The sequence below is a fragment of the Vipera berus genome (genome assembly GCF_964194415.1).
Source record: "Vipera berus genome assembly, chromosome: 1".
Taxonomy (NCBI): Eukaryota; Metazoa; Chordata; class Lepidosauria; order Squamata; family Viperidae; genus Vipera; species Vipera berus.
Window position 1 is genome coordinate 112,800,458 of NC_138202.1, and position 127,362 is coordinate 112,927,819.

A 127,362-nucleotide genomic window follows, 5' to 3' on the forward strand; every position below is an offset into this window, starting at 1 on the left:
AGCTTGCTTCTCTCCTTGACTAGTTTCCATCCATTGCTTCTTGCCCTGCCTTCGGGCACTTTGGAGAATAGCTTGACTCCCTCTTCTTTGTGGCAGCCCCTGAGATATTGGAACACTGATATCGTGTCCCCCCTCATCCTTCTCTTCATTAAACTAGACATGTTGATGGAATTGCTTCTGGAGTAGCTGATTATTTTTGTATTGCACCAATACCCTGGTAATGAAATGTTTGGAAACCAACCCACAAGCTCGGAGAAAGAACCCTTAGCTTATAGAAGTCCTAGTCAGGAACCCATTGATAAAATTTCTTAAGACAAAGAGACTGCAGTGGCTTTGAAGCCTTCTAATAAATAAGAGAATTGAGGTACACTTGTATTGTCATTCCAATAAGGAGAAAAAAAGGAAGGGGGGAGTTTAAAAGGTAAAGGTAAAGGTTCCCCCGCACATGCGTGCTAGTCGTTTCCGACTCTAGGGGCCGGTGCTCGTCTCCGTTTCAAAGCCGAAGATACAGCGCTTCTCCGAGGACGTCTCCGTGGTCATGTGGCCGGCATGACTAGACACCAAAGGCGCACGGAACGCTGTTACCTTCCCACCCTAGTGGTCCCTATTTTTCTACTTGCATTTTTACGTGCTTTAGAGTTTAGAAGCCCTTTATGGATTCACAGGGAACTTTTGACTAAGCTAAAAGAGACATGAATAGGAAATGGAAGACAAATATAATCAGAAAAGGGGGAAAGAGACCTCCTCAAATCTCTTGTCCCTTCTGAACTGATTAACTGGAACCAGAATTCAGGATCTTCATTTGTCTAAGTAGATTTCATAGTTCAGCTTGTAAATGAGTTTCTTATTAGTTTTCAGAGGGACTTGCTGGCAGATTGTCCTGATATGCAGAACAGGACAGTCCTTATCATTTCTCTTAAAACCAGCTGCTATACAGCACTGATGAAAGGCATCCAGTTCAGTTTTATCATCTTTATTTGTGGCAGCAGTCCTCAGTAATCTACGTTGAACAAATCCATTGTGTGCCTAAAAATTAAATTCTGTCAATAACAAAAAAAAACCTGAAAGCAAAACAACTGAACCCAAATTTGATAGTTTGTTCTTAATTTTAAAAAGCCATGTTATTGTCACCACTGAACTAAAGAAAATAAGATCATTTAATTACGTGAATGTTCCCTAATATCTCATTATCCAACAGAGGTGAATGAGATTTTTTTAAAAACTCTTTTTATCAGAAACTCATTTTTTTTGGAAGAAAAAAATCCCACCAAAAATATAAAAGCTGTACTTTGGAGAAAAGAAATCTTCTATGGGGAAAAAAAGGTGTTGATTTAGTGAAAAAAAAGGAGGGATTGGTTAGTATATCACCTGCCTTGTATTATTTCCCTTTTGTGCACGGACAAAGACCTTTTATTTATGAATATGAAAAAAGTGCTGTACTTTCCTTTTCAAATATTGTAAGACAGCATTTCTTCCTTATGCTTAAATAAAAGGTCCTTGCCCATAGATTGCAATTGTTCATATTAACAATTGTTCTTCGGGTAGACGTAGAAAGCGAGCTGCTATTTAAATTCTGAAAGATCCTTTAGTAACTTCCTTGATTTCTTTTTCCAAGAGACTGGTGAAGCATAAATGAAATATTTAATAATTCACTTCGTTTGGAAAAGTGGGATTTCCCGGAGAGCAGTCGTATGGCCCAATGCAAGAAGGGCCAAGTGACTTCCTCAATCTGCAGCCCATCTTTCCACCAGCTCCAAGCTCAGACCTTTTTGCCACCAAAGCAGAACCATTCAGAAGGAACTTGTGGCGTTTGGCTTCTTGTGCCTAGAAGACTCGCTCCATGCCAACCTGGCCAAGTGGTACCCTTGCTTCCCAAGGGGATATGTCAGCCTTCCTCACTTAGCTTCTCACTACGGGCTGCTAAGTGCAAAGGAGTTGTTTCTGCTGTGCTACTTTCCCATCTAGGTTTCTGAGTCCTTAAAGCAGGTTCAGCAGGACAGCAAATCTGCCCTCCTTGTTCCCATGGAAGGAGGCTGAGGTGGGGGCCTGGCAGAGAGATGGCCCTCAGACCTCCACACATTACACCTGCTTGTCTTGACTTCAGTTTAGAATGAGTGGGAAACAGCTTGGGCTACCAGTCCCTTCCACTCTAAGTAATTCCAGCTAGGCTTACTTTTCCTATGAGCTTGCCATGTGAGAATGACCCCTCTTTTGCCTTGGGCATTGGCTATGTTCCTTCACACCAATCATGAAGGCAACCAGCTTTCACCTACCATAAGTCTGGCCCAAATGAGACAGTGGTGTAGGTGATCCTGAGGGTGGCATAACAACCTTGGAGTAGAACAGTTGCAGCAGAAAAAGGCCAGGACTTTGGATCCATGTCTGTCCTCTGAATCTGGCACAATCTTCATGGCTGTTCCCAGGTGAAAAGACCAGACTGCAAACCTTATCCATCTCTTGACACAAGCTGGTGCAGAGTTGGTTTGATGATCTCTTCCTAGACCTCTTCCTAGGAAGGAGCTTTTCTGGGCCTTGTTTCACATTTTGCTGAGGCACTCCAGTTTGCACAGTGAAATAGAAATAGGTTTTGATAGTGCTTCAGTTTCCTGGACAGAAGCTGAAATAGCGTGCAAACCTCTCAAAGCTGCTCCTGGTGGGGTCATAAACCATGTCTGAGAACTCTGATAAAAGATGTAACTGAGGCCTACGTATGAATATGAGTCCTGAATAAAATGCCATCCTAGACATTACTGCCTCCCCTAACATCATTCAGCTTTAGAGAATTGCTACAGGTAGAGGAGCAAGGAGGTCATCGTTTCAGGTAGGTGTCCATTGCCCACTGTTGCTCTTGCATGTTCCCCCTCTAGTATCACTTTGGGGCAAATTAAGGAGCAAAGCTATCATGCAAAGGAGCTCTGCTAAAAAGAAATAGCAAACAGGGAGTATGAAATTTTGAGTCTGCAATAAATTCCTTCCCTCCTCAAGTTCTGTAGGGTAGAAAAAAATCTTAAGGAGAGAGAAAAGCAAGAGAAAATAGATTGTCCTATTGATAATAAGTCTGAATGGTCTTTCATCAAGCCAATTTACTTATAATATATGCAAGTCATTTCAAAGCTGTTTCTATCTTAGCTTAATGGATATGTCAGTTTACAACCCAGAGCCATCTGCTTTCTGGGGTGCTTGCATCATTTCCTCTCTTTTAATATAATAGCTGAACATTAAAAAAAACACCACTTGCAAGAGTCCTTTCTATTACATGCAGTGCCAGCAAAACTAAGCTGTTAAAAAGTTTGTTTCTGAGCATTACCTTGGTTTATAACCAGTGGATTAATTTCCCCCACCCCAACTGGTCCCAATCAACTTCCAGGTGGAAATGCTTTGAGTTTCGCTGGACCATCTTCTTGCCTTACCGTCCTGTCTGTGTGTGGCTGGCAAGGCAGGCTGGCTATGTCTCATGAAATGCCTCTGTGAACTGTATGGCTGTGCTGCCCAGCCTGCTTCTCCTTGCCTCTGTGTTTTCCTGGCAATGGCTGCAAATTGTGCAGCTGGGATCTTTCAATTTTTGAAAATGAAAACATGTCCACCTCATGCAGCCTCCCTTGTCTTTGCAACCAAATCCACAAATGTGAGGTTGAGTAGGAGCACCATTGGCACTAGTGCCCTTTGTATTCCATTCTCTGCACTGGCAGAGAGGTCACTCCTTGGGATAAGTATGAGGGTGTCAGAAAACCCTTCCCCCCCCCTTCTTCAACACCCTCCCATCAGCAACTGATCCCACATGTAGATGACAAAGCAGGGAGGCTGCTGGCCTTCCTTCTGACACACTGAACTGCTGCATCTCTCAAACTGTTTTTTGACCACTCAAAACATGCATGCAGATCCTTCTTCTGAAAAAGAAGGGGTGGGGGAGCTTACAATTATTTTAGTAGAAAGAGGAATCGTATAAAGAACTAAGGGAAATGTAAGAAACAATATGAACATAGTGGGAACAAAGATGGTTTACAAAACAATAGTAAGCTATGGAGGATGATTGGTATTGGTATAAACTATTGTTGTTATTTGCGAAGTCGTGTCCGACCCATCGCGACCCTATGGACAACGTTCCTCCAGGCCTTCCTGTCCTCTACCATCTTCTGGAGCCCATTTAGGCTCACGCCTACTGCTTCAGTGACTCCATCCAGCCACCTCATTCTCTGTCGTCCCCTTCTTCTATTGCCCTCAATCTTTCCCAGCATTAGGCTCTTCTCCAGTGAGTCCTTCCTTCTCATTAGGTGGCCAAAGTATTTGAGTTTTAGCTTCAGGATCTGGCCTTCTAAAGAGCAGTCAGGGTTGATCTCCTCTAGGACTGACCGGTTTGATCGCCTTGCAGTCCAAGGGACTCGCAGGAGTCTTCTCCAGCACCAGAGTTCAAAGGCCTCGATTCTTTGGCGCTCAGCCTTTCTTATGGTCCAACTTTCACTGCCATACATTGCAACTGGGAAGACCATAGCCTTGACTATACGCACTTTTGTTGACAGGGTGATGTCTCTGCTTTTTAGTGTGCTGGTATAAACTATACCAGCACAACTATACCTTGGTGGAGCAGTGGGCTAATGCCTCCTTAAGTAACCCCAGCTGCCTGCAATTAGTGCAGGTTCGCATCCCACCAGGCTCAAGGTTGACTCAGCCTTCCATCCTTACGAGGTAGGTAAAATGAGGACCCAGATTGTTGGGGGCAATTAAGCTGACTTTGTAATAATGCCGCTTGGGGGGGTGTGTGAAAGCCCTAACAAGCAGGCATATACATAGAATGAAGGCTACTGCTAAGCTTGTAAGCCGCCCTGGGTCTTCGGAGAAGGGCGGGATATAAATGTAATAAAAATAAATAAATAAATAAATTTATCTCTATCTCCCTTAGTTTTATTTCTTTACATTTTGAGCTGACTATTATACTGTTAGCTTTCTCTGCTTTGTATAAAGTTGCTTACCCTGCAAGGGAAGAGCATGAAGGGCATTTCTATAGGTATGTAAGTTTGTTCTGCTAATGAAATAGGATGGAAATGATTAAAGGGAAACTCCTTAGAAACAGAAATTTGCTTTGCATGAGGGATGACTGGCTGCAAAATGCCACTCATTTTCCTTAAAAGGATTTGGTGCATTATTTACTGATTTGTGTACTGATTAGCCTCTTCATTACTGTGCACTGGATAATAACTCTTCCAAACTGTAATTGAACATACAGAATAAAACAAGCTATTTGTTAAAAACAAAGGCTAAAAGCCAGGAGTACATTTCATGTAATTGCTAAAGAAAAATGATTAGTTTAATAGCATCAACCCAAAACTGTCATCATAATATAACATCATAATGTTGCAATGACTGGAATGAAATTCATAACTGCATGACTTGAACAGAGATTGTTTTGATATAAGCTTCCTAAGCAATGAGGAAATGCTACTAAATAGACAATTTGGAAAGAAGGGAGATAATAGAAATAAACTAAAATGGAATATATTCATTATATATTTCCAGCCTGCCTTCACCATGCTGCCTTAAGGAGTAAATAATCACTTTATATCCATCAGTATTTTGTAGAATGAATGTGGACAAAAGCATTCATTCAGAATTATTGATCTATTGGTACACACTGACAAGAAGGACTGATCAAATGAGTATTAGTATTGCAAAAATTGTTATATCTTTCTTCAAACATGCCATATGAGATCTTTTAATGCATGTTCTTGACATTTGCTGGGTGTAATGTATGTACTTCATGAGCTTGGCTATAAGAAAAATATTGTATGATAAAATTAAACTGGAGCAGAAAGGAGAGTGGAAGTGAGTGAACAAAAAGAATCTGGATAGGTTGGACAACATCTGAGAAAAAATTATATTAACTACATAGCTTGCACAAATGAACCTAAGATAAGCGTAACTAGCTTTTACACTATGTTCTCATTTTTTCATGAATAAGTAGCATTTATTTATAATATTATTTCCAGTAAATAAATAAACTTCTCCAAACTGGTGGCTGCCAAATATGTTAAATTTTAGTTATGATGATCATTGCACACGAGTGAGCAATGCACCCAGCTCTTATTGTTTGAGAGCAATCCCGCTGCTGCACCTTTGCTTTCTTCATCTCAGATGGAGCAGACCCATCCAAGCTGCTGGCAGCCGATTGAGTGGGGAGGACGAGGAGGAGAAGAGCATGAGGGCGGCTGGCCAGGTGAGGAGTAGGCCGGGCGATGGTGGCTGGCTGGCTGAGGAGCGGGGAATCATGGCCGCCCAGGGGGGCTCTGCCAAGCCTCATGGCAGCGCATTGGCAGCCCCCCACCTGGCCTTCCCCCCCCGGCTCCATACAAGTTGCTTGGCAAAAATCCTGCACCCCGATTGGACCCACATGGCAGCTTCTTTCCAGCTCCACCGTGGTCCTCTGTCACTTCCTCTGCCGCCGCGTGCAGTCCCACAAACAAAGGAAGTTTGTGGGCAGTCCCACAAACAAAAGAAGTGGGACTAAAAAAATTCAACCAATCAATTCCAACTTCGCAAGATTTTTTTTCCCCACGAGAAGTTGGAATTGATTGATTGAACTTTAGTCCCACTTCGTTTGTGAGATTGCACATGGCAGTGGAGGACTGGGAGCCACAGTTTGCCGACCTCTGGACTAGTAGAAGTAATTTTACTTTGAATTCTTGTGGGGCTCCTAGACACAAACAAGTTCTAGCAAACAAGTTCCAGATCCCTTGAGCTTCTACCAAACAAGTTCCATTATTGATCAGAAATATATATAAATTACCTTTTATCCCAACATTTTGTCATTGATCATTCTGGATACCTTACAGCAGTGATGGCGAACCTTTTAGAGACCGAGTGCCCAAACTGCAACCCCAAACCCACTTATGTATCGTCGGGTGCCGGGCGGGTGTGGCCCATTGGGTGGGCGTGGCTGTGGTGGTAACGGCAGACTGGATGGGACTAAAAAGTTCAATCAATTCCAACTTTGCCAGATCTTTTTTTTCCTGCGAAAAGTTGAAATTGATTGAACCCCCCCTTTTTTTTGCACACGGCAGTGGAGGCCTAAAACAAAAAAGTTTTATTAAACCCAGCTGAAGACCTAGGACTGGGGTGACGGTCCACGTGCCCACAGAGAGGGCTCTGCGTGCCACCTGTGGCACGCGTGCCATAGGTTTGCCACCTCAGCCATAGAGCTTAGAAGCTTGAATCCAAAGTTTAGGGGTGCCTTAGGTTAGCTATTTTATTCATAAATAAAACTGTAATGTAATAACATCTTATAAATTTTTAAACCAATAATTTAGGAATTAGCCCAAATTATTGAATAGACAGCCAAAACATACTTCTACAGCTGTGATCACATATATGAGAATAGAGCTGTCTCTATAGCCTTCTCCTTGAAAATGTATTTACTACTACAGAAAATAGAAGAGGAATGCAATATGTGAGATACCAAGTATAAATGCTTCTTGACATCGTTATATTTTTTCTATTTTACCCCACCCCATGTAGGCATAGAACAAGTCCCATTATCTGCCCTTTTGTTACAGAACCCCTGACACTAATTTTGTTGTGCAGATCACTAAAAGATCTAAATTACTCTCTCTCAATATGGCCTCTCAATTTGGCACAAAGCCAGTCTGAGACAAAGAGTAGTAAACTCCCCCCACCCCAATGCCTAGCTCAACTTGCATCTAATTTCATCATCATCACCAATGGAAAAATGAAAGTACCAGATCAGATCTTAAATAATCTTTGGATAAAGGAGATAAAGGCTCAACCAGCATGGTGAAGTTTTAGCATCAGGTCTGATTCAAAATATTGGATTTTCACTTGCAGAATGAAAGCAAATATACTATGTTACTCTTTCAGAAAGTTAAAATTACACTAATTTAGGCTTTGACCATCATGCCTGTCTTCTGGTAGTTAAATTATCTGGCAATTCAAAGGTAAAAGACTAAGAGGGGAAAAAATAGCAATCACTGTGCAGAATAGGTTATATTTTTCAGTGATTTAGCATATTCTTTTTGTAGAATAAACTTATGCAAAAGATGCTTGTTAAAGCCTTGAACAAATGTATGTGATTGGGAAAATCAAATCCCCATTGGTCTGAGGATTCCTGCACTGGTCAAGAGGTAGTAGTAGACTTCCAATATCTCTTCTAATCCTATGATTCTATGAAAATGTTCACATTGCTATAAAGGCATATAAACTTTGCAAACCTTTTGTCTATTTAGTGACACTGCATTCATTGATGAAGAAACCCTTGGTCCAGCTTTGCTCAAATTAGTTATGGTTGAGATTGTAAAGCTAATGATGTAAAATGCACTTTAGTTAATACTCTAGTATCCTGTAATTCATGGATCAGAAGGACATTTCTCTAGAAAATGGCAGCGTGATATTCGATCCACAATAATATTATTCCATAGCAAAGGTACTTAATATGTTGTGTTCATCTGCATTTTCAAAAAACCTTTTGTCCTATAATTGAAAAGTGCTTTCCTTTGGGTTGTTTTGGTTCCACCAGCAGTGAGTAGAAGCCTTGTTGAGCAGGATAGCTTATTGTAAAATATTAGTGGCCATTAATTTTCATTATGGTAATAGCACACAGGGTTCAAGCTACAATTCTGATAAATTGCACAAACCAACCTGCATGCCCACTGATTGCAACATTAGTCAAAATTCAACTCTTGACATTCATAGGCAATATTTATGTGACCCACATCATGGCAGTACTAAATGACCCAGAATCTTTAATACATTTTGTTTGTATTTTGTGAAGCATAGTATAATTTTCAGTTTACAAATGAAACAGTGAAATTTGTGATGTTGTTAGAAGCAAAAATTACATTTGCTGTGAGTCTTAGCAGAATTTACAATATTTGCATTACTTTGCTTTTATAAGTTTAGCATAAACTATTTACCTTGTGACAAGGTATAAAAAGGTAAAAGTTGCCGGTTTCTCCTCTAAGCCCAAATGACAGGTCATTTTACCAATGGGCATGGCCAGAAGGAGGTGCTGCTGGCCACTGCCAAAATCTACATTCTTTGCAGCAGTCAAGAAGTGGACAATTGATTTTACTCAAAACCAATATTGTCACAGAGGCTTCCTTAGCCAGATTTATTGAAAAGAAAATGGTATTAGGTTACAGAAATCTCAACAATGGGATTATTTTCACTTTCAAAAACCATTTTGTCTCCCAGTCTTCTAAGATGGGAACTTTTTTTCTGTTCTTAACCATAATCTGTGTGTGAACTGAAAAGCCATTTTTTTACTGATAAGATTGGAATATCCAAATGTTCAAAATAGGAATCTTTCTCAAGCTATGGACCTAATCACTTATTGATTGCTCCTTTCTATTTTACCTTTCTTCAACTTCCAAACAACATATTATTTGAACAACAGAAGCAACTTTGAAGTCAGAAGCAAATTTCCCAATGGTCTTGATAACCTCTTTGTCATATTTGTGGAACAATGCTAAATCAGTGATCAAAACCCAAGTTGTTTTATGTAGGAGAGAGACATAGGATAAAACAGGAATAACAGATCACTAGATATGTATTTATTCAGAGTTCCCCAAACTGATCAATACTGACCTTTAAGAGTTAATGAAATTATGTATTATTATGGACATGGGTTATCATTCAGATTCAGAATCTGACTCATAACATTGTTCTAGCTGAGCCTCTGGATTGTCAGCCTCAAAATTCATCAAGGTGTGATTCACTGAGGCTGAACAACCACAGACATCTCCTGATCAATTGAAGGGTGAGGCATGACTCCCAAGTTCCAGGTCTCTAAGTATGCAGCAGTAAGCAAAGCAACATTATCAATGGTGAATGCTCCAACACTGGAGGTTTTTAAGAAGAGACTGGACAGCCATTTGCCTGAAATGGTATAAGATTTCCTGCCTGAGCAGGGGGTTGGACTAGATGACCTCCAAGGTCCCTTCCAACTTTATTATTATTATTATTATTATTATTATTATTATTATTATTATTATTATTATTATTATTATTATTATTATTAATTATTATTATTATTATTATTATTATTATTGAGGTTCCTCACTAAGTAAACTGTAATGGAACCTATCAATTATCTTGGAGAAAGAGGAGACAAGATGTTGTTTAGGACAGGGCTTTTCAACATTTTCACCGATAGTACCACTTTTAGGGTATGGCAATATTGGAGTACCACCTAGCAAGGTGTCAAAAACTTGATGACCAAAGCAAAAAAAACCTGTTCAAAGTTGCAATTGCACTGAAATGACTTATGATCATTTTTCACACTTATGACCATTGCAGCATGCCCAGGGTCATGTGATTTATATTTGGATGCTTGGCAACTGATTCATATTTATGTTGGTCACAGTGTCCCAGGGTCATGTGATATCCTTCTGCAACCTTTTGACAAGCAAAGTCAATGGCAGGGTTGCTGGTGGTCAAGTGCTAGGGCGGGACTCTCTTCCCTCCCTCCCTCCTGCCTTCCCTTCCTCCCTTTCTCATTCCCATCTCCTTCTGAAGGAAGAATTTTATCCCCACTCCTATTTTCCCTCTTCCATATATTCATCAAACAAGGAAAAGCCTCCAGAGACAGAAAAGACAAGCTGCTGAGGGAACTAGCTTAAAAAGGTGCATTCCCCTTTAAGAATAAGTTAGTGGCTAGAAAGAAAAGTTAAGGAACCGGCAGCGGGCACTTAAGGAAGAAAACAAAATGTGGTAAGTATTGGCTGCTGGCTAAGGCAGCCTCCCCAAATGGCGCCATTCATAAGTAAAGGAACGCTACAGGCAAAATCCATTCAGGAGAAAAATACTTCAAAGTTGCTTGCAACAAAACTTACACCTAACAATAGCAGAGGAATAGAAGCTAACATGAGACAAATAGAAATTGCCAAACACTCCTTAAGAACACAAAGCCCACATTGCACAAATCCCAGAACTTCAAAGTCACAAAAGCACATAAGAATCCTTCCAGTCTCCATCCCCCTCCCTCCGTGCCTCACCTTCAGCCAATGCTGCCTTTCTTCATTCCTCGTGGAGGGCGACCCCTCCTCCGCTGTGTCTCTTGCCTGTTTGTTGCTGCCAGCAGATGGCTGCCGCAGAAGTTGTAGATTGGCTCATGGCCAGCTTGCTTGGGTCTCCTCTCCTTTCCCCCCACCCTCCTCCTTTCCCTTCGGCGCACCTAGAGCTGACTCCATCTCCTCCCAAGGCCTCCTCTTTTTTTCTCTCTGCCTCTCCCGCCCAAACTGCCTCCTTTTATAGCCTCTCCTGTCTCTGCCCCCCTTCTGGGTGGGCCGGAAGTGAGCTTGGGGCCTTTGCCTCGCTCCAGCCACTCTGCAGTGCCGGAGGACTCTCTCACAGTAAGTCCTGCGCTGTGCTGGCTTGTTCCCTCCCCCACTACACTTGGCTGGGCAGGGCCACGTACCACCTGCCATGTGCTAATGTACCACAGGTGGTACACATACCACCGCTTGAAAAGCCCTGGTCTAGGAAAAAATAGAAGCAGGAGAAAAACTGCAGCCAGGAAAAGAAACTTAGGAAAGACACACCCTAATGGATCAAACAGTTAAAGTGGAGACGGGAAGTTTTGTTTCTTCAGACTTGCAAGATTCTGTTAATGTAGCCTTACAATAAAATAGTATTAGTTGATGTTGAATTTAATTACGGCAGCAAGACTCTTGATAGGTCAGTATTGGAAGAAAGAGGAATTGCCGACTATAGAAGAGTGGACTTTAAAGGTTTCCGACCTGGCAGAGATGGCGAAGATTTCGGCCTATTTGAAAGATCACTCGCAAGAACGCTATATTATGGAATGGAGAAAATGGATTGAGTTTATCCAGAATAAGTATAGGGTTAAGAAGTTTTATGTAGCATTTGAATAGGTCTTCTTTCTTTTTTCTTCTTTTAGTTTTTTTTATATATCTATATTTAATATTACTAAGGCTTGTTTTATCCTATATAAGCTAGAGAGTGATGGATTTTAGAGTTTATAGTTGTTAGTATATGATTGTTTATGATTGTTTTTTTTATATATACCTTGTATTTAGCTCTGGGAAGTCGGGGGGAGGGGGGGGAGAGGTGGGGGGGAGGGAGAAGGGAGGGGGAGGGGGGGGTTTAAAGAAAAATTGTATGTTAAAACTTTTTAATAAAAAAAAATAAAATAAAATAGTATTAGTTCATCTTGTCTTGTTTCCTGTTTGGTTTATTTGGGACGGCTGACATAAAAAGTGAAGCCTGAGTATTTAAGCCACGTGCCCACAGATTGATTTATGGAACCATTTTGCCTTCAGCTTTACTTGGAATCAATAGCTTGGAATTTCATTTCTTGACTCTTGTTTTTGTGTTTGCCTGCTTTTGAACTCTTGACTATTAGACTGGCTGACTATCTGACTTGGCTCTTTTACTCCTGGAAAGAATTTGGACCATTTGCTACCTAATTCTGAAATGGAATTATTAAGTCAGGACTCTTTGCAAAGACCTTGTTTGATGAACTTGTCTATTGTTATCTGCCTGGTTGAGGTAAATAATTCAACTCCTTAGTAACTTGTGTCTGTTTGTGTTTGTATCACAAACAATGTAAGTTAGAACAATAATTATTATTGTAGTAATTACTAATTATTTGTAGTACTACCAAAGTGGTATTTATAAAATTATTTTCATATAATAAAAGTTTAGAGGTTGATGAAAAATCTGAAATATTACTACCCTTGATTTAAATGAACAGGTCTAGCACCCTTTTAAGAGTACTACACCTGTGTTCAAAGATGCTCCAACTCAGAGGTCAATGGGATCACCAAATTCAAACAACTTGACAAATGATTAAAGCCCTCATCTCAGGCATTCACCCAGAGCTGTCGAAGTCACCTGATTGCATGTTAAGGACAAAGCCTGGAGGTTGTTTTTCCTGTTGTCAGGTGATACTAGGTAGGAGAAGCACAGCCAGGGAAATTCACCAATTCCTTTCTTTCAACTGACCTATATTAAAATTACAAGGATATAAAAGCAGTCATCAGACTCATCATTAAGAGAAAATAGAGTTTGGCTCTCAGGGCATCACAATATATACTAGCAGAGTCATTTATGTGTGATGGGCAGCCATACAATAAATAATAAATAATGAAAATAATTATTAAATGACATTAAGTAATAAAATATATTAAAAATTGTAGCATCTAGATAAATATGAATGCACTTTTAGGAAGAGCTTTTTGCTTATATATAAGGACTTTTTTATTTTGTTACAAGAAATGGATGGATGGACAGATGAATAGAGAACTACATGTCTTTCTGGAAGAAAAAGACTTCCTCCAACTTAGTATAAATTTCTTGAATGTGAAATGAATCAGATCCTACAAGATCCTGACATGGACACAAGCACTCTCCCATACACAGCAAGATCTATGTCTGCAACAGCATTGCAAAGAATTTTACACAGTGAGTCAAGGTGTATATTTGTATTAAATCCAACAAGTGTTCTGAATCATCTTCTGCTCCAGAATAGTGCCACTGTTAGAATCTCTTCTGTCTTTAGATTCACTCATGTATGCCTGTTTTTCCCTCCTCTATAGGTCACCCGCTATGAATTCTGTTCTTATATCTAATTAGGTTTGTCATTTAAAAGGATTTATTCTCCCTTCTTACTTGATGTAAGATTTTCCAGACTTTCCAAAACTTTTGCTTAATAATGTAATTTTACCATAATGATATATGCCTTAAAGACATTGAAAACATTGCACACCCCAACTAGTTTTCTTATTACAGTATAATATAGATAGATGTGTTTCTAGCTGCAGTAATTACTTTAATTTCATAGAAACATAAGACTGTTGAGTAATCGGCTATTACTAATGTAATTACTCCAACAAAATTGGTTCACAAACAGACAGTGTTACGAGTTGTTCCTACATTGTACTAATTTAATAGTGAGTCACATTTATCTCTGAAGTGGATAATACAGGATAGCAAAAATCCACATTGTAATTAAGATGTATGAAAAGCATTTTTTGAGATGTACTATCGAGCTTTTGAAAACAAATCTGCATCTCTCTGTCATTCTTATGCCATTATTGTTTGTATTACACTGCCTCCTGAAAATCAAGGCATATATTTGTCTTATTTGAACACTAAAGATGCATTTTTTTACATTTAAGACATAATATTTAAACAGATAAATATTCAATTTCATAAGCAGAGAATGTGCACTACACAAGTTTCTCTAGATTTATCCCCTCTAGTTTCATAGGTGTTTTTTTAAACGTTTTGAGTTGAATTCTCAGTGATGACACTTTGGTGCATTTTTTTATAAAATGCATATGCAGTTCCTTCTTTTGGTTTCATATACAGTAAGATAGAAAATACAAACAGCTCAGTTTCAGAGAAGAAACTGGATGAGGCTGATTGTTTGCTATAATAGATCCTTTGCAAATCTATTGCTTCTAAAAAGGTAAAGGTAAAGGTTCCCCCGCACATGCGTGCTAGTCGTTTCCGACTCTAGGGGCCGGTGCTCATCTCCGTTTCAAAGCCGAAGAGCCAGCGCTTGTCCGAGGACATCTCCGTGGTCATGTGGCCGGCATGACTAGACGCCAAAGGCGCACGGAACGCTGTTACCTTCCCACCGGAGTGGTCCCTATTTTTCTACTTGCATTTTTACGTGCTTTCGAACTGCTAGGTTGGCAGAAGCTGGGACGAGTAACAGGCGCTCACTCTGTTACGCGGCACTCGGGATTCGACCCGCCAAACTGCCGACCTTCCGATCGACAAGCTCAGCGTCCTAACCCACTGAGCCACCGCGTCCCTATTGCTTCTAACTAGATTGTAAATAGAATTTCCATCAATGATTGATGCATGTTCCACTTGTCATGCTGCAAGCCAGCTACCAAAAGTCTTCATATCATATCATCATCTCACAAGATATATGAAATTATGTTATAACACAATAACATTAATATTAAATTATGCTACATTAAAATATTGCTGGAGGGATGTGCGCTGTTTAGATTTCTAGGATTGCATTTCTGTGACTAATCATACTCTTCCTATGAGCTAATTGCAAACCATTGTGCAAAATTGTCCTGGCACTTGAGCACTTGATGGATAGCTCACCAACAAAATAAGGAGGAAATAAGAATATTTTGCCTCTTTTATCACCAGATTGTAGACTTGAATATGAGTTCATATCATGTTCAGTCATTGATTTCTGGCCCTTCTTTAATGGTACTCTAGGCATTCTTTCTGCCCCTTCATCTTCCAGAAATTTAAGAAGTGAGGTCTTTGCTCATTGAATGGGGGTATCTTGAATATTATGCCTCAAGCCTTCAGTTTTATGTGGTACACATTCGTTGCACAATACTGTCTAGCACACACAAATAATCTTGTTAAGGGTATTTATTAGCTGAAATGTACGCCATTGTTACAAAACTAGTAAATAAAGCAAATGGAAAACAGTTCTTTTCATTCTAACAACAGAACATTAAACAGGGACCTTGCAATTCTTCAATTTGATATCATCTTTAGCCAGACACTGAGTACTGAACAAAGGGGAGTAAAATAAGAGTAAACAAATTGTATATGCACATACATACAGACCATGTTAGGAAGAATAATTTAAATATAGAATAATCCAGGTGAACCTTTTGCTGCTCTGGTAATTTGCAACAAAATAATTATCAATTATGATAATATAAAAGCAGGAGAAATAGAATTAGAAAATAAACTAAGTGGGTTACTGTATATATTTTATCAAAGTTAAAAATAATTCCAAGCAATACTTTAGTTCCACAAGTAAAACACATTATTCTACTTTCAGTCCTTTGGATTTAAATTCAGAGTGAAGAATCTGTGATAAGCATCTCCCAAATTCTTCTAGGATCATTTGTTCAGCTAAGCAAATGGAGTAATCTTGTTTTTCTGCCTCTTCACCTTGAGCAAGAAGACAGGCACATGTTGCCTCAACCACCTCCCAGGATATACACGTACTAGATTGTCTATTACAACAAAACAATATATAATTACACTTTAAATATATAAATGGATGCAAAGAGAATTACCATACATAACCACCAAATTCTAAATTTACTCATTGCTTAACTAACTGTTCTGTGACAGACTTGTATTTCAACACTGACTCATCCCTGAACAGGTGTTTAGTGACAGCAGAAGTCAGTCTGAGACCAACATTTTTTCAATTTGCAGCTTTCTTTCTGCAACCAATCTCCTTTTATACAGGATTCCAATCTCCTGGAATCCTGTGAGGAAAAAGATAAGGACATAGCTGTCTGCAGGGAGGACAACTGCTGAAATATGAGCCATGTTATAGTGCAATCTCTGCATACTTGCATGTGATGTTTTGGCAGAAAACTGACAAAAATGTATTCAATGAATGATCAGACTGGGACAGGCATATGAAAGGGGAGTTTTGAATTATGCACATCTTGTTATTTTGGCATCTTCCTGGCTACCTATGGGTATTGGATGCACAGTAAAGCAGGGGAAAAATGTTGAATTAAGCTCCCTGCTGTTACCCACCACTCCTTGCACCTTTAATGCAGTTTTTCAGTACTTTACTTCATTGCCAAATGTTAATTTCAGTCTTTAGTCAGACAATACCAGTTGGTAATAAATGTGCTTTTAAAAATATCAAATAGGGGTATCTTTTTCCACAGAAATAGGTAGGTTTCATAGTTGTCTCTCAAACACTTATATTCTTGAAGTAACTACATAAAAATAGTAAAGATTACTTTACTTTAAAGATTCCTGAAGCTTTCCCTTATTGATTACTAATCTTTGAGTGACTGGATTCATTTTTTTAAAAAAAATCCTGCTTATGGAGGTTTCCATGTTTTCTATTTGCATCCATATTGTAATTCAGTACAAATATGTTAGTAGTAAATTCTGAAAGAGTTCTGAAATTGTAATTGTATAATACACAGAACATATGCATTTGTACTTGTATTAGAAAGTACAGTTGTTACAAATTACTAAGTCTGGTTTGGATAACTACAAAGGAAAAGAACAGAGGTTGGAAGTCAATTATCTAAACATTTTCCCATAGTACAAAAGAAATAGAAAAATATTACATAGGTAATTTCTACCTTTCTTTCTTGGTTTTTGATAATATTTCAGAGTTAGAAAATGATTGAGAATCATTTCCTTCATTGGTTTTAAATTCCATTTCAATTGGCATATTCATTAATGTTTTTCGATCAGGGCTTTCTTCATAATTTTTGCATCCAACACATTTGCAGATAGATGAGCACATAATTTTAGCCTACAGAGAAACAAAATATTCCTAAAAGGACATGATATTTAATAAAGGTCCACAATAAAACAACAACAACGAGATTGGACTGTTCAACAATCCAATCATATTGCTGCTTCTTTGGAAATAAATCTCTTGAGTCCAGTGATATTTCCATTGAACAAATATCCAAAGAATGCTTAAATATTTTAAAATGAGAGGAATTTGCCTAATCCCTGTCCAATTTTCACTTCCCCTACTATTCTAGGAGGTTTTCAATTTCTTTAAAAAGTTTGGAGTTCAAACTGTTTAGAAGATGAAGGACGAATTGAAAAGAAAAACCTCACTCTCTGTTCTGTAAATGAAAACATTCTGTCTCCAGAGGTGCAATCATAGACATTTAAGGATCTAAAACTATACATTTATTTTAAATCTTTATTTACAGCTTTTCCAGATCTATGAAGCCATACATACCAAACAACACCATTCACATCTACAAGATAGGTATAGACAAGATTAGGTAAATTTGACTCCTGGTAATTTCATAGATTTCATATTAGGGCTATATAGTGTTTTGGATTTTATCTCTAAAAGTGGTTCAAAGTTTGAAAAACATAAAGCAGTTCAAGCAACTTAAACTGCAGCCACATTAGGATGTTTTATATCAGGGCTTTTCAACCTTTTCACCCATTGTACCACTTTTAGGATATGGCAACATCCGAGTACAAGTCGCCTAGCAAGATGACAAGTGGGGGTGGGGTGAGGGGTGTTTGGTTTTTATTCCATCTGTTTGGTGGTTGCGCAGGTTTTGGTTACTTCACATGACCCTAGGGCACTGTGACCATCATAAATATGAATCAGTTGCCAAGCATCTGAATGTAAATCACAAGACCCTGGAAGATGCTGTAACATTTCAGCTTATTGGCGCTTCTTCTGGGGTCAGCAGAAGCGCTGGGATCAGTGGAGCTGGAGCCTGGCACTGATCCTGGCGCTTCCACTGAGCCCTGACAGCCCTGCAGCTCCAGCCATCTCTCGCTCAGGCTTGTGTGGTGCTGCCACCAGTTCAGCTCATTCCCCTCCTCCGCTACCACTTTTCTAGGATGGTCATGTACCACCTGCTAGGTGCCAATGTACCACAGGTGGTACCCGTACCACTGGTTGAAAAGCCCTGTTTTATATTAGTGCCTCATTCATACATTATTGCATTTCAAATTATCAGGATTCAAACCAGACCATTGCACAGTCCTACTGTCTGTGTTATCTTCCTGGTTACAATGTAAAAGTGATTTGCCATTATTTTTTTCTGGGATTTTTTTTCCAGATTTCTCAATTTTTGGATTTCTTGGTGGCATCCTGCCCTGCCCTGCCCTACACTACCCTACCCTAGTATTAAAAAGTCTAACCACCTCTTAGCTTTAAGGATCAACAAAAATTGGCTAGCTACTGCCATTCAGCATGCTATAGGCAGGCATTTTGTCCTCCTTATTTTCTTATTTGCCATTCTCTCATCCCTTTTTAGGCTTTTTAAAATTTAAAAACCCCTTTTCCCCACAATTGCTTTCTCTAATTTTCCCTGAACGCATACCCTGGAGGTTCCCCTAATGCTTAGTCTAAGTATTTTTAATGCTTAGTCTAAGTATCCTTCTGCTATGATAATACTTTTATAAAACTGATGAAAAAATACAAACCTCAAAGCATTCACAGTAATTTTTTAGGCACCCTGAACGCTTACAGTTACAACCTTTATTATGTCTTGGTTTAATATCTCCAAGTTTTCCTTTTCCAATTTTTGGCAGGAAAGCTTCTGGATTTCTGTCAAGACAAGCCTAAATAAAACATATTATTCATATAGAATATACCTCTCAAGCAATCTGAAGAAAAAGATTAGCTTACTTTCTTCCTAAAAGCAAACCTTTCCTAAAACAGATTATGGTTCACTCTTTGCAAGAGACAGAAATTTCTAAGCACATTATTGCTTTTGAAATAGGATTATATAAGGCAAAGGGTCTGTCAAGCAGAATTTCACTGTCAAATTATCTAAAACACTAGTATGTATTTTATTAGTACATCAGAAATCCTTGATCTGAATCATTAGTCCTAAAAGAATTTTTGCATGTTTCACATGTTTGAAGAAATCCTAAGAGCAGAAAATATGTTCTCCAAAGCATGTTTTTCCCCCTTTGTATCCAAAAAATTGCTCAAATCTGTTAATTGCGGTACCATTCCTATTATTAACAGCATTTTCCAGTAAAGATGAATTGAAAACCAATATGCCAATCACCTATGATGACATGAAATTGCATCAAAATCACTGAACAGAGATATGTTTTTAACATAATTTCTCCGCCCCTAATTCATGTGATATGTAAAAAATGAGATGGTGTTAAGATATCACTATAGGTAGTCCTCAAGTTACGACCACAATTGAACCCAAAATTTATGTTGCTAAATGAAATATTTATTGAGTTTTGCCCCATTTTAAAACCTTTCTTGTCAAAGTTGTTAAGGGAATCATTGCAGTTGTTAATAACACGGTTGTTAAATGAATCTGGCTTCCCCATTGACTTTGCTTGTCAGAAGGTTGCAAAAGGAGATCACGTGACCCCAAGACACTGCAACCGTAATAAATATGAGTCAGTTGCCAAGCATCTGAATTTTGATCACACGACCATAGGGATGCTGCAATGGTCATGTGTGAAAAATGGTCATAAGTCCCTTTTTTCAGTGCTGTTATAACTTTGAGCAGTTACTGAATGAACAGTTGTAAGTCGAGGACTACCTGTATTTCAAAAGGCTGTTTTAATTAATATGTTTACTCAATTTGATATCTTGAATTGATGAAATACGTAAATGCAATTCATTTAAAATGCTTTAAAAATAACACAGCAACCTAATAAATATAAATAATTTGCATATCAAAATAAAAAGAGAACAGTTGAATTACCTTAATAGCCTTAAACCGTTCTATTTCATGCTCTGGATTGTTATAACAATTATTACAGTTGCAATTACTACAGAAATCACCATTGGCAAAACAATCGCAGTATCTGTGTTTAACAAGAGAAGTATATTAAATTCTTTGTAGTTCAACATTTTCAGATAATGCTCACTCTTATCTACTATTTTTTAAATTTACTTAAAATACTTGTATGGTCACTTGTCTTAATATCACAACTCTGGGCAGCTCATGAACCATAATAAAATCCATCAAAATAGTAAAACTAAAATACAAAAAAATAAAAAATAAAAAATGAATCGCTGTAGTTAAATCAACATTCCCTAACTGATTCACAACTGCAGTTACTGGGCTCCAGCTTCACCTTACCCCAATGCCTGAAGGAACTGCCAGGTTTTCAACCCCCTCTTAAAGGCTAGGAGTATGGAGGCTTGCCAGATCCCAGGGGGAGATTATTCCTCCCACCAAGGGGTGCTGCAGAAAAGGCTTGCTACCTAAGTCCCACTAAGGAAAGAACTTGGACCAAACCCACTGTACTAGACTGAGAAATATGTAAGTTAAATTATATGCATTTCTATTAGTTATATCCTTTACATATTTTGCCACAGATGTAGGTACTTTGAAGACTGCTGACAAATACGCTTCCAGAAAATCAACTGCGCTAAAAGGCTCTGGGATACATTCATGTACTCCAAGCATTTTATTATTATCATTTATTTGTTGTTATGTTATCTTTTGGGATTGCTTTCCATTGCATGCCGTTGCTCTATGTTTTGATATGCATCTAATTTAATGCAAAAGTTATTAAGCATTCTTCCCATCTTCACTAAGAGCCATGTCTAACTTAAGGTTATTTAAATAAGGAAAAATACAGAAAATAAAAGGCCTAAATGAAGTTCAGATAAACTCATATCCTTGTGCCATGCACAGTATTTAGCATATAAAAGCAAAATGCAACAATTATTTTCACTTAATACTATCAGGAAAATATATAGTAATTTAGTACTATAATGTACATTTTGTCATGATTAGTTTATTGTGTGGTATATTTTTTTAAACTGAACAAAAAGTTGCTTTAGAAGTGTAAAAGCATGTCTACGTTTATTCAAGTATTATATCTGAGTTTCCTGCAATAGCATCTGTAGGATATATTTGAGTATATATGAAAGAAACAAATTAAACGTCTCCTTTCTTACATAGCCAATTAATATCTCAGTGACGTTTTGTTTACTTACAGTTTGAGGCATTGTGATTTAGTGCAATTGCATGGCTTCTTTGATTTTGTATCCCAGGAAGCATAAGGAAACCTAAACAAACACATGTCGCATCTAAACTATTATGAAGCATTTATGGAATAGTGCATATTAGAAAGATGAAACCCACATAGCAGTAAGGTAACAAGAAAAATATAATTGTTTCATTTCCATTTCTTCATTTAGTTTCTCCTTTTGGTATCCATGAATTCTATGTTTTTGGTAGAATAATTAAATTATAAGCAAAAATGTTTATTATTTAATGATGTTTAAACTGTATACTTTGCATTTTTATTGAATTATCTAACAATTTCACAACAGATTGTATTATATGGGGAAAGTGCCCAAATATATTTAGTTCCAATGTATACAGTATCCTCACTGTTGATTATGCAACAATATGAATCCTAAAATGAATTTTCCTTGCAAAAGTTAACAAAGTATCTCAAAATGTAACTTTTTGCTCACTTGACTGAAATAAAATATATCAAATTAGAATCTGTGTGCTGGCATCAATAAAATATATGTACTATATAAAAATACTTTGTTTATTGAAAACAACTGTAAACAATAGGTTTTTCAGTCTGCAGAGATAATTACCGTATTTTTCGGACCATAAGATGCACTTTTCCCCTCCCAAAAGTGGGTGGAAAAACGAGGTGCGTCTTATGGTCCGAAGGTAAGTGAAAACACTGGTCTCCCGTTCAGTCAGCGCAGTCCATCAGCTCCTTTGGAGAGACTTGATTGAATGAAGACATGGAATTCTCCGCCCCGCCCCTGTGATTGGTCGGCAGGGGAGGAAATACGGACGTGCCTGCCATGCCTTCTGACTGCCTCCCCCTCCCTGCGCGCGCACATTTTCTTTCTTTTACCTCGCTGCTAAAGAAAGTTTTTGCTAAACTAAACCTCATAGGCAAAGCCGTGAGGAGTTGTCCCTGCAGGTTTCTCTGCGAAGTTTATTGGAAGTGATTTCCCATTTGCAAGATAATACTGCTAATTGTTTGAAATTGCTTCGGCATCTTAGAAAACCTATTCAGGGAAAAGAAACTACCGGTACCTACCTTTCTTTCTTTCTCTCTTTCTTCCTCCCTCCCTCCTTTCTTTCTTCTTTCCTTCTCTTCCTTCCTTCCCTCTTTCTTCCTTCCTTCTCCCTTCCTTCCTTCCTTCCTTCTCTCTCTCTCTCCCTTGCTCCCTCCCTCCATCCTCCCTCCTTTCTTTCTTCCTTCCTTCTCTCTCCTTTCTTTTTCTTTCTCTTTCTTTCTCTTTCTTTCTTTCTTTCTTTCTTTCTTTCTTTCTTTCTTTCTTTCTTTCTTTCTTTCTTTCTTTCTTTCTTTCTTTCTTTCTTTCTTTCTTTCTTTCTTTCTTTCTCTCTCTATCTCTCTTTCTTCCTTCCTCCCTCTCTCCTTCCTTCCTTCCTTCCTTCCTTCTCTCTCTCTCTCTCCCCTCCTTCCTTCTTAGTATACCGGTACTATTTGGTTCAGAATATTTTTTTTCTTGTTTTCCTGCTCTAAAAACTGGGTGTGTCTTATGGTCAGGTGCATCTTATGGTCCGAAAAATACGGTATATAAATGTCTATTTCATACAATGATGCCAGGAATGTATGCATTTTTACTATTCTTACCCAACTAAAGTTAGTTTTGTTGGCTCCTGAAGAGTCAGATCTGAACTGCTTGTATGTATGGATCCATTATCAGGCTGCTCAAAATAAAATCCAAACATTCTATTTGCATATTATCATACATTTACACACTTTATAATATTACTATCAAACATGAATAGTCTTAGAGAACATCATTTGAAAGAACTGATACTTTAAATCATTGCCTTCATAACAGACTGTCTTCTATTACTACATATTGCACATTGTTGATTAGGAGCAGCTCCAGGTTGTTGAGCAGAACCCCAGAGAGCAAAAAGATTATCTGCATATGCTATTCAATACTACAAATGTTGGAAATGTTTGAAACAGTGAAAAAATGAATAGGTGAAACAAAAGAAATTATAGCAATGTACAGAGGGTTTGAATAAAAAGAGAAGGGAAGGAAGCAATAGACAGAGAAACATGAGAAGTGTATTTGGGTGAGAGTTGGAAGAGAAAAATTAATTGATACATATGTTGTAATTAAAACAAGTAATGAATGATGATGAAATGAGAAATGAAAAAGACAGCATAAAAAAGAGCAAAGCCAAAGGAATGAGAGACTAGGTCAGGGATGTCAAACCTAATTTCATTGAGGGCCGCATCAGCATTGTGGTTGCCCTCAGGGGGCCGAGTGGGTATGGCCTGGGTGGGCGTGGCCTACTGGGTGGGTGTGGCTAGAGTGCGTATGGCCTACTGGGTGGGCGTGGCCAGCTCTACATCGTTCGCATCAAGGGTGCCTATGGGGGCCTGGGCAGGAGTGGGGGAGATCTGAGGGTCTCTGGCAGGAGGAGGGTCTCTGGGCCAGGGCCAAGTCAGTGGGGGCTGTTCCCTCACTGTTTCCAGGATGGCTTCGCGGGCCACATGAAACCACTTCGCGGGCCGGATCCGGCCCCCGGGCCTTGTGTTTGACATGTCTGGACTAGGTAGATAATAATTAGGTAAAGAGTAAGGATTAGAGCTGGCTCTGTATTAAGATAAATGACATGGTTGCTATTAGCCTGGCAAAATAAAATAAAATAAAATAGTAATAGAGCATCATAAATATCTTGGAAGATATTGGGTGGTAAGGGGATGGTATTTTTACTTTTTGGGAGGGCAGAGCCAGGTATCTCAGAAAGATTACCCTGCTTCACCTAAGGTTATTGGCTGGAGATATCCATTCAGGTGAAGGGAAGGATACTCACTCTGTTAAACAGGGTGGGTCAGAAAAATCTCCAAACATTTTGTTGCTCAAGTACAAAATATTATTTCTACTATGACAGACCCTATACTTTTTCTGTACTCTAGCGGTTTTCAGCAGGGAAACTTTTCCCCCCAAGTGCAAATAAATTAAGAAATTATTTTATTCAGTTTCATGAAACATGATCATTGCCTCAATGTATCCTCACCCTGCAGAGGTAATTGAAAGCTCCACACAAGGGATGCCAGCCCTTTCTTTAATATATGAATTTTTTTTATTTATCCACACAAATTTAGAAACTGCTGGACTCCAAACAATTCTGGGTGGCTTACAGTTATCAGCATGGAAAGAAAAAACAGTTCATTGCATTATTAAGCCTTCTGCAGAGAAAGCCTACAATAAAATCATAGAAATAATAAGCATAGATCTAGTATAAGATTGTAAGATTAAAAATACTGAGTTGGGAGGAAAAGGGAAAAAATATACTTACCTCTTCAGCACAGGTATTCAGTTTACCTGCAACTGGCAAAAACTGCCCAAGTACAGATGTTACCGAGTTGCTTGCATCTAATAAGAAAGTGCTTATTGAATGACAATTGGTGCAACAATATCTTCAGTACATATCTGGGTAACATATCTAGATAACTAAGAATGAAGATTTTTGTTACAAAAAGCAACACTTAATATTTATTGTGATATATTTATTTCTGAAATAGAATGATATCCTTTAAAAGGATATGTATCTTACTCCTCTGATAGGCAGAAATATGCTAATAAATCTAGAAATGCCTTTCCTAGTGGAGGAACAATATACTTCCAAATTCAGATGCCAAATAGCAACAAATAAATGTAGGCAGAAAACTGAAAAACTTGTTCCTATCTGTGAAACAAAACTAGAGATCAGACTGAAAGAAAATAGGGAAAGGGCAAACAAAATAAATGTCAATATTACAAAATAGACAGGCTGCTTATTGGTAATTGAAGTGCTTCAAGTGGTTGTATATTCCCACAAATGAACTTGCATGCCTACATATTGTATCTCTGACAATGTTCCATGCATGAGGGATTATTACTATTATGATAATTTCTTGCAGTCAGTCAGACTGGATTTGGCATTTTTGTCTACTTATTAAGTCCTTTCCAAGGATCTGGGATAGGCAGATGTTGTTTGATGATCTTACATAGGATGTAAGTTGTTCCAAGTAAGACTTGCAATTGACTGGTGGTGATTTTATCAATGATGATGATGTTCCAGATGTTGTTGTTGTTATTGTCTCCATTTCCCTCTATATATTCAAAATATTCCTCACTATTACCTGAAATAGTACATTCTTAAAAAAAATAGTGATATCTCTATAGAAATGGAAAGAAGATTATTTGAATGCAGAGATGACAACTTAAATAACTTCAGGTTTAAATAAACATTCATGATGTTTTTTTTCATAATTTCTATGCATCATGAAAATGGGAAAGTAGCAAGTTATATTTACTGGGGGTGAGTCAGGCAGTTGGATACTGTACTGAAGAAAGTATAGCTCTACTAAAGCTTATAGCTATCTGAGATTGTGCATCTTATTTATAGTGAGTGATGAACAAGATATTTGAGAAAGAATATCAGCTTTTGTCTGATACAGGTCTTCCTAGAATGTGATCAGACTCCATTCTAGTAAATGTTTTCAGATTCTCAATGGTAAACACAAGTGTGTTAGCTGTTATGCAGTAAATATAGTGCCTGAGTAGTGGTGGTGATGGTGGTAAATACAAACCCAGTAAAATAGCTGAGTACATCAATGTTAAGATAATGCAGTGAAATCTTTATTCGTTTCAAAGGTGGTGAGATCAAGGTAAAAGCATGGTCTGAATAACATGAAATTTCATATCACTTTCAGTAAGAATGTAACATTTACATGGAATATGAAACTTACTGTATCTATAAAAAGAGAGAAATGGATGAAATAAATGATCCTCACTGTTCCCAAGACAGTTTTTTCTCACTGACGTGATAGTCCAAAGGAATATAACCTTCAAAGACAGTAGATGAAACAGTAAAGTAGTAAGAATCACTTTTGCCATCAAAGCAGAAAGTATCACAGAGACCAAGAAGGAACAATGGATATACGTGCAAAATCTTAAGGAATTTATGAAGGAATCTTGTAAGATGCTATGAAAAAATTGAAAATCTCTACAACAGAAGTTGCAGAACAAAGATGGTGAAAAAAGGCTAATCTCACGGCATAAAGAGAAAGCAGAATCTTGACAAACTAACTCTGCATGAATTATTTTTAATATTGTACAAAAATGTACTGTCTATCAGTTCATTGAAGTAGGGACCACTTTTTTGGTGGAAAGATTCTGTACAGTATGTTAAGGGGAGAGGGAAATCACAGAGAAATTAGTTTCTGTGACTTCAGATATAGAATTTAGATATCAAGCATGGCACTGATGAATGAGAAATACAATGCAAGAGTGGGGAATTCTTTCAGATATTTATACAAAAGTCCAGAGTGCTCAAGACATGAAACATATAATAAACAAGCGTATTCAATCATTTTTGAACTAGAACTACAAATAATTAGTTGCATTTATAACAGACTACAGTATCTAATATTTTGGAGATACAGTTACTGCATGGCCAATATCATAAAAACTCAAAAGACCCTGTAACCCCTTAATTCAGGGTAGAGTTGGGGTGACTGGACGAAGCTGAGTGTTTACTGGCCGGATGCCCTTTCTGATGCCACACAGAGTTCACAGCACATATTTTTTATTTCGCCCTAGGAGAGAAACATCTACCCCTACTTAGGATTGCTCTCTCAGCCTTTCCAGTAAGAAGTAAGCGTCTTCACCACTAGGTCACTCTGCCACTCGCATTCCATGACCAATACTATAACAGATTGTAAAGCCTTGGGAATGATAAACAAAAGCACTCAAAACTGAAAATGATGGTCTCCCATTGTAAACTGCTGATATTTTTAATTGAACAGACAGTTAGATGGTATCAGTGCTGTATTGGGAGCTAGCTTTTGCCAGAGCTGGAGAGTGAAGATTCTAAGTAGGCAAGTATCACTGACAGCAGAGTGTGGGAAATAGTTTATAGTTAATCTGAAAAATATAGAAAGAATGACAATTTTGAATCCAAGAGAATATAAGGCTGATAATCATCATATCCTAGAACTGCGGTGGCGAACCTATGGGATGCGTGGGCATGCGTGCCGTCACCCCAGTCCAAGGCCTTAAGTCCCGTCCATGCGCAACCTGCATCAAAATCTCCCTGGGAAAGTGGCTTTTTAAGCCGGGTTTTATAAACCTTTTCGTTTTAGGCTTCCGCCGCCATGTTCAAAAAAACAAAAACAAAAACAAAACAACAACAACAAAAAACCTTCAATCAATTTCAACTTCTTGCGGGAAAAAAAAAGATCTTGCAAAGTTGTAATTGATTGTTTGAACTTTATTTTTAGTCCCACACAGCGGCGGAGGATGTGACGCGTCAGAGCTGGAAAGAAGGTGTCGTGGGGGATGGGGGGAGCACGGTGCTCCATGTGGGGTGGGGCAGGGCCTGTGCATGGGGTAGAGAAGCAATGTGGCGGTGCTAGCATGGTGGTAGACCAGTTGCTTTCTTCCCCCTGCCAGACACCTGCCGAAGCCGTAAAAGAAAAGTTTCATCAGGCTTTCTAACTTCTCACGAGATCTGAGAAGCAAACAAAGACTGAGAAACAAATGGAGAAACGGAATGTAGCTGAAAGTCAGGTTAGTAAAAAAAAACGCTTGGGGAAGGCGAGGGCATCTGGGTGGGGGCAGAAACCTTACCGTGCAGGGGGCAGGAGGGTGGGGCACATGCCCTTCCCATGCCAGGCCAGCCCCTGCAGCCCTGGGGCAGCTGTGCTAGGCGGTGGTGGGCAGGGCTGTTCTGTTCCAGCCTAGGACTGGCCCTGTTTGTGTGTCAGGGACAACCCCTTTTTCCTTTTAACAATCAATAGGCTGGAAAAAACCCAACCCAAATTTATTTACAGTTCTAAATAATAAAGTCTTTCAAACAAAAAAGCAACAGAATATTTTCTTCAACCAAAAATACATGATTCAAAACATCCAACAAGAGTCAAACAAGAGTCAAACAGATTAGCAAGAACAGACCAGGATTCTCTTTGAATGTCTCCGAATGGTTGCCTTCAGCAACCAGCACCGCCCACACCTTCCCCTTTTATTATCTGTCCCAAAGCGTGGCTTCTCAATGCCTTCTCCTCCTTTCACTGAGTTGCCTCATTGATTTACTCTGCTCTGCTGGATTGCCTTCTGCTTCTAGTGTCTCTGAACAGATTCAGCTCTGACTCCTCTGAGTCCGACACCTCCTCCTCACACAGCTGAGCCTCATGAGGAACATGACTGGAGGGGCTAGGCTGAGAGTCCTGCAGTGCATCAGAGCCTCCCTCCAACACCAAAGGCTCTCCAAACCCCTCCTCCTCCTCCTCCTCAGACTCAACTGCTGGGAGCACAGGCTGACACTGAAGTACAACAAGGGCATTGAGGTGGGGGCTGGCAGGCCGACCAAAGCAGCAGGTGGATCGCCGGAGACTTGGGGAGGGAGGATGCTGAAGCGTGCAAGGAAACAAAGGAAGTTTTTTTTGGGGGAAAAAGTCAATCAATCAATTCCAACTTTGTGATCTTTCACGAGAAGTTGGAATTGATTGACCTTTTTTCCCCCCCAAAAGACTTCCTTTGTCCTTGCAAGTGGCGGTGGTGGATTGTGAAGAAGAAACAGCACTGGGCTGGGAGTCAGGTAAGGAAAGAAAGGCAATTTCTGGGGGGAGCGAGGATTTCTTTCCTTACCTGCCCCATGTGTTCTGAGACTGCTTTCCGCTCAACCGCGTTGCTCTTGCCAATGGCCCAACTGCCCACTTCAGCACCCTCCTTCCCTGAGGCTCTGGCGATCCATCTGCTGCTTTGGTGGCTCTGTAAGCAGAGCTGTGAAGTTCTCTGTCAGAGAAGAGAACTTCGCAACTCTGCCTACAGAGCCACCAAAGCTGTAGCTGAATGGGCAGGTGAGAGGGGAACCTGCCCCACTTGTTCCATGGCTGCTTTCGGCCGAGCCGCATTGCAGCGGCATTGGGTGCAATACGCAAGGTGGCAAACAGCCACACCATGCCGAAACCAGCTGTTTGCTGCCTCCTGCGCAATGCCAGTGCCATGAGGCCGCGCAACAAGCCAGGCGGTGGTAAGAAACTGGTATACTGGATCTCCCCTCCCCTACTCCACCTCCTGTTGGAGGGCTGGCCTGGTATTCGCAGAGGGCTGCGGAGCTTCAGAGTGCGCTGGTCAAGGGGCCGGCAGACTGTGGCTGCTGACAGATATAGTTGGACCCCATGCGCTCGCTGTGTGCGGGGGCCGATGTTGTCAGGCAGCAGCCAACCCAGTCCCTGCCTGGTCTTGCCTCACCCCACAGGACGAACCTCCTGCCCACTGTCCCATCTGCCAGAGACCCCCTGGATCTCCCCCAAACCTGCCTGGCCACCACAGCCGTCCTTCCCCACAAGCAACATCGAGGTGGCCATGCCCATCCCGGCCATGCCCACCCACTGGGCCACGCCCATCCGGCACCCGACAATAAAATGTTCGCCATCACTGTCCTAGAACCTATCAACTGCTAATAATGGGTTCAGTTTTTGGATTTTAATAATAAGTCCATCTACTAAGTCCTTGCTGTGTTGAGTCCCTGAAAAGCTTTTCAATAATTAGCTATTCTTGCTTTGAAATCTTACTTGCCATATTATCAAAATTCAAAATTTTAAAAATCCAAAATACATTTGACTATATTCAGCTTTGGTTTCTTTCAAAATCAAGAATCAACCATTATCATTTCAACCAGCAAATATTCCTAATATTTCCATGTTATCTACTAACTATCTGTATTAGTATCAAAGATAGCCGTTTCTCTTCTGCATCCCTTTACCATTTCCATGAGAAAGCTTTCAGCAATCAAACTGTGAATTTCCTGAAGGATCAGAATTGGAAGTGTTTGCTTTCCAACAGGTGCCAGGTAATTAAAGTGACTACTTGATATATTAGGAAGCAAAAAATAAATACTACTTTGACATGGGCCCTGGGTATATCTATTGTAGATCCATGGTCAGCTGGTTGCATAATTAGTGCCCCTAGGCCTCTTATGCTCAGCAACATTGCCCCAGAAATTGCCAACCTGCTGTCATGTTTCTTGGTGGCTGTTACTTTTGAGCTGATGCCAGGCTGCTTTAATGTATTTTTTTAATTAAAATTTTTAAACAAGAAGATAAAAGATAACACAAATTCATCTAAAGGAAAAAAAAGAAATAAAAGAAAAAGCAAAAATAAAAAGATTAAAAACAGTAAAGAAAGAAAAAAGTAAAAAGAGGTAGCTTCCAATATTCTTCACGGTTATAAGTACAAATATATTTTAACCTCTCTCTGTAAAGTTACATCATATTACTCTTCTTTCTTGAGTTGGTGTTGGGCTTTATAAGCAAGACTAGCAAGGTTCAGCTTCAGAAAATGAGCCAAGAGTTAGGACTACCTCTTCCCTGGGAAAGATGGGAGGGTAGCGATCAGAAAAACCAGATCTGATTGCCCTACTCTGAAAGGATTTTTGCCAGCAGGGAATAGGAAAGGCCAATCAAGCAAGATCAGTTTTTCAGTGAAAGAAAAGAAAAGAAAAGAAGAATAACGCCAGGCAAGTAGAGATAAGAAAAAGACCAAAACAAGGAGAGATCTATCGCTCTGTGCATAAAGGAAAGATGAAAATGGAAAGCAGGATGGGTTTCTTAATTTAATCATTCTAGATATGCTTTTGAAAAAAAAATTACACATCAGCTCAATAATAAAACTAAACACTGATGTATTAGTTAAAGAAAAATATCCAAGTGATCAAGGTAGAATAACTATTTTGTAGCTCTATTTTGCAAGCGATGGGTCGGACACGACTTCGCAACTAACAACAACAACATTTTGCAAGCAGCTGTTCCACAGTATTTTTTTTAATACAATGCATTTATGTTTCATGTCATACTGTGACACTTTTCATTTTTGATTCAATTTTTGTATTAATATATGGAAATACTTTAGTGTTATGACCCTCAGAATAATATACTAGTACTCATGTGATATTGACTGTGAATCTAAGATCTTTGCAATAATGAAAAAACTGATCCAAATCCTCCTCCTTTCTTTTTTCTTCCTTGTCTTCTTTAAATGTAGGAGAAACTTTATGAGAAAGATACATAGACATTGGAAGATTATTTCTGCACAATGTGCTTAAATTGGTAGTTGCAAGAAAAAAGGCAAGGTCAAAAATATTCTGAGGAAACAACAGCAGAATGCTCTGACTTGAGAGGAGCATAAGGTACAGATTCTGTAAAGTTTCACATGAGGGAATGATGACTTGACAGTAACAACGTGATTATTATTTCTCTTTCATGAGGGGAGAAATTTGCGCTCCAATGTGAATTATAAATTACCTAAGTGTCAAATTCAGCATAAAGAAAGTTTCCTTCCATTTTTGATGGATGACAGAGAATATAGCCTTGTTATTGCCCATTTCCTGTACCTTCCATGACAAATATATCTCCCAGTTCTGTTGGACCTTATTAGCAGAAAGGAGACAGAAAAAATAATTCTCATTCAGGTAGAGAAATTGCTCCCACATGGGAGACCTGGCATCATAATCAGTAAGCTGCTCAACCCCTTTTCTTTTTCAAATCAATTTCAGAATTCTGATTCCTCAGTCAGAAGGTAGCATCACTCACTGTGGCAATAAGATTTAAAAATAGTTCATTAACAGAAAGCTAAAAGCATCCACAGAACCTGATAAGTTTCATGAAAATGAAATGACTGCAGTGCTAATGCACATATACAACACATAGAACTTTAGTCACAATGCTCATTTTGTCATTTGTCCATTGTCTCTTTATAGATAACCATGGGAAAGGAGAGTAGCTATTTCTTTAATAAACATCTGAAAAAGAGACAAATTGCAAGCAAATACCAATTTTCTGTCATAGAAGGAGAAACAAAATTGAAAAATAGTTTGACAACCCCTCCTCCTCCAGGGAAGATATTTCCAGCTTCACTGACATATCACTGCCTATTGGATCAGGCAGAAAATGCAGAAAGAAGTTTCCCCATTGCAGGAAAAATAGGCATACTGTACAATGATACATAGTTTTTGCAATATGAACCTGTATTCATTTTTGTGTAGAAAACATAAAAACTATGAATGCAGAGATACATGGTAGTGTAACACTTTGTAAAAGAAAGGAAATACTGCTTCCTTTTTGAGAGAGGAAAGCTCTCAGAGGAGAGCACGTTGACTAGAAAATGGCCATCACCTGTGCTGCTATTCTCTTCTCTTTAAGCCCTCTCCAAAGTCAGCAAAGTTGACTATAAAAGCCTGGGCTCAGAGAGAGAGAGAGAGTGTGTGTGTGTTTGTAAAGCAGTCAGACATAATTTTCTCTAGCAGTATTTGGGAGCAGGAATAGTAGAACTCGTAATGAATAGTAGTTGCAGTAGTAGGACTTGCAAGTAATAGCTGTAGCAATGGGGGAAAGTGTAGTGGTGAGTAGTAGATAAATAAATAAATTGGAATGCTTGTCCATGTTGTCTAGGAACCTAGGTGTTGTGTTGGCTCTTTTGTGTCTTGAGCCCACAGAATTGGATATAATTAAAAGAACCTGTGACACATGTTGTGGTGGGATATCCATAAATAGGTGGGGATGGCAACCACACAACTGGGGGCTCAATTCAAGTTCACTGTACACTCTATGAAAAGGAAGCAAATATTAGCTATAAAAGGGAGTTTGGCCTTTGCGGAATTCAAACTTTGCAAATAATAGCCAACATCTCTTACCAGAACCTACACCACATACATAGATGAGGAAAAGAGAAAAGGTTCCTTAGAGACTACTACTTTGGTAGAGACAGGTATCCACCCTATGTCTGGAGTTAAACCAAAGAAGGTAGACGAGCCAGAAAGGGGACTAGGCTCAAATAACTTGGACCAAATACATCACAGAAATGTTAAAGCAACAGCAACAGCTTTAATTAATTAAACAAGAAGAGCAGCTGTGGAGGAAGACAGAAACGAAAGATAGGCTACAATGGAAAAAGAATGAAAGAGGCAAGAGAATTTAGGGGCTCATATATTTACTTAAAGGGGTCCAGTCACCAGAAGGGGCACAATCACCTCTTAAGTTTTTCAGAATGCATAGAGAGGAGATGGTCCCAAAGAAATAAAAATCCCTAAGATGTCAGAAGTTCTAACATAAAAGCATATTTTGTCATGTTTGAAAGAGTTGCTAGTCCCATTTTTAAGAGGAAAGGCTTTGAGAGCTTATACTAATTTTGCAACAAGAGAAGTAATGGATTACTCCCATGTCCAAGAGATAATCCTATACAGGTTTATATAACTCCCAGAGGTTTAGGGGCTACACATATGACAAGCATGAAGGGATTCATTAATTGTGCATAAGATTGAAGATTTAGACAGGAAATGGTTGAGGTCAGATGAAAAGAGCAAAGAAAAAGTGGCAGAAGAAGTAATTTTAGAACAGTTTCTACAGGTACAGTACTGTCTACCAAAGTGTGGTTTTGGGTGCAAATCACAACCCAGAAACAGGTCAAAGGGCAGTAGAATTGGCTGAGGAACATATGGCAACAAAATGGTCAGAGGATGTCAGAAAAATAGATACAGAGGAGAAAGGAAAGCCTGTTCAAGAAAGAAACCTAAAGGTTTATAAGTGGTAGACAAATGAAGAATAATGTGAGACATATTGTAGATCTATTGGAATTCTTGGAAAGAAATAATCAGGTCTCCGCAGCGCTGATCTTTTTGGATGCTGAAAAAGCCTTTGATCAATTGGACTGGCAATTTTTGTTGAAAGTATTGGAGAAAATGGAATTTGGGGAAAATAATTTACAACCTATTAGGGCAATGTATCAGAAGCAAACAGCTCGTATAATAGTAAACAATAGTTTGACAGAAATATGTAATATTGAAAAGGGTACAAGACAGGGGTGTCCGTTGTCACCCTTATTGTTCGTTTTAACATTGGAAATATTACTGATTAAAATACGAGATTCAAATAAAATTAGGGGAATTCAAATAAGAGATCAGGATTACAGATTGAGGGCGTTTGCGGACGACCTGGTTATTACAGTAACTCAACCGGTTTATTCAGTTGTGGAATTGATGGAGATAATAATGTTATATGGGAAAGTTTCTGGATTTAAGATAAATACACAAAAAACTAAAATACTGTCTAAGAATATGACTATAGAACAAAAGGCTGCTTTGGAAGAGTTAACGGGATTTGAAATAGTTAAAAAGATTAAATACTTGGGGGTTTATCTGTCAGTTTCAAATGTGAAGTTATATAAGAATAATTATGAAATGTTATGGGGGAAAATACAAAAAGAACTAGATAGTTGGAAAAAAATTACAATTATCTTTACTGGGAAGAATTGCAGCAGTGAAAATGAATGTTTTGCCAAAATTTTTATTTTTGTTTCAAATGATACCTATACTTAAAAAGGATTCAAATTTGGAGGAATGGCAAAAAGGTATTAATAAATTTGTTTGGGCAGGGAAAAAGCCATGAGTTAAATTTAAGATAATGCAAGATACGCGTGAAAGAGGCGGTCTTAAAATGCCTAATTTTAAATTATATTATGAGGCTGCTGCTTTGTCATCGATAAGCGACTGGTTTAATTTAACACAAGGGAGACTTGAGGGTTATGATTTGTTATTTGGTTGGCATGCATATTTATTGTATGATAAGAAGGTGGATAATGTGTTTAAGATACATATACTAAGGTATGCTCTGTTGCGAGTTTGGAAAAAGCATAGACATAAGTTAAATTATAAGATACCATTTGGACAATACCTAAACATGCAATAGAAAATATAAATGTGGGATTTAAACATGATTAGACCACGTACAAGGAAATCTTAAGTTTAGAAAGGAATGTATGGCAATTAAAGCCATATAATATTTTAAAAGAAGAAAAGATTGTACAAACTTGGTTTCAGTATGGGCAGTTACAGGCAAGATGGAAAGAGAACCAGAAAGTTGGTTTTTCGATGATTGATGAAAATTTGGTAAAACAAATTAGAGATCAAGGTCAAGCACATATAAAAAGGATATATAATGCATTGATAGAAACTGATTCAGAAATGGAACTTGTTAAAGATTGTATGATAAAGTGGGCCCAGAATTTTCAAGAAGTTATTACAATGGACACTTGGGAAAAGATCTGGGTTAGAAATGTAAAATTTACGCAGGCCCAAAATTTAAGAATTTTTATAAAATGTTTTATAGGTGGCACTTAGACCCTAAAAAAATTAGCAAGTATGTATCCGAATTGCCAGCCCAAATGTTGGAGGTGTGGTTGCGAGGATGCAACGTATTTTCATATATGGTGGACTTGTAAAAAGGTTAAAGCTTTTTGGATTAAAATTTGGTAGAATATGCAAAAGATGTTTAAGAAAAGGATAAAGTTTTCTCCGCAATTGTTTTTATTGGGTATTATTACAGATAGTACTGTTATAGACACTAAGTTGATGTTGAATCTAATTACTGCAGCAAGACGTTTAGTAGCGCAATATTGGAAGAAGGAGGAACTGCCGACTATAGAAGAGTGGACTTTGAAAGTTTCTAACTTGGCGGAAATGGCAAAGTTTTCAGCATATTTGAAAGAACAATTGCAACAGAGATATATTGTGGAATGGAGAAGATGGATTGAATATATTCAGAATAAATATGGGACTAAAAAGTTTCATTTAGCATTTGAATAAGTAGTGGTTTTATATGATGTATTATTAGTTATTTGTTATCTGTTAGTAATATAATTATGACTATGGAGAGTTAAAGTGCGATAGAATTTAATGTTTTATTTTTGTTGTTAGCATATTTTAGCTTATGTTTGTATTACTATACCCTGTATTCAGCTCTGGGAAGTCAGGGAGGGGGGAGGGGAGGGGAGGGTTGGGGAGAGGGGAGGAGGAGGAGGGAGTTTTTTGTATTTAAAAATGTATTGTAAAACTTTTCAATAAAAAAAAAGAAAGAAACCTAAAGGGATAAAGGCGAAAGAAAGAAGCTTTACCTCCTGCCCAAATAAAAGAGCACTGGGAAGTCAGAGGCCTGTGGTTATTACAACGGTGGGGCTTTTGCCAAAACTAAAAGCCAGAGGAAAAGGAGAATGTCTGCAGTAAGCAAGTATCTCTGGGGAGAAAAATTATAATCCCAGCAAGTTAATGGGGTCACTGTTAGAGGATTAATAGGTACTGGGAGCAGACAAATGTTAATACATTCTCCTTTAGTAAAAAGGCAGCATCTATGGGGAAAGAGCCCCTTGCAAGTATGTTTGGGCAGGTTGAAAAGGTTCCATTGGTTAAAGACAGAGGGAAAGGAACAGGTAACGGTGGGTAGGAGTAATCCTAACTTACCATGTAACCTAATGACTGGAACAGATTTTCCACTTATAGAGGGTTGGACTCAGAAAAAAAGATTCAAGAAGGAGGCTAAGGTACAGCCCAGTCTAAGACAAATAAAAGAATGGAGCAGAAGCAGGAAGTGAAAGAACCTGGGATTTGTCCTAACTATCTTGGTTTCATAGGAGAAATGAGATGTCCTAGAAAGGAAAAGGTTTTATGAAAAGCTGACAAAACCTAGGGGTGAACTCCTAGGGATAGACACTCCTAAATGGGAAATTCACCTAGGACATTACAAAAGAAAAACCCACCAGTAAAACATTGTTGGCTAGCAGCAGAAAAGGAGAGAAACAGGGAAACGATACCCAGATTCTAAGAAAAAGCAGGGTTGCTGTACTGAATAAAGGTTTAATCCCTATATGAAGGAACTACAGATAACAGTTCACCAGGGAATACCGCAAGGTGATTTTGGAACTAGTTCATGAAAATCCATGGTCAGGAATAGGATCACATACAGAATTTTGGATAGCTTTTATTGGCCAGGGGGATCTGTAAAGAAGTGGCCCAGTAGATCCTGCCCTATGTTTCAATTGGTAAAACCAAAAGGGGAATATGATAAAGTTCCTATGGAGAGATTGCCTTTAATCTCTATTCCTTTTTCTAAAACAGCTGTGGATATTGTAGGCCTTTGGCCACAGTTAGTAAATGAGTATATCCTAGGTATCTGTGATCATGCAATTCGGTATCTTGAAGAAGTTCCATTAAGGGATGTGACCAACAAATTAGTTGGTCAAAATCTTTTAAGTAGACTAGGCATACCAAATGAGATCCTTGCAGGTCAAGGATCCAATTTCCAATCAGTGCTGTTTAAATATGTATGTGTAGACCTGGGAATAAAAGTCCTTATCCACAGGCAATTATTATGGAAAGGGTGAACCAGACCTTAAAAACTATGTTCAAGAAATGTGCAGGCGAAGACTCAAAACATTGGTATACATGGCTGCCTTTTCTATCCCTACAGGATAATTCCCCAGGCATTCACAAAATTTAGCTCTTTTGAGTTACTGTATGGGAGACAGCCTTGAAGAGTTTTAGGCATTATTAAGGAATGGTGTGGTATGAAAACTTAGAAGACCCTAAGAAAGTAATCAAATATATATTAATGCAGAGGAACAAGTTAAAAGTCCTAGGACACGTTGCCCAAAAATATTTAGAGAGGCAGCGAAGGCCAGAAAGACACTATGATAAAGATTTAAAGGCAAAGCAATTTAATATAGGAGATCAAGTGCCGTTGTTATTACTTACTAAAGAAAGCAAACAGGTAGGGTTCCCACATAGTAAAGAGAAGAACTGGGCCAGTAAATTATGAACTTGAGCTGGAAAGAAGGAAAAAGAATCAACTATGCCATCCTCCTGAGGAAATGCTGCAATAAAGCTGAATCTGCAATGGCTTTGTTTCTTCTAAAAGAAAGGCATCCAGAATTGTTAAATCAAGCTTGGGAGACAATACTGCAACTACCCCATGGGAAAATACATATTAATTTAGGCCTAGGGACCATCAAAAGAAAGATAGACAAAATGTTGGGACTATAAACATACATTTACCATATAACCAGGTGCAACTACCCTAGCAGAGTGTAGAATAAAAATGGGGAAACCTGACTTATTAGACAGCATCCATATAGGATTCCTGAGCAGTTGAAAGCTGTCTTATAAAATAAAGTAGAAAAGTTGCTCCAGATGGACATTATAGAACCATTTCAAAGTGACCGGCCTTTCCGATTTTATTGGTCCCAAAACCAAATGGAGACATATGAGTATGTGTAGACTTCAGGCAAATAACAGTAAAAAACAGTTTTTTTTTACAAGTTTAATGAGTTACACGCAAAATGCCAATATTCTTTTTTACATGCTTGGGCAGGGGTCGGCAAGCTGAAACAGTGAAAGAGCCACTCGGAACCGGTTCCCTCACAAAAGAAAAAACTGGGAGCCGCAAAAAAGAGTGCGCATGCGCAAAACAAGAGGCTGATCAGCGGCCGGGTGTATGTGTCCTCCCGGGAGCTCTGGCAACTCTGTAAGGCCAGTCCCAAACTTCACAAGTGGAAATTGAGGGAGATTGCCAGGAACACGAGATCAGCATTTCTCAGCCCGCGCTGATCTCGCCCTTCTTGCAGTCTCCTTCTCTGTTTCAGCTTGCTTTCAGCTACTTTTCTTTTGGGGGATCCAGCCTCTGCCTCCCCTTTCTCTCAACAGCTGGATGCCCCGAAAGAAAAGCAGCCGAAGGTAGCAGCTCTACAAGTCTCCGCCAAGAGAATGGGGTGGCGGAGGCTGGATCCCCCGAAAGAAGTCTCTGCTGAGATGAAAGAAAGGGGTGGCAAGCTGCCGAGAGAATGGGGTGGTGGAGCGCTCCGCCGAGAGAATGGGGCGATGGAGGCTTGCCGTTCATTCTCTCAGCGGAGACTTCTTTCGGGGGATCCAGCCTCTGCCGCCCCCTTCTCTCAGCTGCGGCAGAGGCTGGATCCCCCAAAAGAAGTCTTCGCCGAAACGAAAGAATGGGGCGGTGGAGCGCTCTGCCGAGAGAATGGGGCGGTGGAGGCTTGCTGCCCATTCTCTCGGCAGAGATTTCTTTCGGGGGGATCCAGCCTCTGCCACGCCGAGAGAACAGCAAGCCGCCCCATTCTCTCGGCGGAGCGCTCTACCACCCCATTCTCTTGGCGGCTTGCCGCCCTGAAAGAAGTCTCCGCCAAGACGAGAGAACGGGGTGGCAAGCCGCCGAGAGAATGGGGCGGTGGAGCACTCCGCCGACAGAATGGGGCGGCTTGCTGTTCTCTTGGCGCGGTGCGGCAGAGGCTGGATCCCCCGAAAGAAGTCTCTGCCGAGAGAATGGGCGGCAAGCCTCCACCACCCCATTTTCTCAGCGGAGCGCTCCACCGCCCCATTCTCTTGGCGGAGGCTTGCACAGGTGGCAGCGGAGCTGCGCGCGCAGCTCTCCAAACCTCCACCGCCCCGTTTGGAGACTTGCTGCCTTCGTCAAACATGGACGAAGGCAGCAGTTCTGCAAACGGGGCGGTGGAGGTTTGGAGAGCTGCGCACGCAGCTCCCCAAACCTCCACCACCCCATTCTCTCAATGGGACTTTTTTACTCCCACTTTTTTTCCAGAATGGTAGAGGAGGACTGGGATCCGCAGGAGACGGCTTAAAGAGCCGCATGCGGCTCCGGAGCCGCGGGTTGCTGACCCGTGTGCTTGGGTAATACTCTAGGAAAATCTGAAAAGCTGGAGTATTATTGCTACTGTACTTAGCAAATAGATAGCATTATGAATCAGTAATGTGATTTGATGCAAGTTAACCCCCTATATATTGGTATAATAGAAAAAGTTAATAATTTTTTCCTATAAGGCTACGTAAAACACTTATTGTATTTCCTAACATATGCGTGCACAAGCACATTTTCTGAAATATGCGTATTTGTAATAAATTGCATGAAAAAGGCCCTGGCTTATAGAATGTTTTGCTACTAGTTTTTTATTGTGCTCTCTAATGTCCACTACTTGGATTCATTTCACCATTATTTTATATACCTTCTATAACAAGGTACCACACTGAGAGACTAATCTACAAGTTGTTAAGGATGTTTTCTTGTTTATTATTTAATTTATATGGTACCCAATTCATAGCAACTCTGTGCGGCTCCCAATAAAAAGGTAAACAAATTACAAAATGATTAAAAGGACTGAATAAGAAACTAAAAGCTAAGAAGATGGGCGACATGGGGGTGGATATTGTCTCTGTCAACCCCAACAGTCACCCCCAATATAGCAAGCCCATATCGGGGTCCCAGGCTAGCTGGCAGAGCCAGGCTTTCAGATCTAATAAATTAATACCCATTTATTGAAAGTCAGTTATTGGCATATATTATATAAAAATAAAATTTTAAAATGAAACAATATATACTTTCAGGTAGTTTTATGGTGGGGTGAGTAAGGAAAAACTTTAAATGTGTATGTTCAATAGGTTCTTAATACTTATCTTAACAATATTTTTTTCAAAAATCCTGAAATGGTTTATTTTGTTGTTTGCCTTTGTACTTTTCAAAATCAATGATTGCTATGTACAAGATGCAGGTTATTAATGCATATATTTTCATTGTTGATAAAAGAGTGACATCAGGTGGATAGTTTGTGCATAAATAGTTAGGTTTTTTAAGTTTCATCACGGCCTTTCCTCTTCCATAATATATAAATGCATATTTTTAACTCAGTTGAGAAACTTTTTCTTCCCCTACACTGTTACTTCAATTATGGTAACACTGCATTTTCTTGAAACTGAGACTGTTATACGGTAATTTGGAAAATGTAATGGTTTCCTCAGTTTTGTTGCCCTTTAAAAATTGCTATAAATATACAGGCAGGACCAGTATGCAATGATACAATGTCTATATCAAAATGTAATAGAATATATCTAAATAGGAGCATGCATTCTGTGATCCTTTAGATCAGAGACTAGTAAGGAATGTTGGGATTTTTTGGTAAAAAATACCACAGATTCTTAAACATTGAAAAACCAAGAAAGGATAAAGTTTTTAAAGCTGGTCAATGTACTTTAATTTTTTGGGAAGGAATAGATCCACAATGGGTAGGCAGGTAGGTCAATTATATAAAGTGGACATGAGCGGTGGATTTCTGTCTTTCCATATTATTTTGGCTTGAAAAGATTGTACCATAATGTTCAATATATAAATAGCAATAACACTTCATAGTGCTTTACAGCCCTCTCTAAGCTGTTTACAGACTCAGCATATTGCCCCCAACAGTCTGGGTCTTCATTTTACCAACCTCGGAAGGATGGAAGGCTGAGTCAACCTTGAGCCCAATGAGACTCGAACTGCCAAACTGCTGTCAGCCAGCAGTCAGCAGAAGTAGCCTGAAAGTACTGCATTCTAATCACTACACCACCAGTGCAGTGGTGGTGTATCATTACAGCTCCATATCAACATTTAAGATGCACCAACATAGACAATAATTTGAATATCAAAAACAATATATTTATTACAGATACTTACATTGTTCTTGATACTGGGAAACCAAATGAATAGCTTTCAATTCTCTTGTCTCAGTATTGTTTACACAAAGTATATGGGTGCCATTTTTCAACTGGCATATTATCTAAAATGCATAACCAATTATTAATTTGCTATAATTTTCTAGGTGTGGCAGAAATACTGTATTTATGTAAAAAGGTTTCATTAAAATTTTTACTTAAAACCAGCTTGTCAATTTCTGGTATTAACACTGAATATTTGTGTAGTTTTGGAAGAATACACAAAGATGTCCATACTCGCACTTAAACAATGCTCAATACTTTACATTTCTGTTTATTGCACACAACTGCAATCTTATGTACATTTATCAGAGAGGTCTTATTAAACTGAAAGGGTATTACTTCTGAATTATAGATTTTAAGACTTGAGCTCTAATCTTTTACATTAAATAATGAAAAAGAAGTCTGAGTGTCTGCATGCATGAGAAGGAAAACTATATCCTCTCCATGCCTACTACTTCAATATACTTTATTCTACCACTTGCAACCTTCACATGGATAAGGATTGCCTATTTATATAAAAACAATATCAAGCTTTTAAAAATATATATTGTGCCATTTAGATAGCTATGTTAACCATAAAAAATAAAGAAAATTTAATAAAAACATGCAAAATTATCTAATACAGATATATATTATTATATTTACCACTTGAGGAGTGGAGTAATTTCTCTGTGAATAAGTGGATTCCTCCACAGCATTTTGTTCTGCTGCCAGATTGTGGCCTGCCTCTGTACCATTTGAACTGTGAAAAACACCTTCGGTATTATTTTCTACAAGGCTTACAGCTGTCTCTTTGATCTCATTCTGAAATACAAGCAATTTCATATTTTAAATAGGATACATTACATTAGAATATTAAGAATAAAATCTAAAAATTTAAACAGAACTTGCTGACACTAATAGGTAAATAAGAATTTCAAATTGTCAGTTTTTAATTGTCATTAAAATATTTTTAAAAGAAACATTTTCATTTTCTTTTAACAAGTGGCTAAAGAATATCAAAGAAAATATGGCAAAAATTTTTTGCAACTTCTCCAGGGAAATACCTGCTTTATGAGCTGCGGCCACTTGGTTTTTAAGAGTTTCATCAAAGACCCCTACATAGTGGGGGGGAGCAGGGAGGGGGAAGGGGGGTTTCTTAAGGGAAAACTGTATTTTAAAACTTTTCAATAAAAAAAAAAAAGACCCCTACATAGTAAGCAGATGCAAGACAGGGTGTTTTTGTTATTTATTTTTTGTTTTATACTCGGAATGTGTTTTTAGCAATCCTAAAGCAGATTATAATAAGATATTAGACTTTGTCTCTTTAAAATATTTTTATTCTTTTCCATTACAAATCCTCTCCCTTGTAATAAAACTGATAAAATAAAAAGGATGAGCAGTAGAGTAACCCATAAATGACTAATATGTATAATAAATACTCTGAAAACATAACTCAGGGCACATATAGATATGGTACATAGAAACAAAGTTCAGCTTCAGAAGACCTTCAAATGGGTGATTCTGCTTGCATGATAATTCATAAACTCCTACTAGATGTTGACCTAAATATAAAATTAATACTTACTGATCTTGTTTGTGATACATTTGTATCTTGAGATGAAGCATGTATACCATTGCAAAATTCTATTGTACAAAACAAATGTGAAAAATTATAAGGACAAATCATTATACAATGTATAAACCATTGAAATCAAAAAGCAAAATAACTTTGGAAGTATCTGTCTGAGATTATTTCAATGAAATACCTCAAATGAGAAAGATGGCATAGGCAACTCTATTAAAAATCTTCTTAACATTTCTTCCTATGAGAGGTTCAACCGAACCTTAGTCTCATTTTAAATAGAACGTTTTTTTCATTTGCAGGAGGAATATCCTGATTGAAATCTAATTTATTCAGGTATAGAAGAATTGATATTTTAAAATCACTTACCATCAGAGCAGCCTGATAAGGTTTGTGACATTGTAGAATTATTAACAATGCCTTTGATTTGGTCACAAGAAATAGTGCTACTTGCGTTTGAAGGAGTTAATAAAGGTCTCAGCACCTAGGAAACAAAGCAGGCATCCTACTGAAGCTTAAAACTATTATTTACATTGTAAAATTAAGCCTTTATGAGTTTTCTTTAGCAGAAAATATTTTCTCAACTAACTTGGAGAACCTCATATTTTGTTCCACTATTTTTTGCAGTTATATTGTATAGCTTTTCTCTATCATAATTCATTGTTACAGAGACTGTCCCAGATTCTCCAGAATAGATTTCTGAAGGGAGTGAGTTTAAGATTGTTGGCTATATTAGCAATAATCTGAGGTCCTGATATAACTTTCATTAACCTACTCTCTTTTGAAACATGAAAACAGGAAAGTGGTGGGGGGGGTTCTATAGAGTACTTAAACTTTCATAAGGTTTTGCATAAATCTCAACACTTCCTGAATTGACTTAGGATAAGAAAACAGCTCCTTTTATGGGTTAGCCCAAGAAATTACAGAACAAGAAGCAGTGGGAAAAATACTTTTTTCAGTGAAACAAATTGGCTGTGTTTGCATACATGCCTAAACAGCAGAAAATAGCTTCCAGATCAGATTCAGAAGCTTGGAAAAAGATGCCCTTGCTCTAAAGAATTTTTAAAAAGTGGTTTGTTTCCATGTGTTCTGCCTGTTTCAATCAATTTAGACAGAAGTCCTATAAATTATCAGTTCTTGCAATGGAAATGTTGCACCACAGCAGAGACTAGAATGCTCTATGTATGGATGCACCAAAGCTTTTAGATATTGTCTGGATTTGGAATTGAATAATCCAGATTCAAAAGTCATCAACACCATTCAGTAGAGGGCAAAAATGTCATTTTGCTCTGGTTATGATATTCAACATACATTTTGTTGATCACTATATGACAGAGGTCCCCAACTTTTTGGGCACCAGGGATTGGTTCTGCGGAGACAAGTTTTTCCACTGACCAGGGGATGCATGGTTTTGTGTGCTGCCTGCATCTCGCGGATGGGGCTTTGCTTGTTTGTGTGGCCTGGTTGCTGACATGCTCCAGCCCGGTACTGGTCCACAGACCGGGGATTGGGGACCCCTGCTATATGATGCAGAATATATTTTTATAATATTAACATATGTTTTCTCTCTCAAACTATCAGGATTTAAAAGATGACATATTTTGATGCTGAAATATATAATTCTACATCCCATATATTGAAAAACAAGGAGTTGTTGTTGCATTTGGTAACCTAATAGTTTTTACTTGTTTTAAATTTTAAATATTTTATATAACATCTTGAAGTACTTCAATTTGAATTCAAAGCAGATATTTTGCACTCAAAATGCTCCAAACTCATAAAAGTTCAGAACAGTTCTGAATTTGAAACAGAACACTTTTGAGTCCAAACCATTTTGAATTTAAAATGTTTTGTATACCTCCAAGATTCCTTCCCCATTCCCAGCTTTTTTTATCTCCAAATCTGTACTAATGAAACACCCTGAGGCAAATGTGATAAATAAGAGAAACTTGTATATCTGCATGTGATAATGTAACTCGACAGTCTTAATTTTTTTAGATTTAATCAGCAGTACTCAATAATGTAATTAGTTTTAGTTTACAATTTAATATAATTAGAATATAATAAAACAGAATAAATATTATAACTATGATATTTTCTAAATGATAAATAGAAGCACAATCTTACTGGTGTAATTTCTGTATTTGTACTGATTGTTCCATCAGGAGCATTGGTGACAAGAGATAGTACAGTATTTCTATCTTGTGTCATTAATGAAGAAAATTGAACACTGTATGAATGTAGTTGCAGTTCTGGTAAATATGGACATCTTGCTGCTTCTGAAAGAGCCTCTTCTGATAATTTTTCATATTTTCCAAGGACTTCATTGCAATAATCTTGTGTACATGGTTGCATTTTTACCTCAAGCACCGTGTTTTCATTTTCCCTGTTAAGCGTATGTTTCAAATAATCAACTGTAGTTTCTCCTGTGCAATTTAAACAAGTATCTTGACTACAAAGGGATCCTTTATCAACTGACTTATTTAGTAAATCAGTCTTAAGATTATGGTTTTCAGAACTAAATGCAAGTCCTTTATCTGTCCTGGAAATTCCAGCAAGAGTTAGATGATTTTCCGTAGGTATAGTTAAAATTTCAGACTGGGTATGTTTCGTCTCAATGGAAACACGTCCTAAAGTAGCTGTCATCTTGGTAAATCTATCAGCTTCAAAATAAGCAAAAATAAGCAAAAAAGTGACATAAAGCTGTCATCATAAACTTACATACACTCTTCTCCATATATAGTTGGACAGTATATTAAATAGTTATATTCTATACATTAAATATAGTCATTGTACTATATATTAAGGCATAGGACTAGAAAGCCTAAAATAAAATAATTGTAAAATACAGTAATATAATCTGTTTTTAAAAATAATTTAACAGTTATAAGAGATGCACCAATGAAGATATTAAATACCCTTTGAACAGCTCAGATATTAAGTTTTTTTCTAAGGTATGGAGTGATGGATCTGAATTTCTGGTGGAAGACTCTTCTTTAGGATAGGTTCCAATGCTGATAAACCAAGGATATTAGGGTTAGAGATACATGAATGAAGACAAACAGAGATACTACATATTGATGGTGTGAAACGGTTCTACACACCTACAGAATTTCATCACGTGTACCAAGTTCAGGACTGCTTTTTCTGCATTGTGCATGATGGGAATTATTGTTACACATGCAGTTCTTGGCTCTTTTGTTTCCTTTTCACACATATAGATACCTGTGAAAATAATGTATAATTGTGACTTTCTCGAGTGCGATCAAAGATGGGCTGCCTCACAGCTGGATTGAAAAGACTTGTGCTTATGTCAGGGTTTAATAAGTGTGCATTATCTTTACCTAGACCCGCGAGTTCCAGCTGCTGGGTAGACTAGTATACGCGTTATCTCAAGAAACGGGTTACGGATCTGATCTGATCCTCCCCCCACCCCCCACCCCGAAATATTTCTCCAACCTGTCGGGATGGGTGAGGATGTGCGTGCGCATGCCACATGAGGCGAATAAGTCCTTGACGGGCCATTCGTACATACAATACTTCTACTTTTCTCCCGCTCACCTTCCCCCTCTGCAGATTCCCGCCTTTTCCCTTCCATCACGCTTAGGAGCGCCTGCTCCAATTTGACGAGGAAGAGCCGTTGGGCGGGGATCGGGAGCGCAGCTGTGCCTCGAGCTGAGGCGGAGCCTGGAGGGCACGCGCTGGTTCCGGGTCAGATGACCTCGCCTCCGAGAATACAACCCCCCCCCCCACCACCCAACGCTTTGCTGGTGTCCGGGCGCGCGCGGGCCCGCTTGCAGGACAATGACGACTTCTAGAGATTTTTTTTTTTAGTTGCTTTTGAAAATGCACGATCTTGGTTCTGCACGATCCAGTTCCAGAATCATTTATTTATTTTATTTTATTATTTTAATTCCATTGTTGGGGGCAATTAAGCTGACTTTGTAATAACGCCGCTTGGGGTGTGTGTGAAAGCCCTAACAAGCAGGCATATACATAGAATGAAGGCTACTGCTAAGCTTGTAAGCCGCCCTGAGTCTTCGGAGAAGGGCGGGATATAAATGGAATTTAAATAAATAAATAAATAAAATTTATATCCCGCCCTTCTCCGAAGACTCAGGGCGGCTTACAAGCTTAGCAGTAGCCTTCATTCTATGTATATGCCTGCTTGTTAGGGCTTTCACACACCCCCAAGCGGCATTATTACAAAGTCAGCTTATCATGCTCATCCTCTCCCTTGACGGTATTTAAATAAAGGGCGACGTCGTTTCTTTTATGAAGACAAAACGGGGGGGGGAAGACTTAAGTTCTGCTTTTTTTGAACAAAAGACAAAACATTCTTTCCGACAGGGAGAGGTAAAAAGGCTGTGCACGTGAGCCCGCACACCCAAATTCATACCGTCCATAAATCAAACTAGGACAGGGGTAGGCAACCTCGGCTCTTTTATGACTCATGGACTTCAACTCCCAGAATTCCTGAGTCAGCTATGCTGACTCAGGAATTCTGGGAGTTGAAGTTCATGAGTCATAAAAAAGCCGAGGTTGCCTACCCCTGGTATAAGAGAAAACCGGGGAGGGACGAGCGATTAGGTCATGGGTAGGCAACCTTGGCTCTTTTATGACTCGCGGACTTCAACTCCCATGCTGTGCTGGCTCAGGAATTCTGGGAGTTGAAGTTCATGAGTCATAAAAAAGCCGAGGTTGCCTACCCCTGGTATAAGAGAAAACCGGGGAGGGACGAGCGATTAGGTCATGGGTAGGCAACCTTGGCTCTTTTATGACTCGCGGACTTCAACTCCCATGCTGTGCTGGCTCAGGAATTCTGGGAGTTGAAGTCCGCGAGTCATAAAAGAGCCAAGGTTGCCGACCCCTGAACTAGGAGATCCTGTTAATACCCGGAGATTGACGGGCATTAACCACCGGTACTACGCGCACATTTTCCTTAAAGCTTATTGGCCTTCACAGTACTTAAAAAGCCTGTAAGTTGGTGGATTTCATGTTCTTCGGCAGACCAAACGGTTTAAGATATATCTTGGATTATTTTCATGTGACCTTTTAAATTAGCATTCTGCACGGTAAGAAGTACAGCCTTCTACACTTTTAAAGTTAAATCCTCATTAAAGAAAATTATGCAACTTACACATAATATCGCACAAAAGGAAAATATAAAGACAATGTACTATTGTGGCATTTTTTCCCTTTTAAGGGAATGAATAGGGTCTGGTGCCTTTGTTATACATACTAACATCGCAGACATGATGTCTACCATAAGAAAGGCAAGAATAGGAGGATCTGGAACACTTCTATTGCATGTGATCTGTTTTTTGGGGGTGGGGCTTGTGCTTCTATGCATTTATGTTCCTTACTGGATAAGATAATGAACTACATGTTCATTATATATACCTGTTGGCAACTCCCCAATTTCTTAAGTTTTACCAATTATATTCAATTGCTGTAAAGTTAAGGACAAGCAGGCTGTTGCAAGTAAGAAAAGTGAAGAACTTGAACAGGAAATACCTCGCTATAGAGACAAAAGCCCATTCCTTCACTTGCCTTTTAAATTAACATGATTTCTGGTGCTAATGTTGCCTTTAAAAAAACAGTGATTATCTTACCACCCTACCCTCACCCTCAAGTCCCAGATTTAAGGTGATCTAGAAAATAACCAACTTTTTCTGTTCAAGATGCCAAGGGAACTGTTGTGTCTACATTGACCAGGTTAGTCTTCCTCACTGATAGGTATGCAGAGACAAGTGGCTATTCATTAGCCTATCATGATTTTCAAAGTATTTTTCCCTTCTACCAAGGAACATATGCTTTACTAACCAGTAGCTGAATGAGCATAGATCACATCACAGCAAGTTATTGCATTGTTGCAGCCTGAATAAATAAGTGTACCTAATGGAGTAAGGGTTTCATTCTGCCTTCAGCATTGGGAAGTGAAAAGTCTTAATCTCACCCTTTGTGCTATAGAATTTCATGAACTGGCAAGAGATGAATCTTGGTCTTTATAAGAAAACCTGTTTAGTGTAATGAAGGTAGAATACTGATGTTTTTTCCTACTCCATTGGAAAATCCAAGTTGTCCATGAGTTGCTTCTATAGTGAGATGGGCAGCATATAAACTTATAAATAAATGAAAGCTCCTTGACTGATTTGGGACTACTAGCTCTTAAAACTAGTAATTCTTGAATGGCTGATACAACCGCAAAATCTCTTCCCTGTGAATATACTATGCTGTTATATGACTACAACAGGATTTGGGTTCATTCCTCCAAAATAAGTTTTAAAAAGTCTTCTATCCTTTGAGAAAAGACGGGGATTCACTTAGCAGCAAATGCTGTTTCATCAATGGCCAAACATTATTAGATTCAGCTCAGGAAAGAAAGAAAGAAAAAGAGAGAGAGAGAGTGAGTGAGTGAGTGAGTGAGTGAGTTAAGTGAATCTGGCTTCCCCATTGAGTTTGCTTGTCAAGAAGGTCACTAAGGTGATCACATGACCCTGGGACACTGCAATCAAAATAAATGAGTCAGTTGCCAAGCATCTAAATTTTGATCACATGACCATTGGGATGCTGAATTTCAATATAAATTTCTTTGAAAGTTATAAACAATAACCATATATCTAATATAAAATGCACACTTTTAAATAATATTTTTATTAAGAATAAGCTGTTTACTATGTGTTTAAAGATTTACAACCAAAAGCAGTATTATATACAGGCAGTTGACATTCTAAGAGGATATAAACCAAGGTCAGAAATAGTTTTTGTGTCCATTTTTTAAAAAAAGACATTTAACCTTTCAATCACTTACAGTAAAATTCATATTAACTTCAGCCAATTACACATTTATATTTCCTTAAAATATAAAACATTGCATTGATAATGCACTAATTAAGCATGTTTACAATTCAAATATCTAAAACCTGAGTCAAACCTAATAATGCTCTTGATAAAAAAGATTCTTAGAATATAGAGACTGGTCAGTTGGTAAAATAAAAGCATATACTTAACAGAACACTGACTTATGAATGCAGCATGACATCCATGGCTTTCCCCCCCATAATTTTGTCATGTTTACCATTCTTGATCATATGAAACATGCCCTATCTATTCTTGTGCAGATTTATACTTCAATATTTATTTATGAAATAATATAACTGATTTGCATTAATCGAAGTCAAAGAATTTAATAGCAAATTCTTAGGACAGCAACTTGAGTCCTGTATCTTCTATTGGTATTAAAAGCTCTTGAACATCAGGGTTTTATTAGATTAACCCCCATATTGGTTGCTTCATCCTTCTTAAAGCCGATAATTGGTGGATAAGGCCTTTTAGGTCTTAAGTAAAGACTTATGACAGACTGATAAGAATTATGTCTTATATAAAGACTGTTGAGAACATTTAAGTCTGATTTTTGTAATGTTTGCATTTCTGATTTCTGAATAAAGTTCCTGCCAGCCATAAGACCAACTATCTTTTTTCTTTGTAATTTTTAATACAGATTGTTTTTAGTAATGCCATTCATGATTTGTCACATTTCTACATTTAAAAAAAATCTTGAGATAACTCCAATTTAATCTATGACATTTAAATGTTAGGTATGTATATTAATGACTGTATAACTCATACAATAATAATTTCTTAAGGCAGAAGGTGGTCAAGCTACTTTGACTGGTCTTTACACTGAAGATTGTCCCAACAGATTTTAAACCAGCTGATTAATTGTAATGCAGAGTGATGGGATAAAACAAACTGAATAAAACTCTTGAAGCAAGATAGTAACTTCCCTTTTTTTGTAAGAGTGTAAAAATTATCCTCATAAGAAATAGCTTTTATCATAATACAAAGGAAAATTGTTTGCAAGATTTTTCATTTTTCATTTTATTTGCTGATACTATACCCCGTATTCCTGCAAATTCAGCAATTCTTATTTTTCAAATTCAGCCATTCAACTTTTGAAATTCAGCAAATACAGGCTTTAAAATTATATACAGAAAAAGCCACATCTGACATTTCAAGTAACAAGACAGGCTTAATTCCAAATAGCAAAATGTTTCCCCCCACCACTAAGACAATTCAGGACACTTGCCTGATGTTTCTAAATGTTCAACTTAACAAAATGCCTTTATTTATGGTGTATGTCCTAAATTGTAACTTTTTGAAAAAAACATCCCAACTAAATGAATTATGTCTTCTGCCATTATATTTCAAGTCATATTTTTTCTATTAGCATGAGATTGTAATAACATACATGTTCTCTTAATTTATAGAACACAAGAAACTGTTAAATTAAGACAAATGAGGAATAAATTTCATGTTGCAATTCCTCACCAAATATAAAAATCTCAACAGTCATTTCTTGTGAAAAAGAAAATTCTTCTGAAAAATCAAAGGGATGGACCTTCAAAGCCATACAAGAATGCTTGTTTATATACCTGGGAATGAATTGCAGCTCAGCATAGCTTATTTTCAGTCACTGTACAGAAGAGTTCTCATCTCCAACATTGGCCAACTAGTTTTTCTACTGTTAGAAAAATCATTTAGTAGAGTTTTTGCCAACGTGAAACAAGTCACGGATGTCACACAATGCTTGTTTGATGTTTTTCCCAAAGCGATGAGAATCCTAAAAGTTAAAAATCCAAATTCACAATCACATAGCAATCTTATAGTGTACATCAAGTATGCATGCATACAAACAACTATTTTTTAATGTATGAAACCGACTGCCATTTACTACTTTTGTTTATTCAGTGATGTGATTTTATAGGTTCTTTTTATAAATCCTTTAATAGTATTAATGCGTTTGGAAAATAATTCAGACTTGATTTTATTTATTTACTGTAAACATTTATGATAGCCATATCTAATAAATTGGATATGATATGAGTCAATAAGTATATGATGAAAGTGGAGAAAGGGAGATTCCAAAGCCATTTTCTCTAGGAAGTCATTTCTGAGGCCTGCATGAAAATGTATCAAGAGCAGCAAACTGTATTATGTAACATAAAACCATTTTATCAGAGATAACTGCTTAATATAGAGTGCCAGTATCTGTCTAATTAGAAGCTAAGCAGAGCTGGGCCTGATTAGTATGTGACTGAGAAGAAAAAGTTTGCAAAAGGTAATGGCAAGCTACTTCCATTATGTTGCTAAGAAAGCTGCATAAATGGATTTGTCCACTGTCTTAGAAGTCAAAGGAAATTTTACTTAAAACTTTAGTCCCTGAGAACATGAGGTGCTGAATAAGTGTTCAATGGTAACATCCTATTTGACTGTTGTCCGTATAAGAGGGTGAGAGACAGGTATCTTGGTCTATATACCAAACGAATGACCCATTGGGATCCCCATATCAAAATAACTTACCTTATGTCTGGCCAGAACTTGAAAATAACATTCAACGTAGCACAGTATTTAAACAAAATGATCCGGTTAAGATCTGCATATGTGGGACTGATTGGGGTAGATTGTAAGGGCGACTCCGAAATATAATGTTATCATATTTTATCTATATCTTAAATTTGTATTTTATTACTATTTCAACTTAAATTGTATTTTAATTCCATTTTAAATTGTATTTTATCAAATTCCATTTTGGATTGCTTTTATCAAGTTTTGGTGACGGTTTGTTGCTGGAACTTTGTACTTTGATATGGCCCAAGGGCTAATCAATAAAGTTGTTGTTGTGTTCAATGGTAAACCTGCCTACATATAAATATGCACACCTCCAAACTCGCCCAACCCACTCTGTCTCCTTCCTCACATGCACACACAGTTCAGCATTTCTCTTTTCTCATGGAGAACACAGCAACCTTCTGCCCTTTTCACTGAGTATATGAAAATTAAAGATAGTTCCCCCCCCTCCCCCCCCAAACTCAGTGATAAGTGGATTATAAGCAGCAGGGATATGTTTCAGCCCTAGTGCCTGAAGGCTGTTGGGATCAGCACGAGAAGGAACCATCTCTGGCCTGATCCTATCAAGACTAAGTGGTTGTGAGTGTTTGAGCTGCCCGGGTCTGGGGATTCTCCATCTTTGATCCTGGATGTATCTGTCTGGACAACTAATCTATCAGTCTGAGTTCTTTTGATGAACGTCATCTGTTGGGATACCAGAAATGTGCCTTCTCTGCAGCTGCACCTGTCGTCTGGAAGGAGGTTCCCTGCAAGAACCAGAAGGCTCCCTCTTGGCTGTTGATGGGCCTTGAATACAAGGCATTTTGCCCAGGTCTTGGGCAACAGAGAGAGAGTAAAACCCCTTTCCTCTCTTTCTGCGCAGTTTGTTGTTCTCGTTATTTTTTTTTATTACCTGTTATTAACTATACTCTTGTTTTGCTTGTTATGAGTTGTTGGGAGTCAGGTGGCATAAAATTTTGATAAAAAATAAACAAAACCTATAGTGGCTTCTCTAATTTCTATTTTCTCTATTTTCCAACCTTTGTTTACTGTAACCAAAATATACACTTGCTTATTTGGAATACTGAAGTACATTAACTAAAAATATTAGGCGTTATTTTAAAACCAATAATGTATATTATACTGTTTCTTGTATATCCAATTTTCTGTTAAGATAAGCAATTGAGATACAAAAATGGGGCTACAGGTGAGAGTGACAGGCCCTAAAATTAATAAAATACTTACTGTTTCAGTACATGAAAATTTACTGGATACATGGAAGTTGATGAGATTCTCACCCGTAATAATGTAAGACACCCCATAACCATCATCAGCAACCTGTAGAAAATATACATAGAATACCTCAGTTCTCTACATGTCCATAACAAATCACTTCAAGACTATTTTGATTTTAAAGTCCAATAAAAGGTGCTCCATAATTTTATCTTTCAATAAAAGCAGGCATCATGTAAAAACAGTTTATCATTCTGGGAAGAATTGAAGGGAATGTCAGGCTAATATACTAGGAATCTTTTGCTTTTCCCCCGAATTGATATATCCTCAGTAGTTTAATCATGCATGCAATTAATCACAATTATTAGTCAAATTTATTTAATGCAAATTACACCATCACTAAACACTAGTCTTACTGAATGATAACGAATTTAGATAATCTAATGGATTTGTTTAAGAAATTGTGTAGCAATAGCACTTAAATTTATACACCGCTTTACAGTACTTTACAGCCCTTTCTAAGCAGTTTGCAGTTAGCATATTGCCCCCCACTCCCAACAATCTGGGTCCTCATTTTACCGACCTCAGAAGGATGAAAGAACCTTGAGCCTGTGAGATTTGAACTGCCAAACTGCTGGCAGTCAGCAGAATTAGCCTGCAATACTGCATTCTGACTATTACGCCATCACCACTCTTGATAGGAAATATATATGGGGGAATATCACTTCTTGGGGGAAAAAACAGAATTAAAAAAATAATTTAAAAAATTATTTAATTAATGTTATTGTGATCAGAGAAACTTCTCTGAAAATGATTTATGAACGGTCCTTTTGAGAATTAAAAAATTGCATAATAAAAGTTAATCATCTTCCTGTTTGGTGTTTTTTAAACAACTGTGGTGAATGTATCATATTCATGATATGGTATCAATTCCTGATATTGTTTTAAAATAGTGAACAGTTTTATTTAGTCTGGTACTTTTGTCTATCATGTAACAAGTGGTCTTAAGTTGATAATAGACAATGCAAGAGGGATAAGAAGCTATCAAAGCAGCATTTATTTACTGAAATATATAGCAGTCATATTTACAATAGGTAAAGGTAAAGGTTCCCTCGCACATGCGTGCTAGTCGTTTCCAACTCTAGGGGCCGGTGCTCATCTCCGTTTCAAAGCCGAAGAGCCAGCGCTTGTCCGAGGATATCTCCGTGGTCATGTGGCCGGCATGACTAGATGCCAAAGGCGCATGGAACACTGTTACCTTCCCACCATAGTGGTCCCTATTTTTCTACTTGCATTTTTACGTGCTTTCGAACTGCTAGGTTGGCAGAAGCTGGGACGAGTAACAGGCGCTCACTCTGTTATGCGGCACTCGGGATTCGACCCACCAAACTGCCGACCATCTGATTGACAAGCTCAGCATCCTAACCCACTGAGCCACCGCGTCCCTTATATTTACAACAATGAATCTTAATTTGTTTTTTCGTTCTGTACTACCTTTATTATTAGATAATTTCATAAAATATAAAAAAAAACATTTTAATAACATATTTAGTTTTGCAGAATCCTTCAGTTGGGGTTTGGTTAAACTACATAGTGCATTATTTAAAGTTATTTTTTGTAGATTTTTAATATATTATTGATTGGGCAGCTAATTTATAACAATAACAAATAGAACTTTCCCCTTCTCTGATCTATTCCAATATTCAAGCAATGTTAACATCTCAGCCTTTTGGTAAACTGTTCGCTGACAGGTAGAATAAAAGATTCTACCCATCTCAGAAATTGGAATATGGAAACTGGGGTAATTGCTTAGGTTATGTGAAGAACAATTCATCTAATGCAGTTCAATCAGTTCTTTTAAAAATACGACATTTCTGATCAACAACTCATTTAATTGTATTTTTGCTCTTTTCCTTAGATATGAAAGCTTAGGGTTCATAAAGTTCATTTTTACATTGATAAATAATTCAGCATATGTCTGCAGCATTATATGGTGGATAATGTGGCTGGACATGAGATGATTTGTAATACTATGTTTAAAATAAAATACATGCAGACATACAGGTCCAAACCCTCCACCACAGGACTCCATTCCAGGATTCTTATCCAGATCAATATGTTGTTGAGGTGTTTGACTTGTTGAAAGTCTCCAGGGTTCTGCCAAAACCTGGGAAAGAAGATATAAGAAATTGCACACTTTTCAGCAGCTTGCAGGAACAAAAAGTATTATTTTGAATTCAAAGGACAGGTGCAAGTTGAGTAAGCAAACCCTCTGCACTTTTGCCAAAATCTCTCTTAAAATCACAATTTCACCAAAAAGGGATGTAAATATCCCCAAATCAGTGGCTGGAATGGATAATAGTTTTTCTATGAGTTGTGAATGGAAGAGTGCAAGATGTCAATATTCAATGCATGTTGCTTTCAACTGTCAAAGGCCTGTTCAGAGAATATTCTGTTTATTATAGCTGGGTTTTTGTGAAATCAGATCCCTATATCTCAAACTATTTTGGTGATAGTGATGAGGAATTGTTACAAAAAATGGCATAGAGAGGTAATGTGGCTCTAAGTAAAAAGCCTGTGATAAAACAATTATAATGACTGAAAAACCTTTTGTGTTGGTTTCCTGCTTTACTGTATTTGTTTATATACAATTTAGTCTGCTTTTCATTAAAAAATAATCCCCAAACAATCTTCTGTGGCACCCACGGAACTTAGGACTGCCTCTGACCTTCGCTCATTTCGCCGGGACCTGAAAACTTGGCTCTTTGATCTGTTTGGTCCAGACTGTGGGGTTGTTAATTTAACTGGGTTTTAGATTTACTCTTGGGGCTTGAATTTAATTTAATTGTTTTAATTTTTTGTATTTCATGGTTTTAACTGCCCTGTAAACCGCCCTGAGTCCTACGGGAATAGGGCGGTATACAAATTCAATAAAATAAATAAATAAATAAATGTGCAGTACACTATTAAACCCTGAAAATCCTATTTCTTTTTTTTACCCAAGCACCTAATAGTAATCACGCATCTCTTCAGAGGATAGCTGCACAACTTTAGGAAAAGCTGTTGTTTCCTCAAGAAGGTGCATACACATATGATCATACTCAAAAGTATATTTTTGAAATTAAATCCAAAGCACTGCATAGCTCTATCAGTACTTGGACCGGAGATCATTAGAACTTCAAAGGTTGTAGGCTAGACCAGGAGGTCAAAAACAATCCCAGAAGACCATGGCAAGCTAAATGTTACTAAGAAAATTATAGGAAACTGACCATATGGGCACCAGCTCCACTCAAAAGGATCTGTTCCTTTTATCACTTTTCTCTTGCAGTTTTTCTTACTTGAAGAGTTTTTAGAAAAATGTGTTAATTTTGGCAGACTCTTTGGCCTGCTTCTTTAAAAAAACACTTTGTTTCATATAATCCCCAGGTGTTTCCAAAACATCCCAGTTTGATTCTTGATTTGGTCGAATCCACTGCATACCTTCCATTTTTATATCCAACATTTCTATTTCCATGATTCTAGGCACAAAAAAGGCTAAGATATGGCACAGCACTTGCAAATAATTGTAAATCTTGTTTCAATAAATCAAAGTTTTCAGAATGCAGCACTGAATGTACAGATTTAAAATTTGAAAATATAAATATGTATGTTTTAGCTTTCCTTAATACGCTAAATTCTTAAAATATACTTATTTTCATTTTTGCAAAGATTTTTAAGCCTCAGAAAGTTTTCTCAGATGCTTCAAAGTTTCCAGTTTAAAAAGGTTTTCAACTGGTTGAACAGATCACTTAAAATGCAAATAAAATTTTGTATGATAATATTTGCACAACAAATATTATGTGGCTACTTACTTCTTTTAGAAAAGGCGATTCAACAACAAGGTATTTGGAGACCACATAAAGGCAGAAAAGGTGACGATCAATGCCAGCACCAGTCATGGCCAGGCGATATAAGCACTGATGATTAGCAGCAGCAGCCTTGAATAGCATACACTTCTTTTCAGGCTGTAGATTAAAAAGGAAAACAATTGACTATTTCTGTTTAAATGCTATTAAAATGAAACATCAAATTCTAGAAAAAGACAAACAACTCATCCAACCTCCAAAGTCCCTTTAGGAGCACATGGAGTGTAACATCCTACCCACTGGATTTCCTCACCTCTAGAACCTCCCACTGCACTTCTACTGCAGAGGCTCTTCTAGGGAAATTTAATGATTTTTTTCACGCAGAAATTTAATAAGGAACAAATGGATGGAGAACAGAAAAGGGAGATCTTATATATGCTTTTTATATTGGTACATGCCTCTTTTATGAGAAAAAATTATTTGAAAATGTGACTTCAGACATATTCTCTCAGTAACCCATAATATAGATTCTGAAAGTAAAGTTCAAGTCTTTACTGCTCACAGTCTTTCAATTAAATTAGTTTCTTAATTCAATTTTTTTAAAAAAAGCATTCTATAAAATACTACTAACTTAACAAAGTTGCAGGAGTTTATAAAGTACCTGCTGAGCAGTTCAAAATCTTCATTACAGTATTTCAACATAATGTAGTTGAAGTGCTACTTGCTGTTTATAAACAAGTATTGTATGAAAAACACATCAGCTATCAAGAGACTGAAAAAATACATACATGCATATATATATATATATATATATATATATATATATATATATATATATATATATATATATATATATATATATATATATATATATATATATATGGCATTGTAAAGAGTGTTCAGATTATCAAAACAGTTGCAGCATGCCTATAAAGATAATGCTCAAGATTTTGCAATCCAGAGACCACCAAAACACAGGGTAAAACAGCTAAATGTATAAGGCGGAGTCAAAACAGGCAGATGTGCCTATCACATTGCTCGCATCTGACAGATAATGGGAAAGGCAAGCCAATTCTAAGAGTTTTCTATTTTCATTTTATTGTCATCCCATCTAGTTTATATGCAGTGCAAAATGATGGGAGTAAAAGAGACACTGGTATTAAAATTACTGAAACACCAACAATCTCAAATATGCTGACTGAATTACTTTAATGGCTGAAAAGGAAGCAGCCAAGATAAATGCTGATCTGCTGTTCGCCATTTTAAAAATATAACAAAACCCAGTGCCAATCCAATGCAAATAAAAGGAGAAAAAATAACAAATGTTATCTTCCTAGAATAAAAAATGTACAGAAATGCTACATGGGAGATACCAGCTAACAAATCTAAACAAAATATTAAAGTGCAGAGACAGCATGTTGATAATAAAGGTACATTTTGTCCAGACAATTATTTTCCGAAGTGTAAAATGTTTATTAGATTTTACCCCACCTTTATTACTTTTTATATTGCTGTGAAATTCAGATCATAAGAATAAACAAAGAAAAATAGACAGCTCTAATTGTGATGCTAGAGAAAAAGTTTGACAATAGATGAAACTGGCAAAAGAACAAATCATTCAATACTAAAGGAAGTAAAACCAAACTGCTTGTAGGAAAAACTCTTAACACTGTAATGAAACTATGATTAGATAAGTTGGATGTAACCTGGGAAGAAAAAAGTTAAAGGCAATTGAAAAACAGGCCAACAGAAGTCAAGGTAGATATAGGTATTATGACTGATGACATAAACATGCAAGGTGTTACTGACAGACAATGCTGCAAAATGATGTCTTTCTCACAAAGAGCCAGAAGTGATTGAACAAATGTACACATCAGCTTTTATCATAAAACTGGCACTCAAAATTTGGACACTTCCGTATGAGGTTTCTATGGTGGTTTGATAACAGCACTGAAACTCTAATGAAATCGATTTATATTTTTCACTACCTTGATCTATTGAGTCCTACATTTTTTTCTGTACTCATTTGAAATCATGCATTCATCAGAGGAAAATTGTGATTTTATGTTCCGATCATCGGTGGTTCATAATGGTGATAATGGCTTTTAAATATTGCTCTGGAAATCTAAACTAATGATTTCAGTAATGTGAAAGATAAAAAGAGTACTTTTACATAGATTTTTTTATAACATTTAATAATAAACCGAGAGTCCACACTTTGAAGTCTTAAATTTAATATGCCAAACACAAATAGTACTTTTTATGACCACCAGATGGCTTCATGTTTTCCCAGCTACTTAGTTTCAGAGGCAGTACTGTATATATACACTCACCAAATTTATTATGTTCCATTTGGAAAAAAAAACAACAAACATAATGTTTACATAAAGTTAAAAGTAGAAATTACATTGAAAAAAAATGTTTCACTTTGACATTTTCCTGACCCAAACCAATTTATTTTTCTGAGGGGAAAAAAAACTTGGAAATATTTCCCAACACTTTTAGATATTTATTTACTACAATGTATTTATATAACTCAGGAAAGCAAATCAAACTACCTATTTTAGAAATTGTGGACTGAAATAGAAGTAAACTTAAACAAAAGCAAAGGTAACATTATATAGTTGATTAGAACATTCAATTTACCATTTCATTTGGGTCTTCCATAGCTTGCACAAATTTGCAGGACTGGACAGTACATGAGCGGACTGTTTCTGTTCTGCCTTCTCTAAATAGGCGGGTCATAGATGCTTCGTATGTTAAGCAAAATTTTCCCATGTCCTAACAAAAATACAAAGTTATTTATATGCAACAGTAAAAAAAAGGCACATATGCATGTTATTATTTAATTATTTAGCATACGGTATTGGTACATGAAAGCCAGGAGACTACAATGTTACTACAGAGTAGGTAGGCATTAGTAGGCATTTGACTGCCTAAGATTGCTAGTTCATTCAGTTCATGCTTGCACACTATCCAAGGTGGACCACAGGGGGTAAACTAGCTCTCCACTGTGGGCGTGTTGGCTTCATCCAGGGCTTTGTCTCCACTGGTGTTCGCCTTGCATTTGGGCTGGGCCTGGTGCTGATTGGTTTCTTGCTTCTGCCATTAGTCCCAGCGAAGTATTATTTATATATCTACATATATTTGCATGCTTTCAAACTAGGCTAGGTTGTCAGGAGGTGAGGCGAGTGACGGGAGCTCACACTCTCACACAGTGCTAAGGCTTGAACTGCTGGAATGCAGAGAGCCAACCTTCTCTGGCTGACAAATCCAACATCTTTAAGCTGCTAAAACTACCATGTCTCTTTGACAAATAAGTTATATTATGTCAGTCACATAAACATTAACACTGAGTCTTAATTTCAATACAAATACACACCTTTCTTCCCATCTCAATTTTTTAAAAAGCTAAGTAGTATGTAAGAATAAGCTAAGATGCACACTACATACAGTATAAAGAGAAGGCGGAAGGACAACAGAGAGCAAGTTAGTAGTATTGGACTTTGTTCCTAGGTGGGCAACAGTATCTAGGTGCATACTGAGGTCACACCTAATCTCCCATGGCAGAATTCTATGCTGGTCCCTCAGCAATTCTTTTACTGACTTCAACAGAATTTAATCCCCCAAACATTTTGACATATTTGTCATTTCATGCTGAGTTTTTTCTCTGCCTATTTTCCTTATTCTTTTACTTTTTGTCATTTTAGTCGTTCCTTTCTGAATATTTTCCGTATCTACAATGTATATTTAGGGAATTACATGCAATATCACATGAAATATGTACTGTGGTGTTATATTGGTTTCTGCTTTAGATAACAATCTCTCTGAACCAGTTCTCAACACTCTACAGTACTGACTGCAGGAGGCTCTTCATGAATAAGATGTATTTGTGAATTAACAGATCTTTGTCACAGACAACGGCAAAGCTTGATGAAATAGAACTAAATGATGCAAAATACAAAGCTGCTTAAATTTCATTTCTGGGCGACTGAAAAAAAAACCTACAGTATTAAAGGGCTTCAGCATGGAAGCTTTAGAAAAGGCTGTCAGCTCTCATTAGCTACACTTTTTAATCTGGGGAAACTTTTTCTATTTAAGCAGGAAATTTAAAAATAGTATCAGGTACTTCATTTTTTTTTAAAAAATGTTTAAATTAGACTAAAACACCTAAGATACTTACCCTATAATGAGCAAGTTGCAAAGCAAGTTGCACAAATGCATCGGGACTGGTTTTGGTTTTCTTCATTAATCCTTTCCCAAATGTATCAAAAAGAAAAGAATGAAAATCCACATCATCTGCTAACGGCCTTGCAATCATGTTAAGAGACTTCTCAATCACTTCTTGGCACTAAATAATAGCAACAAGGAGAGTATTATTCACATAATATTCAAAGGTCACATTTTTAAAACATTTAATTCTAAATTTATCAGCTTATGCTAAACAAAATCAGCAGTGATTCCACTGATCTATTTTAAAAATAAAAGACATTTTCACTGAAAAATGGACAGATGTGTACTTCAGTCAATAAGAAACATTATAGGGGAGCATCCTGAAGCATCTTCCAACACTGGTAGTTTTTAAGAAGAGACTGGACAGCCATTTGTCCGAAATGGTATAGGGTTTCCTGCCTGAGCAGGCGGTTGGACTAGATGACCTCTAAGGTCCCTTCCATCATCATCATCATCATTATTACTATTATTATACTTGATATCATGGATCTAGAACTGGATATGCACCCACCTCTTCAGGGATTTCCCACTGCAGCTTGGTAGGCATGGGAATGCCTAGAGTGGCCTCCCCTTTGCAGTGTCCATCTTCTGCGTATCCCAATTCAAGACAGTCAGAATACATGACATTCTGGAGATGGATAGCGTAGATGGTTGGGGGAATGAGTGAAATAATTATAAGCATGTGAAACATACTGCTGCAAACCATACAGAAAAAATATTTCTGATTAAATCTTGCATTTTGATTAAAAGCTTCAAATTATCAATGGCAAGACGAGGAAACGTTAAGCAAGGCAAAAACCTGTCTATCAATGTTCTATGATGCCATAAAGGTAAAGGTAAAGGTTCCCCCGCACATGCGTGCTAGTCGTTTCCGACTCTAGGGGCCGGTGCTCATCTCCGTTTCATAGCCGAAGAGCCAGCGTTTGTCCGAGGACGTCTCCGTGGTCATGTGGCCGGCATGACTAGACGCCAAAGGCGCACGGAACGCTGTTACCTTCCCACCATCTATGATGCCATACCACATAATAAAACCCCACATTTCTTAGGTATGTATATCAACTATATGGTAGATCCATGGTACATAACAAAATCATGTGCAAGGTTACTGATAAACTTCAACTGTTCTGTCTAGCATATATTTATTTGGTGAGGAACATAATTATCAATATCTATTTCTATCTATTTTCCTAATCCTCCTTACTTGATAGTGTGCAGTCTTCGATACTAATCAGAAGTCAAGAATTGTCCTCATCCTTAGGAACAAAGCGTGCACTCCTGCTGTAATCCATTTATGACAGGAAACAGCAGTAGAATCTAAGTTATAGTTCTAGTGCTTGCACGGCCCACTGTATAGTTCCAACAGGGATCTGAACTTTCTGCAGAGGAAGAGTCACATTTGACCCTTGAACGATGCACACTTCAAAGTCAGTTAACACAATCAAAGCAAAAGCTAAATTTGATTTCATTTTATTTAAATTATTAAATCTAATTAATATGAACAATTAACAGACTGGTAATAGAAATGCTCACCTCCCAAAGATGTCCGACAATTGGGGCGTCTGCCCAAGAGTGTTCACTATTCAGGCCCACTTTACCATTTCTGAACACTATGAGATTAAACGACTTGTCAAACCACCTATGCAAAACAATAATGTCCATAAACCATTTTATCACAATACTCATTAATCGCAATCTCTGAATGGCAATGTTTATGCAGCCAAAATGGAGCCATTCAACTGCAAGAGGGAATTATCTACAGACTTGACAAAAAGATTTTTTTTTTCAATTTTGCAAAAATTTAAAAAACACTTTAGAAAAGATACCCGTAGGGAGATGCTATGCCTACTTCTCCACAAACATACACTAATAAACAAACATTCAGCACAGAATCCTGCATGGTGGAAATACTGAAGAAAAACTGAGGAAAGGAACAGAGAATGGAGCAAAATTGAAGCTCTATTTAAATTATTAAAAATATTTTTTTAACTCAATGTTTCTTTCACCCAAAACATTTTTCAAAAATAAGCAAGATTGATGTCTTTACCAAAACAATGCTCCAAATTTGGAAGAATAAATATGTAGCCTTGATATAAGCTACTTCTCCTCCACTTTTTAATAACATATATAGAGAACAGGACAATTGCTATAATTTGACGTAAATGAAACTAAACTGAAGATATAACCTTCAGAATGAAAAATTCCTACAAGGAAACTCTCAATAAAGAACAATTTTAAAAAATGAATAGGTGATCATGTATTTTTCTGAAATCAACTCTACTGGTAATAAGGATAGCAGAGCTTCAGCAATTTGACCTTATACCAGTTTGGAGAATTTTTTTTTTATTCCGAAAGACTCAGGGCGGCTTACAAGCTTAGCAGTAGCCTTCATTCTATGTATATGCCTGCTTATTAGGGCTTTCACACACACACCCCAAGCGGCATTATTACAAAGTCAGCTTAATTGCCCCCAACAATCTGGGTCCTCAATATTCAATATTTAACCATCTAGAATAATCACAAGAAACTATTTTGAAAATTCAGTGGTCATTATTACAAAATAGGGAAATCCACCACTTTATTCAATCTTCAGTAGAAAATAGCGTAAGGCTTGCACTTGATTCCAGTCAAATTGACACATACTATATCTTAATTATTCTTTTAACAGTTTAAGAGGTTGTTACAAAAAAGGGGCTTTCTTTTGTGATAGCCATGTGACCATCCTTTTGGCATAAAACACTCATAATGCTGGTGAGATCAGCATTATTACTGAAAAAATAAATCAAAACTACCCAGAGGTAGGATATCAACCTTAAACACAATGAATCTATCATTTACTTAATCTTAGCAGCTAAAAAAGTAATTGCCCAATGGTGGAAAACTGTAGATAATTGAACAATTGAATTAACCAAGGTCTTCAAACACCACGTTAGAAAATATCATAGATAAAACTTAAGATAATGAAATACCACCAAATGTAGGAATCACAACTTTATCAAATTTGGATGGACTTTATATGTTAACTTGCAACAGACATATTTTTGGCTGCACTTTAGATATACAGCAGACCCAAAGCTTAGTGAATCATTCAGTATTGTTTTAACATATTTACAATAAACACAAAAGAATGCTTGTGCTAATGCTAGAGATATGTTTGTTGGGAATGTGGATGTTGTACATGTTTATTTTTGTAGGCTGGAGGCAGCAGAATCTGCCATGCTGGGACATCACTAGTAGCTAAAGAGAGGAATGGAAGGCATTGCTAAATCTGGGGATTAGGAGAAGAGGCCCAGACAGGGCTATGCTGGGAAAAGAAAGGGACAACATGTACCATTTGTCCTGCTGAATTCTGTTTTGCCCAAAACCTGAAACAACCAAAACATTCAGTCGTGGTGGTGCAGTGGTTAGAATGCACTATTGCAGGCTAATTCTGCCGACTGCCAGCAGTTTGATTCTCACTAGCTTAAGGTTGACTCGGCCTTCCATCCTTCCGAGGTCAGTAAAATGAAGACCCAGATTATTGAAGGCAATATGCCAACCACTTAGAGAGGGCTATGAAGCACTAGGGAGAAGTATATAAGTCTAAGTGCTATTGCTATTGCTATTCTGAATTTCATTTCTACCAAACTATGGCTCAGCCAAACTGATATGGAAAAGTCTTCAGAATACAATGGTTTGTTCTGGTTTCAAAACTATTTTTTCATGTCTCTAGTGATAAAGTTTAGACAAATACAATAAATGGTGTTGGAGTAAACAAAATTTAATGGAGCTATATTTTCTTTTCCTTTTATCTCTCCTCTCCTGTTTTTTGCTTACTATTTCTTAATTCTTTTCTGTGCATTGCATAATGAGGCTATTGTGATAGGTTATCTGTGTACTGCAGGGGTCCCCAATCCCCGGTCCGTGGACCAGCACTGCCAGAAACCAATCTGCACAAACAAGCAAAGCCCCATCCGTGGGATGCAGGCAGTACATGAAACCAGGCCCCCTCCAGTCCGCAGAAAAACCTTTCTCCACGGAACCGGTCCCTGGTGCTCAAAAAGCTGGGGACCTCTGGTGTACTGTATTATCGTGTATAACTATACTGCAACATTAGTCATTTCTCTGTCTCTAGAAATTGTATACTGAAACAAAAGTAGGCCCCAACAGCTATACAATTATTAGCACCTCACCAAAACCTGCAATTTTCAGTAATCTCTTGAGAGTGGCAGTAAGAGTTGAACACATGAGATAGGCATTTTGCGTACAAAACCAGAAACTCTTCAATGAAAGATACAAATATAACATTTCTTTAAATGTTGAAACAGAATTCAGAGCTAATCTTGACTTCTAAAAGGACCTATTGTTTAATTATTCAGAAAAACACTATAACCAAAAGATATTAAAGCGTCATCAGTAAGCATTTCACTGAACAGTGTACCGTTTGTTCTTTGATTTTCAATGGTAGTCAAACCCAAGCTTTCACATAATTTTTTTTCCACCTACTGAAAGTGAAATATTTACATATACAAGAAAAAGATGAAAGAATACCTCTTTCTCAAGCATAGTATACCTGTCATAGCATTTGCCATGTAGAAGTGCTTTTGCATATGCATCCATTGATGTAACTGGATCTTCTTCTCTGTAACCTTGAGCAGTATCGTCCAAAGTAACAAAGAAAGCAGCCTTTTCAATTGCATCCAATGACTGCTTGTTCTTTCCTCTTGCAAAATATGTTTGGCGAGCTTTAGCCCAAGGAACTCTGTCAGATGAATACAGAAACATTGTGTAAAATCACTTGAACAATCATCCTTATAAAAAGGGTGTAATTTTATACTCAAAGTGATGTCTAATGAACTCTGTATGCATTTGTGTGTGTATGTGCGGGCATGTACATCTTCAAGTCAGTATCGATTCCAGGAGGGGGAAATACTGTGCCCCATTTATACAGAGAGCCTTGGGAGATGCCATATGAGATGTGAATCCTACTCAGGATTGTCCATTGCCGATGTGCACCCTGGATAACATGACAGTACGAACTAAACGAACTAGCAACTGCTATAGCCAGACTACTCTGTAGGCTTTCCTGGCAATGAAAACAAAAAGAAAAAAGTCTTTGTCAGGCCCAAATGACATGAGAGATTGGGGGTATTATTCCAAATCAATGTTGAGGGGCTCAGCAGATCCGAGAGCCAATATGTTTCCAAACTTCTATCGGACAGTAACATAGACATGGTCATCCTCCAAGAAACGCACATAGAAAACAAGAGCAACTCAGAAGAGGCAAGATTCATGGCTAAGACCTATTGGGGGCCACTTACCACCACAGCTATGGCGAGGCTACCTATGTTAGAAGGACTATAGAGAATGCCTCCTTATTGCCTCCTTATTGTCAGCTTCTACAAACAACAATATACATGAAGTAGTTTCCAAACTACAACAATAGTGAACATCTATAAACCATCTATAAACCACCTCTGACAGCATGGCCAGAGCATGTCTTGAACATCAAGCTGCACCCAACAATCTATGCAGACTATTATGTTAATTGATGTCAATGGTGAGGCATTGTCCAACTGGGCCATGGCACATGAAGACCCATTATCCCCAACCCCCTTTCTCTTGGCATCAAACTCATTTATCATGGTCTTTCATTCTGAAATACTGCTAAAATTCAGTAGATGGCATGATGTTACATGTTAACTTTGCAATGCTCTCTACATGGGGCTGCCCTTGAGGACCACACGGAGGCTTCAGCTGGTGCAGAATGCAGCTGTGCGAGTTGTGATGGGAGTCTCCCGATACTCACGTGTAACACCTCTTCTCCACGAGCTGCATTGGCTTCCAGTTGCCCTCCGTGTGAGATTCAAGGTGCTGGTGATGACCTATAAAGCCCTAAATGGCATGGGTCCGGATTATCTCAGGGAGCACCTGCTGCCAGCATCAACTTCCCATCGTCCTGTGCGCTCCCACAGGGAGGGCCTCCTCAGGGTCCCGCCGGTCAGGGAATGCCAGCGGGCGATCCCCAGGGGGAGGGCGTTCTCTGTGGGCATGCCCGCCCTATGGAATCAATTGCCGGTGGAACTCCGGATCGCCCCTGACCTTCGTTCGTTTCGCCGGGACCTAAAAACCTGGCTTTTTGAGTTAGCTGACCTGGACTGAGGGGTTTTAAGGTTTTTAAATTCTAATTTTGAATTTTGGGGCTATTGATTTAATTTTATTTTAATTTTTATATTGTAATTTTTATATTGTATTGTTTTAATTCTAATTCTAATTAATTCTAATTCTAATCCCAGCGCAGTATGATTTATCACTACTCCGGAGCTGACTTGTATGCCCTTAGGGCAGTCTCTGCCTCATGGGCGCGACCTGTCGCCTGTTTCCATACTCCCCTTAATGACGATCCCAAGCTTTGGGATTCCGAGAGGTGGTTGGGCTTAGATAGGGGCCTCGAGTCAAGATATGTTAAGAGGCCCCTGATAAAATTTCTAGCCGGTTATTTTAAGAAGTTAGTGAGGGGGAGGGAAGGGAGGGAATTTTTAACCGGCACTCAGTCTGGTCCTGTTAGAGGTCCTGACGGGACGGGGTTGGGGGAGGTGGCTGCTGGTTCTGAGAATGTGGGGGTGGGGCTTCAAATCCCCACGGCGATAGGGAACGGCAACAGGTGTCTGCGCGGAGGGCCATATCAACATCTGGGATCGCGCCCCCGCTATCTCCGAGCGGTGGCGCGCTCCGACCCTCCGGTTAGCGCCCTCTTACCCGGGGATGAGGGTGATCAGGCCCCTGAGCTCAGGTTGGTCTATTTTAACGCTAGATCCGTAGTTAACAAAGCTCCCCTCATCCGTGATCTGATCGAGGAGGAACGTGCGGATCTAGCGTGCATCACGGAAACTTGGCTGGGCTCGGAGGGAGGGGTGCCTCTCACCGAGATATGCCCGCCGGGTTTCCGGGTGCTGCACCAGCCGCGGGCTCAGGGCAGGGGTGGTGGGGTGGCAGTGGTTATTCGGGAGACTTTGTGTCCCCGGGAGGCCACCATTGTCCAGATGGCCGGGAGTGAATCCCTCCTCTTGAGATGTGGTCCTCGGGTTCAGTTGGGCTTGTTGCTCACATACCTGGCGCCCAGCTGTGTGGCAACAGCCCTGCCTGAGCTGCTCGACACCCTCTCAGGGTTGGCGGTGGAGTTCCCCAGGCTTATAGTCCTGGGTGACTTCAACCTGCCATCACTGGGGGGGTCGTCGGAGTTAGCTCGGGAGTTCATGGCTTCCATGACAGCCATGGGCCTGACCCAGGTTATTGAGGGCCCTACTCACGAGGGGGATCATACTCTCGACCTGGTGTTCCTGTCTGGACAGTGGTTGGATGATCTGGGAGGGGGTTCCCCATCCATCACCCCTCTGTCATGGTCAGATCATCACCTCCTGAGGCTGGTTTTCCGTCATGCCATCCCCCGCCGCTGGGCGGCGGAACCGACCAGGTGGTTCCGCCCCAGGCGCCTAATGGACCCGGACCGGTTCCAGAGGGCGCTTGGGCCTATACCTATCACCCTTACCCACAGCCCAGTCGATGCTCTGGTGGAGGCCTGGGAAACGGCTGCCACCAGGGCACTCGACTGCGTTGTACCCTCGCGACCTCTGACTCGGCGCAGATCCCGTTGGGCCCCATGGTTCTCTGTGGAGCTCCGGGAGATGAAGCGTCGGAGACGAGGTCTAGAGAGCGGTTGGAGATCCAGCCGATCCGAATCCGACCGATTGCAGTTAAGAACCTTTATAAGGTCTTATCTTGCGGCGATAAGGACGGCAAAGTCTAACTACTTTGCCTCCCTTATCGCGTCCGCAGATAATCGCCCGGCCGCCCTGTTTAGGGTGACTCGCTCCCTCCTTAACCAGGAGGTGAGAGAGGATCCCTTGCAGGGACGAGCCGAGGAGTTTAGTCATCATCTGGCGGACAAAATCGCTCTGATCCGGACCGGCTTGGACTCTGACTGGGCAGAGTCTGACGTGGAGGAATCAGGCGGTCTTGAGCATGTTATCTGGACTGAGTTCGACCCTGTTTCCCCTGATGATGTGGACAGGATCATGGGGAGACTGAGCACCACCACCTGTTTGTTGGATCCGTGCCCCTCCTGGCTAGCTTATGCGGCTCGGGAGGGAACACGAGGCTGGTTCCATGCAGTAATAACTGCTTCTTTGAAGGAGGGTGTCTTCCCTGCCGCCTTGAAGGAGGCGGTGGTGAGGCCCCTTCTCAAGAAGCCTGCTTTGGACCCGGCTGTTTTAAACAACTATCGTCCAGTCTCCAACCTTCGCTTTCTGGCGAAGGTTGTTGAGAGTGTGGTGGCGCATCAGCTCCCTCTGTTCCTGGAGGAAACTGATTATCTGGACCCGTACCAATCGGGCTTCAGGCCCGGATACAGCACGGAGACGGCATTGGTCGCGCTGGTGAATGATCTCTGGAGGGCTAGGGACAGGGGTTGTTCCTCTGTCCTGGTCCTATTAGATCTCTCAGCGGCTTTCGATACCATCGACCATGGTATCCTGCTGCGGCGTCTCAGGGGGTTGGGAGTGGGAGGCACCGTTTTACGGTGGTTCTCCTCCTACCTCCAGGGCCGCTCGCAGTCGGTGTTGACAGGAGGGCAGAGATCCACCCCGAGGTCTCTCATTTGTGGAGTTCCTCAGGGGTCGGTCCTCTCACCTCTCCTGTTCAACATCTATATGAAGCCGCTGGGCGAGATCATTCGTGGTTTCGGGGTGGGGTATCACCAGTACGCTGATGATACCCAACTTTTTCTTTCCACCCCGAACCAACCCAGCGATGCCCTCTCCGTGATGTCCCGGTGCCTGGAGGCGGTTCAGGTCTGGATGGGGAGAAACAGGCTTCGTCTCAATCCCGCCAAGACTGAGTGGCTGTGCATATCGGCATCTCGGGTTAACCAAGTTATTCCACCTCTAACGATGGGGGGTGAGGTGTTACCCCCCGTTGATAGGGCTCGCAACTTGGGCGTCCTCCTGGATTCACGGCTCAATTTTGAAGACCACATAGGAGCCGTGACCAGGGGGGCTTTTGCACAGGTTCGCCTGGTGCGCCAGTTGCGTCCCTATCTGGACCGAGACGCCCTACGCACAGTTACTCATGCGCTTGTGACCTCCCGTTTGGACTACTGTAACGCTCTCTACATGGGGCTGCCCTTGAAGACCACTCGGAGGCTTCAACTGGTGCAGAATGCGGCCGCGCGAGTTGTAATGGGGGTTTCCCGATACTCCCATGTAACACCTCTACTCCGCGAGCTGCATTGGCTTCCGGTTGCCCTCCGGGTGAAATTCAAGGTGCTGGTTATTACCTATAAAGCCCTACATGGCCTGGGTCCGGGCTATTTGAGGGAACACCTGCTGCCGGCATCAAACGCCCTTCGCCCAGTGCGCTCCCACAGGGAGGGTCTGCTCAGGGTGCCGCCGGTGAGAGATTGCCGGCGGGTGACACCCAGGGATAGGGCCTTCTCTGTGGGAGCGCCTGCCCTCTGGAACCAGCTGCCGGTGGAGCTGAGGACTGCCCCCGACCTCCGATCATTCCGCCGGGGCCTGAAGACCTGGCTCTTTGAGCTCTCAGGCCCAGGCTGAGGAGAAATTTTTAATTCGGGTTTTAATGTATACAGGGTAATTTAATATCTTTTAATTGGTTTTTTAACTTTTGTATGGTGGATTTTTAATTCCCTGTAAACCGCCCTGAGTCCTCAGGGAATAGGGCGGTATATAAATGCAAATAAATAAATAAATAAATAAATAAATTTTGCCCTGTAAACCGCCCTGAGTCCTTCGGGAAAAGGGCAGTATATAAATTGAATTAATTAAATAAATAAATAAATAAATAAATAAATAAAATATTCAATATGTCTGGATCCAATCCACAATGTACACAGTATGCTGCATTTCTCACCTAATAATTGAAATAAATAGAATAAACCTATTAAGGCCTACACTCAGCCATTTCTTAGCTTTACAAGTAAGAGATACAAAATCAGCTGTAACCATTTGAAAGCCAATATTTAAACTTTCAGTTAAAAAAGCAATACTGTGTGTTGCTAAGAAGTTGTTCACATCTTTGGAATTAATCCACTGCAGTAAGCTTATCAATCAATGAAGAATGAAAAGACTACACTACTTATGGTTAAAAGTAAACAAGTGATCAGATAAATAAAAAGGCAAAATATTTTTTTAAAAAATTGAGAGACTTACAATTACCAAGTTTCATACCTGTCGCCAGCAGTAAGAGCTGCTAACTTTTCTTCACCTGGTTGAGGCTCAGATTTGTCATTTAGAATCCATTGCATCTGTTGCTCAATCTCCCTGGGTCTTAGGAGTCTGCCATCATAGTACAACCATGCTTTGTAATAGCGTCCCTTATGATATACAGCAATATGTTTGCTGTCCTTCAAATGCTGGATAGTGTCTAGAATTGAAAACCAAAATTTGAAATAAATGTAGGGTTTAATAGTAAAAAAATTACATATTGCAGTCCTCAGCTACAAGCTACAGCTATTTATTTTATTTTATTTATTCATTAAATTTATATACTGTCCATCTCACTGATAAGGTGACTCTGGGCTCTCAGCTATTAATGAAACTCTTCTATTCAATTGCATAAGTGTTTACTATAATTTTCATGAAAAAAGCAGCTTAATATTTTTTGTAAAATGTTTTACCAGAAAAAAATCAGTTTCTTTTTAAATAGAGTCAAGATTATTTTCTCTGCACACAATTATGTAATTTCATAGCTTCTGTATGTGCTTTTCCTAAAGTTGGCATCATGGGAAAGTGATCTGCAGAATTTCCAGCCTGCAACATGTTAGTCAAAGATATCTTGATTGTCATTACTAGTGAGGCAATCTTTTTTATAGGTTGAGATACTTAGTTGAACCACTGAAGTTTTTAAATGTACAAGCAATTTATTTGGAAACAGACACATATACAGGTAGTCCTCAGCTTACGATCAATTGCTTAGTTACTGTTTGAAGTTACAATGGATCCCAAATGGGACTTGTTTCTAATCTGTCCCCCCATAACCTCATTTTGGGTGCTTGGTAACCATTCTGCATTTAAGGCAGTCACATAATGGTGATTTATGATGTTTTTGCCAGAAACAGGTGTTTAAATTCTAGTTTCCAGAAAAAAAATGCTCCAAAACAAACAATGAATTTGGTTAACAGCAGCAAAATTCCCTTAAAGACTGCCACAAAATAGACTGTAAAATCGTGTCTGGTCATATGGTGTTCCTCTTTAAGACTATCAAAACATATTTTATTTTTTATTTATTTTATTAGATTTATATACCGCCCTTTCCCGAAGGACTCAGGGTGGTTTACAGGGCATTTTATGACCGTAATGCAGTTTCAATTATGGTTGTAATTTGAGGATTATCTTTAAACACAGGAAAATAAGTCTTCTTGATGTTTCTTTCTAAATCTCATGAAAAATATTCAAACAGTCATCATTCTACCCTAGTACAGATCATTTCAAACTAAAAGTTAGTTTTCGTCTTCTAAGATTTAAATATGATCAATATCACAAAAAATATAAATGTTTGGATCTTACCAAACTGATATTTTATAGACAAATCAAGAGATTTAAATGCCATAACTTAACTTTTATGTAATTTCTATGTAAACACTGCAGATATCTAGCAACTTAATTATCACATAAAAGGAGCGTCCTTACATAAATATTTTTTAAAATAAAGCCACAACTATCTGTAATTCAGGGTCAGCACTTGTTTCTTTTTCATTATCAAGAGTTCATGCCAATAAAAGCTTAGGCAAAATAAGGTTTAAAGAGAAAAGGTTAGTGAAGACATTAGTAGTGATTGAGAGAATATTTAAAAAAATAAAGTGATGTTAAAATTAGGAAAAAAGGGCAGAATGTTCATGACTTAATCCAGTTAAATTAATAGTCACATTATTAAATGTTATTTGGGATTTTACAAGGGGACAGTTCAAGTATCATGAACTATTTGAACTGTTACCATGCATGCCTTTACTAGTTTTTTAAAATTACCTTTCACAAAAGATATATCTTTTTGTTAAATCAGAGAATTGCAGAAAAATACTTTTTAACCTATCCCAGTTGGTTAAATGTGGTTTCATATATTTGTTTTCTTTCCTCTAAGCCAGGAATGTCAAACTGCCGGCCCACGAGCCGGATGCATCACAACAAAACCACACCCTCCTCATTGCCGGCAATGGGGAAAAAGTCGTGATACGTCATGTGATGTCACGAGTTTGACATGCCTGCTCTAGGTCCAGTGTGAGATATGATGTGTGTTCTACATAAGCTCTACGGGAATTTTATTCTCTTGCTCGGTTATAATATGTAAGGCAAAAGAGGTGGAACAAAGATCAGATGATAATAAAAGCTGCTCTGTTTGTGAGAAGACTCTAGTACTGTTGTGTTTTTCTAGTAGTGGCTGTTAATGGTAAATGTACAATACTGGGAATCGGAACCAACTCCTCTTCATTAAGTAGTATTTTCAAATTATTGTTGTTGTTAGTTGCGAAGTCATGTCCGACCCATCGCGACCCTATGGACAATGTTCCTCCAGGCCTTCCTGTCCTCTACCATCTTCTGGAGTCCATCTAGGCTCACGCCTACTGCTTCAGTGACTCCATCCAGCCACCTCATTCTCTGTCGTCCCCTTCTTCTATTGCCCTCAATCTTTCCCAGCATTAGGCTCTTCTCCAGTGAGTCCTTCCTTCTCATTAGGTGGCCAAAGTATTTGAGTTTTAGCTTCAGGATCTGGCCTTCTAAAGAGCAGTCAGGGTTGATCTCCTCTAGGACTGACCGGTTTGATCGCCTTGCAGTCCAAGGAACTCGCAGGAGTCTTCTCCAGCACCATAGTTCAAAGGCTTCAATTCTTTGGCGCTCAGCCTTTCTTATGGTCCAGCTTTCACTGCCATACATTGCAACTGGGCAGACCATAGCCTTGACTACTGTATACACACTTTTGTTGACAGGGTGATGTCTCTGCTTTTTAGTGTGCTGTCTAGATTTGCCATGGCTTTCCTCCCAAGGAGCAAGCGTCTTTTAATTTCTTGGCTACAGTCCCCATCTGCAGTGATCTTGGAGCCCAGGAAAATAAAATCTGTCACTAACTCCATTTCTTCCCCATCTATTTGCCAGGAATTGAGAGGGCCAGATGCCATGATCTTGGTTTTCTTAATGTTTAGTTTCAACCCAAGTTTTGCACTCTCCTTCTTCACCCGCAACAAGAGGCTCTTTAGTTCTTCTTCACTTTCTGCCATTAGAGTGGTATCATCTGCATATCTTAGGTTGTTGATGTTTCTTCCGGCAATCTTAATTCCAACTTTTGATTCATCTAGCCCTGCCTTTCACATGATATGCTCTGCATATAAGTTAAATAGGCAAGGCGACAGTATACAGCCTTGCCGGACTCCTTTCCCAATTTTGAACCAATCAGTGGTTCTGTGTCCAGTTCTCACTGTTGCTTCTTGGCCCGCATATAGATTTTCTCAAGAGACAAATAAGATGGTCTGGTATGCCCATCTCTTTAAGGACTTGCCAGAGTTTGTTATGATCCACACAATCAAAGGCTTTAGCATAGTCAATGAAGCAGAAGTAGATGTTTTTCTGGAACTCTCTAGCTTTCTCCATGATCCAGCGTATGTTGGCAATTTGATCTCTAGTTCCTCTGCCTCTTCGAAATCCTGCCTGTACTTCTGGTAGTTCTCGATCCACATACTGCTGGAGTCTAGCTTGCAGAATTTTAAGCATAACTTTACTAGCATGTGAAATGAGTGCAATGGTGCGATGGTTTGAACATTCTTTGGCACTGCCTTTCTTTGGAATTGGAATGTAAACTGATCTTTTCCAATCCTGTGGCCACTGTTGAGTTTTCCAAATTTGCTGGCAAATTGAGTGTAGCACTTTTACTGCATCGTCTTTTAAGATTTTGAATAGCTCAGCTGGAATACTGTCACCTCCACTAGCTTTGTTGTTGCTCAGCTTTTCTAAGGCCCACTTCACTTCACATTCTAGGATGTCTGGCTCGAGGTCAGTGACCACCTCATTGTGATTATCAGGGACGTTAAGCTCATTTTTGTATAGTTCTTCTGTGTAATTTTGCCACCTCTTCTTAATCTCTTCTGCCTCTGTTAGGTCCCTGCCATTTTGGTCCTTTATCATGCCCATTTTTGCATGAAACGTTCCTTTCATCTCTCCAATTTTCTTGAAAAGATCTCTGGTCCTCCCTATTCTATTGTTTTCTTCTATTTCTTCGCATTGTTCATTTAAGAAGGCATTCTTATCTCTTCTAGCTATTCTTTGGAATTCTGCATTTAATTGGGCATATCTTTCTTTTTCTCCCTTGCCTTTCGCTTCCCTCCTTTCCTCAGCTATTTGCAAAGCTTCCTCAGACAGCCATTTTGCTTTCTTGCATTTCTTTTTCTTTGGGATGGTTTTGGTTGCTACCTGTTGTACAATGTTGCGAACCTCTGTCCATAGTTCTTCAGGCACTCTGTCTATCAGATCTAATTCCTTAAATCTATTTGTCACCTCTACTGTATATTGAACAGGGATATGATTTAATTCATACCTGACTGGCCTAGTGCTTTTCCCTACTTTCTTTAATTTAAGCCTAAACTTTGCAACAAGAAGCTCATGGTCTGAGCCACAGTCAGCTCCTGGTCTTGTTTTTACTGACTGTATAGAGCTTCTCCATCTTTGGCTGCAGAGCATATAGTCAATCTGATTTCTGTGTTGACCGTCTGGTGATGTCCATGTGTAAAGCCGTCTCTTGGATTGTTGGAAAAGAGTGTTTGCTATGACCATCGTATTCTCTTGACAAAATTCTATCAGCCTGTGCCCTGCTTCATTTTGTACTCCAAGGCCAAACTTGCCTGTTATTCCAGTTATCTTTTGGCTTCCTACTTTAGCATTCCAATCCCCCATGATGATAAGGACATCATTTTTGGGTGTTAGTTCTATAAGGTGCTGTAGGGCTTCATAGAACCGGTCAATTTCATCCTCTTCAGCAGTGGTGGTTGGGGCAGACTTGGACTACTGTGATATTGAATGGTTTGCCTTGGATTCGAACTGAGATCATTCTGTCATTTTGAGGATTGTATCCCAGTATTGCTTTTCCTATTTTTTATTGACTATGAAGGCTACTCCATTTCTTCTGAGGGATTCTTGCCCGCAGTAGTATACCTGATGGTCATCTGAATTAAATTCACCCATTCATGTCCATTTTAGTTCGCTGATACCTAAGATGTCAATGTTTAGTCTTGTCATCTCTTGTTTGACCATGTCCAGCTTTCCTTGATTCATGGATCTTACATTCCAGGTTCCTATGGAGAAAAAACCTTTACAGCATCGGACTTTCCTTTCACCACCAGACACATCCACAGCTGAGCGTCTTTTCGGCTTTGGCCTAGTCGCTTCATTCTTTCTGGCGCTACTAGTACTAGCCCTCTGCTCTTCCCCAGTAGCATATTGGACGCCTTCCGACCTGAGGGGCTCATCTTCCAGCGTCATATTGTTTTGCCTTTTGGTACTGTCCATAGGGTTTTCATGGCAAAGATACTGGAGTGGTTTGCCATTTCCTTCTCCAGTGGATCACGTTTTGTCAGAACTCTCTGCTATGACCTTTCTGTCTTGGGTGGCCCTGCACGGCATAGCTCATAGCTTCATTGAATTACGCAAGCCCCTTCGCCACGACAAGGCAGTAATCCATGAAGGGGTTCAAATTATTAACTTAATGCAATTAAAATATATTTAATTACAGAAATATGTTGAATGAACTTAATTGTTGTTGTTCCATGATTTTAAAATATTTTGGACAATGTCTCATTACTAAATATTGTTTTGTGGAATCCTCGGTGCTTACTAGGCTTGCAGATGTTTCATTACCCAAATAGGTAATCTCAGTATTAGTGAGCGTGGGGTTTGCTCCCTATTTACACATAGCCAACTTGCCCTGCCAGTTTTGATGGGCATGTGGTTTTCTCCTTGGTAGTGTCTTAATTAGGGTACTGTATTGTTTTCTGCTTGTTTGCCTGATGTTAATCCTTGATTAGCTAGGTGTTTGCTTCTGAGATGTTGTTTTTGGACTTTTTGTTTTCTTCTTAGTTTTTTAACTGTCTCTTTTGAATGGTGTGTAAATATAGTTTATTTCTGTACCTATTGATGGCTGATTTGTCTGAGTGCCCAGCTTCCAGGAATTCCCTAGCATTTTCGGATTTAGCTTGGTTTAGGATGCTCAGTTTCCCAACTGAAACTATAATTAAATCTGTTCTTGTGTTGTGAGATCAAAGAGTTTACATTGTGTCTACGGATGGGGTCTGCTAGTCTTCTGGCTATCTGGCCTACATAATGGCTCTTTCAGTCCTTAAACTGCATTTGTAGATGACTCCTATGGCTTCTTATTAGGCTTCTAGATCTTTTGGTTTACTAAGTTGTTTTGGAAGGCTTTACTTGGTTTCTCTTCTATTGGCTTATTTCATTTCTACCCACAGAAGTAAGTGCTGGACCACATACCAGCTTGCACAAAGTACAGCATAAATTACAATGTGGTATTAATGAAACAGGTGTTCCAATCAGGAACTCTTTTCTTTTTTTCAAAGAGCAGGAACAAGGTTCTTTGGAATTCTTTGACTCATGTTTAAAGTTTACTTAATTTTATAGTTCGTTTTACTTTTTTAAAGGTTCTTGCTGTAGTCAATTTTATTATATGGTTATACCTGTTTGAGTACAGCTATAGTAGCATAAAAGTGGCATTGAAAAAAAAAGATTCAGTATCTTTATAAGGAATGGACATTGGGATTTGTAAGATATCTCATCCTAATTCATTCTTTAATTATCCACTTTTTACTGAGATGCCCCATACAGTTTTAAGAACTGTATCTCTTATCACACTATATTAAAAGCACAGTAATGTCTGCAAGAAAAGGTGCACAGCTTTAGCAAATTATATAATGCAGTAATTATATGATGCAGTAATTTGCTATATACAGAATGTAAAGGAGGGGCCAAATACATTGACAGGACAAACACTGTACCTGTCTCTATGCCTGGTATACGGCTAGTGTTGAACAAACGTTCATACTGAGAAGAGCACAGTGGGATGGTATTGTGAATCATAAGCTGAAAGGAAAAAAGGGAAAATCAAAATATCCCCCAAGCAAAGGTTTCAAGAGAAGAAGAAAGCGTAGCTGTCACGAAGATTAAAGAAGAGGTTGAAAATAAGAGGACCTAAAGAAATGGAAACAAAAATATTAATAATCACACAAAACCAAACCTCCAAAATAGGTAGCAAGCCATTTCCCAACAGCAATTCTTTCTGTAAGCAAAACTTGTAGAAACCCAAGCTAAAATCTTTTCTTTTTAGGCAATGAAGTGTTTAAAATTGGCTGTAGATTCACTCACCAGCTACCACATTGTTTGAAGTGTACAATTCATTTCCTTAGGTTAGGGATGTGACATCAGAATATAAAACAGGCAAGGGAGCTTCACACTTAGCATTGGACTCTTTACGGTACCTGTTGACTTCTGCTTAAAGAAATGACACTTTTTCCAGGCTTATGCTGAAGCCATGTGGGTTCAGGAAAACCACTATTTGAGTGAAAGAGATGTTAAGATGTAACTACGTGTTACCATTCTGCTGCCATTTCGTTAACTAAAAAATAAAAAAAAGTTCCTGAGGCACAAGGCTGTTCTATAAGCTGTGGAAAAGGCACAACTTCTTCAAGAACCAGGAGGAGGCAGATATAGACCCAAAGGTCTCTTGCCCTCTTTGAATCAAAATAATGCAAATGTCCAGGCTCTGCATACCGTAAACATAGATTTGCCATTAGCACAATAGAGTTAAGAGGGAATTCTGCCATTATTTTATACACTGAATTTTCTGATGCTCCATGTTGTCAGCTGTTTTTTTTCTTACCTGTTTCATTTCCTGGAATACGGGAGGTGTTAAACATTCTCTCCCATTGAGCTGAGCAGAGTGGAACAGTGGATCCCATCAGAAGAATCTATGCCACAAATGAGCATTACAATTGTGTTTTACAGAAATAATTAGGATGTGAAGAAAAACAAAAGCATAAGTGAAGGTTACAGAGATTACCAGAAGATCTGAAGATCCCCAGAGCACTTCAGGCCTGGAGCAATTACCTATAAAGAAGTCATTCCTATTTGAGAAAACAAGTTTTATGTGGTTTTTAACTTGACATTAATGACTGAATGTGTCTGCCAAGTGACCTTTCCACTGGAGATGCCTTCTGTTAATGAAGTATCCTTCAAAAGTATAGTTTTCAAAATGTATCTTTTCTTCCCATAGTTATTAGGTAATATTCAAGTATTTTCTTTAGGGTATTTATGTAATTATGCAAAATTTGAGAGCTCCTGCAATAGTACCAAAATAGGATCACTAAAGAGCCTCATAGAAATGTAACTTATTTTGTATGTGTTTATGTGTGCAAACAGACCTTCATTTGTTTTTTTCTCTGCACATTCTATCCTATGCATTGGAGATTTGAGATCTTCTTCCTCAGCATTTTTGGGTATCAAATTTCCATTTTAAAAATAGAATACCCACATTTGGGGGGGGGGAAGACCCTTCATGGAACACAGCATAGTGTACATATTTACCCTCATCTATGTCTTCTTTATGCCAATGTAATCGCTGTAAGTTATGGCCTATACTTGCATTAGCACAACTACAGCCTTAAAACCAAATGAAAATTTGAGTTCTTTTTCCTATTTATCAAGGATACCTTGTATTTGGAGGAAGTTGTTAGGTTATATACAAGAAACTAGTCTAGATTTAATACTTCATATTAATACTTCATAGTGATTACACCTAGGACAGGAATAGCTAAAGTGGAAGTTGAATTGTACACTTTTTCTATATAGCAGTCCATGTTAATATATGTATGTTGTACTCATTCCATACTTATAAATATATTGGTCAGCCCAAATTTCTACACACCCCACAGTTATGAGGAGCCCAAAATACCTGCTCATAACAACAAACAGTGAAATACACTTGAAACAGTCACACTGTGACTTTGGAAATAAACAGACCCAAATTTTGGACATGAAGAAGAACTGTAATAAAATAGGAAGGTTCAGTAAAAGAGTCATGTCTCTATAGCAATACTCCATTCTTCCAACAGGACAAAACAGCAGAAAGCTACCTTTTACAGAAAAGATGAGATTCAAAGACCAGCACTTTATTTAGTATTTCCCATGCATAGCTCTGGATTTTTAATATTACAACTATAGCAAAATCAACTTTTTTAGGAACTGAGAATTATAGTGTGTATAATACTGAAGACCTCCAAATATTTTTTTTAAAAATAATACAATTTTAATTTAAAAGAAAGTTAAAAATATTAAATGGCTTAAATCTTCCAAAGCCTTGTCAGAACACATGGTCTGGCACAATTGTGCTGTGTGTGTGCATGTGCGCATGGAGGTATAAATAAAACTGAATCAATCGGTACCATGATACCTGTAAGCATCAAGTTGCTAATCTTGAAGTAGGTGACTATTGAACACAGGTACACAAAGATGCTAGACTTTTTTGCAGGATACACAAAAATCTCTCCAAAATTATTTATCCTAAATTCTAAGATTGGAACTTTATTGCTATTATGTGAATAAGATTAAATACCCACTGAATCTGAAATTAACAAAAAAAATGGCCTAGTTACATAAGCCTGAGGTAAAAAAAAAACCTTCCTGGCTTGCACATATAATTTTAATTTGGTCCCTAACTTTCTATTCCTCAGCAATCCTGCATTTTTTTTCATTTATCTTACTAGGTCATGTATATATTATATTTACATTTGACATCAGATGTTTTATTTTTCCTCTCAGAAATCTGCCAATAGAAGTAATCTTAACATGAGATTCAAAAAAGTTGGAAAATTTACATACTGGCTGTATTTGCTGTCTATCCAGTTTTCTTCTATACAGCAAGATAGCATGGATGGCATTGCCAGCTCTAGCTGCCTGCACAGCAGTTGGAGTAAAATACAGAAAATCCTATAAAAGACGAAAAGAGGTAGGAACAAGTGTTATGTTCGCAAGACCTTTTCAGATACCCAAAAGCAATAATACTGTTGCAGTAATAGGGAAACAAAAGTACACACAAAATACACAATTTTTTTTCCTTAGAGATCCCTGTAATAATATACTTGAATAATGATCTAAAATGTCACGTCCCTTCATGAGGTCCCTACAAACATGGAAACTAAAGGGAGGATAAGCTATTTGGAACTTTTTAAGATTTAGGTGATAAAAAAAAATTGGCGAATATACTTCTAAGGCTAAGATAAGCAAAGTGTTTGAAGCAAAAGTATACTGTGAAATCTATATACTATTAAAACTTGTCATGACCTTTAATTGGGTGAAATGCTGTATCATAGGGCAACAATTTTTGAACCAAGGTTTTCAAATAGGCTAACTTATATAGAATGTGTTCAAAATCCAGGCCACGTGACACCTGAGAGAGTGAAAGTTGTGACTGCTTCAGTGCTACTGCTGGGATGCAGCTACCGTCATATGATCTTCCATTTTCAATGTTCCATGATAGTTTCTCAGCCAGTTTCACAGTCCCTCCCTCCCTCCCCCACCCTGCAATAGCCACTTACTTGTCTGCTGGAAAGGGAGGGAAAGGAAATTAATGGGGAAAATGTTCCTGCTCCAACTGCTTTTTTTGCCCACTCTTGCTCATTCTATTTCTCTGTTTAGGTAAGGAAATATCTCTGAAATGATGACCCAACGGAGCACGGGTTTTTCTGGTTTACACCAAAATCAAAAACACATGTTGCCCGTAGCATATAATTTGCTGCCATGAGTGAATCAAAAGTACCTGCGCCCTTGACATACAGTTATTTTTATACCTCTATCTAGATTCCATGTTTTGATGTCACAGGACAGCTCTTCATGCATAACAACGCAATTTCTTGTTACATCATGAACAACAATATTAGCACATAGTGAAAATAAGCCCAAAATAACAGATGTGGTTATCATTGATTTGCTTAGGATATGTTGAAATAATGACATTTGTTTGTTCCTATATAGACACAAATTGTTATCCAGGCAAGTACATGTCAATTGGGATACTAGTCGTGACCTTATTCCATCCGAGTGGGAATTTGTGGTTAAATTGAATAGTTCACTCACCATGGCAAAGTAATTGCTGTTTACCATAATAGGCCCACGTCCTCGAAGATAAATGTATTCCTCCCACCAATCACTAACCTACAACAAAGAAATGATCTGGTTCATTTATCAATGAAACTCAGCAGAATATCAAAATGCATAGTCATTTAGATACAATTAATTCAACCAATAAGCTACAAATTATGGTAACTTGATTCTGGCTTACTGCAGAACAATATGAAACTGGTGCTGATTTATTTTTGCCGAAGCTTCCAAGTAATATTGCAGCCAAAAAAGAATGTAGGGAATGCACAAGTAGAAGATGAGTTTCATCCAAAGTTGTCATACTTGCTTAGGAAAATAACACAAAGGGCTGAAAGATCAGACTGATTCTCAATTACATGTTGTATGAGGGGCAATCAGTCTTTTCTACTGTGATTAATGAATTTTTGATATATATTTTTTACTCGGTGCAATTGTTTAGAACCAAAAAAAATATAGAAATCAAGCTGTATAGGGATATTATATAAAAAACTGCACCTCCCAAGCCATGAAACTAGAGATGGATTAAAGTAAACGTTGCCAAATTTTGTTTAAAGTTTTATGGTTAAGGGTTCCATGCTCAGAGTTTAGTTTAATGAAAGAGAATAGGCTAACAAAAATGTTTGATGACTTCAATAATTAACTTCACTAAGACAGGGAGTGCCTGCTAAAGATCTCCTATCAGGACATACAACAGGAGAGGGAATAAAGGCAGGCTTCCTTGGTTGTTGCTTCCGCCTTTGGAACAGCTTATCTCCCAAGGCATTAATTAATGGCTTCCATTTTTATGGCCTTCTAGAGACTAGTTAGCAGGTGACTTCTCTAGAAGACATTGGGTGATTAAGCAGCCCATCTTTTTTTATTTTTGTGTTCCTTGTTATTATGTTTTGATTTTATATACTACCTAAACCCTCTGCAGTTAATCATCTAAATACACAAACAAGAAAACAAATAATTTGCAAGTTTAATTTAGGCACCAGAAGCTGTTTTTGACCCTCTGATAAGAAGAACAGAGCTAGTGAAGACTAATAACAATATCAGTCAATGTTTTGAGTATGATAGCATTGTTTAAAATCACTTTTCACTTTTGTGGGTAAGTACATCAAAGTGGCTATTATCATTTTCTACAAATAATGCTAATAGGGTAAAGGTTGCACACTAAAATGTTATGCATTTTTTTTCTTTTATAAAGTAACTTTGGGGAAAATTTAAAATCAGAAATGAAGAAAAAATGTGTAACTTAAAAAGGTATAATTTCATGAAAGCACTTGATTTACCTACTTACATAATTTGTAGCCCACCAAGATTTTAACTTCAGATACCACTGTAGCTTTGGTCCCAGATTTACAGCAAAATCTTTGCCAAGACCTTCCATTCTTTTAAATTCTTCGTTATTCATAAGTGGACGGACTGATTCTAAATACTAAAATCATTAAGAAGAAATGACATTTGAAGACTTGGATATCTGGTCTTTAACAGTATAAATATAATGCAAAAAAAAACCACGATCAGTGAATAAATCAAATAATAATTACAACTCTACTTGTATCTGGAATTAATTTAACCAAATACCATATTAAGTTTGGGAATGTTTTTTCCCCCTGGTACAAGTATTTAGATGAAGCAGATCAAAATTAGCATTTCACCCGAATCTAAATGTCTAGGGGAAAAAAGTTTCAAATGTTCACCTTACCCTATTTACAGTATCCTTTACAGCTGGAACAGGAAGGCGTGGTAGTGAGGTCTGAAAGCTGTACAGCATTGGTTTACGACCAGAAAAAAGTTTCACAAGTGCCTGGAAATAAAATAGGAAAAATATCATTTTGCAGACTGGATGAAGAAAGAGTCTTCACCAGAGGGAGTGTTGGCAAACTATTTTTCCTCTCACCATTCTTTTACTATAGAAACAGTATTATAGGTTAACATAATATGAAACAACACTCAGGATGTAGTTTTATATTGTGCTAATATATTGTTTTATACACTTTGTTCTTTTTACTGTAATCTGCTTCTATATACTTCGACTTGGGAGAAACATAAAATTTCGAAAATAAGCCATTGTGCCTTTGCACTTCCTTTACTGAAGATGATGGTCAGAATAAATCGTGAATCTGTATTTTATCAATCTATAGTTTTTAAAATTTAAAACTGTTACCCTCTTCAATAAATATAATTTTTGCCCTTGGTTAGGACAGAGCAATTCCCAATTCTAACTGAAGTTTAATTACATCTAATGTTTCCCTGTTCCTCCCCAGTTTTACTGCTTCCGGAAGAAGACCCTCATTAAAGTCCATAGCATGCACACTGACAGTGCAACATAACTTTCAATTTTCTACAAACGAAAAATGTTAGTAGCACAACTGCTAAAGGATGGTATATTGGAATAAGTACAGATATTCTTTCAATGAGGCAAATTTTGTAAGTGGGTAATTTCCACTCTTCCATTCAAGTTCCATTTGAAGTTCTTCCATTTGAAGAACTCCTAAGCATGTGGAGTATACTTAAGACACATTTATGCACCTTTACCATTGGCTCAAATGTGCCTCGCTAATTGTTCTTGAAGGACACATCAGCACGACACAGCTTTCCTCTCATGGCCAACCCATAGGCAAGGCCAGCTTAGTTTGATTTTTTCTATCTGATGTTGAAGTACCATTTTCCACTTTCCTTCATTACAAGTCCTTCTATAGGCATGATCTGCACTACTGTGGCGGTAATCGTAATGATCGGACCAATTTCAGGTGCTGTGGGCATGCTACCATCTTTTTGGTTTCTGCTGGCTTCCTTACATGGCCATTTTGGTTTATGCTGATGGACTGACATTACATAACGAGAGGAATAGTAGTACCAAAATCACTAGAGAAAGCTGTAGACTAGATTTTTGTATAGGAATGTTCCTGTCTGATACAGAAGGAAATTTCCAACAGGCAGATCCCCCTGCAGGTCACACCAAGATCAGAGAATGGTTCTGAATAATGTTAAATAATTTTTAGACTGCTCAGAAGATGTTTCAGTTTTCCATTTTATCACACTAGAGAAGTTTTTACTCTATTTGCTTATGTCTACTCATAGACAATATTCATAAGTACAAATATCTGAAATATACATCATGACACTTTCAACTGTGGCTCATGAAGTACTTATCCTTCTTGCCCTACTTCTCCATAGAAAGCAATGGTTCAGTACAATAGGCACTGCCTGAATGGGAGAAATTTTTTACCTCTATGTAGGAATTCTCTTTAACATGGCATTATAAAATTCTCTCCTAAAAGCATAGCTGTCACAAAAATAATTACACTCTATTTTCTGATATTTTGCAGAACGTATCATTCCTCATTCCAAGAATACAGATTAACATGTTATAATAACCATCTCTCTCAAAGTTCTTTTTTAAAAAGAAAAATATTAATAACTAAATTAGAAAAATTATGAGAAATAAGGATTAGGGGAAAATCTTGAATGGCCAGGACAATTTAATGTTTAAAGTAAAACAAATTTCCCCTCAATGCACAAGACTTCAACAGTGGAAATCCAGAACATCTGATGAGACTCAGGAAGGCACAAGCCATCCAATTATGTTAATATTGTTCAAAGGTTGAGGGTTTTAGTCCTTACAGAAAGAAAGCAATTATCAACTGAATTTCTCCATACATTTACCATTTCAGTAATGGTAAATGATTATCTGTTTATATACAGGAGTAAACGTATTAGTTACAGTTGTTAACAATGCCCAATCATAGCATTATTTAAACAAAACAGATTTAAAGTAATAAAACTATAGGGCATGCCAAATACTCAGCCAATGGAAACATTAAGCTATAACAAAGCAATGCTCTGGGCCTTACCCTTTGGATACAGCCTGTATTCAAATGAAAAAATATTGAAATTATCTCTGAAGTAAACTCAGACATTTAGTATACAACTGCTTATTATTTACAGAAGTATTTAAAATTTTAGTTACTTTCATATATATTCTGTTGATATTCTACCTATAAACAGAAATAGTAGTTTGTATGAACCATGGGAGGTAATTGCATATAACCCAGCTATATAGATATATTTCTAAGCCCATGCTATATGATTGAAGTTTAGTTCCTAGTAGATAACCCATGACCCATTTGGACATTCTTCTTTCCACTAACAGCCCTGCAGCTCCAGCCGCCACCGGTTCAGCTCATTTCCCTCCCCTACTACCGCTTTTCTAGGATGGCCGTGTACCACCTGCCAGGTGCCAATGTACCACAGGTGGTACCCGTACCACTGGTTGAAAAGCCCTAGCTTACATCATTAAAATCCCACAATATAAAAACCCCTAACCCCCTGGGGGAAACCAGTGTGATTAATTTAATTATAAAATGTTAAATACTGTACACTTTTTATGTGGTGTTAGCCACCCAAATTTTCTATGGTGAAATGGATAGCCATATAAATCCAATTAATATATGATAAATAAAAATAATAAATACACATTTTAAGCAACTGTCATCATTCTGAAAACAAATCTTCAGATAGTGCAGACATGTCAAACACAAGGCCCGGGGGCTGGATCCAGCCTGCGAAGTGGTTTCATGTGGCCCGCAAAGCCATCCTGGAAACAGTGAGGGAACGCCCCCCCTCTGCCTTGGCCCTGAGACCCTCCTTTTGCCAGAGACCCTCAGATCTGTCCCACTCCTGCCCAGGCCCCCATAGGCACCCTTGATGCGAATGATGTAGAGCTGGCCATGCCCACCCAGTAGGCCATACTCACTCTAGCCACACCCACCCAGTAGGCCACACCCACCCTGGCCATACCCACCTGGCCCCCTGAGGGCAACCGCAATGCTGATGCGGCCCTCAATGAAATTGAGTTTGACACCCCTGAGATAGTGGTTATAGTAAGGCAAGATTATGTCAATATCACTTTCAAGTATATGTTAAAATTACCTTACCATCCATATCTTGTTTCTTGTAGACATTTTTCCATGCTCTGCAAATATCCAACCATGGTATGAAAGCAGCATCTTCAAAGAGTAGCGCATTGAGAAAATAAGAGTCACCCATAGCCCTGTCCCAAACAGAATCCCACTGACAATATTCTGCGTTTGATTGGACATATAGCCACTGTTAAAAAAGAGAATTAAAGCCTGAGTCAACAATTTTACAGAATTTTAAAACCATGATAGACTAAGAAGGGTCTGTTCATTAAAAAAAACACTTATTATGGGTAAAAATTGCAAACTTTTGCAAAAATTATCAACCCATAGGTAAGTAAAAATATATCCCAAGAAGCGTGGGGATAACAGTGGGGGTGGGATGACTTCCAGTCTACGCATAAACTGAAAGATATACTGGTTTTCAGAGAAGAGTACTTATTCTAATACATGTTTCTCTTTTTCATATTTAAAAATGGTACCTCTAATATGGAACAAAGCTTTGATTATACCTTCCCTAATACGTCTACAAAAGTTGCATTGAGATAATACAATTATTTTGCAATGGAGGGATACAGCAAACGTAATGCCCAGACCTTAATTCTAGTCATTGTATCAGTACTACAATGATATTTAAACAGTAAGGAGAAAAGGCCTCCATGGCTATACTCACAAATCCATTAAAAATATTTCAGTGTCTATATCCAAAAATGAAGGAATCTGACTGGTTTTATCTCCCACAGGCTCAATTTTGGGGGCAAGAAGGGCAGACATTTAGACAAAAAATTAACATTACTCTTTTTAAATATCTTCCTCTCCAATCTCTCTGCTCTGTCGAGGTGGGGCGGGGGAGGAATGGTCAGGCAAAAAAGATTGATACAGAATTTACTTGCTTTTTTCATCCTCCTATCCCCATCAAGAGAAGAGAGAGTAGAGAGAAAGAAATTTCAAGCTATCTTGTCTCCTAAACATCAAGAGCAAATGCCATCACCTTAGAAGTGGGAAAGGGTCAGGCAAAGGAGAGACTGCCTATAGAAATAGCTTTTTTTCTGCTGCCCCTTCTCCCTTGCAGAGAAATAAAGAGATTTCAACAGAATGCTGTAAGCTGTTTGTGTAAAGTGCCCATGGGTCCCAGCCCCAGGCTGCTAGCACAATCATACTGCTTTCAATGTGTAAAACAGCTTACATTCTTGCAATCCCTTTTCCCCATCTTTCTGCTCTGAAAGAGGAAAAAACAAAAAAACCCAAAAACAAATGGGGCACAGGAGAACATGTAATTAACTGTAACAGTGATTACATGACTGAGGGATACTGCAGAAATTGTAAATGATCATAAAGAGGCTGTAAAGTTATTTTTTCAGCACTATCATTTCTTCAGTCAGCTTCAGAGGTTGAATGATCAAGGACTACCTGCATTTTATTATGATTGTAAGGGTGTGTGTGTGTGTGTGTGTGTGTGTGTGTGTGTGTGTGTATTGCCAGGCACCCAAATTTTGTTTACATGATTACAGAGGTGCTGCAGTGGCATAACTTGGGGTACAAGTCATAAGTCCCTTCTTTCAGTGCCATCCTAATTTCAAACAGTGTCTAAAGAAAGTTTGTAAGTCGAGGACACTTCTATTCTAAACCAAAATTTGGAATGCTTCAGCATCCCCAACAATGGTTAAAATGATTAACTGATACTGACAAATCAAGGACGGAAGTTTACTTACGTTGTATCCAGGGTCCGGTTGATTTTAGCTATTAATCCCAGTGAAGGATCTATTTTTGCATACATAGTTGACATTACTCCTACTACAACAATGAGCCAACTGGATGGGCTAGCAGGATAGACTCCTGTGATTATGCCATTCTGGAAAGAGAAGATATCTATACTTTATTTTCTGGATTTTGAAACCATCACTTTACATTCTCAAAAGAAACTTTCCAAGAATGGATCCAGCGTACTGGAAGACTTTACCGTATAGATACAGTCTGCCTTGCAGTATTTGCCTTCTTTAGAGATCTATATTATACACTGTTAGCAAAAATATTTATTGGAATGGGAAGAAAAAGGGTACTAAGGCAATGGAAATGGATGAATATTGCAATGCTGGATAATTGGCAGTCTGGGAATTTACAAAAAAATAGGGAAGCTGCAATCTACATAATTGTAAACCAACTCACCAATTAAGAAAAGGATGTATGTGTGTGTGTGTGTGTGTGTGTGTGTATATATATATATATATATATATATATATATATATATATATATATATATATATATATATATATATATATATATATATATATATATATATCGGTAACGCCAAGAAAAACAGACTGCGCAGAGTGATATAAATGAAGATTCACTGGCAACTGGACTTATTTTGTTGTTGGTTGGAGACATTTTGTGAAGTGGCACAAGTCCAGTTGTCATGAGTCAACTTTCAGACATCCAAAACATTACACCCAGAAAATGTTTTTTATCATTTAATGCAGGGCCTTCCAACCAGTGGTACGGGTACCACCTGTGGTACATTGGCACCTGGCAGGTGGTACGCAACCATGCTAGAAAAGTGATAGAGGGGGAGGGGAAAGAGCTGAACCGGTGGCAGCACCGCACAAGCCTGAGTGAGAGATGGCGGGAGCTGCAGGGCTGTCAGGGCTCAGTGGAAGCGCCAGGATCCAGCTGGAGCTCTGCACTGATCCCGGCGCTTCTGCTAAGCTCAGAAGAAGCACTGATCAGCTGGAATGTTGCAGCATCTCCAGGGTCTTGTGATTTACCTTCAGATGCTTGGCAACTGATTCATATTTATGATGGTCAGTGTCCCAGGGTCATGCGAAGTGACCAAAACTTGCTGCAACCACCCAGCAGAGGGGGGGAATAAAAATCAAACACCACCCCCACTGCCAATCCTCAACAGAAATGCTCACAACAATGAAAACCTCGGACAGGAGGAAAAGCACCGCCGGGCAGGAAAGGAGGTGTCTTGCTCGGCTGTGGCTTGGGGGGCACTTTTTCAGTCCCACTGTAACTTTCAACAGTCACTAGGCGAACTGTTGTAAGTCGAGGACTACCTGTACTTCATCACTTTTTTCCTTTCTTTTTGTCATCAAGTTTTTGACACTTTGCTAGGCAACTGGTGGTACTCGGAAGTTGCCATATCCTAAAACTGATGCAATGTTTGAAAAGGTTGAAAAGCCCTGATTTAATGGATAGTGCGAAGCAAAAATCTCAGTGGAAAAAGGGTCTCAAAAATACCAATGGTTGTCAGACCCTAATATGAAGATAAAGAAATATAGACACACATAGGGAACCTTTAAAAATATCTTGAAGCATGATAATTATTTCTAGAATTTTATTTTTCTTCTACAGAATTTAAAATGGTAGAGATGGGACTGTCCATAATTGCTTCATAGGGTAGCTTATTAAAAGATGGCAACGAGTTAAAGAAATCATGAAATATGGATGTGCAGCATTGGCTGTTAGTTGCGTGCCCTGCCCCAAGTACAAATCTGTGTTTATCTGCATTACCTTGAATCTGATGAACTTCTTTTTCCAGGAATGGAGCCCAGATAGATAGATCTGCCTAAGTGCTTCATGGCTCATGCGTAAATCAATTCCATCTGGTGTTACTGTAAACTGAAACGCAACTGCTTGATGGGCTTCTGCCATTCTTAAAATGTATCTGCCAAGTGAAAGAACAATTTTAAAAAAATCAGTAACCATTTATTTGGCATGAGATATTAAAACTGGAAACAAAATGTCAACCCTCCCAGGTAAACCAGACAGGAAATGTGACCAGATGAGCTAATTATTATAAAGCTGTATTAACAGAATCTTGCGGGTCTGAAAACACAAATTTTCAGCCATCGCTTTTAATTGTTTCATCCATTAGGGTGGTTTCTTCCTAAGTTTCTTTCTCTGACTGCAAGCCAATGAGGGCTCCTGCCTCTTTTGCCCGGTTGTTTCTTAGGAAGCATCTCTTCCCTTTGGTCATCAACATATTACCCAAAAAAATAACATAACATTGGGCAAATTAACGAGGATCTAATATTTGCCATCTTGTTTTTTCCCCAGTTGGCAAATACCACGTGACTATTACTCTTTTCTTAATCTTCCAGTGGGAACATGGACATGGTCAGTGTCGGTGGCATACAGATACAAATTAAAAATAAATAAAGTATATAAAGAAAAAAACAACTAAGTGGAGATAAAACCAAAGGGACTTAATCCCATGGCTGAGAAGAACATCAGGATTTACCAAAAATCTCAGATGTCACTCCAAAAATTACTGTAAAGATTTGTTAGAAGATCAAAAATATGCCCAGAACAACAAATAAGATTGCTTCATACATTATTTATTATGCATATTCACTGCTGTTTTAATTAAAGTTCTTACAGTTTTTGGAAGATTTATCAAACCTAAACCACAATATTCTTCTAGAATAATTTCTATGTCCTGGTTGACAACAGCCTGTACCTGTAGCCTCCGAAGCATGCTCCTTATTCATTTGGACCATAAACATCTTTACCTCTATAAATCACAGCTTATTTTCCTTCTTAAAACTTTTATATATTTTTATTAACATATTTAATATCACATCTAATATATAGTTCATTCCCTCTTCCTCAGCTACATAGATGCAAATTTGCTTTTCAAGCCAATTCCAGGATTAATATTTACTTTCAAATGCAAGAGGACAAGTTTATTGAAGATATTTACGAAATCTTTACCAAAGGCCTTTCTCTAAATGTTTTTCTTAAATGTTACAATTAATTTTGTAAATAATCTAGCTGCATTTGCTAGGAGATTATTTGAAAAATAAATAAGGCAAGACAGCTGGTTATTGAAGAAATGGTATTTTTATAATATTGCGTCATTTGAGGAAAGAGAAATTCCTAGTTTGCAGTGTAATTGCACTCAATTTGCTCCTTGAAGATGTGTGTATCAACCAGCCAATCTATTTCAGAAGTTAAACACATAAAGGTTCTCAACTTACAACCATTCAGTGACTAAAATGGCATTGAAAAGTGACTAATGACCATTTGTCACACTTATGACCACTGCAGCACCCCCAAAATCATGTGATCCAAATTCAGATGTTTGGCAACTGGCATGTATTTATGACGGTTGCAGTGTCCTGGGGTCATGGGATGACCTTTTGCGCCTTCTGATAAGCAAAATCAATGGGGAAGCCAGATTCACTTAACAACCATGTTACTAACTTAACTGCAGTGATTCACTTAACAACTGTGTCAAAAAAGGTCATAAAATGGGACAAAACTCTTAATAAGCATCTTGCTTAGCAACAGAAATTTATAGATAGAAAGACTGACATACAGAGATGACAGCAAGATGCATATGAATGTTAAGAATTTTTAAGAATTTTCCTAAAGAGCTTTTTGAAGCTCATTCAAAAATAAAATAAATAAAGAATAGGTTTAACTTGGAAAAAAAGCCAAATGAAAGTTGAGTTGTTTTCTCCCATCTTTTAATCTTTTAATGCTTTTCTGAGAGGCTTTCTTACTGAGAAATAAAACTCTTTTATTTGCTAGGTTATTTTAATCACAAACAATTTTAGATATGTTGTATTGCACTGTTCCTTTATTTCAATTTTATTTATTTTTCTTGTTTTGACTTTTCAGTTTTAATTTTTATGACTTAAGTTTTATAAATGTTAAAAAATTAGAAAAGTTAAAAAACACAGCATGCTGAGTAGGGCTGGAACAGCAACAATTGACAGGATAAATGTAATAATATCCTAGGATCCTCAAACATATCAAGAGTTGAAATTTCAAGGTCAAATTACTTTTGAGTACTGAGGAATTTAACACTACCATACACATTTTACACTGAAAAGTTACTAAGAAAAGAAAATAAATCTATGGAAAGTCTCTCCCCCTTCAGTACCTCAGTGCTATGGATAGAGGGCAATGAAGCATATGTGATTCATTCCCAAGGTAAACAGATAAATAAGAGGGAGGGAAGAATTGTTGTTTCAATGACATTTGTATGCAATCTAAGACAGTGGCTTGTCTAAGATCTTTAAGCGTTAAACTTTCTGGGATTTGCGAGAGTGGTACAGTAGTCCCAACAAACCTACAGAACAGCAAATCTAGGAAGCCTTGTTTCAAAGAATTAGCAGATGGATTACATACATTCACATGCAAATTGTACATTTTATCTCTAGCCAATCTTAATAATTTTTAAGGTATGCTTGTTACCTATTTTTTTTATTGTTCTGTCACAAATAAAGTGTGTGTCCAATTCAACTTCCCCATATGTGAAGTAATTCCACAAGGTAAAAACCAAACAGAACCAAACACAACTATAATGTTGCCTAAGTAGTATTTCCTCACTCTCCAATTCCTTTAACTGTCTCTGTTATGACTGCTAGTATCATTCTAAATATTTGCTTTTCACAGGAAAGATCTTCAACGTTACTAATCATGATCATGAAACATAATTCAACAAAAAACCCAGTCTTTTTTTTTAGAAAAAAAGCAATCATAACAATCATAACTTTATTCTTTTGTAAAATTATTATCTGGATAGTAAAAGAGGTTTCATTGTCTACTGCAGTCTTTCTCCGCCTCCACATTTCTGAAGTGGTCATGTGTTTTGTCCCAGAAAAGTAGGTAAAAGGCCACAGCATTACAGAGCATGCGTCTCAATTTAGAAATGCATTGAAATCTCTCTGTGCGAGGAATGCAGAAGTGCCATCAAATCTCTCCAATGAGAATAAGAGGAAACTTTTATTAGTACTGCTGACATATTATTTGGCAAAGCCCATACATTCAGATCATGTGGGGAAATAAGAGTGAAAGAGAAAATACAAGGCTGGTGTCTTTATTTTTTCATACAACATCAACATAGCTTTACAAATTTTCTATGCCAGTAACATAGAAAAGTTATTAGAAAACTTTAAAAAAACACAGGATGGTTCATAAAGAAATAGAGTCCTACTCACCAAATGGGAATTAAGCAAGAATATATGGAGCTATTATTTTCCTTGGGATCTATTCAACCTGCATTGCAAGACCAAATAAAAGCCTGTTAGTTCAAATTCAAACATCAGGAGTACAATATAAGAAAATGTGCCCCCAACAGTAGGAAAAATAGACTGATGCAAAAAAGAAAAACACTTATCTACACTGATAATATATGCAAATACCTGGATGACACTGCTACCCTTGAAAAACAAGGTTATTTTTTAACTTGGAATGTTCTCTACAGCATACTGAGATAGTTAATTTTCATCAGCTTCACATTTAGCACTGAGGCCCTAACATTTCAATCTCACATCTATAAAATCTGCAATAACTGTTTAAAGAGTATAGGATGAAACTCATTATTAATATACAACATATAATACTGTCATTCAAGAAAGTGACAGAATAACAGTACTTTCTTGATTTAAATCATCAGTCATATTGCGACATTAGATCTGCATGAGGCTTCCTACAATTCCGGATCAGGCTGCATTTAAACAACTCATCCTCTAATTCAGTTTCTGAAAACCGAATCAATACGAATCAATAATGTGCTCAAATAGTGCAAATGTATGGGATATCATGCGAGGAACACTTAGTATATAACCCAACGGTTTATGGATCCTTACTTCAATCTCCAGAGCTGCCTATTTCTCCAACTACACAGTGTAATAATGCATTATTTTTTTAGGAGCAGAAAATTATATACTGTAAGTTGCTAGTTCTATTTTTGTACAACTGAATCACTTCCATGAGCTGTAATGCTATCAGGAAAAGATCCCTTTGGAGTAAGGCAAGTAAGAAACACGTATGACATGCTTAACCCACTCTTTTCCTTACGCCCATTACCATTAAAAACTCGGGATTCACGGAGGTATTGTCATCCGAAAAGCTCTTTCTCAAAGCAGCAACTTCTTGAAACCCCACCCATCCACCGCAGCAGGGAATGATCACATGACACGCTTAGAAAAAGTAGGTAAAAGGTTACGCTGATGCACAAAACACGACTGGACTGCAAACGCTGAGTTTGTCTTTCAGTCTCTGCAGAAAACGAGGAAACGCTCCGAACGTATCACGCATTCAACGGGCATGGAAAGCATTTCAGAAGCAAGCCACAGCGAGCTAAGTTACATTCAAGCCAACGCCACAGCAAATCTGGATGCTTGAAGTTCCTAAAAATAAAACCCTGGTAGGATTGTTCCCGATTTCTTTTCCAATCAATGCTGCAAACAACGTGTCTTTAAATCATAATTAGTTACTATATGGTTTACAATAGTTAAGACAAGGGAGACTCTCTGCATTTGTAAATACCAAGGGAGAGAGAAAGTGGTAGGGCCGCTTTCTGTCATGTATTTCTTGCCCTTTTCTAAATGGTATGAGAAGCCCACACAAGCAGCTCTGCTGTGCTCCAGGGCTGACCTGGAGCTAAAGGGAGGAAATACCTGATCATTGTTGTCAAAATGTCTGACAAGCTTCAGTATTAGCGGATGGAACAGCAAGGTCCCACCCAAGCAGCATACTTTTTTTCTGGAACCCTTATCCCTTATCACCTCCTTCTTCTGTCTTTAAAAGATCTTCCATCTGGTGAATGCATCCATAAATACCCCAAAAAGAAAAGGGAATGGATTTCTTTTCTAAGGTATCTTCATATTCTGCTGTCTGTCATATAGTCCACTCCCTCCTTTATTCAAGAGTAAGCCATACTACATTCAAGGGACTCATTCCTATTAAAATGTGCATATATGGCGTTATTGTATACAGATTGGCCCAGAAGTAGCACCTGCTCACTTCCATGCATGACTGCAACCTGAACCTGCAGGTACCATGGCAATTTAGTCTCCCCTAAATACATCCATAAAGGGGAATCCGCCAGCTCTCTGAATAATTGCTTCTATGGTTTCTATGAAGACTTTGGCCCCTAACACAGTAGGAATCTGCTGTCCTAAAACAGGGCATTTCTCCATTAGTGCCCCTGTTCTTACTTCCTGCTAAATTAGAGGTCTTCAAACTTGGCCCTTTTATGACTTGTGGACTTCGACTGCCAGAATTCCTCAGCCAGGCACGCTGGCTGAGGAATTCTGGGACTTGAAGTCCACAAGTCATAAAAGGGCCAAGTTTGAAGACCCCCTGTGCTAAATAGTACTGTCCTGATTTTGTGTAAGCAGCATTTGATAAGACAAGCAACTGCTCTCCCTTTTCAGCAGGTCACCATGCAGCAGGAAAACCATCCACCAAGCAATCTGCAGGAGAAGTGAAGTAAGTCTGACCCCAGACTTCCATCTAGGCTGTGGCACTTCTCCTGTGAATTTGAATATACCAAAGTTTTTAAACCCCAGTTCAGAATTCTGAAAATAACTGAGACACAAACAGCATAACTGAATCTGCTATTTCAGGGGCAGTTTTAGAAAAAAAATCTTCTGAAGACATCTATCTAAAAATATCCAAATAGTACTGTATTAAACATTACTTCTCCCCGCATACTTAACCATAACAGTATGCGAATGCCTCACTAACGATTTTAAAGGGCATATTCTCATAATGCCACCTTTGCCTCATTCCCACCCTGGGAATGAGGCAAAGGTGAGATTATGAGAATATGCCCTTTAAAATCGTTAGTGAGGCATTCCTGTACTTGAATTTCGCTGTTCCAGTTTAGAAGTAACACTTTCCCTGTTGACCCAGTATTGTATAAAATACCTGATGACCTCTCATTAAAGCTGTTGACAAAATCAGGCTTGGGAACTTCCTAGCTCCTATTAGCCACCTGAACCTATTGTTGTTGGCTCCTCCAATCCATGGACATTTTGGGGGTCTGCAGAAGTGACCAGGCTTTCACAAGGGCAGTTCAAGGGACAAGAGACAGATTTGAAAAGACATAATTTAGACTAATAAGGAAGCTCCATTGAGCTTAAATCAACTCCTGAGTGGGAAGGTACAAAAGCCCATGATTTATGTGGGAAAGAAAATGTTCCTGTCCATGTGGCAATCCTGAAGGAATGTTTCACTACCCATGTTGTAATCCTGAAGCCTAAACCATGGGAAAACAGGTTGGTGTTAACAATCTGTACTTGCCTCCCCCGTAAAACAAACCCAATCCCCAAACCACTGGATACTATGCAATAGTTATACTGAACCTCTATATGAAATATATATAATCAAGGCTTTTTTTCTCATAGAACGCTCAGAACGGAGTTCCGGCACCTTTTTTGGATGGAACCTTGTAGGGTAGGCAAGGTGGGTTGTATGACATGTGTGAGTTCCGGCACCTTTTTCTTTTACAAAAAAAGCCCTGTATATAATAATGTATTACTGGGGAAGCATGATACATCCTATCATAAAAGCATTATGCATACAGTACTGGCTCATTATAGTTGCAATAATTTGTCTATATAGTGACTTTCACTATTCCTGTGAACTATATAATTCTGTGTCTCTCAGAAATTCCAGCAGTATTAAAAACAGTAAGATGGAACATTGAACATTCCGCTTGCATCCAGCTATTCCAGTTATACAAGAAGAACTCATAAATCAATAGTATGGGATGAAGCTTTAATCTGCACCTGCATTATATTAAATGCATCTTTTTAACCCTAAATTTTGTAAAATATTACTTGCTTTCTCAATATTGAGAATTCAGCTAAAAGCTCAGGTATTTCTTGGCAATATAACTGAACGTTCCAGATTTCTAAAGACTTATAGGGATAGATTTACCAGTACACAATGATCTGAGATTATATATTGTATTCTATTTCACAATGCATCTTTACACCTGCATGACTCTCAGTTAACCTAAATTTCAAAAATATATGTTCATTAGTGATATATCCAGCCTTTTTTAAATGTTTGTATGATATATGTCCTTTTAAAACAGACCAATTTTGCTTAAGAAAGATGGCATTCTTATATTCTGGAGATGAATCTTTTAAATAGTTCTCACTTTGCTTATCCAATTTTAAATCAATTGATTAATTTAAAATATGTTTGCATTTCTCTAAAACTTCAATGTTAGCATTTTATGGATAATCTTGTATGTAATTTCTTTTAGGAGTAAGAAGAGGTTGGTCAGCTAATATTTTCTCTTTCCTAAATATAAAATTTGAAACAACACAAAGAGCTAAAAATAGCTTCTCTAAAAAAAGTTACATTCATATTATGAATATTCCACATTTTATGTCATGCAGTACTAAATTCAAGCCATTTGTTTTTACCTCCACTTCTGAAACCTAGGAAAGAAGGGTTTATTTAAAAATAGAATAGCAGCTAGTTTCAGAAAAAAATGTAATTTTATAATAGCATTTTCCCAATATATATTTCCTCTTTCTTTGTTATACGCCTGAATCATTATGACTAAAGTGTATGCTTGTTTCATAAAATTTGTTTTGAAAGTGGAGGGAAGAGGAGACAGTGTAAGACTAAGCAGTTCAAGTAGAAAATGTATTTCTATCTCTGTTTCATACATTAAGACAGGGGTCTTCAAACTTGGCCCTTTTATGACTTGTGGACTTCAACTTCCAGAATTCCTCAGCCAGTTTGCCTGGCTGAGGAATTCTGGGAGTTGAAGTCCACAAGTTATAAAAGGGCCAAGTTTGAAGACCCCTGCATTAAGAGGTGATTACCATATGACTGTTTTATCTTGTAAGGCAATTAAACATTGCCATAGAAAGCTTTTCAATAAAAAGAAATAGCACAGTAACTGGATGATTTAATATTAAGCAAATTCATTTATCCAGTAGGACAACATATGTGTACAGTAAAACCTCCTTAAAAGGTACAGCATTTTCCAATTTCTCAACACAAATGACCAAACAGCATGCTGATGCTTCTGTGTGGGTTGGACTACATTTCCCACCTTCTTCAGCTAGCAGAGAGTTGTCCCTGGCAGTTGTGAAAGTTTTAAACTAGGGGCAGGGCTCCGTGTAAAACTAGGATGCCTAGGAGCAGAGTCTCCATTTGACCTTCCAATCCCATTATAATTGTATGACAAGGTAAGTTTCCTTTCTCCACTACTGTAAAAGTCTATGACTGAACGAACATGAAATCCCAAATGCTTAAGTAACGCTTGGGAAATAAATGTTCACCAGCACTGCCTTGAAATAAAAATATTTATTCGACCGATCATGCCACACTTTTCGATTCATGTTCTGAATTAGGTCACCTTCAGGTATGAGGGCAGAGGCAACCGCTTCCCTTCTTTAAACAAGACCCCACCTCCTCCCATCCCACATTTCTAGACTACTACTACTTTGGGGGAGGCCAAAGTCGAGAGGGAAGTGACTCTTCCAAGGTGGCCTACAGTCAAGGAGTGACTGAAGCGGAGGAGGGAGCAAGACCCACACAGTGATGACAGGGTCAAAGTTCCTCCAAGGTGTGTGTGCCTGGGGTTCGCGACGCGCCTCTTCTTTTGAAGTTCAAGCAAATCCCCAGGGGAACAGCGAGAGCCAGGGAGAAGGTGGTTATTATTTTCCGCCAGGAGCTCCGGGCTCAAGGTCTTAACTTTGGTGCCCCCCCAAAGTCGCCCCTTCTTTCGAGAGTCCCGCAGAAGGAGCCCCGGCGAGAAAGAAACGCGCCCGTGCACATCATTCCCAGGCAAGAGAGCCAGCCCGGCACCTGCCATTGCAGAGCTTCTACCCCAGCCGACGGCCACAGCGATTCAAGCATTGCTCCATTACCACGCTAGCTACTTCCTACTCCGCGAGTAGTTCTGGTTTTCTGCAAAAGGCAGTTTTTTTGCAAGCACACCCTTTCTTTTAAAGGAAAGAAAGTGGAGCGGAAGGCGCGACAGGAGAGACGCAAATAAGGCAGGGCGGGGTTAGGGAGCGTCACTTACTGTACCGTTGACCAGCCAGCAGCAAAGGAGGCGAGAGGAAAGCGCCTGGCCTCAGCGAGCGCGAAGGAGCTTAAAAGAGGACGAGGGGGGAAACCCACGCGCGGCACAACTCCCCGTTACCGGCTAGGGCCGGATTGGCCAGCCTGCCAACACAAGAGGCGGGGCCAAAAGAGATGGCGACGGCCAGAGGAAAGGGCGGCCTTGATCGTCTTGGGCGGAGATTGGACTGCGGGCAGAAAGCGCGGCGAGGAGGCGGCGGAGCGGAGGAGGGGGCGTGGTCGGGACGCCCTTGGAGGCGGGCGAACTCTACGGCTACGTCCGCCGAACTGGAGCATTGCGAGTCTGCTCTCCTCCGAGTCCGACCGCGTGCCGCAGCAAGGGGAAGGAAGTGGCCCGCTGACGTCTCTCTCTCTCTCTCTCTCCGCCTGATGTGAAAGTCTATATTAGGGGTCTTCAAACTTGGCCCTTTTATGACTTGTGGACTTCAACTCCCAGAATTCCTCAGCCAGCGTACGCTGGCTGAGGAATTCTGGGAGTTGAAGTCCACAAGTCATAAAAGGGCCAAGTTTGAAGACCCCTGGTCTATATTAAAAGCATTGGAAACGGAATGGGTGCCCTGTCTGGCGTAGACCGCATAAATGGGCGGCGCGGGTTAGTTGGAGGCCCCGCCTTCAGTACGAAAGAGAAGCCGCGCGGAGGCTAGCACTGCAAGAATGGGGCCAGTTGCAACTCGCGTCGGTACCAGAACTTCTCAGCCAACCTATTTTTCCACCCATCTGAAGGTCTGGCCCTAGCTTGTTGTCCCTAGTCCAGAATGTAAAGAATGTTAAACTGAATCTTCCTGTTGGAGAAAACTGGATTTTCCACTCTGTCCGATAAGGTTCCCGCCAGCCACAACATAGAACGGTGGGAGTTTCACCGCCTTATTTTAGGCAGGTTGAGTTCAGGTGACCTGTTCCAAAGGGCGATCAAAAGTGTGTCTTGAAAGAGGGGAGGTGTAATCGTGCCTGCTCCTTTGGGGTCTCGGAATATGTTGTGCCATTGTCTGATCGGGGGGCCTGAAAATGCTGGCATTCATCCCGTGAGAATAAGGGGTTTGATTAGCGAATTGTTGGAACATTGAAGGGAGTGATCCAGTTCTTGGTGGCAGATATTTTGTGTGTGTGTTTGAGACTAAACAAAAACTTTACAGCAGACTTCCAAAATTGCACTGGACAGGGGAAGAGTGAAATCCCAAACATCTGTAGGTATTTTAGGATTAGAATGGGCTGTTGGACAGACTAGGGACATTGTTGCGACATTGTTTGTGTTTTGAAGTAAATGTTGTTTTATTAAGTGTCCATATTTATTGTGTGCTTCCTATTCTTGATTTCTCTACAGTTACATCAATATTGTAAAATAGAAAAATTGCTTCTAATTTATTTATTTATTTATTTATTTATTGATGGGATTTATATCCCGCCCTATCTCCCGAAGGACTCAGGGCAGCTAACAACAAAACATATAATAAGTACAGAAATCAAGATAAAAATAAAATTAAAATCATCTGTGCAATAAATTAAAATTAAAAACTAAAAATAAATTAAAAATTCTAAATATAATTAATTAAAATGCCTGTCAGTCCAGGTCAGCCTGGTGGAAAAGGAGTGTTTTGAGGCCGCGGCGAAAGGATTGGAGATTTTGGGCCATCCGAAGCTCAGGTGGGAGCTGATTCCATAGGGCTGGTGCTCCCACAGAGAAGGCCCTACCCCTGGGGGTCGCCAGCCGACATTGCCTAGCTGACGGTACCCTGAGGAGGTCTTCTCTGTGTGAGCGTACTGGACGATGGGAATTTGCCTAAAGAAGGGAAAATGAAGATAGTAAATGCTACCCAGTAAATTGGGGCTGAACTAAGAGTTTGCTGCTACCAGTTTATGCAGTTAACAGCTTTCTTTACAATTTGACAATGAAGGAAGCAGGGTTGGTATGAGCCAAATGTCAGGAGCAGAGGTAATTTTGCCCATGTTCAATTATGCTAAGGTAGAAGCTCCTTGATAGCCAGAAGACCATTATCATACAATTGGTTTCACAAAAATTGTACAGTGAATCCAGATAAAACTATCTTCTATTCTTGTATCTTCCTGTGTTTCCAAACAATGTCATCTAATTTTCTTGTTTACTGCAAAAAATTGAGAACAAGTGCTCTTCATTCACTATTAGGAGCTGTCCAACTCTCTGCAATAGAGAATTGCTGTAGTTTGTTCACTTATTTACTGTACAGTTTTCTTACCAAATTGTTGTCATGGGTTTTTCCCATTTTTGCATCTCTTTTTCTCTGGCATGCTGTTTGATTTTATTAGTAGTTTAGATTTCATCTTTTTCTAACTGAAAATATTGTCCATCTATTCATCCATGGATCAGCAGAAAGGCATGAATCTGTTGATATGACCTTTCCAGTCTCCATTCTCATTCTCTGTCCTGTGTCTACTGTGTCTTTTATAATTTTTTTTGCTATTGAATGATAGTACCCTAATTAATAAATGTGCCAGTCATGATCAGTAAATTGTTTCCCCATTTTGCTTTGTTTGCTCTGCCCCTCCCACCTCATGACCCCAACTGGTAGAAAATATCCCTGAATGGGGCCACTGCAACATGAATGGGATAAGTTAGATTTAGGAAGACAGGAGGTCTTCTCAAAACTGGTTTGTCTGCCCCTTTTCCTAACTCCCACTTGGTACCATTTAAATTGAAAAAAATGGGTATAAAAAAAATGGGTATAACCATGGAGGAAGACATACGGTAAAAATAACCCCAAAGAGGAGACAGACCCTGTAGGATAGAATAGTTGAAGGTGGGCAACCATTGTCTTACTTCATAAGGGAATGTTAGGGAAGGGGAAGGATTTAAACCAGGAGTGTCAAACTCAATTTCATGGAGGGCCGCATCAGCATTGCAGTTGCCGTCAAGGGGCCGGGTGGGCATGGCCTGCTGGGTGGGCGTGGCTAGAGTGCGTATGGCCTACTGGGTGGGCGTGGCCAGCTCTACATCGTTCGCATCAAGGGTGCCTATGGGGGCCTGGGCAGGAGTGGGACAGATCTGAGGGTCTCTGGCAGAAGGAGGGCCTCTGGGTCAGGGCCAAGGCAGTGGGGGCCGTTCCCTCACTGTTTCCAGGATGGCTTCGCGGGCCACATGAAACCACTTCGCGGGCCGGATCCGGCCCCCGGGCCTTGTGTTTGACATGTCTGATTTAAACTGACCAGTTAACCAAACACAGCACCGTTTAGGCGATCTCGCTTTGTAATCACTGAAACGTTTTATGGATTTTATATACCATGAAGCTATGGCAATATTGTGTTGGCTCAAGCAGGAAAGATCTGCTTTTATTTTGGTATACTTAGGCTGTTTCATTCATGGGATGGGCATGAGATGAGGGCAGCATCTTGCAACCCTAAGGGAATATTGGATTATCAGTACCGTATTTTCCGGCGTATAAGACGACCCGGCGTATAAGACGACCCCCTACTTTTAAGAAGTTTTTCAAGGTTTTTTGTCTTATACGCCGGAAAATACTTACATGCCCTGCCCTCCCTGTCCGTCACAGAGGAGGCGAAGGCCCGACTGGCCCCGCCGGCCCTCCCACTGCTCCCGCGCTTCTGCTGGCCCCCGAGACGCAGCGTTTCCCGGGTGGCAGGCAGCGCCGGAGGGCAACCGCCACCCGCCACAGCCGGCGCCCCTCCTGCTTCCCCCCCCAGGCCTTGAACTTCTCCCATTTGGCGCAGGGCGGGGCAGCTCCGCCCGCAGCCTCTTTTTCATGTGCCGCTTCCCTCTCACCGTCGGCCGAGGCGCGCTCGGCCCGGGCTCCCGGTCCCTCTTCCCGACCGGCTTCCCGCCCTGCCCCTCATGGAGCTGGACTGGGCGTGCAGCCTCTCGGTGTGGCTGCTTTTCCTGGGCAGCCTGGCGGTGCGGCTCCTGCGCTCGGACCTGTTGCTGAGCCGGCGGCTGCTGCTGCGCATGGGGCTGCTGCCCCTCAGCGCTGCGCTCACGGCGGCTGCCTGCTGGCTCGTCTCGGCCAGCACCGCCCGGCGTAAGCGCAGCATCGGACGGGAGCAGGACTTCTTAGGGAAGAGCGAGCCGGCAGGGAAGTCCTGCAAATGCACGCGCATGCAGGACTTCCCTGCCGGCTCCACGCTCTTCGCTCTTGAGGCAGCTGCTGCCTTGAGAGGGAAGAGCGAGCCGCCTCTTCCCTCTTGAGGCAGCAGCTGCCTCAAGAGCAAAGAGCGTCGGACGGGAGTCGGCAGGGCTGTCCTGCACACGTGCGCACTCCCCAGCTGCTAAGGAGCAGCCGGGGAGTGCGCGCGTGCGCAGGACTGCCCTGCCGGCTCCTGCCAGACGCCACCCACTGATTTTCCGGCGTATAAGGCGACTGGGCGTATAAGACAACCCCCCAACTTTTGAGAAGATTTTCAGGGGTTCAAAAGTCGTCTTATACGCCGGAAAATACGGTACATAAAGAGGTTTCATTAAACTGGATTAAGCTGGCAGTGAAAATGGGGCCAGTGTGTCTTGTATTCTAGAATTCTACATTTTAATAGTTTGGAATTAAGAGCCTCTGACAGATACAGACAAAAGCAGAAAATACAGAAATGAAAAAAAAAACTATGGTACAGAATGCAGATAGATAGAAATATTGTGCAATGGTCACCTGAACATAGATAATATGTACACACTACTTATAGATTTATCTCGTCATTCCTGGGAATTAATATTTATTCATGTTTCCAGGAGTATGTTGTTATAGTAAAAGATAATGTGACACTGACACCATGTCGAGTTCTTTAATGATGTTTTATCTAATCTTAATACAACTTAGATTATGAGTTCATTAGTCTCATGAACACATTGTTCTATTCATGGAATTCCTTAAATGATTTAATTATCCACATTATAAAAATTTAGTGACTTTTACCCTTGGTGACTCACAGCTTGGATGTTACTTAACAAGGAAAGCATTTGTTCATTCTTATGAGAAGGTGTGTATTTCTGTTATCATAATAAGAGTTTCTGTTGCTAAACTTTTCTTCACAATAAATAAAAGTACTATTACTTCACTTTTCCCAATTCTAATTTGCAACACACAACTGCACTTCAGAATTAGGACACTACCATAGCAATATGCTGTCTAATAACTATTTGGAAAGTAAGTTGGCATTAACTGAATTATTAACTTGCACAAGAAGGTAGGCCAAAGGTACTGAAATTGTCCTATGTACTTCCTTGGCCACTTACGTTAATAGGTTTATCTGTATGTTTGCTAATATGCCAGAGCTGCCCTTTGTCCTTTAATGAGATTAAAAAGTCATACTACAGCATGTTGTGTCTGTCCAGTGGATAAAAGGGTTAAGTCAAAATGACAATTCATGCATAGATACTTGGCAGAAGTTGGATTGGTTAATATTGCAAAAGTTATGCAGGTTAATTATCTTCTTTAAAAAAAAATTAAATTATCCTTGAGAGAAGGAAGATAAGCCTAGCAATCATTAGGCTGTATTTTGGGTGTTTAAAATCTTGCACTGAGCTGAGGCCATAGATATATTTTGTCAATGTTACATTATCCTTTTCATACAGAATGGCTTTATTTCAAAACTTATGATGCATGGCTGGAACCAGGAACAGTTCATTCTGATCAAATCTGATGGAATGAAACTTTCTGAACCTGCTCACAGAACTGGTATGTGTACAAGCTGAGCTTCTGCTGAGTTTGTTGAGTGAAATAAAAAACTATATGGGAAGATGCTTTTAGGTAGATGCCACCATCATTTCATACTCTGAAATTCCTCTATAAGTATATCATAGTTCAGCAGGTTTTTCCCCCAGAAAGGAACATTATTATGTGATGGCACACAATGATACCACCCTCTTTAGAGTAAAATAAAAAGCTGACATTTCATGAAGTCTTGAAATTGTTTATTTTTGCACATTTTCATTTAAATGTACTTGTTAGATTTCATGTGAGAATAGAAAAAGTTATCTAGAGCTACAGAAATTGGGCAATGCTCAATGTGCTAAATCAAAAATTCAGTTTTATGACATTTGACAGTTTCATGAGATTACTGTACAGTATTATATGGTTATTTACATTATTTTTTTAATCATGGGAATTGGTAGATGCCACCATGCTCTACATTATATGAGAGGTACGAGTTCCTGCAACAGAAGACATCTAGGAAGCATTGATCCAAGGCATTAGCTAGATCAGGGTTTTTCAACCCATGGTACGTGTACCACCGATGGTACTTTAGCACCTGACAGGTGGTAAGCGATCCCTAGCCAAATGTAGCAAGGGAGGGAACGAGCTAAAGTGGCACCACACAGCACTGGAGCTGCAGGGCTCTGCAGAAGCCCCAGGGTATGCATGCACAGCTACATATTGATTGGAACTTCCGTCGCACCCGGAAGAGAAAAGGAGGAGGGCGGAGAGAGGAGAAGCTATAAAAGGAGCAGCTTTTGGCGGCAGAGGGAGAGAAAAAAACAGGGAAAAAGAGAGAGAAGAGAAGATGCTTTTGTTAGCAAAGCGGTGAGGAGAGCGCAAGCAAGTGGCCTTTGCAAGCAAAGGGTGAGTGAGTGAGAGCGAGTGAGATGCTTTTGTGAGCAAAGAGTGAGTGAGGGAGCGAGGGTCTTTTGCGAGCAGAGTGAGAGAGTGAGGGGCTTTTGTGAGCAAAATGTGAGTGAGAGCAAGCGAAGAGCTTTTGCGAGCAAAGTGTGTGTGTGTGTGTGTGAGAGAGAGACAGAGAGAGAGGCTTTTGTGAGCTGAGTGAATCAGAGCGAGAAGCTTTTGCTAGCAAAGTGTGAGTGAGTGAGAAAGCAAGCAAGAGGCTTTTGTTAGCAAAGAGTGAGTGAGTGAGAGAGCGAGAGGCTTTTGCAAGCAAAGGGTGAGTGAGTGAGAGAGCGAGCCAGAGGCTTTTGCGCGTGAAGGGTGAGAAAAAAAGGGAGAAGGGAAAAAGAAAAGGCATTGACTTCTGACTTTCTCTGTTGCAGTAGAAGGAAGCACTAACATTGAACCTTAACTTTTTATTTTTCCATAATATTATAAACTAGCCATTTCTATAACACCAGATGAATCTAACCAGTAAAGCCCACCCCCCACCCCTTTTTTAAGTCAATACATTTTTGACACCTTGCTAAGCACTGGTGGTACTCGAATATTGTCATGTCCTAAAAGTGGTACAATCTGTTAAAAGGTTGAAAAGCCATGAGCTAGACTACTTCTTTACTGCTAATCCCATAATAGAACCAGGGTTGGAGTGGTCATTTTCCAAAAGAAATGATATTCCTTCTGTCTGAGAAATTATTAAGAACAGTGAAGCAGGAGGGAAACGCGATAACACCAAGAAGATAAGAAACCATAAAAATGACCTCTGCATTTCTCCAGCCAACTACACAGGACTGGAAAATGGGCATAATTAAAAGATCCTGAATAGATCTGGCAAATACACTCAGTATAGATCTCTTCCACACTGTGGCCTTTTTGCTACCTAAATTATTACAGCATTTTCATGACATTTTCTAACCCTTTCTAGAGCAGGTTAGCCAATGCAGGAGTGTTAAAATGGAAGTTAGCTGGCTTTCCATTTTCTTGTTCTTCTTTCATGTTTTCAAATACAAAAAAGTAAGGAACAAAATTTCTATCCATCTACACAGGCATAGCAAAACTACAATAGCAGGAAAGCGAGGAATACAGCAAGTCCCACTTTGCCTTTGTTTCAAAAGGGGAAATAAAGTCCAAGGCATCAACTGGTGAGATGAGGTGAGAGTTCTGTGGATGGAGAACTTCCCTTAGCAACTAAAGAGGAGGGCCAGCCATTCTCTCTTTCTAGCTCTGGTGACAGGAGCTGAGCTGATTAAATTTTTGAAGTTAATCAGCTCAGTGAAGGAAGACTCAGAAGTTCTGTGGTATCGTGAAGAGATAACAAGGGCAGAGCCAAGGTGTCCTTGTGTATGAAAGGACATGAACAACATTGTGGAACACCTGCAATGGCTGCTACCCATGGTTTTCAGCAGCCAGGGAAAGCAAACCAGAAATAGAGAGGTTCTACTATGTGTTCTCTTCTGAATCCCACAGTCAGCTTATTTTAATGTTCCATTAAAGTCAGGATCCCATGTTATCATCAAGCGGAGCAAAGGCCATTAATATTTGTCTTTTGCCCAGCTGAGGATTGTGGCATTTATCTCTCAGTTCCTTTCTCTGGTTGGGTTTGAGTATAGTTAGCCTGAAATGTTCAGCCACAGCTTCCAAGTCTCGTATTTCTGCCTGCTTTGCTTCACAAGAAAGCACAGCAAGAATTAAGTCTCACATGAGCTGGACTGACATATTGCTTGTATAAAAACACAGTATGTAACATGGTTCAGGTCAGTGCTCTACATAACACTAATGTTGCTTCTCTTCTAGCACTCATCTGCTCTCTTTTTCTCTCTCCTGGCAACATATTTAAAGGCAAAAGGGAAGAAGAACCAGGCTTTTATGCAGGCTATTACATTCTATTTCTCCATCCTTTCACATGTTCAATCAGCCTCAAACTGAGGCTACTAGAACGATAAGATTAAGTTAATTTCTGTCCAAGGTGACTATGCTCGTGCCTGTGTGCCATGTTTTTAATAGTGACAGTCTATATACCAATATCTGCTGAGTTGAATGTCTAATATTTACTATTTGGAGCACAATAAATAGGGCGTATGGAGCAAAAAACAATGAATTTATACCATCAGTTTTTCAGTCCATGGGCCTCAAGCTCCTTCTTCTCTCCTAAGTCTCATCCCTCCCATTATAAGTGAAGAAACTGCTTACGATGCAATGTGTAATGTCTGAAGGGGGTTCTGCTTCTGGCCACAATGGACCTTCCCTAAAGGTGTTGAGTGGCTGAAGCCAAGTCCCTTGGAAGTGGTACTCAGAGATACACTTTGCTAGGAGCAACCTCAAATGCCACCACCCAGGAAAGAGAACTTTTCTTTTTAGCATTTGGAAGTATTGCAGCTTCTTCTTGACAATTAGAAAAAAGTTGGGGAGTGGTGTGTGGATTTAAGGGACATTTCAGCGATCTAATTTCATCACAGGAGGCAGCCTGGATCAGGAAGAAAAAAAATCTGACAAGTAAGAGCAATCCTATTACACTGTATTAAACCCAGGCTAGTTTGAATGGAAATAGCTATGTGGAAAATCCAGTTGAGCAATTCAAGCAATTGTGTGATAGATGATTTTTCTTCATGCAACACATGTATTAACATTCTTGTTTGCATTATATGTTAGTATATAAACAGTGAGATAATATTTGTGTTTAAATAACTGAAAAATATAAAACACTGGGTGAAATCTAATGTTCTACAAGTAAATTTTCTAGAGAGTGCCACCCCATGAATGTTGCTGGCAGCTAGAAATCTGTAATTTTGATCCTGTGTGGCATAGGAAGCAGATCTTCCTTCTGAGGCTGGGATCCTTGACCACCTCCAGCCAGTGACCTGCTTATTTAAACCTACACTTATTGTCAGAATCCATTTATATCACATTCATAAATGTATGTTTAAAACATTATCCCCCCCCCCATATTGATTCTGCCATCTCCTGAGGAAGGAGGAGCATATGTGGATTCAGCCTTCCTTAGGTTATTTCAAAGACCAAGGAAACCTTTTGAACTGGGGGGATCAAAAGGGAGGGTTAGAGAAGAAGGTATCTGGCTTGTGGTTTCTTTTAATTCTGGAGAAGAAGAAGGCAATAACCATAAAGATTCGAAGTTCCTTTTTCCCCCCCACGAAAGGGATGACACGAAGTAGAAGGATGGGGGCTGACCAAATGGGGTTGAGAGAAGGGGGGGGTTGAATGGGGTACCCTTTATAAAATTTCAATTTGTAAAACAATACTAAGTCCTGTCTTGTGTTCCCACAACCAAGCATGTCCTAGTAAAGATTCCTTTTGGACTAGAACTGACTCCAAGAGTTTTTGTCTTCCTAAGACGTGGTTTGGGGTGGGTCCTGACACTTATCAACCCTAAGTTTCATGCTTATATGGAATATTCTGATTGTAATTAGGAGTTCTTCCCCCATCGCCTTGTTTCAGAAGTCTTTTTATACAATACACTAAATCATAAATTAGCCAATTATATTTTAGCTTAGTATGCTCCACAAGTGGTAAGTTTAAGGTTTCATGTGTATTCCAAATCCAGAAAGTCAGTTTATCTGAATAAACAATAGCTTAAAATAGGAAAGTATTGGGGGAAAAAACACAACCCCTTTCATCAGTTACCTCTTTGACTCTGTTTGATTTTTCCTGTGATTAGCCTTTTCAAAACATCCCCGCGGTGTCAATTTTTTGCATGTTAAGTATGACTTAACCACCTGGACATGATTACTGAGTAAATATAACATCCTGAAGATGGATCCTGAGAAGGTTAAAGCTTAGCCACTCTAGAGCTAATGTCCACAGTATGAAAATATAATTAACTGCTTGTTCAACATTATTGCTAAGTACCTGGACCGACTGATGCTTCGATACTACAATTTAAGTGGCAAGTGAATTGCATTATGAGAGTCACACACTAATGCACGCTATGCTGAAGGAACTATGTTAATAGCAGATCGACATCTGTGCACCTAATTGTGCATATTGCTTGGGATATCAGCTGCCTTGTTAGAAGTATTGTGAAGTGAAACAACATGTCCGCCTTCAAAAGGAAAAGTCTTTGGTTTTGTTTAAAAAATGTTGGGGTACAAGAATGATCTCTGTTTGAAGATCAACAGCAAGTGCACAGGGAGACAAGGAAAATGGGCAAGCTTTTTGCTTTACCTCTGGGTAGTGATCTCAGGGCCCAGTTGTTTCTGATATTTACCTTTTATACAAGCCAGCCATGTTGGATTAATTTGGAATTATCTTTTGTAGGTGTGCAGGAAGTTAAGTCAACTGAATTCAGCTTACTGTCAGGTAAAGGGATATAGATTTTTTTTCCTATAACATTTTTAGCATTTAAATACTCTGTGGGAAAAGTATTAATGCCGTCAAAGCACCTTTTTTAAATAATAAAGAATACTGGCAGCCAATTGCTTTGGTTTAGTATTTTCCACGGCTTCTGGCTACTTAACAAACACAATACTTGTAGTAAATGGCAAAACATTTCTTAAAAAAAATCAGACTAAATCTGTTTTCTTTCTTTCCTCTTCTATTACATGGGGATAGCTGCTTAGGAACTCAGCACAAAATCACTCAAGACACTAGATCAAAGTGGTGACAAATTAAGTACCCTTTTAACATTCAGAAAGCTGTAGCTAGTGTTACATCCAAATTCTATCAGCCAGTTGTGTTCTTGCCAAATTTTTAACCAGGGAATAAATCCCTTGAGGATTTAATTTGCACATATACAAACAGATGCCTCTGTGAATGCATTTATTATGGAGAGGGAGGGCAAGAAAGAGAACCTTAAAAAGACACAAATAAGGCAGGATGATTGAAACAATGGCAGATGTTTTGCTGTCTAAATAATGGCCATTATGGGTATCTCCAATTCCACTGTAAGACTGCTTTAACTTGAACACTAGGGAAAGATTGTACTTTATCATTGCTTTAGGAATGGAAAGCAGATATCATAGCACAGTGATGGCGAACCTTTTAGAGACCAAGTGCCCAGACTGCAACCCAAAACCTACTTATGTATCGGGTGCCGGGTGGGCGTGGCCCATTGGGTGGGTGTGGCCCATTGGGTGGCCATGGCCCATTGGTGGGCATGGCTGCGGTGGTAACGGCAGACTGGGTGGGACTAAAAAGTTCAATCAATTCCAACTTTCTCCAGATCTTTTTTTTCCTGCGAGAAGTTGAAATTGATTGATTGAATCTTTTTTTTTTTTTGCACATGGCGGCGGAGGCCTAAAGCGAAAAGGTTTTATAAAACCCAGCTGAAGGCCTAGGGCTGGGGCGATGGAGTGCGTGACCACGAAAACAGCTCTGGGTGCCACCTGTGGCACGCGTGCCATAGGTTCGCCACCACGATTATAGCACATTCCCTTCTGTAGTTCAATGGAGGGAGATTACTAGAAAGTGGAGTGAAGCTACATCTTGGAAGTTGTTCACTATTTATTTATTTATTTATTTATTTATTTATTTTAATTTAATTTAATTTGTATACCGCCCTTCTCCTGAAGGACTCAGGGCGGTGAACAGGGCAATAAATACTAAAATACAAAAATACAAAAATTAAGAAGAGATTAAACCATAATGCCCAAATACAACAAATAAATTACATAAAAACAGTAATAAAACCCAAACCCATCAGACCAGGCCGGTTTGTTCAAACAAATAGGTCTTTAGATCACGTTGGAAGGAGCGAAGGTCGGGAGCCATCCGGAGCTCAACCGGTAAACGGTTCCACAGATCAGGCGCACCCACAGAGAACACCCTCCCCCTGGGGGTCACCAGTCAGCACTCTCTGACCGGTGGCACCCTGAGGAGGCCCTCTCTGTGGGAGCGCACTGGGCGGAGGGAGGTTGATGCCGGCCGCAGGTGCTCCCTAAGGTACTCCGGACCCATGCCATGTAGGGCTTTAAAGGTCATTACCAGCACCTTGAATCTCACCCGGAAGGCAACTGGAAGCCAATGCAGCTCACGGAGCAGAGGTGTAACATGGGAGTATCGGGAGACCCCCAACACGACTCTCGCGGCTGCATTCTGCACCAGTTGGAGCCTCCGAGTGGTCCTCAAGGGCAGCCCCATGTAGAGAGCGTTGCAGTAGTCTAACCGAGAGGTCACGAGCGCATGAGTGACTGTACGCAAGGCATCCCGGTCTAGATAGGGCCGCAACTGGTGCACCAGGCGAACCTGGGCGAAGGCCCCCCTAGTCACAGTTACTATATGATCTTCTAAAGAAAGCTGTGAATCTAGGAGGACTCCCAAGTTGCGGGCCCTATCTACTGGGGGTAATAACTCACCCCCCCATAGTAAGAGATGGAATACTCTGAGTTTCCCGAGATGCCGGCACGCACAGCCACTCAGTCTTGTCAGGGTTGAGCCGAAGCCTGTTCCTCCCCATCCAGACCCGAACCGCCTCCAGGCAACGGGACATCACGTCAAGGGCATCACTGGGGCAGCTCTTCCAAGCTCTTCCGGGCCTTCCGCCAGGCTCCGCCGGGCTCCCACGGCACCGACAATCAGCTGGTCGGCGCCGCACGGAGCGCGGCTCTTCCAAGCTCATCCGGGCCTTCCAGGCCTTCCCAGGCTCCACCGGATTCAGCTGAGGGCCCTCCGAAGGTCCAGGGCTCGCGGAGCCAACTCCCGTAACGGCAAACTGCACAGCCGCCCCAGAACAGCCACCAACAACTTCTCGGCAAACTGCACAGCCGCCCCGGAACAGCCACCAACAACTTCTCGTCGTCCGCCCGACCCAAGCCCCATCACAGAAGGTAAAAACACTTCTGTGGGACTCCCAGGGTCGCTAAGTTGCCGAAACTCCTCGCGGAGCTCAGCCAAGCACATCCGCCATCTTGGGCATGCGTAGAATAAAAAAACTATACGTATTAGTAGAATTGGCCTTATTTTAACAAGTATGTCAAAATCCATGCTTATTTATTTATGTAAATATTTTTGAACTGCTTTTTTATCCAAAATAATTTTCAAAGCAACATGCAGTTTTAAAAACAGTGAAATCAAGAATAGCACAAAATACCTCTGAACTCCAATAAAGAATACTCATAGCTTAGAAATGAACAGTAGAGATTAAAACAGGCTATACAACAGGCTGGAACACCTGGCCTCCAGTAGGCAGCAATCACATAAACGGATTAACACCAGATAAACAATCAGGCAGAAAACAATACCCTAATCAGGGAACTACCAAGGAGAAAATCACAGCCCTACCAAGACTGGCCAGGGAAACTATTTTATATTAACCCTACACTCGCTCACATTGATAATGTTATCTAGTGAAATATCTGCAAGCAAACAACCAAGCTCAGGGAACATCAAAACTATCTCTAAAATTTGGGGTGGGGCGGAGACGATAAACCCAAGTATGAATATTAGCAGTCAGAGTTCACAGGGCAGTCTTTACAACCTACTAAAAACTAAAGTCAATACTGATCCAGTTTCGTTAATGGATTTTGTTTACCTGGATGTAGTTCTCAGTATAATAGAGAAATATATATTATAACCAGTTGGAATATGTAAGATTTATTTATTTATTTATTTGTTTGATTTATATCTTATATCTGCCCATCTTGTGAACCCCTACTCTGGGCAGCTCATAGCAGTAATAAAAATGCAACAAGAAAACAATTCAAGAAACAAGAAAAACCCAACATGTGATTAACAGTATCCATCCCACTAAACAGTAAGTTTGATTGTAAGAATGCTATCAGAGTTCCCGGTGTGGGGGGAAACCATCTTTTAATGACTTTCTGGAAAGCTTAGAGAGTGGGAGCTTGCCGGCTCTCAAGAGGAGAATGTTCCACAGAGCAGGAACAACTATGGGAAATGAAAGCTTCCTAGGTCCCACTCTCTCTGACCTAATGCAATGGACAGATACCATCAGGGAGAGGCAGACCCAGAGGTAAACTGGCCCTGTACCATAGTTTCTAAAAATATAATTTAATTGAAGATTTTTACACAAGTAAAAGATAAATGTGAAAACAAATACAAAGGAAACTTAAGAAAAAAGATAAAAGTCCAAAAACAATACAGATAATGAAAAAAGAAAAAGATTAAGGAAGTAGTTAGATCTTCTTTACAGAGTTACAAGCAAACTTATCTCTTCTGAGATTACATTACATAGTTCAACCCTTTTAAATCAGCAAATCCAGAAGTCCCCATTTTGTTTTTTTTCCCATTTTCACCATATCCATGTATTTATTTATTTTTAATATTCAATTTTATTTTCCCATTTCTTCCACAAACAAGTCAACAAATATATTGCCATACATAAATACATACACGTACGTTTGGGTGCTGCTCGTCCATTTCCCCTTTCACTGTATCCACCCTCCTTCTCTCTCTTCCCTCTTCTCTACTTTTTTTCTCCCTTTCTCCTTTCTTTCCTACTTCCCTCTTCTTCCTCTCATCTCCTCTTTCCCTCACCACTCCCCTCCCGTTTCTCCCCACTTCTCCTCCTCTTTCCCTCCAACCTTCCTACTGCCTTCCCCTTCCTCTACTCTCTTCCCTCTCTCCTCTCCTTTCTTCCCTCCCATTCCTCTTCCGATACAATTCAGGGGTGATGTCTGAGCAGCTCCTCTCCTTGGATTTTCAATGTCTATATTAGGTATGATAATATCTATCTCCTCATTTTTCTTCCATCTAAATTAGCGTTAGCTGCCTTTTAAGCATATTCTCTTTTTCACCCACTCATAAAATTTTCCCCAAATTTCATAATACTCTGACTCTGTCTTATCTTTAATTATCATTGTTAAGCTATTCATTTTTGCACATTCCCTTATTTTCCTGATCACCTCTTCTTCTGGAGGAGCTTTCAGTGCCTTCCAGTTTTGTGCAAACACAATCCTAGCTGCAATGGTTATATGAATAATCAAATATGTGTTCTCTTTGCTATATTTCTCTGGTAAAATACCCAACAGGAATATTTCTGGTCTTAATTCTATACGTTGTTGTATCATCTTTTCTATCCATGATTTGATTATGTTCCAATAGGTTTTAGCTTCTGCACACGTCCACCACATATGATAGAAAGAGCCTGGTATTTGATGGCATTTCCAACATTTCATAGATCTGTCCTTAAACATTTTAGCTAGTTTTTCTAGAGACATATGCCATCTGTAGAACATCTTGTACGTATTTTCTTTATACGCTGTCGCCATTGTCAGTTTATAGTTTCTTTCCCACAATTGCTGCCATCTGTCTAATTCAATCGTATATCCAAAATTTCTTGACCATTTTATCATTGACTCCTTAACTTGCTCCTCCTCTAATTCCCTATATAATAAGTAGCTATACATTTTTAATCCATTTTTCTTCAGTTCCCGTAAGTATTTCATCTAACTCTGTTCTCCCCAAATTAAAACCATCTATTTTAGCATCTTTTTCATATCTAGATTGTATTTGCGTTCTCATGTACCAATCCATCTTTATTCCTTGTTCGTCTAATTGTTGTTTGGTTTTCAGCTTCCCCGTATCTGTTAGTAGGTCTTTATATCTTATAATGTTTCCCATGTTAAACATATTGGAGTGTATTAACACTTCCATTGTTGAGAGCCAATCTGGAATCCTCAAGTAATGTTTCCTCTTTATTTTCTCCCAAACCATCAATAAAGAATTCCTGATATAATGTCTCTGGAAATAGCTGTGTGTTCTATTTTTCCCATACCATATGAACAAATGCCATCCCAACTGTAAATCATGTCCCTCTAATGTCAATCTAGTATTCCTCAGTAAAATCCATTCTCTCATCCATGACATTACTGCAGCCTGGTAATATAATTCCCAATTAGGTAAGCTAAACCCACCTCTGAGTCTTGCATCCTGTAACATTTTTAAATTAATCCTTGCCTTTTTCCCCTGCCAAATAAATTTCAAAATTATTTTATTTAGCCCCTCAAATTATTTCTTTTCCAATCTTATTGGTATTGTTGAAAACAAAACCAACAATCGTGGTAATATATTCATTTTGATTATTGCAATCCTGCCCATTAATGATAGTTGTACCTTTTTCCATTTATCCAAATCTACTTCGATTTGTCTTTTCAATTTGTAATAGTTATCTTCTTTAATTGTTGTACATCTTGCTGTCAGGTGAATCCCCAGATATTTTACCTTCTTTACAATCTGTATCTCTAACTTTCCCATCAATTCTTTTTTTGTGTTTTTCAGTAATATTTTTCACTAACATTTTTGTTTTATCTTTATTAATCTTCAAACCTGCTACCTCACCATATTTTTCTATTTGTTCTATTAATACAGGTCCTGTCTCTTGTGGCTCCTCCAAGATAAATACTAAATCATCTGTGAAAGCTTGTAGCTTATATTCTTCTCTCTTAACTTTCATAACTTTTATATCCTTATTCTGTGTTATAGTTCTAGTTAGTATCTCTAGTGTCAATACAAACAATAATGGGGATAAAGGACATCCCTGCCTTGTTCCCTTCATAATGTTAATCTTTTCAGTCATATCTCCATTTATCATTATTTTGGCTATTTGCTTATTGTAAATTGCTTTAATTACATTTATAAATTTCTCCCCAAAATCCATAATCTGTAGTTGTCTTATCATGAATTGCCAATTCACATTGTCGAATGCTTTCTGCACATCCAAAAACACCAATGCCATCTGTTTTTCGGGATGTGTTTCTAATATTCTAATATGTTTAATATAATTCACATATTGTCTCTAATCTGTCTTTTGGGCAGGAACCCGTTTTGATCCATATGTATAAATTTGTTTAGGAACTTTTTAAGCCTTTCGGCCATGATGCGAATATTTTATAGTCCACATTCAGCAAGGAAATCGGTCTATAGTTCTTTATTTTCTGTATTTCTGTTCTTCCTTTGGTATCAGGGTAATAAGTGCTTCCAACCACGAATCTGGTATCTTAGCTTCAGAGAGGAATTCATGATAGAGTTCCAGCATTACATTGCCTAACAGTTCCTGCAATGTTCTATATAGTTCTGCTGGTAGCCCATCTGGTAATAATAATGATAATAATAAGTTGGAAGGGACCTTGGAGGTCATCTAGTCCAACCCCCTGCTCAGGCAGGAAACCCTATACCATTTCAGTCAAATGGCTGTCCAGTCTCTTCTTAAATACTTCCAGTGTTGGAGCATTCACCACTTCTGGAGGCAGGTTGTTCCACTGATTAATTGTTCTAACTGTCAGGAAGTTTCTCCTTAGTTCTAGGTTGCTTCTCTCCTTGACTAGTTTCCATCCATTGCTTCTTGTCCTGCTTTCAGGTGCTTTGGAGAATAGCTTGACTCCCTCTTCTTTGTGGCAGCCCCTGAGATATTGGAACACTGCTATCATGTCCCCCCTCACCCTTCTCTTAGTTAAACTACACATACCCAATTCCAGCAACCGTTCCCTATATGTTTTAGCCTCCAGTCCCCCAATCATCTTTGTTGCTCTTCTCTGTACCCTTTCTAGAGTCTCGACATCTTTTTTACATCGTGGTGACCAAAACTGGATGCAGTATTCCAGGTGTGGCCTTATGTTTTGTGGTCCTGGTGTTTTGCCATTCTTTTGTTTTTTAATTGCTTCTGTTAATTCCATCATTGTTATTTTCTCTTCTTGTAGCTTTTTAAATTTCTCTGGTACTTTAGGTATCTCTGTTTTTTCCAAGAATTGTTTTATCCTATCATCTGAAACTACTTGTTGCTTATATAAATTCTCATAATATTCCCAAGCTATTTTTTTCTTTTCTTCATTCTGGTGTTATAAAGTCCCCTAGGCATCTTCCAGTTGTTTAATCCATCTCTTCTCTTTCTCCTTTTTAATTGTATATGTCAACCATCTCCCTGGTTTGTTTGCATGTTGAAAAAAGGTTTGTTTAGCTGCCTTTATTTTCCTTGCCACCTCTTCATTTTCTATTAAGTTCATTTTATGCTTGTTCAACTCCATTAAATTTTTTATCTTTTTGTTTTGTGTATCTTTCTGTAATTCTTTCTCAAGAGTCTTATATTCTTCCTCCAATTTTTCCCTAATTTGTCTTTTCTGTTTATTCTTTTCCCCCATATAAGATATAGCAAGTCCTCTCATGTATGCTTTCGCCGTATCCCAGACATTTTGAAGTGAGGTATCTTTTGTTTTGTTTTCCTTAAAGAAGAAAGTCATTTCTTTTTCCATGTATTGCTGGAAGTCTTTTTCATTCAATACAGTTTGATTTAATGTCCATCTTGTTCTTTTTTTTTGTCCTTTCCATGTAATTGTGACTGGGTTGTGGTCCGCCCATGTGCTTGTTTCTATGTTTATATTTTGTGTACTTGTAAATAAGTCTATTGATGTCCATATCATATCTATTCTCGACCAGGACAGGTGTCTGTAAGAATAGAATGCATATTGCTTCTTTTCCGGATATTTTTCTCTCCAAACATCTAGTATATTTAATTCGTCCACCATATTATGAAAAGATTTTGGAAGTGTTCTCCTTAGGGTCTTTTTTTCCCCTCGTATTATAATCCAGACCGGCCTTTACAATAGCATTGAAATCTCCAATCATACATATGCTTTTGAATTCCAATTCTATTATTTTCTGGTGTAATTGTGAATAGAAATTTTCTTGGTTTTCATTTGGGGCGTAAATCGCTACTTATAAAGTTTTTTTACAATTCATAATTACTTCCACCATTAGAATTCGCCCTTCTTCATCTGAATATAACAATGTAGTTTGTATTGTTTTTTGAATATATAATACCACACCTCTTTTACTCTGATCTGCAAGTGAGGTATATAATTCTCCCAATTTTGGATATTCTAGTAGATTTTTATGTTGTTTCTTAATATGAACTTCTTGTAAACAAATTATATCCATTTTTAATTTCCCCAATTTATTTAGTGTTCTTTTTCTTTGTATAGCCGAATTCAGTCCATTTACGTTTATCGAAATTACTTTTATTTCTTCTTCCATGATTATTTATTTGAAGTTTTAGTTGCTCTCGTTATTCTCATCTCTCTTTGCTCTTTTGCCTCTTTTGCTCTTGTCCCTTCTCTCAACACCCTTTCCTCCTGTTCTATGCTATACTTACTGCGTTGCTTCTCTCTCTCGTCTCCTTGCTGTCTGATTACTCTTTCCCCTCTCAGCCTTTCTTCTTCTTGCTACCCAAAGTATTCATCATAGAAAAGTTCTGCTTACTCTATTGTGTCCAGTCTATGTCTCTGTTCTTGCCAATTTATCATTATTCCTTCTGGTATTAACCATCTAAAATTTATCCCTTTTTTAATTAAGCATTTTGTCAGAAATTGATACTCCTTTCTCAGGTCTCTCACTTTTCTTGGGATCTGTTTTAACATCACTATTCCTCTTCCTTTATATTTTATTTTAACATTTCTCAGCTTCTGTAGTATATCTACCCTTAATGCTTTTTTAGTAAATCTTATATGCACCTCTCTCCCCAGAGTATTTCTCGTTGCATATCTAGTGTATATTCTAAATATCTCATCTATATCATTAATTATCTTTTCCTTGCTTTCCTCCAATGCTTCTGCTAATATTCCCGCCATTACAGTATTACAGAGGGTGGTGAGTACAGCACAAGACATTGTGGGCTGTCCCCTGACACCACTGGATGACATCGCCAGGGCTCGTTGCCTTGGAAGAGTGAGGAAAATTCTCAGGGATGACTCACACCCTGGACGGTATTTCTTTACTCTCCTACCATCCGGTAGGAGATATAGGAGTATAGCCAGCCGCACCAACAGGTTGAAAAACAGCTTTTATCCATGGGCTGTTAGGCTTTTGAACGGGAAATAATTTTTATAAACTTTATGCAGAATTGACTTGCGAGGCCGGTGTGTGGTGCAATTAGTTCACATGGTGTAATAAGATGGAGGGTTTGTTGTCACTGTGAGTTGGGGGGTGGGAGCACGAAGGGAGGCTCAGCTAATCTCAATGTATACATGGTTGTACTTCGACAAGAAAGGTTCATTCATTACATCTGCTAGGTTCTCTCCCTTTTCTTCTTCAACATTTTGGAAGATTCCAAGACACCATATCCATTTAGGAAGCATCTTCTCCTAGTCATTTTTACCCATCCAATTCGCTGTGAAGACATAGTTTTGTGCCTGGGCCTGGAGCCCCAAATATGTTAAGGGTCCTATTTTCTGGCTGTATTAACATCCATAGAAACAGTTTTACTTGGTGCCATATATGTTTATTTTGTACTGTTTTAATTTTTTGTTTTTAATTGTGTTCATGTTTTATGAACATGCCATACATGTATGAGTGCCTATCGAAATCAAATAAATAACATTTTATAAAAGCTCTCTCTTAAATTATAACACAATGTGAATTTCAGTCCTTTTAACCACATTTTTTCCATTGATCCATCTGTATATTATAACCAAAATTCTTAGTCCATTTTATCACGTTCTTTAACATACTCTTTTTCAGTTTCAACCCCCCCAAAAAGTTTATACATTTTAGCAATCAGATGTTCTTCATTTGTACATCACACAATGTTAAATTCCATCTTGCATTGTTCATTTCCACTTATCTTTCTATGTTAAATCTTTCTCTTAACTGTGCATATGAAAAACATTGAAAACTAAATCCCTCTTCAGTCATTTGTTATCCTGATTTCATTTTAAATTATCCATGTTCCTGTAGTAACAAATCTTGTTATATTAACAATTTCTCTATATATCTTCTGTATCTTTTCTATAAAATGCTTCTTGTGCTGAAACAAAACAAAAAAGCATTTTGGGGCATAACCTGAGTTTATACCTATTCCATATTCTTAACATAGTACTTCTAACATAATGTTTTCTTAAAATCTATATTAACTTTAACTGTACCATACTGTAAGGAAGCATGCCACCTAAACTTCACATTGTGTGCTTCTAGTTCTCTTCTCTTATTCTCTTATTTTTCAGTAGCATCCACAAACTAGACAGTAGGTTGCAAAATACAATTTGAAGTCAGGTAGTCCTTATCCATCTCTTTCCTTTGCATCTTGTGAAATTTTATATTTAGTCCTTGGTTCATATAGAACTTTAAAAGCACCAGCACCTTTATACCCAGAAAAAAAACCTGAAAATCAATGTAGCTCATGCAGTAGTGGTATAGTGTAGGCCAGGGGTCAGCAACCTGAAACAGTGAAAGAGCCACTCGGAACCAGTTCCCTCACAAAAGGAAAAACTGGGAGCCGCAAAAAATGTGTGTGCATGCGTGTACATGCACGCATGTGCAGAACAGGGTTTGACTGAAGAGTGGAGCCAAGACGAGATATGCACCTGCCCTGCATATTTTAATTGATTGGTTGAACTTTTTTAGTCCCACTTTTTTTTTGGACTGCACATGGCAGAGGACTGGGAGCCGTAGTAGATGGCTGAAAGAGCCACATGCGGCTCCGGAGCCGTGGGTTGCAGACCTGTGGTGTAGGCTCTCGAACTGTGCACCCACTCTGTTTGGGAAAATGTTACTTCATTGAGAGTCAAATTAACACATCACCAGACCCTTCAGGGTCCCAAACCTAAAGCTACTGGCTTGCTAGGATTGAGTTGAATCCAATTCCTGCCTCTCAAGATCCTCACAACTTCCAGGCAATGAGTCAGCAGTGAAACCGCATTATTTGCCCCACCAGTGATGGGGCTGTATAATTGGGTATTATTTGCAAACTGATGATACTGCACCTCATGCCATTAGATAACCTCACCCAGTGATTTCATGTAAATGTTAAAAAGGAGTGGCAGGAGGCCCGAGTTATAAGTCACATGGGGTAAAGGGACCTAGGCCTGGACCTCTATCCCCCCACCAACAGATTGGTGTAGCCATAGTGAAAGGAGGGGAACTACTGCAAAACAGTTCCGCCCACTTCCAATCCCTGCAATCCCACCCACTTCCAATCCCATCTCCAGTCCTCCAAAGGTCACCCACAAGCATGATCAATATTCTTTCTGTGCTGAAATCTTGATCTGAACCCAGAATTAAAAGGATCCAAATAATCACCCTTTTGAATTCCATTTGAATTGTGTGAAATTATCTAGCATTTTCAGTACTGAGTGATTATGAAAAAAAAAATCTTGTACACCTGTGGGATTCTCCTTCCTACTTGCTGTCACAGCTTTTCTTCTTGTTTCTTGATGAGCAGGGTCCAGCGTTATGTTTAATGCCCTATGTGCAAATGGCCTTAAAACTCTAATTGAAACTTCAGCAGTAACAATTCAGTGGATATGTCAGACATGTCAAACACAAGGCCCGGGGGCCGGATGCGGCCCGCGAAGTGGTTTCATGTGGCCTGCAAAGCCATCCTGGAAACAGTGAGGGAACGGCCCCCACTACCTTGGCCCAGAGACCCTCCTTCTGCCAGAGACCCTCAGATATGTCCCACTCCTGCCCAGGCCCCCATAGGCACCCTTGATGCGAACGATGTAGAGCTGGCCACGCCCACCCAGTAGGCCACACCCACCCTGGCCATATCCACCCGGCCCCCTGAGGGCAACCGCAATGCTGATGTGGCCCTCAATGAAATTGAGTTTGACACCCCTAGGATATGTAAACATATCTGCAGAATTTATTTGTTAACTTTTTTGCTCCCTTGGCTGCTCTTATTGACAGCTATAACTTACATAAGTAGAGGGCCTAACCAAAACAGATGCATAACTTTTTCCTGTTTTCAGAAAAAAAAATCTAGATCTCTTGATTCTTCAGTATGTCTGTGGCTGAAGGATTTAAGTAATTGTATTCAGTTTTGAAGCCTTTCTTGTTATCACGATTGTCTGTCTGTTGGGAAGGACTTGAATTTCGAACCATCTGTCTTGTGGGAGAGGCTAGAGGCACAGAGCCTCATTTGTATTGGATTTATATATTTTTTTCATCTAGACCTCTTCCTGTACTTTAATTATTTCTTGTTACTTTGTAACTTCATTGAAAGTCTCATTAATGAAGGAGCATTTCATAAAAAAGCGAGAATAAATAGACGCAACATACAAGTGATCCCTGAAAATTTGGAAAATAAAATATTTGGGTGTGATGTACAGGATTGGGGAAGAATTAGATGAATCTGCAAGTCATTCTCAAAAGCTTCCTCTAAAAACAGATCATATACAGTAACTTTTACGGAACTGGACCTTATTTAGAGCTCTTGAGGTGAAGTGGTTAGATATTTGCTGGAATTCGTTGCACAACATACCTGCTGAGCTCTGCTGAACAGAGGCAACAAATCACATCTTCAGTCCGCCTCACTGGAGAAAGATGGATTAGGAAACATTGAATGAGTTGATTGTCTTGATGGGAGATCCAATCTAGAAGCCCTCAAAACTATCTTCTTGAAGAAAAAGCAGAATATAAATGTAAAATGTTTTCCAATAACAAATACATAATTATCAAGTCATGTACACTTCCTGTGTCTTTAGTTGTGATGCAGATGAACATTGATAAATATGTTCACTGCAGGCAGTTTACAATTATATGAAAAAGAGTTTGCAGTATTTCTGGACAGGGAGGTAAATTTTCATTCCTTTTTTTAAAAAAAAATTCTACAATGAGCTAGCTAATATATAGACAGCATTGCCATCTACTGGACAGAGAAATAACAGTTGTTTAATGGTTTTCCATAATCACAGCTGAAGGAAAATATTTTGAAATACAGGATTTGAATTTGTTATTAGTTCCACAATGCTGTAACTATAAACATTCTAAGAAATCTTAAAATAACTTCATTATAAGCATTGGTTGAATATTACTTCCAAGAAGATAATTGGGAAGTAATAAAACTAATATAGTTTCGATATTAAAAATCAAAAGGGACACTTAATATTTTAGAACACCAATGGCAAGATTTTAAAAAGAACAGTCCTCAGTTTAACAGCTTAAGAAGAAAACATACTTAATGAGAAATAAAACAGACAGCTATTTTTACAGCCTGCTCAACTGGAAGTCCATTCAAGTACAATGGCTTTCTTCCATCTAAAGGAGACCTTGTTAATATACAACCTTAAATTTATCCTTCCCAATGTACAATTATCATGAATTTTGTAGCCAAGAGAATTATTCTAATGTGTCTGAGCAATTTTACCATTTTGCACAATTAGCTTTTCAAGTAATTCTTGGCATTCCACCTCCTTGCAGTCAGCAAAACTCCACAGCAAAATCATGGAGAAAGGGGTACTATAAGACAGATAATTAAAATGAAACAACCTACCAGATAGTATTGTATAGCCTTGATGGGGTCTTGTTGTCAAGTGGAATAGTGCTATAAGAAGGGCCTTGGACCATGACAGGTGTGTCTCTTGGCAGAGCTTGCCCAGTAGAGTCTTAAGCTCCTGTTCTGGTGTTCTATTCCCTCCCCCCGCCGCCAGGGTGTGTGAAGGTGTTGTGTGATCCCTAGGGCCTGAGGGATATGGGTGATGACCTGTGACATAAAGTGTGTCCCTCAGTCCATGTCCAAGACACTTGGAACTCCAAACCTGGGCACAATATCTTTCAGTAGGTGTGCTGTCTCAAGGGCCTGGTGGCAGGGAAAAGCTTCTACCCAGTGGGTGAGCTGGTCCCTGCATAGGTAAAGGTAAAGGTTCCCCCGCACATGCGTGCTAGTCGTTTCCAACTCTAGGGGCCGGTGCTCATCTCCGTTTCAAAGCCGAAGAGCCAGCGCTTGTCCGAGGACGTCTCCGTGGTCATGTGGCCGGCATGACTAGACACCAAAGGTGCACAGAACGCTGTTACCTTCCCACCGTAGTGGTCCCTATTTTTCTACTTGCATTTTGACGTGCTTTCGAACTGCTAGGTTGGCAGAAGGGTCCCTGCATACTAAAACATATTGGTAGCCATTTGCCTGAGGAAGCTGGATATAATCTAATTGTAATTTTTCGAAGCGGTGTTGTGGTCATGGTCTTCCTCCTGCGTATATGGCTTTTCTGGAAGAGACATTGTTGGCTTGGCATATTTGGCAAGTATTGGCTATGCAGGTGGCTTCACTATATGCCCCTGGGATGACTCGCCTGATGGCATCTACCATTGCCTGAATCCCGATATGGACCTTTGAATGCAGTTTTGGCGTAGCAGTTGTAACAGGCTACGGGGGCTATTAGTCTGCCATCTGGGACCCACCAGATCCCATCTCTAAAGCTAGCCTTGAATTTCTCCATCCATGTCTCTGCCTCCCACTCCTCTAAAAATCTTTGTGTTGACTCCCGAGGCTGGGAGGGTGATTGATGCTGGCACAGGTTGGGTGGTGACCCATTTTGCGGTGGCATCTGCGTGCTGATTCCCCTTTGTGACTGGGGAGTCATCCTTCTTGTGGGCTTTACAATGATGACTGCCAGGGCTGAGGGTAGCTGGATAGCTTTCAGCAGCTCAGAGACCAAAGCAGCTGGGTGATTAGATGCCCTGTTGAGGTTAAGAACTCTCATGGCTTCCACAAAGCCCCTGTTGCATGGCAAACCCCAAACACATATCCAGAATTGGTGTATATGTTAGTAGACCAGTTCCCAGCTGCTTTGCACGCTTTTGTTAAAGCTAGAAGCTCAGCCGTTTGGACGCTGTAGGAAGAAGGCAGTGGGAAAACCTAGAAGTTTCATGGAAGGAAATGACTGCAGCCCCTGAAACTTGTGTCCTCTCATGTATATAGGACGACCCATCTGTAAAAAATACTACATCTGGGTTTTGCAAAGGTACAGCAGTCAAATCGGGCTGGGGTAGTTCCACGTCATGGACCAGATGGAGGCAGTCATGTAAAGTTTCATCGGACTATTCCATGGGTAGTAAGGTGGC

The 127,362-nt window shown here is 39.1% G+C and overlaps 2 protein-coding genes across 5 annotated transcripts; both read right to left on the reverse strand.

Moving 5' to 3' along the window:
- Positions 1-15,666: 15,666 nt before the first annotated feature.
- TESMIN (testis expressed metallothionein like protein) lies at positions 15,667-47,403 on the reverse strand. The gene is made up of 15 exons (XM_081341375.1): positions 46,945-47,403; positions 46,488-46,608; positions 46,302-46,397; positions 45,511-46,046; positions 43,753-43,867; positions 43,387-43,445; positions 42,465-42,623; positions 41,779-41,881; positions 24,756-24,832; positions 23,065-23,138; positions 21,425-21,496; positions 20,178-20,280; positions 18,922-19,059; positions 17,088-17,263; positions 15,667-15,980 (listed from the first exon to the last, which is right to left on the reverse strand). The coding sequence occupies exons 4-15, from the start codon at positions 46,027-46,029 to the stop codon at positions 15,788-15,790; spliced, it is 1,788 nt and encodes a 595-aa protein (XP_081197501.1). The 5' UTR covers positions 46,030-46,046; positions 46,302-46,397; positions 46,488-46,608; positions 46,945-47,403; the 3' UTR covers positions 15,667-15,787.
- A 2,615-nt stretch (positions 47,404-50,018) lies between these two features.
- CPT1A (carnitine palmitoyltransferase 1A) lies at positions 50,019-101,308 on the reverse strand. Of its 4 annotated transcripts, none has more exons than XM_081313957.1 (20): positions 100,997-101,308; positions 95,143-95,200; positions 91,703-91,856; positions 89,898-90,037; positions 88,204-88,375; positions 84,969-85,070; positions 84,561-84,698; positions 83,255-83,332; positions 82,001-82,108; positions 80,004-80,091; positions 72,308-72,503; positions 66,637-66,825; positions 63,618-63,723; positions 62,599-62,715; positions 62,038-62,205; positions 60,501-60,635; positions 57,861-58,013; positions 56,072-56,176; positions 54,022-54,114; positions 50,019-52,009 (listed from the first exon to the last, which is right to left on the reverse strand). In XM_081313957.1, the coding sequence occupies exons 3-20, from the start codon at positions 91,841-91,843 to the stop codon at positions 51,923-51,925; spliced, it is 2,316 nt and encodes a 771-aa protein (XP_081170083.1). In that variant the 5' UTR covers positions 91,844-91,856; positions 95,143-95,200; positions 100,997-101,308; the 3' UTR covers positions 50,019-51,922. The 4 variants fall into 4 exon arrangements, with proteins under 4 accessions (XP_081170083.1, XP_081170084.1, XP_081170081.1 ...); XM_081313958.1 differs by lacking the exon at positions 80,004-80,091 and adding an exon at positions 79,123-79,207 and having other exon boundaries at positions 100,992-101,308; XM_081313955.1 differs by having other exon boundaries at positions 100,992-101,308.
- Positions 101,309-127,362: the final 26,054 nt, after the last annotated feature.

Excerpts from the sequence above, each read along its gene's own strand:
- TESMIN (XM_081341375.1), bottom strand. The coding sequence starts at position 46,029 with ATGACAGCTACTTTAGGACGTGTTTCCATTGAGACGAAACATACCCAG. Across the intron at positions 20,281-21,424 it reads AAATCACAATGCCTCAAACT|ATACTGCGATTGTTTTGCCA; the intron begins GTAAGTAAACAA and ends TGTTAAACACAG. Across the intron at positions 19,060-20,177 it reads AACGGTTTAAGGCTATTAAG|GCTTGTCTTGACAGAAATCC; the intron begins GTAATTCAACTG and ends TGTTTTATTTAG.
- CPT1A (XM_081313957.1), bottom strand. The coding sequence starts at position 91,843 with ATGGCAGAAGCCCATCAAGCAGTTGCGTTTCAGTTTACAGTAACACCA. Across the intron at positions 90,038-91,702 it reads AGAAGTTCATCAGATTCAAG|AATGGCATAATCACAGGAGT; the intron begins GTAATGCAGATA and ends TTCTCTTTCCAG. Across the intron at positions 80,092-82,000 it reads ATAGACAGCAAATACAGCCA|ATTCTTCTGATGGGATCCAC; the intron begins GTATGTAAATTT and ends TTTGTGGCATAG.